The sequence below is a fragment of the Sebastes fasciatus genome, chromosome 20 (assembly GCF_043250625.1).
Source record: "Sebastes fasciatus isolate fSebFas1 chromosome 20, fSebFas1.pri, whole genome shotgun sequence".
Classification (NCBI taxonomy): Eukaryota; Metazoa; Chordata; class Actinopteri; order Perciformes; family Sebastidae; genus Sebastes; species Sebastes fasciatus.
Window position 1 is genome coordinate 15,751,245 of NC_133814.1, and position 121,896 is coordinate 15,873,140.

At 40.6% G+C, this 121,896-nt stretch overlaps 6 protein-coding genes across 11 annotated transcripts; 2 read left to right on the forward strand and 4 right to left on the reverse strand.

Moving 5' to 3' along the window:
- The first annotated feature begins 5,942 nt into the window (after positions 1-5,942).
- Positions 5,943-48,532, forward strand: afap1l2 (actin filament associated protein 1-like 2). 3 transcript variants are annotated; one of them, XM_074619224.1, is made up of 19 exons: positions 5,943-6,277; positions 20,519-20,647; positions 26,588-26,653; positions 29,842-29,933; positions 37,867-37,978; positions 39,881-40,092; positions 40,893-41,072; positions 41,720-41,806; positions 41,998-42,082; positions 42,174-42,278; positions 43,196-43,407; positions 44,376-44,521; positions 44,639-44,750; positions 45,633-45,890; positions 45,970-46,255; positions 47,111-47,284; positions 47,364-47,557; positions 47,649-47,840; positions 47,960-48,532. In XM_074619224.1, the coding sequence occupies exons 1-19, from the start codon at positions 6,262-6,264 to the stop codon at positions 47,984-47,986; spliced, it is 2,685 nt and encodes an 894-aa protein (XP_074475325.1). In that variant the 5' UTR covers positions 5,943-6,261; the 3' UTR covers positions 47,987-48,532. The 3 variants fall into 3 exon arrangements, with proteins under 3 accessions (XP_074475325.1, XP_074475326.1, XP_074475327.1); XM_074619225.1 differs by having other exon boundaries at positions 5,961-6,277; positions 47,364-47,551; XM_074619226.1 differs by lacking the exons at positions 5,943-6,277; positions 20,519-20,647; positions 26,588-26,653; positions 29,842-29,933; positions 37,867-37,978 and adding an exon at positions 39,402-39,502.
- Positions 30,121-32,522, reverse strand: LOC141758116 (kelch repeat and BTB domain-containing protein 13). Its single transcript, XM_074619230.1, has one exon. The coding sequence runs from the start codon at positions 32,271-32,273 to the stop codon at positions 30,768-30,770; it is 1,506 nt and encodes a 501-aa protein (XP_074475331.1). The 5' UTR covers positions 32,274-32,522; the 3' UTR covers positions 30,121-30,767.
- On the reverse strand, positions 48,533-65,587 carry vwa2 (von Willebrand factor A domain containing 2). 2 transcript variants are annotated; one of them, XM_074619227.1, is made up of 15 exons: positions 65,342-65,587; positions 61,320-61,411; positions 61,131-61,196; positions 57,955-58,029; positions 57,314-57,447; positions 57,123-57,232; positions 54,638-54,835; positions 54,420-54,553; positions 54,139-54,268; positions 52,523-52,578; positions 52,332-52,439; positions 51,664-52,242; positions 50,796-51,347; positions 50,549-50,671; positions 48,533-49,605 (listed from the first exon to the last, which is right to left on the reverse strand). In XM_074619227.1, exons 3-15 carry the CDS (start codon positions 61,183-61,185, stop codon positions 49,475-49,477), a joined length of 2,385 nt encoding a protein of 794 aa, XP_074475328.1. In that variant the 5' UTR covers positions 61,186-61,196; positions 61,320-61,411; positions 65,342-65,587; the 3' UTR covers positions 48,533-49,474. The 2 variants fall into 2 exon arrangements, with proteins under 2 accessions (XP_074475328.1, XP_074475329.1); XM_074619228.1 differs by lacking the exon at positions 61,320-61,411.
- A 1,944-nt stretch (positions 65,588-67,531) lies between these two features.
- tdrd1 (tudor domain containing 1) lies at positions 67,532-79,361 on the reverse strand. 2 transcript variants are annotated; one of them, XM_074620197.1, is made up of 26 exons: positions 79,262-79,361; positions 78,687-78,941; positions 78,566-78,603; positions 78,424-78,484; positions 78,021-78,135; positions 77,808-77,874; positions 77,593-77,673; positions 77,319-77,498; positions 77,066-77,209; positions 76,769-76,934; positions 76,574-76,657; positions 75,916-76,092; positions 75,736-75,843; positions 75,213-75,383; positions 74,398-74,661; positions 73,362-73,493; positions 73,031-73,138; positions 71,901-72,065; positions 71,311-71,658; positions 71,102-71,218; positions 70,871-70,999; positions 68,711-68,878; positions 68,199-68,615; positions 67,980-68,042; positions 67,809-67,852; positions 67,532-67,618 (listed from the first exon to the last, which is right to left on the reverse strand). In XM_074620197.1, the coding sequence occupies exons 2-26, from the start codon at positions 78,931-78,933 to the stop codon at positions 67,547-67,549; spliced, it is 3,666 nt and encodes a 1,221-aa protein (XP_074476298.1). In that variant the 5' UTR covers positions 78,934-78,941; positions 79,262-79,361; the 3' UTR covers positions 67,532-67,546. The 2 variants fall into 2 exon arrangements, with proteins under 2 accessions (XP_074476298.1, XP_074476299.1); XM_074620198.1 differs by lacking the exon at positions 78,424-78,484 and having other exon boundaries at positions 78,547-78,603.
- Positions 79,362-81,749: 2,388 nt separating this feature from the next.
- Positions 81,750-110,205, forward strand: ccdc186 (coiled-coil domain-containing protein 186). Of its 2 annotated transcripts, none has more exons than XM_074621037.1 (16): positions 81,750-81,889; positions 84,259-85,276; positions 85,731-85,857; positions 86,953-87,081; positions 88,601-88,813; positions 88,938-89,057; positions 89,993-90,097; positions 91,410-91,508; positions 93,765-93,851; positions 93,933-94,075; positions 95,091-95,346; positions 95,489-95,678; positions 97,069-97,149; positions 97,420-97,648; positions 103,248-103,467; positions 106,879-110,205. In XM_074621037.1, exons 2-16 carry the CDS (start codon positions 84,279-84,281, stop codon positions 106,960-106,962), a joined length of 3,081 nt encoding a protein of 1,026 aa, XP_074477138.1. In that variant the 5' UTR covers positions 81,750-81,889; positions 84,259-84,278; the 3' UTR covers positions 106,963-110,205. The 2 variants fall into 2 exon arrangements, with proteins under 2 accessions (XP_074477138.1, XP_074477137.1); XM_074621036.1 differs by having other exon boundaries at positions 97,069-97,167; positions 106,879-107,101.
- A 9,282-nt stretch (positions 110,206-119,487) lies between these two features.
- On the reverse strand, positions 119,488-121,094 carry adrb1 (adrenoceptor beta 1). The gene has a single exon (XM_074620196.1). It carries the CDS (start codon positions 120,904-120,906, stop codon positions 119,716-119,718), a length of 1,191 nt encoding a protein of 396 aa, XP_074476297.1. The 5' UTR covers positions 120,907-121,094; the 3' UTR covers positions 119,488-119,715.
- Positions 121,095-121,896: the final 802 nt, after the last annotated feature.

Genomic DNA, 121,896 nt, shown 5'->3' on the forward strand with positions numbered 1-121,896 from the left:
AGGGAATCATCTGCTAGGTCTTATTTAAGACAGGAGTGTTCCCCGAACAAAACCAGGCGAGATTTAAAGGTCACATATTATGCTCATTTCCAGGTTCATAGATGTATTTTAATGTTGCACTAGAACATGTTTACATGCTGCAATGTTCAAAAAACCCTTTATTCTTCTCATACTGCAGCCTGAGTCTGCCTGCCTCAGAGCCTAATTCAGCCTCTGTCTGAAAACCACTGATTCACAGCCTGTCTCCTCCCACTCTGCTCTGATTGGTCAGCGTTTTCTGTCAATCAAACTTCCTCAACAACAACAGCGTCACTATCTCCCCCTCCCTCCCGGAGAAGCTCTTTTGAGAGAGACGAGTGGAGAGATAGCAGCTAGAATAGAGCTTATAAACCACTTTAAAGTTTATAAACCAGAAACTTCACCCAGCGCACGTTACCGGAGGAATCTGATCAGAAATCGGCGACACATGATGAACATCTGCGGTCCAGATTCCAGGTTTTCCTGACGGTTTCTCTCAGGTAAATAATACTATTTATAGCTCTGTTAGTTAACTCAGTGTTTACCTCATGCATCAACTCTGTAAACCGTAAACATACACTCTGTTTTACGTCTGTCTTTACAGATCCATCTGTGAGAAATGACCGACAGAATCATCCCAGAGGAGAGCAGATAGCTGAAAGCAGATGGGAGATACAGAGCTAACCCCATTAGCTACATGCTACCGCTATGAGACGGTGTGTAAACACAGCGACCATCAGGGTGGAAAATAGAAGATGTGAAACAGTAGTCAGTTCATTATTTCTGCTAAAAGATAAATGTATGGAAGATCAGAGTAATGGTATATTATTTACAGTAGTAGCTGTCTCTGTGTTACCATGACTACAGACCACCGGAGCTTAGCTTACCATAGTTTACCAGAGCTGAAGACTTTCTCCTGTACCATGTTAACATAACTAACTAACAGGTGAGATGATTACAAATGCTGTGAATAATTAATATTGTCATCTGTCTACTCAAATAAAGTTTGACTGTGAAACAGAAATGTGTTGTGTTGCTTACAAGTCACTATTTACTACCTGTATTCTGCTACATGCATGACATCAAATATATATAATATATAAATATCATCTGTTTAAACAGTGTAATTACATAAAGCCTTTGTGAAAGAACATGTTATATTTAGATGATGGGAGTACATGAAGCCTGTTCTGCTGGTTCTTGCAGACTTTGCTCAAGTTAGGTTGAGGAGGAGAGACAGTGACGCGCTGTGGGGCGGGGTCAGCTACTGAAGGTTCTCTCTGGTTCGACCAGGAAACCCTTACATGGCTTGCATTTCTCTAATGACGTCAGAAGAGAAGGAAAAAAAGCGATTTTTTTTTCTGCACCCATTTCCGGACAAACGGAGGAGGAGAAAAAGAGAGAGGATGGTCTTTTATGATACTATGGTGGCCTGTAGACACACTGGGGACAGATATTGATGTTTAAAAGACATGGAAAAGTGCATTTTGCATAATAGGTGACATTTAAGCCGTCACGAAAAGTACCACCTCGACATTTTCTCAGCCCTCGCATGAGTCATCCGCACACACTTTGAAATCCGAACAACCGATGTTTATTTTCCACAGAGGTTACCGTGAACCTGAGCACACATGAACCAAAAACAATATTATCGCGCTATGACTTAACACTCTTCTACTTGAGCCACGGGAGAGCCTCTTGGCGTTTAGTCAGGTGCACGCTCCTCTGTGGCGCGGGGGAATCGAGCACCATCTTCACAAGGTGTAGTGTTTCTGAAGCCGGTGCCCTCTGCATTCTTGGTCTAAATGTTCTTAAAACAACAGGGGAGCTACGGCAGAGTCGGTGGATTCGATTTTCTCTGGAAATTCCCAGACGTAACAGTAAGAGGTTTAGACTAGATTAGATGGAAATACCTAAATAAATGGGGGGTCTCTTTTCAGGGGGCTGGTGGTGCATTATGTGTCTGTGTATATGTATGTGTGCAAAAATGGGAAAAGCCCCCGAATCAAAGAGGGTCCAGCGCTAATTTGGAGTTGAGTCAGTGACCTCTGTCCTCTGATTCACAGCTGAGGAATGCTCTTTGTGCTCCACTCCACAGTTGCACCTTTGACTAAAAAATGCAATCTTGTAAAGTTCAACTGTGTCGGACCCACTCAGAAACTTTTAGCAGCCTGGTCCCACACCTACACACAAATACCTCACACAGACACAGACAAGCATGATGATCCAAAATCATCTGAATCTGAATGTTGAGGACCTGAAACCATCCGTACAGCCAGGGGCTTCCAAAGGTCTGCTGCACAACAGGAATTCCCCCGCTGGATTAAAGAAGACAGCTCTTTTGCTGTGGACAGACCACCCTTGTATTTGATTCATGCTGAGCCATCATGCCTGACTCACATTCACACTTTCGCCCGCTCGCTCAAGGCCATACGATAAAGCGTAGAGAGAAACTGTGACATCACCCGCTGACTCTTAACTAACCCGTGAAGTCTGCACAGACAGAGATTCAGACTAATAGACACAGCTTCATTAGCGTTAACATTGTAGTTGCCCTAGAAGAAGGTGAAAAGATTTGCTCAAGTGCAAATGTTCTTTTGTGTTTGTGCACAACAACAAAAACAAAATATTGAGCCAGGAAGTCCATTCTCTAGTTCGACGCACGCACACAGAACCAAAACACCCTCAATTGCCCCACTGTATTGAATAAATATCGTTTCAACTTTTGTTACGATAAATGAAGACACAAAAAGCCAGACATTTCTCCGGAATGACACAACATATTGAGGCAGCTTACCATCCTAAAACAGACCCTGTGGAGTTTTACATTTAGCTGAAAGCTCTTACATCCCTGCTGGATGGCGGTCTATTATTGCTCTTACCAGCTTATCCTACACTATTTTGACTGTAAATTAATCCTAACTGACAAGTGCATTGATTTAGATTCTGTAAGCTCAAACGTCATGCTATGTCAGTCTACCAAAACCCAATAAAATGTATAAGGACTTTATCCAAAATGCACCTGTAGAGACCTTCGCAAAGAACCCAGAGCAAGCTCACATTATCGGCTTCAATGGCTACCAATTAAGTCTAAAATTAGCTTTAAGTATATTATGATTACTAAAGCTTTTAATAAACTGGTGAAATGTTGGTCCTCGTAAAGCCACAGGGTCGCATACGACTGTAGATGAAGGTTTTTTGTTTGTTTTCCAGTCTCTTATATCTTTTATCTCTGATTCTGAGTTGTTTAGTATTATTATTAGGCCTACCATTAAAGCACAAAGGTAATGAAGGTTACATGGTATGTCAAGTATATAAAGTGTTTTATTACATTACAATGTTTTGGCAGGTTTTAAAGTAGACATTTTAAAATGTTATTATTGGAACACACAGTCCGCAGAGATGGATAAAAACCTGGTCTTATACTAACAGCTTTTCACTCATAAGCACTTTTCTCAGGGACTGAGTTTAGTAAGCTACATGCCAACACACAAATCACAGAGTGAGTTTGAAGCTTAATGTTGTATTTTCACATGAGAAAATGACCTGAGGATATTGCTAATTTTGTAGCTCATACTTCACACACAGGCTCACAAATATATTGCCATCAATGCTCATAAATAAGTTTGTATCAGTAAGTGTTGCTGTGTGAAAGAAACAGCAACAGAGAGATCCCCAGTGGCTATGCTTGGATCTTAAGAGAAAGTGGGTTGTGACAAAAGAGTTACCGGTTGAAATCAAAGCTGGGAAAAATCTATAAGACACTCTTTGAACAACTAAATTGCCTCAGAGGAACAAGTCATGGGAAAGTACAGGGAAGCTCATAGGTATAAGATTGTCCTTGTCCTAACATAGCATAGATGGTCAATACTAGCCGTATTAGCTGTTCTTTTTTTTTAAAATGGCATGTGTTCAAATGTCTTTTCAGACAACTTTGAATCTTGGCACAGAGAGAAGGGCAAGGAGACATCACCTCTGACATCACCTTCGATGAATTTCAGCTTCTTCCTTCTGGACGGAGGTTTATGGTCTCAAGGTGTAGAACAAAGCTGTATAAAAACAGCTTTGTTCCAGCAGCCATCACTCAGACGAACGAGTTGTAGCAACACTGTACAGATGCTATAGAGGCAACGCTTGCTTATTTATTCATTCATATTTATTCATTGTATTTTAGTGGTTTTAGTGATCAGTATCCTTTTATCATGTTTGTCTATTGTCTGTGTCTGTAAAATGTGTGTCACGACGGATACCTTATCTTTTTTACTGCAAACCAAATTGACCTACGTGTAAAAATAAAGTAACCTGAACTGACCTGACCTTTATGATAATTCATCATCAAACTTGTGAGGCTAGAAAGGCATGTTTTTGCATTTGGATTTGGGGAGAACCTCCATTGTCCCCATTTCTTCCAACTTTTCAGTGACAAGCACTGGCACAATACTGTACAGCATGTCCTGTTCTCAGCCTCTACTGCTGCGTCTATGGATCGGATCTTGACCTCGTCTGACCCTGATGGCTGGCAACTTCTTCGGGGTGCCTTCTGACCACGGAGTTAGGAGCCACGGACACATGGACACTTTGAATCCAACAGACATGTGTCTCAAAGTCATAATGTCACCTGTGAGTATCATTTACAGCCAAAACCAACAAAGTTTCAACAGTCACATGAATAAGATCCCCACCCACCCATCCCCTCTTCTATGTTTGCAGTTAGCCTATAAAGAGTGTATCATTAACCAGCATCAGATGACATCACAGGACTACCAGCTAGCTGTGGTGTAATGTGGGCGTGACTGCTGCTATAATAAAAAAAACTAAAAAAAACGTGTGACCGAGCTACTGTAATTTTTGCTCTTTCGCAACTCCAACCACATAATCGAGCCTGATTGCGCATGCGCCCTTGGAAGTCACAATCCAAAAAACCTTCACCCAGGTTGAGGCTTTATTGCTACAAAACACTTGCATACACGTCATCCGTTTTAATAATCATCTTCTGGAGCATGTTGCGGTACTCTGCATGACATTCCTCTCATACTTCCACCACGGTTCTCCCACGGAGGCATGCAGATGTTTGGGCATGTTTGGTTTCTGTTGCGTAAAAGTACAGTAGATGTCATCCAGTGTTTTTAAAGAAATCTGCGATATCGACACCATGTCAGATTTTTTGTCCTCATACACAATTTCCCTGTGTTTATGTCTCATTTTACTGTCTTACTTGCGGATAAACTATGTTGTGAGTGACTTTTACGCATCATTAACTCACGCTTATTATGACAAGAATCACACAATTCTTTAGTCTGATCGGTCAGAGATCTTATGTGTTTGTTTTAAAGGTCCCATAGTATGCTCATTTTCAAGTTCATACTTGTATTTTGTGTTTCTACGAGATCATGTTTACATGCTTTAATGTTTAAAAAACACATTATTTTTCTCATAATGTCTATCTGAATATGCCTGTATTCACCCTCCTGTCTGAAACGCTCCGTTTTAGCACATTTCAATGGAATGGCAACGGAATTGCGTTGCTACGGAAAACAGCTTGGGTCCATGTTTACTTCCTGTCAGCTGATGTCATTCACATACACTGCAACCAGGAAATAAACTGGGACACATTTAGAATGTTTATGTTTAAAACTGTGAAATCTAAATATTGTATATTTGTGACATCACAAATGGACAGAAATCCTGACGGCTTGTTTCAAACGCTTCTGAATACGGGGCTGTGTGTATTTCTCCGTGGATTGAGTGTTTTGATACTTTCACAGTATTTATATAGCACTTAAACCTGCTTTATAATATAAAAGATATTTTCCAATATGGGACCTTTAAAACAGGATTTGTAGCAGAAAACAAACCGAATCTGAACCTCATTAGAAGAGAACATAAGTAGAAATACGCATGATGCGACCAAATCCTCTCTCTGCGTAAAAGTGAAACTCTTCCTCACTTTGTTATGATGGGAGCTTCTGAATGACACCTGAAGGTCTCCTGTATTTTTGCAGTGTGGATGTTGCATACGAGAGGAGGAGGTGCGTCAACACTAGATGAGGAAGACGAGGAGAGCGCTGTTGTTCCGTCAAAATCTCAGAGTGTCTAAAAAGCCAGCGAGCCACTCAGACCAGCCAGTCAGTCAGTGTGTGTTGTTGGAAACGGGAGCGTCTTTGTCAGCAAACTTTTTGGGGGATTGTTTGGTTTTATGAGAGGAGGAAAAGCGAGGGACAAGAAGGTGAAAACAGCGAGGGAATGGAGAAGCACAAAGGTAAGAGGAGGAGGAGGATTTATGTTTTTTAAAAACTTTGTGTCAATAACATGAGCTGCTGCTGCTGACTTCTCTGGTGTCTCTCCATGTCATCGCTGACTATGCATCTTTATGAAAATGACTGCTTTGCAACAGTATTTGGTGAAATGTTTTTTAAAAATATGACATTTATAGATTTTGGATGCATTACAGTTGTTTATGTGTTGTCAGAACCGGTTAGAAAAAAGGAGGCAATGAATCTGATGTTTTGGCTTTTTAAAAAAAAAAGTTTGGGATACCACCATGGACATATAAAGACATCTACATCTTATTTATTTATTTATGTTTTTATTTATTTATGTATTTATTGATTATTTATTAATTTATTTTTGTATTTTTTTCACAAGTAGCATATAAAGGCATCTACATCTTATTTTATTTACATTATATATATATATATTATATTTATTTATTTATTTATGTATGTATGTATTTATTTATTATTTATTATTATATATATATATATTTGTATTTCTTTCTCAAGTAGCCTATGTTTATTGAGTTTAGTTTTTTTTTGTAAGCACACAACAATAACAAACAGCTCAGCACAACATTGGTCTCCACAGTCAGCATGAATAATAGTTAACATTTTTTAAATAAAAGCCAAGATATAATAATAAATGCTCAGATGACATATGACATCTCATGATAATTTGATTTTTAGTTGTTGTCAGTGCTGTCATGGACATTGTTTCACCCATTGGCTCCGACATTGCCTGCCTGGTCACCTGCCTCTAATACTGATGATTAAAATTCCTCTGGGGTTACGTTATACTGTAGGTAGCCTGCCTACCAAAATAGACAGGCTGACTTGTCAAACTTTTGGGCAATGAGTCCTCAGAGTTGAATGCACCCTGTGTCACCAAGAACATGAAGATGTGTGGCGTTATCCCTATAACCGCCTCGCCATCCAAGTGGACTCCATAAAACAGTTTACACTGTGGCCACTGATGAATTCCAATAGCAGCAACATTGTTCTCACGGCATTCCTCAGATTCCTGTGGTTATTTGTCCATGAGGGATGAGCAAGGCCGTTTAATGCTTCCTGATTGACATAAACAAAGTAGAATGGATTGGTCAGGCAGTCAGTGAAACCTCGCCTTGCTGTCAGAGTATCTAAAGAAAACAGAGAGGGGAGGTTAGTCATCTTTGGACAACCTACTGTATGAATCCCCCTTCCTCTCTGTCACTGGTCTGGGTGAGGCAACATGGGCTGATAACAATGACAGACTAGTCTAACTGGAATGGCATCACCACCACAATTTGAAATTCTTGCTTGCAGCATTCCCGTTCTCCAGCTGACCAGACAGCCCAGTCTGTTCACGCCTCCACACTCTGCCAGAGTAAATAGCCAGTGTTTCAAGTTGTTCATTCAGGATCTCTCCATCACACAATAGGTTGATGAATTGATAAGATGACCGACATTAAATTATTCTGCATGTTTTGAGTCATTTTCAAGCAAATATTCTCTGATTCCGGCATCTCAAATGTGAAGATGTGCAGCTTTTTCTCTGTCTTATATGATAGTAAGTTGAATATCTTTGCATCTGGGAACTGTGATGGACATTCTGACAAAACGCAGGGGAGTGATGCATCTTAATGTCATGATGTTATGTATGAGATTGCACTGATTGTCCACTAGAGGAGCTACAATGTTCACTTGACTGTATTTCTAACACTTTGCTGATTGCTAAACTAAATTGGAATAGACTGCCTATACAGCATGTTAAAGTATACCTAAAGTGTGTTTTAAAGGTGAGCACTGCAGCTTTAATTTGTTGCTGATCCACTGATTAGGCTTTGAAAGCTTAGAGAATAGTTGTACTTTCTAAATCACAGACAGGAGCTCCAATTATAAGCCATTTTGTAGGGCATGTAATATTGAGGATGTAATTCATAAGAGACAGGTAGATCTGAGGGCAGGTGCAGCGATGCAGGGCGATGATCCCACACCTGGTAGTTACAGAGAATGAGCTGGTGTGTGGGGTTGAAATAAGGACTAGTGTACTCTTCTTCTTCTGGCAGCTGTACGCAGCAGCACCAGGACACTGAATTAGATACTAACAGCCACAGGCAGCCGGTGGAGGAGGAGGTGCAGTAAAGGGAAACCTGGGAAAATCCAGGGAGGCTAATGACAAGGCGAGGCATTGTGTAGTATCTTGGATAATGCTCCGTTTTTTTCTCAAACCTGACTCATGCAGGTTTCATTCCAGATGAACAACTTTCGGCGGCTCATGTCGCTTGATTCATACACTTTCTGCCAGAGATGAGGATCAAATTAGTGAAACCACCTGGAGCTGCGAGAGACCTGTCATGTGAGTCAATAGGGGCCTACTGGACCCAATATTAGGTTTTAGCATCTATTTACATGGTGGATCACCGAAAGAATGTATAAAAGAACGTGACAGCGACCTCTAGCGACTGTAGTAATCATGACAGGAGCAGAAGTGGAAGTCAGGTGCTGCAGTATAGACAGTAGGAAACTCCACATAGTGTGGAGGTTGGGTGGAGATGGATGGGACACAAAACACAGGGTTTTCACCCAAGAGACAGGGGTTCGCATCCCGTGTGAAATCAATGTGTGTGTGTGTTGAAATGTAGTTATTTTAAGCCGAAGCATGATGTTTTTCCCTAAACCTAACTAAGCGTTTTTGTTGCCTAAACCTAAAGAAGTTGTAGTTAACTTTTACAACGTAGTAGGCGTAGTAGGCCCCTAATGACCCATATCTATGGTGCTTATAGCAACCGATAACGTACATTTAATGGCCTGATAACAGTCGAATGGGGTGCTTCTTTTATGCAATTATTGGCTCCTTTGCCACTTTTACCATTTTCAGAACGAGAGCCTATAAAAGAAACATTACCTAAATAACATATATATAGAAATAATTGAAAGTGAAATTTCCCCAAATATTCCCATAGAGGGAATGGAAATGGGTTTTTTTGTAAGATCCTCTTCACTATTTATTATCTTCCGTTCCTTGTCAATCAGTGCCTTCCACCTCACGCCCTTTGCTTGTTTTGCTTTCCGTGTTATTATGGATCCCACCAGTTTCTGGGTGAAGCACGTCTATGTTGAATTCACTGTGATGTGTGCCGCACCATCTTTGCAACTGCCAGAAAAGCAGTGATGGGGTCTACTGCGAGGATGGCCTCCAGCGTCAGTCGTCCTGTCCAACAATAATCTCATTCTGCGATCGCCGCCAAAGTAAAATGTAAGACAAATGGAGTCAGACAGACTGATGTATTGATAGAAATGTTTGAAGTGAATGTACGCTTGACATAGAAGCGACTGCACAAAAATTGACTGCATGACTTTGAGAAATGGTTTCCTGTAATATGTTGTGTAGTGTCCTGTAGTCATTTGTCTGTAGGGCTATTGATTTGCTGTGGCAAGAAGGTTTGGACCAGATTCAGACAGCCTCTCGAGCACGAACAAAATATAGTTTGAATGCAGCTTTCAACCATCAGCAGCAGCACTTTTATGGTTTTTAACCATAAAATATTTGTGTGCACTGTATTATTTGATGTAGTGTCAAAAACCACTTGTTGCTGACAAGTTATTTTCACTTTTATTAACATGTGTATCCCAGTACTGGCAGTGCTTTCAGAGCTGGTGTTTTAATAGCCTACAGTCTGAACTGCAGGGATCATGTCAGTCAAAATAAATTGTGCAGTTTGAGTAATATCAGTTGGAAAATTTGAGTTTCAGAGGTGCTTTTCAGCGTAGTATGACAATGTGACAGAGTCAGCGGGTTTTAGTGTGTTTAACCTCCCATAAGCTCAGCAGAAGCTGGCACAGATGTAGGCCATCAGGGCCGGCATGGGGTCTCCCGGCTCACTTGTGTGTGCATGTGTCACGGGCTGTACTTGCCAACGGGGAGCGAGTGCAGTGCGGGTAATTCAGGAAGCTGGACTGAGCTATAAAAATGATGAAAAGAAGAGATGGTCTTCCTTGGCCCTTTTCGCCCTCTGGGTCTCACTCCTGTTCATTTATAACACATCAAACGTGGCTTCGTTTATTGGATACAGGAGCTCTGGATCAGACCTGTATTGTGTTTTTTTTCTCACCAGGTATACTCTTTTGAAGGAAACAGTAGCTTACTCTCTCGTAATCACACGCACATGCACACTCACTAGTTGTTGCTCTCCCTGCAGCCCTCCTGGCCACTTATCTGTGGGATAATAACTGAGCAGAGGAGCTTTTTATGTGGGTGACTCTGAGGCGGCGTTGCTAGTTAGTTTTTATTTGTCAGCAGCTGCTTCTAGTCTGTTGCCTTCTTTCTCATCAAGCCAAAGACTGTGGAGCCTTGTAAAGCTTCACTTTTCCTTAAATCTGCATGGGATATACATGCTTATATACACCACACACACCTCAGAATGGCTAAAAGGATGCTGCCTTTGACTGTTGTTGGGGTCCTGTGGAGCGAGGGAACGTGAGGAGAGAGGAAGGTTGTAGGCGGGGTGGTGCATTTAGAGGAGGAGGTGGAACCACACTGAGCCTCTTTGGCACTATGGCCCAGGGCTGACAGAGTTTTCATCTCTGTGTGTGATTGTGAGGAAAACCAACGGGAGAGAGAAAGACTTATAGAGTCGTGAGTTTTGGAACCACTAGTCTGGAGTCACAATATCATCGTTTTAACATTTGCTGCCCACAGACTTTTTCTAGTCTTTCTTATTTGCAGTGTTTTAAGCCTTTAAGCCATTCCCTTTTATCGTTTTCCTCATACGACATTGGAGATTCTAATCACATTGATAAAACCTGGTTAAGTGAGAGTGGTGTGAAAATTGCCAGCAAACGCCACTTCCGTGGCAGTCTTTGTGGTGTGTTCAAATGCAACTTTTTGGCCAAGACAAAGGTGACGTGACGCAATGCAACTAGTGGCCTTCGTCACTGCTATAGTTCTTTGATGTCGGCTTGGTGTGTCTCCAGCCTTAGAGCAGAGGAAAACTGCAGAGTCTGGTGATATTTCTCTGTGGGTTCGTCACCACGTTCATTTAACACATTGTTAATATGAAAATATTAGAGCAGCGTTAAGTGATGGTATTTTAAACCTTTCGTGTTCCATTTATGTCACCATTTAACATCATTTAAGAAATGTTATTAGCATTTGTCCCTCAGCTATCTTAGAAAGTTGTTTTTTTTCAGCATTATTAACATTCCAGTACATTGAAACTGTAATACAAACTGTCTTGCTTGTTGAATTTGTCTTAATAATAACTGTTTTTTTTGTTATTCAACTGAGCCAGCAACAGACATTCCTCATAAGTCTCTAAGAACTTGTTAAATAATGTTAAAGAAATGTAGTTTGTTAAAATTTAAAATATTAATACCAGTATAAATGGCTTCATTCTGCTCTTTTCCTCACATACCTCATGACTTTGCTCTATACACACTTACTCTCTCTCTCTCACACACACACAAACTTCATGTCATCAACTAAGCCAGGATGTTGAAGCCGTCGTCAGCCGGGACTATACAGTAACATGCGCTGCATCCTAATCAAGATGAAGTTGCTCAGGTACACCAGAGCCCCTTCCTTAAAAAAAAAAAACCCAAAAGATTTACTTGGATTTTTTAGAGCCCATTAGCATGTATCAGCTATAAAAACTGCCTGATTTCTCCCAGGGCCGAGCTGTAAGCCTCGATATCACTGAGGCAGCACAGATCTAAAGAAGGACTGGAAGAAAGAAAAGGGTGTTGAAGGAAAGATAAAGCGTGAGATGAATAAAGGCAAGATTCAATAGTTGGGGCAGAGGGAAGATGAAAGAGGAGAAACTTGAAAAAGAAAGTGGAACTACACTTTATAAGTGACTCCTTTACCGCTGGAGTATTTGTAACTTTATAAAAGTTAACATTTCAATCTTCATCCTAAGAGGCTGAGCCCAGTGAGCTATACTGTTTTAACATTTGCTGCCCACAGACTCTTACTAGTCGTTCTTACTTGCAGTGTTTTCCTTTAATCGTTTCTTCATACGACATTGGAAATTCTAATCACATTGATAAAAACCTGGTTAATATATAATGTGCCATAGCAGCATGCCTCAAGCATAGTTTTGCATCTGCCAAAAAAGAAAAAGAAATAACAAACCCCAAAAGAAATTTATATATATATATATATATATATATATATATATATAAACATGGTAACAGGCTATACTACAGTAGTTCATGACAAGACCGCCAGTTTCCATTTCCCTAAACACACAGCAACTGATTCCACTGACTTCCTCTTCTCTGGTCAAAAACGTGTTGAATAGTGCTACGAGTTGCTGCTGCAGCATTAAAACCAGTGCAGACACTTTGGCCATTACCAAACCACTGGACAAGCTCCTCATACGTCACATTTTTTCCCACGGTGTAAAAACACTTCCTGTGAGTAGTACATGACCTCCTCTCTGACCTCAGACTGACACAGATTTTAGTTTTGCACCGCTTTAACATTTTAACCATGCCAAAGTTGTTTTCATGCTTGGTATAATGGAGGAAAATGAACCATTATTGATTCATCAATTGCAACTTTTGAGTCTCTTTTGCCTCCCCGTTGTCTATGAATGAATGAGTCCTTGGACTCAGAGTGCTGCTGTAATTTCTCTCGGGTTGTCAGTCAGTCACTCTGCAGAGTCTGCTGTGTTGCTGGATGCGTGACTAACTAAACCTAAGAGCAGTGGCAGACTCAGGCTGTCTGAGGGGCAAGGGCGAAAAAATAAAAGGGGCACCAGCTGCTTGTGGTGGGGCACCAGCGCACAGAAAGTTTTCTAGCATTTAGGGCAACCTATATGGCACTGCATCATGTTTTCTCCGTTTTAAGGGCACCCGTCATCATGTTTTATCAACGATGGGGCATCCAAGAGGGCATTTCATTGTGTTTCCTCCACTGTAAGGGCACCCTAGAGGGCACCTTATCATGCTTTATCCATTTTAAGGGCACTCTATAGGGCGCTGCATCTCATTTTCTCCATTTAAAGGCATCCATTAGTGCACTACATCTCCTTTTCTCCACTGGAAGGGCACCCTAGAGGGCACTTTATTACGTTTTCTCTACTGGAAGGGCACCCTAGAGGGCCCCATATTATGTTTTACCCACTGGAAGGGCACCTTAGAGGCCACTTTATCATGTTTTATCCATTTTAAAGGCACCCTAGAGGGCGCTGCATCACGTTTTCTCCATTTAAAGGCTCCCATAAGTGCATCGCATCTCCTTTTCTCCACTGGAAGGGCACCCTAGAGGGCGCTGCATCAAGTTTTCTCCCATTAAAGGCACCCATTAGTGCATTGCATCTTCTTTTCTCTCTCTGGAAGGGCACTTTACAATGTTTTATCTACCATAAAACAGCAAAAAAAACAACATCAGCAAATTCAACCGACATAGACTTACTACTCCTTCAGTAGAGCTATCATCTCGCCTTTGATCAGATGAACACTGCAGAGTCGAGGGACTGACGAGCTGATTTGATCTCAGTGTTGCGTGTGGTGAGGAATCTGAAACGACACTTTGTATGCCATGAATGTGTCGTCTTGCAACCAGAATTTGTTGCATGGTAATATTTGACACTTTTCCTGCTTGCTATAATATTCAGTGAGCATGTAATGTATGACTGAAAACACAAGACCAGACAAATCATCTATCATCCATCAATCTATAGTATATGCTTTCTCACTTAGATTCATCATTTCTATCTCCCCATGATCCCCAAAATGAAATAGCACACTTAAGATTTCTTTACGGAGAGATTGAGATTGCTCGGAAGATCAACATTTTACTGATCCTTGCTTTTTATGGGGGCAAAGTCTTAAAGTTGAACCGTACATGCTACTCTCATTATAGGTGAGGTTTCTTTATATGCACTCACAAACAAATCAAAACCACATTTATGTTAAAACTCTGTTGACTTAATGCTGTGAGAAAGGGATTTTTACCCTTAATGTTTGATTTACCATCTTGCTTCAATATATTCTTTCACTTTTCACTCCTCTTGTGTCACTTCTTTCTTTCCAAAGTTCCTTCAGTGCTGCTATCAGACACAGGCGGCCCCTTCTCTGAGGTCATTAAGTTGACACCCGCTTTTTTTTTAAATATTCAGGTTTCTACGGCAATAACACCAAAACACAGCTTGGATTAATTCAGCCATGTCCACCACGTATGTCCTTGCCCCACAGCTGAACCCAGCATGTTGCAGGGAGACAGACCAGTTCCTGCCAATAGCGCTCATCAAACACCAATCACATCAGTGTTTTATCCTGGATTCGGCCCTCGCCATCGGCTAATTATCTGCCACACTCAACCAGAGTCAGGCCAGGCTGGAACAAACCAATCATACGTGGCTCCTTCTCCCAGCTGTGTGTCGCAATGAAACTGACCCAAAGGTCAATGTCATTCTGCTGTTTTTCCCCCTGGAAGTTTGGTGTGTAAGAGTCAAATGATAAGAAACAAATCTGCTCGGCTTCTGTCTGTTACTTTCCAGAAGCAGAAACCTGCTCGAAAACAAACTTTTTACTGTTGTGTCACTAGTTCCAATTCTTCTTTCCACCACCTCCCTAGTCACGCAAGATGACGCTATAGATCGGCTCGGTATCATTTAATGTAACTTTGGTCTACTACATCTACCAACCATTGCTTTCTTTTAAAATGGAATTATGTAAGTGTCTTTTCTTATTCATAAACAATTGTCTCCTTTATGTATTTTTCAGAGCAGGAATTTAAATGAGGAATTGTTTAATTCAACTTTTAATTAAATCTACTTACAAATAGGCAGCAGACAACTACAGTTTACCAACTCAACACACACAAAATTGATCCAATTTGGGTGAATGTAGCACCAACGCTTCACCCAGTACTCATGAGTAGAAAGTATTAGTAATATTAGTATTATCAGTAGTATCAGTAGTAGTATCAGTAGTATCAGTAGTATTATTTGTAGTATCAGTAGTATTATCAGTAGTATCAGTAGTAGTATCAGTAGTATTATCAGTAGTATCAGTAGTAATGTTAGTAGTATCAGTAGTAGTGTTAGTAGTATCAGTAGTATCAGTAGTATTATCAGTAGTATCAGTAGTATCAGTAGTAGTGTTAGTAGTATCAGTAGTATCAGTAGTATTATCAGTAGTATCAGTAGTATCAGTAGTAGTGTTAGTAGTATCAGTAGTATTATCAGTAGTATTATTAGTAGTATTATCAGTAGTATCAGTAGTATTATCAGTAGTATCAGTAGTAGTGTTAGTAGTATCAGTAGTATTATCAGTAGTAGTATTAGTAGTATCAGTAGTATTATCAGTAGTATTATTAGTAGTATTATCAGTAGTATCAGTAGTATTATCAGTAGTAGTGTTAGTAGTAGTATTAGTATTATTATCTGTAGTATCAGTAGTAGTGTTAGTAGTATCAGTAGTATTATCAGTAGTAGTATTAGTAGTAGTATCAGTAGTATTATCAGTAGTAGTATTAGTAGTTTTATCAGTAGTATCAGTAGTATTATAAGTAGTATTATCAGTAGTAGTATTAGTATTATTATCTGTAGTATCAGTAGTAGTGTTAGTAGTATCAGTAGTATTATCAGTAGTAGTATTAGTAGTAGTATCAGTAGTATTATCAGTAGTAGTATTAGTATTATTATCTGTAGTGTTAGTAGTATTAGTAGTATTATCAGTAGTAGTATCAGTAGTATTATCAGTAGTAGTAGTAGTATCAGTGGTTTTATCAGTAGTAGTATTAGTAGTAGTATCAGTAGTATTATCAGTAGTATTATCAGTAGTAGTATCAGTAGTAGTATCAGTAGTAGTATCAGTAGTAGTATCAGTAGTATTATCAGTAGTATTATCAGTAGTAGTATCAGTAGTAGTATCAGTAGCAGTATTAGTAGTATCAGTAGCAGTTTTGAATGTCTTACAGTATGTAAATCGTTTGTTGAAGTTTTATAGTAAAACTTGAGCTTGTTGTGTCTGACACTGGGACAAAACAACCGTGTTTTAGTTTGGGTGAACAACCCGACCGAAATATATAAATAATATTGCTGAGCATGTTTGCAAATCAACATTACAATCAAAGCACTGCTGTCTCCTCTATAGAGGATACTGGGGCAGCTGCTCAACTGGAGTGCCAACCAGATGAAATCACCTTAATCTCAATCATGAGTAATGGCTGATAGCTGTGTTGTAAACAACCTTTATGAGTTTAGAAAATGCTTGCTCAAGAAAGAAAAAGATGGTTGGTGGTTTGTTAGTTGCCAGTGCAAAGTCAGCATTGTTTTCAGATTAATAATAGGTTTTTTAACTAGTGTGCCCTCATATAACATAACTCAGTCATTCGTTGCATAAGAAAAACCCCTCTAAGAGAGACTTTTGCACCGTTGATCAAAGGCATAAACATGCTTGAAAGCAGCACAAATATTGCATCAGTGGATATTTCCTGGAGCATGAATTGATATGCAGGAGTTGTTTTTGAAAGTAGGACGGATGGAGGAAGATGATGTAAAGATGAGAGAAACATGAAAATTGAGGCAGTTTGATTTTAGAAAATGAGAAAAAGTCAAGTTTTTTGCTATTTAGAGGACTTGGATGACAACTTTTGTGAACATGCTAATGATGTAAAATTCTCACTGTGATGTGAGCACAAAAGAAATTCCTGACTCTTTTTTATGATGAAGTGCCATTCAAAACACTCAACATTATTGTTCAATACACTGTCGGTACTTGTTTACTGTCGTGGGACACTTTGAGAGAAAGCTAATTAGATTCTTGTGAGATTATATCTGCTCAGCATGTTTTCGAGACCAAGTAATAGAAGTATATCAGCAACTCAGAAGCAGTCTGATTGAAATGAGTGGCCATGCTTACCTCGTTAATTTAATAAAATCAAATGCCCGCGCTCGTCTCCGCTAAGATGTGGTCGGCCAGTGTTGATGCAGGACCTCAGGCTTCTCAGACTAAGACACGCTGCCAGGATCCTGACAAGACCCTCTTGTTCGGGCAGAAGATTTGTTCAGATTTAACGAGGAGAAGGGCGGTATACAGACCCACGTTGGACTCCTTCTCTTTCTTTGAATGAAAAGCCCTTATTCATTCAGAAATGATTTTGACGTGGACTTTCTCAATGCGGTCCTATTTCTGTCTTATTTCATTCCTTAGCTTACCAATTTCAGGGCTTGATTCGGTTAGTTTTGGTTTTTCAGTTCCTCCTCGCAGGACAGACAGGAGGATAGCAGCTGTGCTTGAAGACTGTTAAAAGATCAAAAATGAGCATTTGTAGTCCAGATGCACAGATGAAAAGCATGCATGAAAAGATATTTTTAGATTGTGTTGATTGCTTTTGAAGGGTCTAATAAAAAGATTTTCACCAAAATTGAAAGAATCAGCATTTTTAAACAGATGGAGACGAGCGCAGACAAAAGACATCAGTAGCTTACAACTAATGTTGCAGGAAGTAGTGTATAATTTCTGATCTGATCTTTTTGACTATATATTGTTGTAATATCACAGTGGATTCCACTCAAATCTCAGCCACATGTGTCACTGTTTTACATAAAAAAATAACAGCAAAAGTCCAATAGGAATAGTCTGGATTTCAGCCTTTTCTGTTTCCTACTTCTGTCTTATCAGGCATTATACGTACTAATCTGCCAACTTATCAGAGCACTTTATCAAGCACAATATGAGTGGATATCGTAAGCGTGAGAGAAATCAAACAAAAGCTTATCTAGTTAATGAAGCAAACCAGGAAGTTCAACCTCAGGCACGAGGAAGAGAAATCTCCCTCATGCATGACAAATCGACTGATAACTGACACAAACGTTATGCTGTTAAGTGCTCTCTTTTGTATTAATCATACCCTGTTTTAATGTGTTTACATCACATAAATAGATTTCTTTAGTTGAAAACATCGTATAGCTCTCCGGCTGGCCGATGGTCCTCTCAGATTCCTTTTGGCCGTTCTACACAAGTGAATTGTTTGTGCTGCGGAGGCTGCGGTCACTCACTGGATGTGCAGTGGGCGTCCGGCCAACCCGTAGTCCGCAGAGACTGCTTTGCCTGCCTGCTGCAGACCTCCCTGTCCTGTCAGCTGACTCCGTTTCCCAGGGTCCCCCAATCCAAAAGGCCATCAGAGTCAATCTCTGCAAACACACAATGAGGAGAAGCTGGAAAAATGTTTAGATTCGTTACTGAGCAGCTAAACAACCAGTGGAAATGTAATAAAACGTTTTAATCATTATATTTAATTACTTTACATCCCCTATGTGTGTCTATATATGTCCAAACCGGTGATGTTTTTTTCCGTGGTGCGGGTCGTCCTACCACGGGGGCCTCTCAGCAGACGTTGACTCAGCTTGAGCAGGAGTCATTAAAAAGCAACCCAGCTTGCTGTAGCTTTGGGAAAAGCCTCTCGTCATCACCGAAAGGCAAAGCTTACCGGGGTCTGACACCTTATTTTGCGGAAATTTCCCCCCTCCCTCCTTTGCAGAGAGGGCCTTTGATGTGTGGGTTTGTAGGAAGGAGGCGAGAGGGCATGAACGTACTCCCCCGCAAGGCCCGGTTAGTGATCAGTTTGAGCCGGAAGGAGCCACTAAAGCAGACGAGCTGACAGTTTTAAAAGAGTTCAAACTGAGAAGAGCAGTTTACTGTCATTATAATAGTTGTGAGATGAGTAGAGTCTGATGTGTTTGACTTATAAATGGTAGTTTTTCTAAAAAGAATGTTTAATTTCAGTTTTAGTTTTAGTTGTCACGGGTGCAAAGACTCCTGTCCTGGCTCACTATCAATGTCCAACAATGACTGTAGCTACAGAGCTATGTATGGTACTCACAGACAGGATTAAACAAACGTTAGAATGTCCAGCTAACTAGATTCCTGCAGTAGTAACCTAACCCAACGTTACTTCCCACGCAAAGAAACATTTTCTTTTTTGCCCCGTTCACGAAAGCACATCGAATGTATGGAAACTTGTCCTGGATGCGATATTACGAATCCCACTATAGACCATCGTGCTGTTGCCAAGGCCACGACCCCTTCTGTGGGATGTAAAACATAAGATCCTATAGATGTCAATGCAATTTACCGTGTGTTTGGATTGCAATTTTGACACGTTTGTATACATTTATTTCTTGTTAAACAAACGTCTGTGTGTGTAGATATGTGTGCATGTGTACAGTATATGTGTTTAAGAGTAGATATATGTCATATATGACCATCTAGCCTCATTCAATGCCAAACACACACCCATTATCCACATCACACATCTGTTTATAGACATGTTTGTAGACATTAATAATGACATTTGACCTTAATTGTATGCACTCATGCACTGTCATTTGGGGTTAAATTTGTGTCTATTTTTAACAAGTGGAAGCAGTGCTAAAAGCTGATTATAAAACATCAAAAGGTAATGGTGTACATTGTGTGTGTGATTTCACACATTCCAGTATCTATAACAGTATGACATCCCCTCTGATATTAGCCCCACCTTTTCCCTTTAATAAAGTCTCTTCATCTGTATCCCCCCTTCTGTCTGGTGTTGTTGGTGAAGTGCTCGCACACTGAGGCCCCACTGTAGCAAGGGGGTCTATTCATGAAATGGCCGAGAGACAGTGAAGGAGAAGCACAAAGAGCTCCCCACACGGTGGAGAGGGCCGTGAGCTCAGCGCTGACCCCTGAAGGATGTGTGTGGGCTGCACCCAGACACAGAGGCCCCGCCGACTCAGGGGCCCTGGCTCCTCCTCTCCTCTGGACTTGACCTTTCACTAAACCCCGTGCAACTCCCAAAACAACCTCAAAAACAGACAGTAACTGACAACAAGCAACTGGATGAGAGAGTAATGAAATAAGGTCTGAACGGTTATCGACTTGTTGCCAGCTAAAAAACCTCTGAAGAGTCTCTCCCATGTTAAATGTTGGCACGCGGCTTGAGGCGCAAAGTCCCAGCAGTGAGAATGGAATAGCTAACAAACTTGCAGTGTTAAAAGACAAGTCATTGAGTTTAACTCTCAGCAATAAATTAAAGTATAATATTCTGTATATTTCTGCCTGGAAACTTCACAGGCTTGATATTTTGCTCGTAGCTCTTCTCTTTTCTTGTTGATGGGAACTGTCACAGTTCTGGTCTAAAGCCAGTGTTTTAATACTTCTTAATATTCTCACGCCATTTAGCGTAAAGGAATTTTTTTAATATTTTGCTATACCTCTGAGACCTTCTTGTCTTTCTGTGCTTCCAGTGCTGGACCAGCTCCTGATGGAGCTCCACCGCTTCCTACTCATCCTGGACAAGGAGACCCTGAGCGGGAACGCCACCATCCAGAAGGGCTTGCTCTCCGATCTCCTCCAGTCCTACAGATCCTCCAATGGTATGAGGGAAAAACTGTAGTGGATAAACAGTATGTACAGTAGAGCGCTTATTTGCATCAAAAACGAGATTATAAACATTTCAGTCAGGAAAGCATCAACCTGAGCTCAGCAGATAGCATGTGCCGGATCAGTCAGTAAACTGGGAGGAGTGCATAAATCACTAACCATCTTTTAAAGCCTTGTGACGTTATTAACAACTTGGCAGTGTAGATAAATAAGGAAATACAACTATCAAACTGCATGACCTAGTTCTCACTTTAAATTAATTGAGGAACTGATTTTGGTGGATATTTCAGGGGAAATTTGATATATTTTTTGACACATGCATCTAAAAACAAAGTAGGAAGTGATAATACCTCATAACACAAGTTGTATTAGGTACATTACAGAGGAAGAGAAAGTTGCTCTGTCTGGTTGACATATAAGTAGTTAGATGTAGTAAGCAATGTAACTGTATTGCAAATACTCTCAAATTAGAAATTACATTTAATTATGTAAACCACCAGAGTGATTTTTCTTTGGGGGCTGTTCTCTAAAACTAATCTGCGTCAACGGATGTAGACTGTGAGTATAATCCTGCCAATGGTCACGTATTTCATGCGGTAGTATTTAGCAAGAGCATCGTTGCTGCATCTTGAGCTTATCGCCGCCCAAGATGATTGTGATTGGTTTAAAGTTCAGCTGTCAATCGATTAAAATATTTAATCGCAATTGATCGCATAATTGTCCATGATTAATCGCAAATTAATTGCAAATTAATCGCACATTTATCTGTTCAAAATATACCTTAAAGGGAGATTTGTCAAGTATTTAATTCTCTTATCAACATGGGAGTGGGCAAATATGATTGCTTTATGCAAATGTATGTATATATGTATTATTGGAAATCAGTTAACAACACTTAAAAATATTGTCCAGAAACCCTCACAGGTACTGCATTTAGCATAAAAAAATATGCTCAAATCATAACATGGCAAACTCAAGCCCAACAGGCAACAACAGCTGTCAGTGTGTCAGTGTGCTGAATTGACTATGACTTGCCCCAAACTGCATGTGATTATCATAAAGTGGGCATGTCTGTAAAGGGGAGACTAGTGGGTACCCATAGAACCCATTTTCATTCACATATCTTGAGGTCAGAGGTCAAGGGACCCCTTTGAAAAGGGTCATGACAGTTTTTCCTCGCCAAAATTTAGCGCAAGTTTGGAGTGTTATTTAGTCTCCTTCCTGAAAAGTATGACATGGTTGATACCAATGGATTATACTGTAGCTAATAATTAACTCGGCTCTGTACAACCTTCGGAAGATTGATTGTTTAAAATGTGTTAAAGAAATGGTGTTAAAAACGAATTTGCGTCAACGATTTATTATCCCGTTTACTTTGACAGCCCTAGTTTAAAGAAATACAAAGAAGACAGAGCGTTATTTCCCCCTATACCTGAATGATTATGTGTGGAGCCAGATCTTTTTTTAAGGTCGCGTCTAGAAGGTCACCAAAAACGTGCAAAAACTCTTGCGAGACTCGCTGCCCGACGACCTATCCTAACCTTAACCATTCAAGGTTAATGTCAAACCTTAATCATCTCGCGAGAGTTTGCCAAATTCTGGGTTACCTTCTGAACACAACCTCTCCTTAATGCTGACACAGCGCTGTGGAGATAAGTCTGGCTATGCGAGACTACTGTAAGACTGTCTTTCATTCCTCAGAGTGATAAAATCTTGCCTGCTCTGTGTTATGAGTTGACATTTACCTCCCATGAAGGCTGCTGGATGTCTACAGTAAGAGTTACTTTATTTCCAACAAGAGCTTGGTCATTTCCTCTGTGTTCCTTATTTATATTCCTTATTTGTGATTACATGACAGTTACATTGGTTGAGGTTAAACCACAAACGTTTAAATATGGGTCATTCAAAAGCTTTTGACTAGCAGTTAGTCTGCTTTTACGCAAAGCACCTTATGTAACGTGTGGTCATGCCCTGCGTTTCCCACAATTCAATGAGCTTACGGCTGTCGGCTAACAAGAAACCCACTCTGGTATTATTTTGCCATTATAAACTCTCAGCAACCACCATGTAATCATTATACTCTTTTGCAAGCTTCTATTAACAAATACATTTGGGGTCTTTTATCCCATTTTGGTGGCCGAAAACCACACTGTGGTGTCTGAATTAAATACTTTAGACTGCATTTCTACTTCCCTTGCACAATTATCAGATTAACATTTTTGTGTGTATGTTTTTAAGTTTGCTTACAAGCCAGATATAACGAAAGAGCCTATTGCTTCATGATAAAAATGATGCACGGCCCGTTAACGTGTCCTGTCAAACAGCTAAAGACAAGTTTGTTGTTCTTGCTCACCGGCTCTGACACTCAACATGAAAATGTGGCGACTGCTGGTGGGCTGGTGTGATTTACGATGCCTGGAAGTTAGACAGTTAGTTCCGATGTGAACCAGCAGCACTGCACTGAGCCTCGTCTGAGCCTCAGCGACTAGGTGTGTGATTAATTGGGGATAATGAATGACACCTCCTTCAGAAATCTTAACTTTGTGTGATACTTCAGCTATGAAAACATTAGACAGCGCAAAATCTTAAAGGGCCAGTGTTTAACAATTAGCGGGATCTATTGGTAGAAATGGAATATAACATTAATTAGTATGTTTTCATCAGTGTAGAATCACCTGAAAAGAAGAATCCTTGTGTTATCGTTACCGAATGAGTTTACACTGTTAACTTTTCCTGCTTGGGCCGGAATCAATAACGTTACACGCTCTCGCCGCCGCTCTCTCTCTCTCTTGCTTCACCACTCACTTCCCACAAACACACACACACACACACACACTCTAAGCTCTCTACTCTTACAACAATTTGCTCTAGAGATGGCCATTTGCATTCTTGCGTCAGCCACCAAAAACCCGCCCAAAAGTTTTAAAATGATAAATTCACAATCATAATATTTTTATTTAGGAAAACGATACTTTTATTCGGCACCTTTCTAAAAAGCTCTGTGGATGTTACCTATAACATCATAGTGTACACCTTTACTAACCATTTTTGTTGCTTTATTAAGATGAACACATACTTTATTATGCATTTTTTAGAAATGAACTATGCATAACTGTGCTATTTATATTATATCACAGCGTTAAGGTCTGTTATTTTACCATTGCTATGGGCGCAGTTCTGATGTCGGACTCTGGCGGACCGTTTTTCTGTCAATTATTGACTTCTTAAGTAGCATAATAAGTGGGATAATGTACAGCTAGTAGGTCATTGTTGTACATTACTTACTAAACTAACTCTAATATAAAGCGTTACCCAAAGTTCTTTTACATTCACTGTCACTTTTGGATTGAAAAAGCCAACATGAGTTTTGCTACTCCCTCTCTGTCTCCGTCTCTCACACACACTGACACACACACTGACACACACACACCAGCAGTCATGCTTTTCCATGTTCAGGTCCTGGACTCGTCTCTCCGTACTTCCTCTCCTGGCTCCGAGCTGTATCATTTTTCCGAAGCTGCATTTATCCTCTGGGGACGCTCACTTCCTTTGAGCAGCAGCTTATAAATAGCATTTCAACTCTGTTCCCTGAAAATCTGTTTTCACTGTACAGGCAAAACATAGTTTTCAATCTGCTGTTGTTTGGTTTCACCTCGTCATATCTATTTCAAAGGAGAAAGCTTCTCCAGAGTATCACCCAAGGTTAGAGCTTTGTTTGATTTCCTCTCGGGGTATAATCTTAGTCAGCGAAAATATTTAATTCAATAGAAACGACTTTCCTCCAAACTTCCCTCGGAACAAATTCCCATAACAGGTTGCAGCAACCAGCTGGAGCCTGCTACACTGAGACCGCAGGGTTTATTGTTCGAGAGAAGAGACATTCATTCAAACTGTTTATGTGGCAATGTCATGGCGACGTCTTCGCCAGCTTGTAATTACTCCACCATGCTGAGACCGACGTTAAACCAAACACAGGCCGCTTCTCACTGAGCCGACTGCAGTGTTGGTGTATGACATGAGGTTTCATCATCTCCGCTTATTGCCTGAATGATGCCATTGCTCACACTGACCCGTAAATGTTTACGTCTGAGTGCAAAGAGAAGTCGAGTTCAGCCCATAATGACGGCCCTGATCGTTTTCCGACATGTGAAGCACTTCCTAATCACTGTGCTTTTATTGTTGTCACAGTAAACCACATTATGCCGTAGTATTGTCTTATTTTCACTTTAATCAAATACTACTTTCTCTGGCTGCTAATTCTATGCAGATACTGAGTATGAAGTCAAATTTGACTGGACTGTTCTTAGCAGATGGACCAAGTTCAGGAGCTCCATCGTATATTTAGTTGTTTCGATCTTCAATACTTCAAAGATCGAAGTGACACAGTGCTCTATCTGTGCAGGCAAGGGCTTTTCTGACTAATTCCCGATGAATGCCAGCCGCCACGGTGAGAGTGGGTGTCAATAATGGGCCCATCTGTCCACACAATAGGCCACTTGTCTGGGTCAAGTTTCCCCTTTTAATCCTGGACGTTTGACAAACATGATGAAAGTTTGTTTGGCACTGAGGTGGAGTCAGATTTTCCCATCGGTGCTACAAGAAATATGCATGCTCTTCTTATGATTGTATATACTGTAGTTTAGATAACTTTGTGTACAGTATATGGAGAGGTCTATCTCAAGGCTATTCACTATGTTAAGGGATAATGTACAGCGAGCCGGGCATTGTTGCGAAATAAACCTCGACAGGTTGATGCACGAATCAACGCAAATCAATAATTTGACACAAAAATGGTCTTCCAGGATCCAAGATCAGAACTGTGTCCATAGCAACAGTCAGTTGTGTAAAGGTCTAATGTACAGTGAGCCGGTCATTAGGGGCGATGCAAGATGCAAGATCCCTCCGCTTTGAGTCAGGGGCGGCATTGGCCTGTCGGGGTTTATTTCACAACAATGACCTGCTAGCTGTACATTATCCCGCTTATTACACGGCTACTTACTTAAAAAAAATCAATAACTTCACACAAAAACGGTCCGCCAGAGTCATCAGACATCAGAACTGCGCCCATAGCAACGATCTGTTATACATAGCAACGGTCTGCTATAAAGAAATAACAAAATAACAATTTGATATAATTTCACATGCACAAAAGTCACATAAGGCATCAAAAAGCTGTTACAACTAAACTAAACTCACGAACACCGGATTATTCTGGGGAGGTCGCGACTCAAAAAGGTTAAGAACCACCTGATTAGGGGTCCGCACACACTATTGTAGAGCATACAGTCGTTCACTATTGCAATGTTGATCATTTTCTTCATTAGTAAAGCTAGTACTGTTAACGCTAGCACTTTTAGAACTGTCACAATCACCCAAAACCACACTGACAAAATAAAAACAACCTAAATCAACCTAAACAACCTAAACCAAAAAAAAAATAGAAACATTATATTAAACTTTTTTTTTTTTTTTACTGATTTTGTTACAGTAGTACATCATATTCATGTTTCCATCAAAGGTTTGTGAAATATATTAGCTATGACAATTTAAGGATGAAAGCTAGCTAAAGCTTTTCCTCAACTCATGCTTTGCAGGGTCAACTTCCTGATTGATGCTTGCCCCGCCCACCAATGTGATGTCACACCAGTGAGATCATGTGGCTTCATAGCTAGGGCTCATTCAATCTAGACTGCAGTATATTGAATCTTCACCCAGTCACCTTGCATCTTTTATTTTTTTTTATCAAATGTAGACACTTTAGCTGACTATTTGTATGAATACTGTCACTGTTTCCTCCAGATGCAAAACATGCATGCATTGTTTACATATTTGTCTGGTGTTTTGTCGAGTGGTATTCAAATGGTTTCCTCTGGTTTCTTCAGTTTAACACTATGCTAGTGTTCCGTTAACCACCTTCTGCTGTCTCCGTGCAGGTGCCGATGAGGAGTACATCTACATGAACAAAGTCATTGATACCAGGAAGGACAAAGGCAGCAAAGGTGTGAGTTTCAAACGGTTCCTCTCTGAAGTGTGATACTGACACTTGATGATGAATTTTTTTTTCTTCTGAAAAATAGTTGAAATATAATCTATAAAGAAAAGGATTTTATCTTTCCTCTTGAAAATGAGGCATAATGTGACAATATAGCAATTGTTGAAATAATTCAACAAGTGCTGGATGGATTGCCATGAAGTTTATTACAGATATTAAAGGTGCAGACATGTTGAATCCTAATTACTTTCATGATCCCTTAACTTGTGACACCAGCAGGTCAAAATTGCAATTTGTCCAATACTTAGGTGACCAAACACCTGCAAGACGAATAAACATTCCCATCAGCCTCAGCTGTACTTTGTGTTTCGTGCATATTAATTAAATGTTAGCATGCTCACATGCTAAACTAAGATACAGAACATGGTAAACATGCTAAATGTCAGCATGTTAGCTTCGTCACTGGGAGCATGCTACTGTAGCATGCTGATGTTAGCATTTAGCTCAAAGTACAGCCTCACAGAGCCACTAGCATGGCTGTAGACTCTTAGTCCTATTAGAGGACGTTAATCCTTTTAGTTAACATTACATTTTCATAAAGTTATATTTAAGTTTAGGTGTAGGTTAAGGCTATGTTTCTTAATCATTCATGTATCCCCTTACCAAAAATAAGTTTATTCAAGTGTGCAATTGGTATACTTCTTTAAAACTTAAAATAAGAGAGTACACTTTCAGTACTTTAGTGATGTATTTTTTATTTTGATATACTTCACAAAAGTATACTTTGCTCATAATGAGTATGTATGCTTGGCTCATACTGACAAGCATACAGAAAAATCTAAGTATACTTGGCTTACAAAGACAAGTATACAGAAAAATCTAAGTATACTTGGCTTACAAAGACAAGTATACAGAAAAATCTAAGTATACTTGGCTTATACTGACAAGTATACAGAAAAGTCTATACTTGGCTCATAATGACAAGCATACAGAAAAATCTAAGTATGCTTGGCTTACAAAGACAAGTATACAGAAAAATCTAAGTATACCTGGCTTATACTGACAAGTATACAGAAAAGTCTATACTTGGCTCATACTGACAAGTATACAGAAAAATCTAGGTATACTTGGCTTATACTGACAAGTATACAGAACTTGGTTTATAGGCCTACTTGTACTTAATCTTACTTAAAAAAAGTATAAATAAGTATGCTTGCCTTGCAGGCCTACAGAAAGGTATACTTGGCTTGTAGTTGTGCTTACTTTTTGATAGAGTAGCCTATTAAAGACTAAACTTTGGTATTTTTGAGGTTGTCCAAGTCGGTCACCAATGCATACTTGTTATGTCATTGCATCTTATACTCCTTATGATTTCCTAGCAGATATGAGAATAAACTGCCACAAGCAGCGCCCCCCCACACCCTCCTCAGCTCCCCTCCTCCTCTCACCCACCACTTCCTGTCTGTTTCTTCAGGGCTCCTCAGCATCTGAGTCTGACCTGTTTTGTTTGGACAGTGTTGAAGAATGTGGTTTCAGTGAGCACTAGACTTAACACACATATTTTCAGCAGCGACGCTAGCAAAGCCGCAAGTTTTCTTTCACAGAGACTGAAGGAAAGTGGGGGATGAGATATGTGAGAATTGAGGTTTCTTAATCATTGACCTTGTGGTAAATTTGAACTTTCTCTTTCAGTCGAAGTGCGAGAAGAAGACAATTTAGACTAATGTGTTACAGTAAAACATTGTTGATCTAAGAAGACATGTTGCTTAATGTCTTGAGCAACAAATTCACAAACTCAACTGATCCAAGACTTTTTTTTCTTCTTTCTATCTAATGCTTAAGGATGTTCTGTGGTTAAGTTCATGTTTGAGACAGAGAAAGATACACTAAGAACATGTAAAAGATGTTTAAAGTGAGTGTCGAAGCTTGTATTTATATGTTGATCCACATATAAACATTCAAATAGAAACTAGGTGAAAGGTCTAAGGAGAGAGGAAGTAGTACACAATGACATAGACAATAGTATTGGCAGAGATATACTCATCATCCCAATTGCATTTAGCATGAAAATATGCTCAAATCATAACATGGCAAACTCAAGCCCAACAACAACAGCTGTCAGTGTGTCAGTGTACTGACTTGACTATGACTTGCCCAAAACTGCATGTGATTATCATGAAAGTGGGCATGTTTGTAAAGGGGAGACTTGTGGGTACCCATGGAACCCATTTTCATTCACATATCATGAGGTCAAAGGTCAAGGGACCCCTTTGAAAATGTCCCTGCCAGTTTTTCCACTCCAAAATGTAACACTGTACTGTGACATGGTTGGTACCAATGGATTTTCTAGTTTCATATGATGCCAGTATCATCACTCTAGCTTTAAAACTGAGCCCGCTACAACCTCCGAAAGATCGATTGCATTAATGCGTTAAAGATATTAGTGGCGTTAAAACGAAATTTGCGTTGATGCATTATTATTGTGTTAACTTTGACAGCCCTAGTATCTTTCTCTGTCTCAAACGTGCATTTACAGAACATCTTTTTAAGCATTAGATAGTGAGAAGAAAAGAGGCTTGGACCTGTTGTAACTTCATTGCCTCATTAAGCAAGATTTCCAGTCATGTATTGAACTGTCTTGTTTGATTAACAATGTTTTTACGCTAAACTAACTGTCGATAGCTTCATATTTAATGTCTAGACATGAGAGTGGCATCGAATCTGCTCATCTAACTGCAGGCAAGAAATAATTATTTTCATTATTATTTACCCCCTTTAAGGAGGTCCAAGCCAGAAAGGTTGGAAAGTGCTGGCCATTGTTAATGAAAGGGCAAATCCACTGAGAACCATAATTCTTCTTCTCATCTCTTATGCAAAGTCTTCTTCAATTTTCTCGATCTTGTACTGCGGTGTGTGTTTTGCATAATAGGGTTGTTGCTACCATACAAATGTTCCCCCTTGATTTGCGGTCACTGTAATTTAACAATGAAGGGTCTGTGCTCACCACGAGGGTTAGACATACCAGGAGGCACTGATACATGTAGCCTATAGGAGACATCTGGATGTCTGGAAATAGTGTTTCATCAAACAGAATTTTGACTTTGACTTTTTTTCCTGTACATTCATTTCACAACACATCCAATATAAATCATCTGTTATTCGCTGACCTCCCTCTCTGTGCTTTTCATGACCTAGACGGCAGATCAGACGCCCTGGTCAACGGAAAAGCAGCAAAATATGTCCCCGTCCCACAGAAGAGCCTGCCCGACCTGCCGCCCCCCAGAGTAGTAAGTGCTTGACTGCATCAGAGTGGATTAACATGTGAAATGATTTGACTTTTTTGAGCCTCTGCCACTGCGGTGGTGGGAATGGTAATAGCATAATTGACCCCAGTAGGACTGCTGAACTCGACAAAGTACATGGGAAAGTTCAGTGGAAATCATGATTTTTCAACGGTATGCAAAAGGAGCCCAAAAGATTGACAGTAGTTTGGTGTATTGTTACAGTAAGAACATTACTATCGCTAAGCACCGTAAGCATTTAAAACAAAGTGGATTGATATCACATGTTGCCAGGGAATTTTAATGCACTAAAAGAAATACAGTCTGTGGTCAAACAAGCCAGAAACATTTCCCACAACCCTCAGAGTCACAAGCTTGAGGCTACGTGAAATGGATTCTCCCACAGAAACAGGTATTTAATCAGTCACGGGGCAGCGAACCTGTGAGGAAGTGAGTGTCCAAGAGTGTGTGAGAGAGCTGTGGTGTGTTTTATGTCGACCGGGAGGCCGGTGGCTCCTGAATTGGCCCAGTGTGACTTCAGGAAAAACATAGAGAATGAGAGGTTTAGGACATCCCGTCAGTCTCTTTGAACTTTACACACACACACATGCACAGTGGCCTCCCCTAATATAAACTACAGTAGCAGCTGTTGCTAATCAGAACAAATGCATAGTGTCAGCATGTGTGTGAGCGCATGTGAAAGTGAAATGCATTGAAACGAAGAACATTTGCGTCACTATGCGATCAGAATCGTTTAGTATGAGTGTTTTTTTTTTTTTATATCTTTAGACTCTAGCTTAGAAACCCTAAAAAACAAAACATTGTTTCGCAGCAGTAATTTCACAGTTGCGGTTCCACAAATCCCTCAGATGTGTCTGGCAAAGACATTTCTTCTTCTTCCCCTTCTGCATCCAGCTGTGGTATGACTGGTCCCGTCTTGGGAAGCCTGAGTAAACACGTCCACAGCGAGCCGCTCTTTGGAAACCCCTTCATCTGCCTGCGCGGCTTCCACCCACCTCCAGCGATGGCGTATTCGAGAGTCAGCATGTGCTTCACCGTGAACGCAGAGTCCCCCCTTATCATCGCGGAGAAAAGCGCCCCCTTGCTGTTAACGTAGAGTCCCGGCAGGGCCGTCCACTGGCCTGTCGTGATGTTGTAGCACTCCATTAGACAGCGCAGGAAGTCGGCGTGAGGCCCGTTGCGCATCACGTATAAATTGTCTCTGTGGGCTACCATGCAGTGGCCGTAGCTCTGAGGTTTGATCATGGTGGTCGCGAGTTTCCACTCGTCTTTCGCTGGTATGTATTCGTAGATATCTGTCGTGTCTGGCGGTTTCCAGAAGCAAACAAATATCCGCCGCCTCGCGACGGCGCAAGCCGCGGACGCCACGGGTCTCGGTGCGTGTCGTATAAACGTCCACTCTCCTTTCTCGACGTCGTAACTCTCTGCCGTGGAAATCGTGCGTTTTTGGAATTCGCCACCGATGGCGTAGAGTCGTCCCTCGTGGCCCAGCAGGGTGAAGTCGTATCTTAGTTGCTGGGGACCTGGAAGAGCGGTCCAAACGCCTGAGTCGGGGTTGTAGCAGAAGCTGCTGTCCACTGTGTCCTTCCCGTAACCGTAAGATCCCCCTACGATGTACAACCGGTTGTCAAGCACCGCCACTCCGGCCATGGAGGTGCTGCAGAGAGTCGGCAGGTTTGTCAGATGCTTCCAGTCTCCCTCTTTTTCATCGAGGTAGCAAACAACCCTGAAGGAGTCGTGTAGCAGCTCCATCGAAGGCGAATGTGTGCCTATCGCAATATAAGCAGCAGGACACAACGATTGAGAATATCGAAGAAGGTCTTCAGGAATCAGACTCTCTGCCGCTTCCTTCAAATCATCGAAAGCATCGCAAAGGAAAAGAGCGGCGTTGTGAAAGAGCGAATCCACCCCGAAGATGGAGGCCGCGTGATAAAGCAAGAGGCAGTTGTCTGAGTCAATAATGTCACAGAGATGCTGCACCAGACATGCAACCTGCAGGAAAGCAGCGCACTCTACGGCTTCTACGAGCTCATCCGGGTCACTCATAGCGGGGATTTCTCCCCTGCAGACGGCGAGGGCGATGAGGAAACCCCTCGCACGCACTCCTCCCTTCAGGTGGAGCTCATTCTGGAGGCTTTCTGTCATCCCAGAGTGAAAGAGGGCGCAGAAGTAGTTGCTGCACCTCGCCAGCAAGGCCCGATCCACGGTGAAACAGCTCTCCTCCACCCTCACTCTCACCACCAAGCCCGCCTGGCGCTCTCCGTCCTCCGGATCAGGAGGGGTCGCATTCTCTGCCAGGCCTCCCGGGCCTCCAGCAACTTCCATGATCTCTTAAACCCCGGGTCTGTTTTCTTCCTAAAACAGTCTCTCAAGTGACAATGCAGCCAGCCGGGGTGACTCGAGTGTAGCTTAGCCATTTTTTCCCCACAACTGGACGGTAAATAAAGGTTTGCGAGGCTTCCATTGCGTCCTGTCTGCATGGTCTGAAAATAGAGCTGCACTATAGATAGCAGCTGTGTGCCGCTCGCAAGCGTCAGGCAGGGAAAAGGGAAACTGTTGACATGCACACTGAGCGGTAATGTGGCTGCCGGCAACTGGTGATTATCATAGCCGCGATATAATTGGCTAGCATATACGTATTTGTTGAATTATTCATGATTATCTACCGGCCCTTTAAATCCAGTTTATTTCAATTTTTTTATACATCTTTATTTATAGCATACAGTAAACATGTAAGCATACAAATGGAGGGGAAACCAAAATAGAGGTGGTTAGAGGAGAAATTCCCAAGAAGACAAAATAATGTGCAAAATATGTGATTTTTTTTTTTTGCCTCCCCAGCTGGCTTTTTTTGTCATTTTTATTCATGCTCCAAATATGATTAGAATCATTTTACGTTAGTGTTTTTAACCGAAAAAGATGTTTCAAGTGGTGGAAAGACAGCAAAGGCCCAGAGAGTTCTCCTGAATCTGCCTTTTCCAAAGCTGATTATTTTTATCACTACCTTCTCCTCTGCCTCTGAGCTCCCAGCAGGCTCTCGGATACACTGCGTGAGTGTGTGTGTGTGTGTGTGTGTGTGTGTGTGTGTGTGTGTGTGTGTGTGTGTGTGTGTGTGTGTGAGTGTGTGTGTTTTCGCTGTGCCGGATTCTTGGCATGGGAACCAGGGATTTTCCATGTTCCTCTGACTGTTCGTTTTTGGGCTCTTTTTCCCACTCTTTACTCAAAGCCCCTCCACACCACACCCCGATTCCTCCTCCTCCTCCTCCGCTGCCCCCTCTCCTTGCTTTGTTATTTATGCTCTGACTCCTCGATCCATTCCTTCTACCCGATGTTTCTGTGGTGAGGATGTGTGTGTGTGTGTGTGTGTGTGTGAGAAGTGAAAGGACTAAAGTGACTCTTAGAAAGCTGGAGTGATTGCAGAGTCTTCCGGGAGAGACTTACGGACGCACACCTGGCATGTCCTTTTCCCCTTTCTCGGTTTAATATCAGTCCAGCTGGTCTGAGGAATGGCTCGCCGTATACTCCTCTTTAGCCTTGGCCTAAACAAGAGTTAGTTTTTTTAGAGATGAGTGAAGTGGAGAGAGAAAAAGATAGAGATAAGGGGGTGGGTGGGCGTTCGGGGCTGCTGCTGCTGCTGCTGCTGCTCAGGAATGCCTGGCTCTTTGTTTTAATTAATAACAGATGCCTGGACTGCTGTTTTTTCACTGTGGAGCAGCTTACACTGTTAATGCTGTTGTGTATGTGTGTGTGTGTGTGTGCACTAATGCTTTACAGTCTTTTTCTCTGAGGAATCACTTTTTCTTGTGAAGTTCCTGTTAGCTCTTGAGCTTTTGAGGCTGTTTCTCTTACTTTTGGGGTCAAAAATCACTCATTCAGATAGATTAAGTCTAGCTTTTGGTCATTTCAAAACCACAAAATGACACAACATATCCTATTCCTTATATTTTATTGTAATTTAGTTCCAATAGTTTATTATTTAAATGAACTAATTTATCATCAAAAAAGTGCTCTATAAATAAAAATAAAAAAGTATTAATCTGCGAGTGTCAGTGACACATATTTTATTGGATCCCTTGATCTGAAGGCTTGTTTATTTATTGTTCATTGTGAAACTGGCTTAATTCCACTCTGTTACTCTGTGATTCGTGGCATCGTCCATCTTGTTCTATATAGACCAGGCCTCCGTCTGGAAAAGCCAATTAAGCATACTGTTGTCCCTTTAACGTATTTACAGTGTTTATGGGGCTGGGTTGTGTAGGCTTCTTTGTTTGGTGGTGCTAAGAGGGTTCATCTATACATCCCAACATCTGATGGTGATATGTTGCTTGGATGTAAATACAGTAGTTAGAGCCAAATACGTGAAAGTATAGACTTTTCTCATGGCAGACATTCAGGTGGGACTGATAAAATTAACGATGGCTCTGTTCCACTTCCAACTGTTGGTGTGCCAGTGAGCCAGTATGCACTTCGTCTGAAATCACATACTATGCACTACATACTCAATATGTGTACTATACTTTTGTGTGAATAAACAGTAGTATGTATCTTTTCGGAGGCACTGAGCAGTAATTTACGTCTTCACTTCCTGGGAGCATCCTGGAGACGTGTAACCATGGTAACCCGTGCCAACCTCATGTGACCAAAACGACGGTTTGTGAGAATCAAAGTCTGAAATAATTTCAAATATATATCACGCCTAGCATAGTGAAATCTTATTACACTTAAATTGAAGCGTTATTAACGTTACAGAGCTGTCCGTTAACATCTGCTATGAACGTTGACGTCGGGATATTTATGCCCCTGTAGTGTCCAGCTTTGCATACTGTAATATTTCCCCTGAAATAGCATGCAATTCACGTACTCATACTAAGGTTTTGGACATACTAAAACAATCTCACATACTGTTTTAGCGTACTAAATAGCATGTTAGTATGGAATTTCAGATGCAACCTAAAGTTTTGTTACCGGCACACCTAAAAGTAATGCAGCCATTATTATTATTATTAGTTACACGTGTTTGATAAGTCTGTTCTAACCCAGAAAAATAAGTTCTCAGTTTACACTTTAGCCCCATTACGTTTTTTTTTTATAAATATTTGCTTGTCATTGCATCATTTTGAAGAGAGAAAACTGTAACTCATATTACGTTCTGACATTTGTATTTGCTGATACGTGCATTTATGAAAAATCTCCAGCAGCTCCATAATGTATAACTGATGTTACCCTCCTTAAACCGCAGTGATAGCATCTCCGTCCCACTCAGTTCTTGGTGGATCCTTTCCTACGCTGTCTGGCATGCGGGCTAATCACACAAGCAAGTCTTCGTCACTATGACTGTATGCGCTCCGTGACATGACGCCAGTTATTATGACAGCTTACTGCATCTGTTATGTATTACTGGAAATGCGTTAGGCATGGTGGGAAAAGAGCTCGCGAGCAGGGGATTCCCTGTTTACTGTCTCTGACAGCCCACATCAGATATGATGATTTCTATACAAACAGATTTGTTTTTTAGTATTTTATCAGTCTGTAAATCTGAGCTGAACCAGTAACTCTAATACTGCCACAGAGAGTAACACAAAAAACACTATCAAGTTGATTTCAGAGTTCTACTGCAGGAAGGGAATAGCTGCTGTAACACTGAAGAGAAGAAGTTTTGACCAACTGATCTCCACCCTTAATTAAACAAACTCTGATCTTACGAGATACTTTAAGATGTTCAACTCATGCTTTTTCCACCGAGCCGGCCTCCCTCAGGCACATGATATATGCAGCTCCTCTGCTTATATTTCACATTTCTGTGATCTTGCAGAGAATGTGACAGCCTTGGGGGAAATAAAAATGAATACGAAGGAATACAGACAGCGTGTTCAGATCAGCGGTGGGTGGAAACATTAGACGTAGTTAAGAAATCGCTTGTTGTCATTCAACTCGAAGGGTTTCACAGAGGTCGCATGAGAAAAAACTTTTAGAAAAGTAAATCCAGTAACATCAGACTTCTATGAACTGCGTCCTCTGGTGACTTATCCTACATGTTATTAACAGAATAGTTAAAAATCATTTACATAATAATCTGTAAGAGGGGAATACGCACCGAAACAAGTTCATTTTCGTTTTTCTTTGGCCTCAGAAGAACCCTTTCAGTAAGGACATCATCCATCTCTTTTCTTCATGATGTCTCTCTCTTTATACTGGAAAGAACACAGATTTATAGTCTATAGTTCTGGTATGTACCAAGGCAAATCTGGTCGCAAGTTGAGGAGATAAAGAAGAACTGGTGGGAAGTTTCTGTTTCAACATACTGTTTAAGTATTAGTCAGAAAGTGAGCTTTCAGTGCCTTAAATATAAACACCTGATGATGTAATTCCAGTCTGACATTTAATAAACTTCAAACCAGGAACATAAGTAAGCTAACCCACAAACAGGGGGGTGAAAAGAATAAAAATGTGTTGTTTTATAATTGACACAATCTCACAATTTCCAAATAACTGTGACTGTATCCCTGAGACCGGATCTGATGTGGATTTCTCCAGAATTTGCAGCAAATTGCCAGATGTGTGGATTTATGCAACCCAACAAGATGAAGATCAGCAAACCTTAAAGGGAAATTGTAGTTTAAAAGTCTAGAGCAGTGTTTCCCAAACTATTTTTTGGGGACCCGCTTTTTAAAAACGACCCAATTCACAATAGGTCTCATCTATAAATCGTAAGAAGAGAGAATTTGTGCTTTACTGAACATTTTTACCGCCATTTCCACATCACCTTATATTATCTTGAATAGGTAAACCTGCCATTTGTAAGAGATATACATTTGATAAATCACAACTTTGCTTGATGCACGTGTTATGAAGACATATACGCATGTTAAATACTTTTCATATTAGATTCAATGTTATAAGTAACGTACACTAACTATATTCCGTACATTAACGATGACCTTTATCGCCGATCGCTGAATAAATCCTTCCAGGTCGTGCTTAAAATGTATGTGTGTGTCATCTTCGGTTCCCCCTCTTTCATCCGCGACAAAGCAAGAGACCTCCACGCCATTTGTTCCTGTGAGATTACACTAAGTTTGGGAGGTGCGCCCACAGCGCCCCGGTGGAGGAAGCTCAAGCAGCTTGAGAGAGGAGATGACTAGAGCAGCGAAAACGTACATTTTGACTTAATGCTGCTGAGGCTATATGCTGAGAAAACGTATTTTTACATTTTTAACATTCACATTCGACAAAACTGGATTCAAACACACAACTTGTTTAACAGTTTAAAGGGTGTATTCAATCCTTAAGAAAAAGCTCAATAAGAAAAAGTGATGACAGATGTTGGATCATGTAGCAGCGTATATTAACTGACTTCAGTTGAGTGTAGAACTAATGGAGATATTCTAAATGAATTGAGACTCAGTGGAGTAGCCAAGCAGCAGAGAGTCTGGTGGTTTCCAGCAGCATGGGAAGGGGCAGACAGACCGTCTTTACCACACAGGAGATGAGAAGAAAGACAGAAGTGAAGCCAGACTGCTGATTGATTTCAGGAAAGCCACAGGGCCCACACACACACACATTAAAATACATGCTCTCCCTTTTCTTTTCCAACGCTCAAACACACGTTATACACTCTTCCCCCTGAAGGCGAGCATGTAACTCTCTAGTGCACAGGGTCAGACGAGGATTGGTTACATGAGGAATTCCCTACTTACTCCTGAAGTGACAGCTGGATTAGCCACATGTTTTCGGCCTGGGGGGAGAACGCATGTTGATAATGTGCGTGTGAATGTGTGTGAATGTATTGTTGTTAACCTGGACATTTTCCTCTTCAGGGCATCCATTGAACATACTTATATAGAGGATAACACTGAAATAAAAACGTTACATGTTATATTCCCTCATCCTCCTCTCTCATCCGTCTCTCATCTGTCAGGGTGTGGTGGGTCGGGAGCCGTTCCCCTTACCAGGAGTCCCTGCTCCAGCCTGTATAGACTCTTCAGAGAGTTACTACGAGGAGGCTCAGCCCTATGAGGAAGCGTTCAACGGTAAGAGCTCTGCTTCAATGTTATATTTTTTTGCCCACAATAAATAAGAAGATCCTTTATCTGTGAGTGCCGGTGCTTTGTTTCTTATATTTCTTCTTGGGGCGGATAACTTCTTGGAGAGGAATCATGCAAATCACGATACGAGCATGAACTTTGGTTGTTGTTGTCTCCAGATGTTTCTGATCAAATCTGCCCGATTGGCCAAATTGGCCTCCCGAAGTTGATTTTTGTTCATAGAAATGTGTGTAAAATCAGCAAAATCTGCTCCAGCAGGCTTGAAAACATATAGGAATCGACACCGAGATCCAGGGTTGGAAATTACTTAGTACCAGCCACCAGCCAAATGCTGGTAAAATATGCAAGTGGCTGCTAGATTTGCTTCACTCACTAGCCCAAAAAAAACTGGTAGATGGCTGGTAGATTTTGGAATCCAGTGGCAGGTGGACAAAAAAGTTAATTTCCAACAATGATATCATTCAAATCAATCATCTATACACATTTCTATGGAAAAAAAAAACAACTTTTGGTGACCAAACTTGAAAAAATGGCCTTCATCTTGGATTTTCTAATGACCTATCAGGCAGATTTGCACAATGTTTCTGCTATCCGCTCCACTATACCTGTTTCTATATCTTAGAATATTTTAATATTGGACCATGAAAGATTGTTTGGACATCATTTGAGGCCGCTTCATTATGGAAATACTGGTAGCTCACCATTGTGAAGTCATTACCGGTAAACCTTGATAAACAAGATGCTGTTCATATATGTTCTGGCTGTATTTCCAACCCCAAACCACACATGGGTTGCGTATGTTATAAACTCAAACCAGCCCTGTCTTGTTCTTTAGAAAAACCTTAATCTCTGTTAGCTGTTAACCATAATGGAAACAGCCTGACACAAAGGTGACACTTGCTTACGTACATATTCAATTCAACAAAAAAAGAAAATGTCGTTTTTTTCTGAGGAAGCGGTTTCATGCACTGCAAGACAAAAGCTGTTATGATGCACCAAGACACAGCATGACAGACCACACTCTATAAGACGCTGCAGTAGTATGTTGGGCTGTGGTAGATTAGTTACTTTAATTGCTCATATGTGACACAGCGAGACGCGTGGTGACTTTCTGTGTAATGCTGAGAGCTAAAATACTTCAGGTATTTCTGCAGATTGCTGCATTAAATATCATTATACCACAGCCGTGGAGTCGTTGATTGGCTAGAAGGAGGCATGTTATTGTTCACACAACCTCATCTCACCATCACAGATGTGAGCAATGAACAAAACTTTTAATTATTGGCAAGTTTTGATATATTATGGCTTTCTTTTATATTTATTTTCTCTATAAATACGTTTAAAGGCAGATTTCCTTTGGATTTTTTCCCCAATCTTGCTGCTTTCTTCTTCTTCTTCTTCCCGTTTTCTTCGATTGCTGTGTAGATCTGGACTGTTTTGGTCTCCTCTCAGGGCCCTGGATGCGAGTGCACAGCTCTGATAGTGTGGTCTATGCCGTTATCAACAGGGGTAGCTACCTTTCTGTCACTGGATGCGCATGTTGCACGGGCCAATGCAGCATGCCCTCAGTCCTTATTGTCCAGCATGACCGGCGTCTTTGCATGTAGAGAATCAACGTCATGTTGAGACTTGTGTGACAGCAGTCATTAATCAGTCCCATTTTATCAATTTCCTCCATTTGTTGTTTTGTCTTTCATCTTATCTTTTTCCTGTCACCAGCGTTCATCAATACTTTAACAGCTTATTTGCAGCCTGGCTGTTGCAAGGAAATCCTCTTCCATTGAAGGAGGTCATCAAGATCATTGCCACTCATGCCTTTTCATTAACCCCAGTGTGACTTTGCTTATTGTTTTAGCTTCTTATCTCTGATTTGTTTTTGTTTCTTAGATGATGGGGAAGCAGTTAGCAGTTCGTACGAGTCCTACGACGAGGAGGAAGTGACCAGAGGAAAGTCGCCGTCAGCGCAGCACCAGTGGCCGTCAGCGGATTCGTCTATCGAGCTCATGAAGGATGCTCGGATCTGTGCCTTCCTGTGGAGGAAGAAGTGGCTGGGCCAGTGGGCCAAACAGCTCTGTGTCATCAAAGACCATCGCCTGCTGGTGGGTAAAAAAATCTGAATTAAAGCCCCGGTGAGGTTTGGTGTGAAACAATTAAGGTCATGAGCACAGAGGATTTTTATGGAGGCTAATGTTTGTTTATTACAACAGTACAATGTAACTCAACACGGAAAAAAAAGATCAAATATATATTTAAAACTCACTGAGACTTAGCTGGAATTGTAACAACACACCTCTAAATACACAAAGCGGTATTATTTTTTTCTTGGAAATAAAGCGCATCAGCGTATTTTCCCATAATGTTGAATTTTCTTTCAATGTTATTAACCACACCTGTGGTTTTGCTTTTACATGTCAAATGTCTGGTGTGAAAAAAGGATTAGACTGGATTGACCTCAGTGGTTTAAAAAGTATAAAACCAGGAAAAGTGTGACTTATTTAAAACTTATTTACTTGCTTTGTTTCCCCATCATCAAAAAACCTTTGAGTAATCGATTACACAGTAGCTGATTTCACACTGGTTTAGTGTGTAATCAGCTAAGTGTGGTCCTTGAAACCATTCAGCTCTGACTCATGCAATGCACGGATGTGTAAATTTTTTACAGACCCTGAATGCATCACAATAGAAAACCACATGGTTGGACTCATTTGACCTTGTTCAAGTTCACTGTCTTTCTATTGTGCCAAATCATTAAGGGATTATGAGCTCTTTTTTAAAAACAACACAGATAGTATCTTGCCTGTAGCTACATATGTTAAGCTGTTCACCTTGTGGCTGCAGTCAGCCTCTCTTTGTACAATCAGAAAGTTAAGTCCAAGTGTTATCTCTGCCTCTCTCTCAGTGCTATAAGAGCTCCAAGGAGCAGACGCCTCTGCTGGACGTGAGTCTGCTGGGCTGCAGTGTGGTCTACAAGGAGAAGCAGCTGAAGAGGAAAGAGCACAAACTGAAGGTCATCCCGGTGGGAGGGGAGGCCATCGTGCTGGGCCTACAGAGCAAGGAGCAGACGGAGCAGTGGCTCAGGGTAAGATTTGAAAAACTGTGTGGGACAGTATTATTTTACAATCTGCTTTTAAGTTAATTCTGCAATTTTGATGATGAATTTAAAGGTCCCATATTATAAAAAAGGGAGATTTTCATGTTTTTTTATTATAAAACAGGCTTAAGTCCTATATAAATACTGTGAAAGTATCGAAACACTCAATCCACAGAAAAACACACACAGGCCGTATTCAGAAACTCTGCATTTGAAACAAGCTGTCGCGATTTCTGCCCTGTCACAAATATACAATATTTAGACCCTTGACACAATTTTAAACGTAAACATTCTAAATGTGTCCAAGTTTATTCCTGGTTGCAATTCATGTGAATGACATCAGCTGACAGGAAGTACACATGGACCCAAGCTGTTGCCTAGCAACGCAATTCTGTTGCAATTCAGTTGCAATTCCGTCCAAATGTGCTAAAACGGAGCGTTTAAGACAGAGGGTAAATACAGGCATATTCAAGCCGACAGTATGAGGGAAAAAAAAGTTTTTTGGAACATTACAGCATGTAAACATGTTCTAGTAGAAACACAAAATACAAGTATGAACCTGAAAATGAGCATGATATGGGACCTTTAATAAAAGATCTGAATATGTTGACACTTATCAACCTCTTGTTCATTAGGTGATTCAGGAGATCAGTCCCAAGCCGGCTGAAAACTGTGACGCCCAACACTCTGCGTCCGACTCCCCAAGGCTCATTTGTACAAAGGTACACTTACTTTGTGCTTTAGATTACCTGTCGTTCTATGATCAGATAACCTCTGGAAGAGGTCTGAGGAGCTTTTGATTGGCTCTACTTAAACCACAGGGCTCAGTAACAGTTTTAGTTTTTGTCATATTATTGTATTTCTGATGAACATGCCAACTAAATAACTACATTGTTGACCTGTGACCTCTCAGGGAGAACTGAGTGAGAGATACTCAGTGGCTTCAGAGAGCGGCAGCAGCACCGACAGCCATGCTGAGACTCCCGAAATCAAAGATGGTAAGACTTTTTTTTATTTTTCAGTTTCTATGCAGACTTGAGTCAGTCCAAAATATGTTTTTAAAAAATCGTGTCTCTTCCCCCTCCACAGTGAAGAAAAAATACGGTGCAGGTTTGAAGTTCAGCAACCTCATGAACATCGGCAAGAAAAAACCCTCCTCGTTGGAGAGCCCAGAGAAATGTGTGAACACCTCAGGTGAGCGGAGATCTACTGTACATGTCGTGCCAGATTATAAAATCCCAAAGCATGTACTGATTGTCACTCAGGTGCAGTTTCGTATCATTTGACACAATTACTTTCTGTCCTGCAGCCCTATCTGGGTGGTATTCAGTCTGGTGAAGGTCTGTACGTGTAGTTATTTTATAACAGACTGTCAATATTTTCCCATATGTAGACTTCTGATTTACAAAATAGCCATAATTAGACACTCTTATAACAAAATGTTGGGGTCCGCAGCACTTTACATTCTATCTGAAGAATTGGCCTCTACAGCTTAGAATGAAATAGTTCAACACAGAGAACATTTCAGCGACGTACATGAAACTTGCCTTGGCGGAGGTCTGCGCTCTCCGAGTGCACTTCTAGTTGTAAATGTTACTGTATTATTGTACATTTTATGTCACTGCACTGATATAATGATAATATAATGGCACATAAATGCAAGAACACCCTTTCAAAGAGCAATGAACTTGTGATTCTTAACAATACTCAGACATTGGAATGTGAAAAAAATATAAAAAATATTCTAAATAAATAAAACATAAATAAAATAAAACCACACAACCAAAATAAAATAAAGTAAATAAAATGGACTGTGTGATACCCAATGGTAGTTAAAACCCTGCTGTTTATTTTTAGCATATTGGTTAAAATGTCGGTGACATTCTTACGTAAAAAAACACGCATATAAACACAATATATCAAGGGTCAGCAAAAGTGGTCGAGGTCATGTCTATATATCGTACGATAAGCCGATAACGTAATTATCGTGACAGGCCTATTTATGATATTAAACAAAGGCAGATAACCATTGGTGAGGTCTAATGGACATGAACTATTTAAGGCAACATAAAGCAATACATTACAGGTTAACCTCCTCTTTCCTCTGTCAGGCTACCTCAACGTGTTGGTGAACAGCCAATGGCGAACCTGCTGGTGTCTCATAAAGAACGGACAGCTATGGTTTTACCAGGACAAGGGCAAAAACAAAGTGAGCCAACCAGCCGTGACCCTGGGGGGCTGCAGCGTGCTCCCCGACCCCAGCCCCGAGCACCTGTACTCCTTTAGGATCGACATTGACGGCACACAGCTGGCAACCCTTGAGGTAGACAACGAAACAGTGTCTTTTCTTTCTGCTTTGCAACATCCCTGCGAAGGTTTCGGATCTGAATAAAATGGCTTGACACCCTGACGTCTTGGTTTGGGGTGTCAGACATATCTGGTGGGTTAAAAGCTAGACCGACGGTCTACTGCGCGTTTCCTGTCCTCAGATGAGAGGACGGGTCGCTGCTGATCTGAAAAATAACCACAAGTCTAACATATCTGGTGAAAAAAAAAAAAACCCAGCATGTCTCAGAAAGAGAAACGGTGTACAGCTACGTATAGGAAACATGTCCTCATTTGGAAATCTCTTTCTGCTGACATCAAACTTTGTAATATACTGTATGTGTGCACACAAGGGTGGTCTGCATATGTGTTTGTGTGTGTGTGTGTGTAAAGGGTGTGGATGTACTGGGATTTTGGGGACTAATGCTTCGCCTCCCTTTTCCATTAGGTTTCCAGTACCACCCTGCTACAGTGCATATTTGGTCATAAGCCATGGAATCTAATGTTTAGTCTTGAGGGCTCTCTGACACATTTATGGTTCCCCCCGGTCTCGTATTTACCAAAACAAACACATCACCTGTTTTAATTCATAAGAAAAATATGTGCCAAACCATCATGCATCATGCAGTCCTATTAGATGTTTGAATCTCCCAAAATAATAACAGGCTGTGAACATGTTGCGTCTTGTTATGGGTGTAATTTAGAGCTGCTTTATAGTTTTTATATTCTCCGATGGCAAAACATATTGTCACAAAACTGCAAATTGCTATTGCTTTGTAGATGAGTAGAACTGCTGCTCAGCTGAGGATATTAGACAAGCTTTTTGCATATTGAAATACTGCTGGGAACCTATGCTATTTTATTAATACAAAGTGACAGATGGTATGCGACATAAACTCACGATGTTGCAAGCACATGGTATGTACTGAATGCACTTTAATTTGATCTTTTCCACTCGTCTCTCAGGCTAAGACGTCCGCAGACATGGGCCACTGGCTGGGTCTTCTGCTGTCGCAGACGGGGAGCAAGACGGACCCCGAGGAGCTGGCGTACGACTACGTCAACTCCGAGAGGATCTCCAGCATCGTCAACGCTGCCAAGACTTCCTTATAGTAAGATCCTCCTCGCTTCTGTTCCACTTTAAAAAGGGACGCTGGTCCCACCGCTTTATGCATACTTTGGCACGATATTCAAGCGGGACCTCTCTGTGTGTTTGTGTGTCTCTCCAGCTTGATGCAGAGGAGGTATTCAGAGCCAAACGCCTACATAGACACCCTGCCCTCCATCTCTCACAACTCTGATGAGCTGTATGATGATGTGGCGTCCTTAGCTGATCCAGAGGTATGTTATCTACAACCAAACAAACTGAGACACTTGATGTTCTTTCAATATCTGTACCGTTATTCCTGTACATCTGTTTAGTTTTGGAAAAAATCAGTTGTTAACTGTTCTCTTTGCGATATCCAGAGCATTAATATAGCAGCAATATAGCCGGCCGTGCGTGCCCTTTAGTGCACGTTTGTGCATGTAAGCGTGCCCCACTGGCTAGCTCAAGGCCGCCGCTCTGCACTGCTCTCATATGGAGGTTACAGCTGATAACAGCGTCGGTCAGGACGGCGTTATCAGCTGCTATCAGATATGCTCCCAATCTTGCATTTAGCACCTTTAAATTTTGTAGTATATGTTTATCCATAAATCATAAAATATTCTGTGAATTTTTGCAGAAAAAATTACCTCAAAACTGACTGATTATCAAAATAGCTGCAAATAAATTTGACTAATAGTGGAATCAATTGTTTCAGCTTCTAATATCCACAAATACGCATAATGAAATACGTTAGTGTCAGAAAATATTCTGTTTTCTTTATTATGACTACCGTTAACAAGGAAATAAAGATATCAGATTTAATAAATTAATGATTAAAAAAGCAGAACATGTTTGATGGGATACCTGATTTTTCAGGCATCATGTGCACACTCGTCAGAAAACATGCATTTCCTTATTTCAACATCCATGTTGATTGGTGAGGCACTCGTTCAAATAGAAAGTAAATCATCAGTGAAATCATTTGGTGCAGTGTTTGGTTTTTTGGAATAAAAACCTGCAGCCCTCTCTGCTCTGTTTTGTTTTCTAATCAATTTTCAATTTCAGTTTCATTTTTACATCTGGCCACTTTCCATGTCTTCACCATTAACTAACTTCCTACTCCCCATGTAACACAGGATGCTGAAGAGAGCGGCCTGCCAGACAGCGAGGACAACAATCCTCAGGAACATAATGAAACATGCGCGCCAGAGGACACCATTGACTCAGCGGGAACAGAACAGGACCCTGATAACAGGATTTACCTGGACCTGGTCCCCGTACGCTCCTTCCTCCATACGTCCTGTGGGGGTAAACCCCCCCCTGCCAAAGAAACTTCTGGACATTCCCCAGTCCCAGCGGAGGACCAGAAGGACGCCTCATCTCAAATGAAAGAGGTCGGTTACTGACTACTTGCACGACATTTCTACATTATATTCTGTGCTTTAATTCTATATTTTATACACTAATTTCCAGGTCATTATAACTAACCGTACTGAGCCGGAGTCAACACCTGTGTTAAACGGAACAAGTTCGACCTCCAGCAAACCAGAACAAGAGCGCCCCCCGACTCCCACTCCGCCGCAGCCACAAACTCAACCAGTCAAGACCTCATCCCAAAGCCAGGAGACCCCCAAGAGGACCAGTCTGGGGATCCCACAGGCCTTCAACTCCCCCGGGGTTCAGATCCATAAAGGCCCCGCTGTTTCTGCTGGGCTCCCTCAAAGTCCTCGACCCCTGCGGCCCAAAGCACATACCATAGGTGAGGACAAAAAAACGTGGGTTTGCACACACTTTTAAGATATCTGGGAAGCACATTTTCAACATTAAAGGTCCCATATCGTGCACATTTTCAGGTTCTTACATGTATTTTGGGTTTCTACTAGAACATGTTTATATACTTTAATGTTTAAAAAAAAACTATATTTTCCTCATACTGTCTGCTTGAATATACCTGTATTTACCCTCTGTCTGAAACGCTCCGTTTTAGTGCATTTCAATGGAATTGCAACAGAATTGCGTTGCTAGGCAACAGCTCGGGTCCATGTTTACGCCCTGTCAGCTGATGTCATTCACATCCACTGCAAAAGGAAATAAACTGGGACCCATTTAGAATGTTTACGTTTAAAACCTTGTAATGGTCTAAATATTGTAGATTTGTGACATCACAAATGGACAGAAATCCTGACGGCTTGTTTCAAATGCACAGTCTCTGAATACGGGCTGTGTGTGTTTCTCTGTGGATTGAGCGTTTCGATACTTTCACAGTATTTATATAGAACTTAAACCTGCTTTATAATATAAAAGCCATGAAAATGTCACTTTTTTACAATATGGGACCTTTAAGCGGAAAATGGTCTTAAAATAATTAAATTTCAGTGAGTAAATGTAGCTATTATTGTTTTCCTTGCTTCCCTTTCTCTGTAATCTTACATTACCATGGCTCCCTCTAGTGAAAATCTGCATCCTCTACAGTCAAAGGCACATCTTCACAGTGGCTAATGAATGCATCTTTTTTTTTTTTTTTCTCTTCGCATTCTTGTGCAAATTTCAAGATAAATACTGGATGTTTTTACTTGTATACGAGCTAAAAACATTTCAATCTTTAAATTCCCAGGGTGTCCCGGTGCAGTCGAAGGGAAACTGGGCAAGAACCGCACAGAGGCAGACGTGCGGCGCTACATCGATGAGCGCGACTGTCTGGAGAGAGACCGGGAGGAGATGAGGAGCAGTCTGGCAAACCTGAAGAAGGAGAGGAGGGAAACCAAAGAGGAGCTCAGCGCCTGCCAAGGTACATCTGCACTTCCTGTTACTACTACTGAAGGTTTTACAGTGATGTGTGTGACTTGACAGCTGTGTGTTATCCTCAGACCCCAAGCAGCAGGCCTCCTTAGAAGCCCGTTTGAAGCAGAAGGAGGAGGCGTGTAAGGATGCGGAGCGCCGCAGGGTGGAGGTAGAGCTGCGGTTGATGGAGGTGAAGGAAAGTCTGAAGAAGGTGGAGTCGGGGCCTTTCACACTGGGAACCACACTGGACAGCAGCCTCCAGGACACGCCCACGGTTAGTGTACTTTAAATTGATTTATATGAATTATTTGACATCAAAGACTTCCGCTCTCTTCACTCCCTAACTACCCTCTCTACCGTTTTACCCTCAGCCTAAAGCAGCAACCTTGCCTGCTCCCCAGACGTCCTCATCATCATCATCATCATCATCAACGTCATCATCCCAACCCTACAACAGCAGCGTCAGCGCAGACCCAGCCTCCCCCGTCAACTCTGCCTCTGCGCTAAAGAACAGACCCGCCTCCATCATGGCCACCAAGGGCAAAGTCCTGCAGAAAGCGAAGGTGACACTATAGATTTCTACATATTCAAAGCAAACATGATTGAAGAATGCATATTTCAGGAAGTACCATTATGATTGTATCTACTTTATACTGTTAAAATACCTCAATTTCATCAACAGGAGTGGGAGAAGAAATCTACCACCTAGAGGGGAAACGTGGATGACCTTTGACCTCTCAAATCCACAAGTTTCTCTTGGTCTGGTCTGCTGTCCACAACAGGAACCAAGACAGTTAAATCAACATCCTCCCTTCTCTCTCTCTCTGGATCCCTTCATCCTCACCACCTCCTTGCCAAGACTATAAAGAGCCAATCAGAGAGATGCACAAGCCGTCTTCTCAAAACACCACTGGATAATCTTAGTTTCAATAACTTTCTCAAGTTGTTTTCTCCGTTTGCTAAAAGGGAGGACGTTGATGTAGTAGCATTTTTGGCCAGTCTAACAATCGTTATTGATGCACAAATGGGATGTTTTGACATTGAAAACAGCCAAACATTTGAGAACCACTGAGACAGAAAGACACCCCCCCCTCTACTAAATTGTCCATTTTGTACACTCTAGATTGTAGCTTGGTTCATTATATGCTGGTAGCCAAGATGTAAATATATTTACACCATTATTCAGCCTCATTTGGCTTGTATTGCTAGCTAAAAATGCACTTTTTATTCAAATAAAAATGTACTGACAACAATACCGGCTTGAAATGTGTTTATGAAAATGTCTCCTTTTGAATTTAACGTTACATCGGTCAGTCCAGCTTGTCTGTTGTAATAAATCGCAATGCTTTGAAATTTGCAAAAAGGACACTGGAAGCGTGCAGCATTAAAATTTAAGAGAGTAATTAGAGTCGACTCAGTCACTTCTCACTAATGAAGTAATAAAGTATTCATGAAGGGGAGTCATTTGATAATAGGATGATCACCTGGCATCGTTTCTGAAGGTTCAAAGTGTTTAAATTTTACTTTTACTTTTAATTTAAACGACTAGACATTTCTTGTACAAGTGGATTCATTCTAATATTTAAATATATATACTTTTTTTTACTAAAACTGGATTGACAAATCATGTATTATGGAAGTTTGTTTCCCTGTTCCCCAGATGTGCTACTAGTAAAGTGAAGGGTAAGTTACAAAAAACAGCCTTATTTTCTAAGTGTTGTGTAGCACTAATATAGCTAATAATAAAATACATATATACATATATTTATACAATAATTTTGCTCATTAGTGAGAGCAAACAATCATCTTTTCAACATTTGTGCCATCATTTTTTTGGCACAAATTGGATGTTTTGGTCTTGTTTGAAAGAAGGTTGTGGTTATTATACAATAGAAATAATAATACAATCATGACACAGATATAATATAATATAATATAAAAGTTTACATCTTTGAATAGACAACAGAACGATATTGAGACAATTGCAAAAAAAACAGTGAGTACAGTGACGACCCTGCAGTAGGAATACACACAGTTTGAAGGCACTTGTTGAAGTTTGAAGTGCAAGTTTAAATATTGAAAGAGTAACATTAGTATTCCCTTTACTCCATCGTGTTCCCGCAAACACCCTTGGTTTCTTGAGTGTCCGTAGGTGACTTGTGTACTTCTGTGTATAGTACGTGTGTTTACTTGTGTATCAGGCAGCATGCCTCCTGCGGTGCAGTTTGTAGTGATGCAGGAGCTCCTGGTGACTCTTCTTCTGCCTGCTCTTCTTCCTGAGACCAGCAGGCCTCGGCTGATCTCCTCTGGACGAAGGCCTGCTGCTTCCTACGGACAAATAACAGAAAAGGTACATATGCACATGCAAATAATGCTGTTGCTGCAAGGACTTTTTGGTAGCTGTGACAGTAGCAATCACAACTTTAAAACAGTCAAGTTGTGCAAGTAACAACAGTGGTCAGACAACCAGACCCAACCAAATGTATTAACCCCCTGAGACGCGCGATTCCGACCGACTTTACTGTCTTTCAGAGGCTGTAGAGGTAGATTTCTAGTAGAGGTACAATTTTAGAGCTAGAGTGAAGTTACAGATATCATATAAAACTAGAAAATCCTAAGGAATCCATTGGTACCAACCATGGTCCCTTGACCCCTGACCTCAAGATATGTGAATGAAATGAGTTCTATGGGTACCCACGAGTCTCCCCTTTACAGACTTGCCAACTTTATGATAATCACATGCAGTTTTGGGCAAAGCCATGCAGGTTTTTGAATGCAGTATAAATGTTATTTTCGCCTATTCTAAAAATGATGTGTTTGAATATTTCTGCATACTGGGGTCCCTAAACAGTCTTGGAATTGCATAAATTGGGTATCACTGTAAAGCGGAGACTCTTGTGGATCCAATGAGCCCCATTGTATTCATTTATGATGACGTTAGTCCACATAGTAGCCACTTCATTGTAGTGAGACCATTTATTTTAAAATTGACCTCACTGTATAAAATGTCCTGTTGTGACCTCTAGGATAATCACAGCCTCATGAAAATTTACATCCCCGAACTAGAGACCTCGGGCATTCAGAGGATGTATGGCAGCATCTCAAATTAATCTTCAGGTTCCCAGCTTTCAGATGATGTACACCACTTCTATGTGACATATACTGCTGACCTGCTATCTTCCCCTAAAGATCCCCTGTATCCCCCTAAAAAAAGACAAGAACAGGTCTATTGGGAGGGAGGCAGGAAGGTGGAAGTATTAATGCCACTGACTTGTTTCACAGTGTGGTCCTTCATAGCCTTGGCACTGACAGCGGAAGCTCCCTCCAGACAGTATGCAGGTCCCATCATTCATACATGGGTTGGGCTTGCACAGGTTTACCGGCTTCTTAACCTCTAATAGAAGGAAATTAATACAAATAAATCAGCCGGTTGCCATAACAATGTTCACATATATTTTGTACAGCTCCCTGAGTGTTTTCTGTCCTGAAAAAGGTTTGGTACTTTTCTGCAGTCTCACCTGAACACAGCATCTGCACCAGCACGTCCTCAGAATACTTGAGATCCTCATAAGACGACACCGCGATCATGTGTTCCTCCGATCCAGCAATCTTCAGCAGCCTCTCTTTCTGTATATCTCCGATACCGATCACAAACACCAAAACTTTATTATCTCTCATCTTCTGAGCTGGAACGACGGCGTCGTCCCCGCCCGAACCGTCCGTCACCACCACCACGGCCTTGTTGACTCCGGGCCGTGCACCTTTGGCCACCGTCAGGACGTCGGAGTGGATGTGAAGCAAAGCGGTGCCCGTCGAAGCCACTCCGCCCATGTAGTTGGCGCCGTCTACGGCCTTGAGGATGGCGGAGCCGGTCTCGTGGGTATCCAGGTTGAAGACGGTGGTGGCACTCCGGCTGTATGCCACGAGCGCCACTTGAGCAACGTCGCGGTTGATGTCGAACTGGACGGTGAGGCTGCGCACAAAGTCGCGCAGGGTGGCGAAGTTATCGGGGCTGACACCGCCTGAGGCGTCCAGGGCAAACACCAGGTCGACTGCTTGGCCCAGACAACCTGGAAAAACAAAAAAAAAGACAAAGAATTATGTTGTTAAAATATACAGACAATTAGAACTACTTGAAACAAACAAAACAGGATTTAGAAGTGGTATTTCAAGACCCTAGAAATGTCTTTTTTAAGCAAAATCCAGAGTTTATTGATCTACATGTCAGCCAGAAAAGGGAGATTTTAAAGATTAAATATTATCTTTTACGTCTTAAAAAGATTTCTTACGGAAGTGCTCTTTTTTGCTACATGATATTTGTTGCATTTCTTGGATGAGCATGCATTTCTTCCTCTCATTATTAGGTAATAAGTAGTCAGTGAGTACCTTGTGTGTCCACACTGCAGATCTTAGCCTTGAGCTCAGGGATCTTGGCACTGAACTCCGGTGGTCTGTAGGTGATTGTCCTCTGGGGATTCCCTGTGATATTATTCAGTTGTCCCCTTAAGTGGTCTGGTCCCACCCCTACCAGGAAGATCTCTCTGTCTCGTGCGTATTTAGAGGGCTCCACCACCTCATCGACAGCACGAGTGGCCGTGAGCAGCACCACCACGTGGGGCAGGTCGTCCGTGACGTCCGCAAAGACCGGCGCGCTCACGAAGCCGTGACGTGTGACGTAATGGAGCGCCTGGCCTGTCAGGGTCTCTCCACCGATTGGCTGAAGTGCCTCCACGGCCTTGAGCAGACCCCTCAGGTCCCTTCTGAACTTGTCCACCGGGATCTCGACTCTGGTCTCTCCTCCGAACACCGCCAGGCCGACTTTACTGGGGCTGTCGGACCCGATCACGGTGCGCAGGAAGCGCTTTAAGAAGGACTTGAGGCGGAGGAAGCCTTCCAAGGTGAGCGTGGCGGAGCCCTCCACCAGGAACAGCAAGTCTACGGCGCAGTCCAGAGATAATGCAGGAGCTGAGGAGGGATGGAGGAGGCAAGTTAGTTCATTGGAGAGAGTGGGGCGATGCTGATATCTCAGTAAGTTTTGAGGACAGTGTACAGACCACAGTGTGGGTCTCCTCCATAGCCAGGTGGACACACGCAGTGGTAACCCTCTGGACCTTCTGATACACATGTTCCACCGTTCAGACAGGGCTGAGAGTCGCAGGGGTCTACAAGTATAGTGGAGAAAGAATGGCAGGATGTTACACAAATACACATCATCTCAAAGAGAGAAAAAGAACAGTGTTGTTACCTGGACAGATGGTGCGATGGCAGACCGTCTGGTGTCTCTTGTACATCTTGTTGTACCTGCAACACAAAACACACTTGTTTTTTCAGGTTGAAAATGAATCAAAAATGTGTATTTTGCGAGGAATCATTTATTTTTCCATTTTCAAATTGGCTGTTTTGGCAGCTCTGAGACGTAAATACAAACATTAGGCCTTGCCTATCGGTTAATACAAGGCATTATAAATTGACCTTTATTGATTTGACACTGTATTTCTTCCTAGCTGGATGCAATGCGAAAGAGCGAGCACACAACAGATTGTTTTACTTTTTCCCAATGAAGATGTCCTCCTAACCTGCTCCGTGCGTCAGCGAACAGGCAAAGTGACATGTCGCTTGTTTGGAAAAACGCTTGCCCTGGCTCTATTTATGCAAAGTTTCCCGCACCTCCAACCCATTTTCACTGTTCAAAGTCGATGCTGACAGTAACTGACAGTTAATCCATATCATGATCTCTATGTAATAGACAGTGACATCGCTGGTATTATATCGGGACTATTTTTCCCCGCTTCATTCGCCAGAGTTTGCTCTGTCGCTGTATGTTAGGAAGAAGGTGAGAGGTGTTACAGTATGTTTAGGTATGTTTGTTAAGGGAATAACATTGTTTTTTTCATGCACTGGTATGAGAATTTTTGGGCTATTTTTGCTTCTTTCAGACTAGTGGAGAGAAAACACACATTTAGGTGTTTATTTTACTACACTTTGTCTATTTGCATCTCCAGATTTCTCCTAAATTCACCATAAGTTACTATTAGATAATGCCCATATTTAAACATAACATGTCAGAAAACTTGTATTACACAGAATAATTGTCTTAATGTAAGTTATCAACTGGGGAAGTTTCATGGTGACATATATTAGTTAATTTTTTCCCCCTATTTACCTTGGATGTCTCCCCTTACCTGTGAGTCTTTGTTTACATCACTATATACAGTACAGACCCATTTTACAGTATTGTACTAGCAGCAGTCCTCCACTTTGTGCTGCATCTAAAAATGCTTACATTTAGCTTTTTGGAAAACAAAGTGCTGGGAAGTTTAGTGTATTCATGAGAACAACAAAAAGATTTGGAAGATCAAACGTTAAGTTGTGATGTTTCTTTAAACAGTGAGCTTTCTACGGCCATTTCACTGCGGTGGAGGTTCTGACAGAATTATACTTGTTGTTATTAACACCCCTCACACTGCACTGACACAGCAACATTAACAGATGGGAGTTGCCCTGCTGAACAACCACAGTCTTGTGGTTCATTGAGGAATGAAATGTTTGGATTGTTTTTCCTCAGTCTGACCCAGAATGACACCAGCACTGTTCTTCATCATCATAAACCGGTTTCTGTGGCCTCTTCAACAGCTGCCAGACACTTCTACTGATCCATCATTCCTACCCAAATATCTCATGGTGATTTACAGGAAAGTTTGAATTATACAATTACACAGAAATTTTGATTTTGACATAACATTGTAGCTATTAAAATGCTGTAAGTGAAAAGGGGGGTTTTCTCTAGTAAAAGTGAAGGAATTCATCTTCTCATAAAGATAAGAACAATTCCATTATTCATGCATGTGTGTCTACACTTGCCTGTAGAATGGACAGAGAGACGTGTATGTGGAATATCCCTTGGAGCCTTTCCAACACATGTAATTCCCCTGCAGCTCTTTCACCGTCTCCAGTGTTTTCCTCTCACAGGGAAACAACTCCACCTGGCAGCCTTTGGGAACAGGACAGGACGACAGGGTAGGGACCGGTGGGGATATGAGGTGGGGACAAGAATTGGAAGGATTCAGGGAGAGGAACACAAATTAAGCCGAGGAATTAAGCGAGGGAGAGGGCAGTTATAATTTTCCTCCAGTGAATCCCACCTGCAGGTGTGGCGTTGCAGACAGATAAGGCGGTCAGTGTGGTGTACAGGCCGTTGACAGCATCGTGGAAATGCTCTGCGAAGAAGACGTGGCTCTCCATCGGCTCACTGGCCAAAGCATGCAGCTCTTCCCACCTGGAAAACACTTTTTTAGAGACTGCACTGCAAACAGAAATTAGTGGTTTAATGTATTATTATTGGCAATGATCATTAACATACCTGGGGTAGCGGATGCCCACGGCGAACAAGACCACGCCCGTCTCTTTGAGCTGTGCAGCCGCCTGCGCCACGTTGCCCTGAGACCTCCCATCTGATAAGAGGATGGCGATCCGAGCTGCAGCGGAGGAGTTACGGCCGCCTGGGAAACCCTTCCTCAGCACGTACTTTAGAACCAGGCCTGTCTGGGTGCTGCCTCCCCTGGGAGTTCAGAGTTTGGAGTAGTGTTATTGTCAGAACAAAACTGAAACAGAACAATTAGAGAATGTGTTCTGGGACTACAGAAGCCAGTAGAGTTAATAATCTACCGCATATCACCGCCAAAGTAAACCACATTCCTCTTTTGGTTCTTGGACTAAAAATGTACAAGGAATAGTCTGAGTGTGTTGTCTAAAGTTTCATCACCCCAGGGCTCAGGGAACCCATTTAAAATCCGTTAGATTTTTTTCTCCAAAAAGACATAAATGTCAGTCAGAGCCGGAGCCTCTTTCAATCTCACCACTAGACACAAAGAAACAGATTCACAGTGTCTCATGATTGATTGCTTGGAGTGCTGAAGCTACAAAACAATATAGTGAAACGTTCAAAGGCCTTCAGGCATGATTAAATGATCTTGGCTCCCTTGAACAGATTTATGTCAACAACAGAAGGTTTCTTAGCATAGGCCTACACGTGCAGATTAAAATGCAGCTCTTTTACGCTCCGCAATACATGTTACAAAACACCAAACTGTACACATGTAGTTGCATCTTAGACACTCAAAAATACTTGTTTGAACTGTAGTAATCTTATACAACAATGCTGGATACAGAAGAAGGAGAAGTGGGTAATAGGTTTTTTTATTTGATGCTTAGCTTTTGCAGCGATTGTTTATAGTTTTTAATCACATTTCAAACTTTACAATACATCTTTTTCCTCAAGGCTTATGGATTATATTCTTTAAAAAGCAACTTTAGCACAGACACATTTTTAAAGGCTCTTGTATTGGCCATGTTTTTCTTTTTTTCTGCATTCCTTTATAATCATGATTATTATTATTTTAATGAATTTCAATTTATTTCACTCACTATTTACTTCTTCTTCTTCTTCTTCTTCTTCTTCTTCTTCTTATTATTATTATTATTATTATTATTATTTCTTTGGCTGTTTCTTTTTGCTTTTATTTAATTTTTTATTAAATTAAATTAAATTAATTTTTTCTCCTCACATAAAAATATTGTTTTTGCTTTTATGATGATTATATCACGGCATGTTCTTTGTCTTATTCATTGACATTGAAAGATGCAATAATTTTGTAGTCTCTTGCACACATTTTATGTTAAACGACTTACTGCAATACTGTCATTGTCATATTTAAACTTGCACGTTATTTGTATTTTTGGTCATATTGTTGGTCAGGAGTAGAGTAAAATATTGCAAAGTAGGAGTCTCATAGTATAGAATAGTATTGCATACAGCTACATTATACTGCTACATGGTGCTAGTTTGATTTGAGGCAATGTGACAGCTAATGAGTTCAAAACGCGGCTGGCCATTTCAAACCAGATGGCAGGTCAAAATGTTACTTCCAAACTGTGAACACCACACACACACACACACACTTGGCCAAGTTACCATCCTCTTTCTCGGCTTATGCACTTATCCAATATCCAGTGACCACCTGTGGTGTAGCCCTCTAATCTGAAATTAATTTGTTTTCCTTTCCAGGGAGCATTTGGATTACTTCTGAATGTGTGTATACGTATATGTGTGTGTTTTGCTTTCCACACAAGTTTGAAGTAAATCCAGTCCAGATCATGTAACTTGTCAAACATATAAATAAACCTTTGTGAACCCAATTCCCACCCATCTCGGATAAAGACTCGTATGAAATTGAACACTTGTCCCAACGACTTTGTTGCTCTTTGAAAAAAATATTTTTTTTAATAAACACCATAACACAATATTTCTTTTCACGGTTATGTCCTCAAATTTACATTTCTGCTCATCTCTCCATGCGTTGACCAAAGATGAGCAGATACACAGATAGGTAAAGTCGGGACTTCTTTCAGTTGAGAAAAATGTCTAAAAAAATGAAATTAAAATTTCACCCTGAATGTCAAAGATGATAATGAAAGTTCGTCCTTGACCTTGGGAACACAAATCTGTGATACAATAACCACTCAAGGTTCACTTACTAGCTTTTTTTTTAAGGCTTTCAATCATATTTCACGGCCTTGACGAGTGAATGGAGCTTGATCAGGTGTCATCAACATAAAACAATGAAAAAACTCTTTCAGCTTGTTTCATTTGTTAAATAACTGTAAGAGCTTAATTTTGACTTTATGAATTACATATGTGCTTGTATATCATCTACATTCTTTCAGTCATATCGCTTCAGCAGTATAAAAATGCCATCCTGCCACCCACTCCAAATCACGCTATTATAAAGTCTTTTTGCATCCCAACACTTGATTTGTCTGAGGGTGAAATGTGAGGAGAAACACACCTGTAAGAAATCTTCTTCATGTGCTTCTGCAGCTCTGGTTTGGTGGTGTACGAGTCCAAGGCGAACTCCAGCCGGGGAGTGGAACCAAACTGGATCAAGCCGACTCGCACCTGGACGAGGGTGGGAGAGAACATGAATAATGATTGAGGGAGAGAGAGAGAGAGACACAAAAGAACAGAGAGAAAACAAACCTTGTCAGGTCTGATGTCTAGTGCTTGACAGAGCTTGATTGCGTAGTGTTTGGACCTCTCAAAGCTGCCCTTCCCCACACTGTAAGAACCATCCAGGAGGAAGAGGATATCCATGGCTGCTGAGCACTGCATCACTTCCCACGGAAACACACACACATACAGTTAAACACACTAGGTATCTAGACGTAGGTCCAAACTCATTCATTGGTTATTCACTCATCCTGGTTAGAGGTCAAATGGGTTGTAGCAGATGAAAGTAATACTTTGACATAATAAGAGAAAAACAGCTGAGAATGCCAGAGCTCATTTATATTCTCCCAGGAGCACACTTACAAAACCATCACCGAGCAAAAAAGCATGTTTGTACTCGCTGCTGGTGTCATAAATAATCAGCAGTGTTGCTGCTGTAATGTGAGAATGAACAGCTGATCATGAAGCCGTTAGAGAGAGTGAGCTGTCACCTCCAAAACACTTTCATGTGTGACACAGACACCAGACTTAAGACCACCCACCACCTCAAAAGTATTACTCCAAAGTCTTGTCACTCTACTAGCTATTTATTAGCTACTTTACGACAACTTAACTGCATCATACATCATGTTTTGTGTGACTGTCAACAGATTAATCTTCACTCTACTCACTTTCTCCAGCTGAGTTGATCTTTACGATGTTCTCATGGCTGGTCTGGATCTCCTGCACGGAGGTGCCCTGCTGGACTAGGAGGGACAAACAACACAGAGGTCAATCAAATATCCACGCATATTTACACAGTATTATGCACGTTGTGTTAACATTTAACATTTAGATACGATAGATTTAGGTCGATATAACCATCAATGTGCAACGAAACCCGACAACATACAGAGGACAGGTGATGTTTTTTTCAAGAATAACATTAAAGAAACATAATTCATTACACACAAAATTGGTTTGTAAATGTGCCTGAACATGAGGTTTTGCCTTTAAAAACCTTCACTACAGTCTTCATAAGTAAAATTAAATAATAAATGAGATGCTCTCCCTGAAGCCAATACAGTTCGCTGACTCCCACTTGACCCTCTGCGACGGATAATTGAGTATTCAAAGCTAATGTGAGTGGACAAGTGAAGAAAACCATTCTTTTGGTCCATTCACTGAAAGGACGTCGCTCTATTCACGCACACGTACGGCCCAGAGAGGAGCGAGGGGCATGTGATTTCCTGTTCAGAAAAACCCATGTGAACACGCCTTGTTGTCCCTGGTAACCCCCAACGGGTCACAGAGGCATTTGTCCGGCGCGGAGACGGAGGCGCTTGAGTGGTTTTACAGGCATCTCCAGTATTAAACAGATTCCACTCTGTGAATAGCGCAGACCTTCTCTCCAAATCACAATACGGAGAGAAATTGTCAGTTTGTTCCGTCAACTAAAGCTTCAGGCTGTCCGCCTCATGATGATTTAGCGCCTGCTAATCAGCTGGTGAAGGTGAAGAAGGACAGAAGCATCAAGGAAAGGTTCCATGTACAAAAGTTCAATAGAAACATGTCTGGCATGTCTGGGAATTTAGTGCCAACATTGACTTTTGTCCTCCTCTGCTCATCTCTCTGTCACTCGGCAGAGAAATATGGCACAGGTTGACATGGCATGTTTCTTTTTCGGAAAAAGGTAACCCATTACATCAGTAATAACAATGACAGTAATTACATTAAAAGATTAATTCTGAAAAACTAGTGGTTTATGTGTCATAAGGAATAGGCCTTTTTCATTATACAAATATCAACAAAAAGATTATTTCACTAAAATTTAAATTAGCTAGGATTATGTATGACTAAAAAAACATCACCTGAAAGAAGGCTGCAACTGACAATTATTTTCACTATTGATAATCTTTAAAAAAATAAATCTTTTTTCACATTTTGACTTGTCACAGTAAGAACAACACAAGTGTAAATAATGAAATGAATGACGGCTGAATCCATTTAGCTGATTTCAGGGTCCAGGTATCTACATGCTGGCTCACTGCTGCTCTCACTGGAACACTTGAATATAACAGAGCCATCGTTAGTGTTATTAGTAACACCTGTGCTTTTCCAACTTTGACAAGTCAAAAATGTCTGTTGTGAGAAAAGCCTATTAATCTGAGTGGTCTCCGGGCCACAAGCTTTTTTTAAACAGCCAACAGCCTGAGGGCCACATATTCCAAGCTTCCAGAAAGGCTTCTTGACGGCCACCGGCAAGGCATCAAAGTAGCACCAAGGAGAAAGTCTCGTCTTCGTTGACAATACTTAAATAGTAAAAAGCAATTCACTGTTTTATTGTTAAAGCTTCTGAACACCCACACAGGTGTTTTTCAGTTAATCTGGCTGATTAGACCTCTGCTCAGGACTGTGTAGGCGTGTTAATAGACTAATTGAGTGACATCTTCCTGAGTCTCCTCTTAGCTTTGTAGCACCTGTTGGGCGGGACTAATGACACCTTTATCACTCTTATTGGTAGATAAAAATGTGTCTTGAGTGAATTTCCATCAAAGCTCTGGTCCACCGTCAAACAGAGCAGAGGTCTATTCAGCCAGAATAACTGAAAACACCTTTATGTTGATGTAATTTGTACCAAAAGGTCTTTTTATTTCAGAGAATATAGTGCTCTTCTTTCCATAAAGTCCTCCGTCATCAATTCATTGGAGGAAAGGAGCAAACTGCATGAGGTCAGGGAATGTTACAGAAAAGTACCACCTGCAACCCAGAGGACTTCGCTCCCACCTTTTCTCTATCCTGACCCTTTCATCTGACCCTAATTCCAACGTCAGTCCAGCCCTGACAGTGAAAGTTTCGGGTCTTGGCGAGCTGCTTTCTCATTGTCAGCGGAGGCCCCACTGCTCTGAACAAAAAGTCTGTCTGTTCGGCCAAACGCCTCTAGTAAAATGACTTGTGTATCTTTAATGTCTGTGAATGAAAACATAGCGGGGAAATCAGGAGCTAGTTAATGAGCAAGAATCCTCAGGCGGAGGAGTCAATTTTATAATTGGTATTACTCCCATCATAGTCTGGGAGATATAAGGAATATTCCCTTGAAATTGGAGTTAAAAAAACTAGGATCAGCTCCTACCTATCTGGGAAATTGAACTTGACAGGCTGGATTACATGGATATCTAGCTGGTGAAGCACTGCAACATGTTATCTGTGCTGTCAGCACAGCAGGCAAAAAGGGGGGGCGTCTTGACAAGGTGAAACAGCCTGGTTTGCTCAAGTTCAAAGTCTTAAAATGACCAGTAATAAATACTTCAGATGGTGCTAAAGCTGTCATTTTTGAAAACAACTCAAGATTATATTGCCCCACGACTCCCGCCTCTCCCCTCAGGCAAATACCGACACTCCGGTCCGAGAGAACTACTGACGATACGCTATATAAAAAGCGATGCAAAAATTTGACTTGTCTGGAAACAAGCAGCATTTTAAGCACAAGAAGATAATGGGAATTCTTCAGCAACTGGGGAACTTGACAGGTTTAAGTAGTAAAATATCTTGTAAAGAATCTCAGGTTGACCAGAAGAGCATCAGAAAAGTATCGTACATATTCCACCACCTGCTGCTCACAAATGCCAACACACTGAAAGACACTGAATGACTGAAAGGTTGTGTATTGTCACATTTTGTATATTTACTGTATGCTCCAAATGGTTTTTAATTGACCAAACATTAGGAATTCTATTCTATTCCAAAACTGTACTTATTACTTACTTAACAGTCCTTGATCCAAGGACTCTGAATACCAGAGAGGTGAAGAAGGCAACTCGTTAACTGAAACTGAATGCATAACTTTAATAAAAACCAATCAACCAACCTTGAAGAAGCAGCAGCAGCGCTAAGAGGAGGGAGAGATGGATATCAGGGTGCATTTTCGAGAGACCTGGAATGATAAACAAGCACACACTTAGCAAAAAAGAAAAAAGAAACCAAATACACCAAAGAGCAGAGGAGAGATTGTTTGAGAGATTGTGAGACAGGAGTGTGCACAGCGGTGGTTCCCAACCTTATGTCACCTTAAAAATGAAGCAATATATGTTTTCAGTTTGGATGCTTGTTTTTGTATTTTTCTCTGGAAGTCTTGTACAGGGAGGAAAGCTATAATGACAGGAGAGAAGAGGTCGCTGTAGTAGTAACCTGCCTCAAGGACTTTGAGTACACCCTCAACATGTTTTCACAGCTCAGTGTGGGTCGAGCCCTGACTGACAGCTACCATAGAGGAACACCAGGAGGTTAAGTGCTACTATATCTATTAAGAGTTCTACACAACAGAATGATTTGGTTATTATTCCCCACAGGCCAATCAAATTGTGGGGAGAAATATGTCAATTTGTTCAACAGCAAGTTTCACACATTTTACCACAATTGCACAAGTCAGTGTTTGTAAAACAGCGTGCAAAAAGGAACCCTCCCTCCATCAACTAAGCCCACTGGTGTGTACCAAAACACACTCCACTGTACAAAGGTGTCCACACACACAGACACACAACACGTGGACCATTCTGTATTTCGTCTGGGTCGGAAAGATAAGCAATATCTTCTTTTGATGTGTGTGTGTGGTGAGGAAGCCGATAAGAATGCTTTTAACAGTCAGTCAGTGTGTTCAACTGGAAAGTGGGTTTCCAGTGTGTGGGATTCATTCTGCAATCACACAAACGGAACACCACATTATTAAAGAAAGGGCCATAATATATGCCTTATTTTCCCATAAATATAAATGTTAAGGATCAGGAACTCACAGCATCCGAGTTTCTATAAAGAAAATCATTCAAATGATTAATTCATACACCGAGTTAGCGGTTCATACGACACACCTCTACAATTTAATCCTATCTGTGAAAACTATGACGTAACATTTTTGTTGACGCTGTCGAAAAGCTTTTGATTCAACTTCATGGTCATCTTTGGTGTACTGGATTCCATTAAAGAAGGCTATATTGACATGTGTTTTAAATATGTTGTATGCGAGCATGGGTGGAAAGAAAACGGTTCAATATGTACACAAAAGTATGGCCTCAAAAATGTTCTCACAGTGGCAACAAAAGCTATTAAAACTAAAACAACTATTTATCTGGCGTCACAAAGATAGGACTTAATGCAAGGCTGTTATATTAAATGGCATTCAATCCCATAGGTGTATCTGATTAACTGTTAATTGAGTGAACATCTAAATCAAGGATTAACAACCCAACCTGCCGCTTTCTGTATGTTCATTGCTGGGTACACATCAGAAGTTGAGGAGCTGCAGCAGATAAGGTTTGATTAACTCTGGCTGCTGATAAGCTCGGCCATAGTATCCTGTGTGTGTGTGTGTGTGTGTGTGTGTGTGTGTGTTGGGGTGGGTTTAAGAGGACGGACGTGCCAGAGAAACCCCCCCACCCTTACAGGTACAGCTGTGTGTATTTCCGAGACAGAGATAGAATTGTGTGCAGGCCGAAGCCTCTCTTTAAGAGGAGTCTGTGTGTCTGCGATACGGATCTGCAGGGCTGACATGCAGCGGCTGTCTGAGGAGCCGCGGGGCTGATAAACATCACCGCAGGGCTATTGATGCTCTATTTGTGCACTCGCTGGTACGTCACGAGGACAAGAGAGTTCATTACTGCCAAGGGACACACACACACACACACACACACACTTGTAGGAGGAAGCAGTCATGCATGCCTACATTTAAAACACACACACACACACACACGTGCACTGAACACACCTGTCTCAAAATTGGCTCCCTCTTCACAAGCATTCTTCTGGATCCCTCCACCCCTCATCTTGCTGCCTGTCACTGAACACCTCTATGCTCTGTCTGGCTGGCTGGAAGTTTGGTCCTAGCTAAACTTAAAAAAGTCCTGTCTCGCTTTCGGGACTCAAAATGCATCACTTGAAAATCTAAATAAATGCCACAGCAGGGAGTTTGTGAGGTAAAAGTTCAGTGATTTCTGACAGGAGATGGTTAATACTTTGGGCTATCTGTCCTTATCTACAGGAGACATTCCTAAAAATGTAACCACCTTAAAAAAAAGAGGAAGGCCTAAGCTCACGGATGTGCCGTCTGCTTTGGATTGTCTGGCAGGTTGGAAAGTGCCTCCGCTCTGTAGGTCTATAATTAGAAAGGAGTGCTAGTTTTTGGACCAACTTCATACAAAAATCCCCAGATCTCCTAACCTGTACTTGGAGATGTAAACATCCTAACAGTTTCGAGGTGAGTCACTTTTAAAAACAACTGAAGAACAAACGTGGAAACTTTTCCACAATGTGACATCCGTGTGATTAAAAGCCACAACGAACTATAATTCAAAATGTCCTGGTATGCATTTAGGCATGGGAATGTGTTGCACGAGTAAGCTGGCAACCACACACAGAGGTCTTCAGTGGGTATTTACATCTCTCAAACTACAAGGAAACTGAATTAAAAAACACAATCTAATGTAATAAAACTGCACAGTAACTTTAGGTGGTGGCCCATTCTCACTTGATCAATAATCATGTCTGCAATTTACATTACAACACCCCAAATTAAAAGATTTGTGCGCAGATATTGAAAACAAAGTCATGCACACTCCGTGTCTTGCTTTTACGAACCTGAGCTACCATTTTCAAGATGAAATATCTACAAAAAACCTACATGTTTGTTTTCGTTGCAGCTTAAATTATAGCCCGTTATCTTCCAAACATCTGGACACTCTTAAATGTGTCAAGGGTCGCGGCCGGTTTAAGATGGGGCCAGAGGTTATGACCCCGACATGCAACAGTAGAAGATGTTTACTCAAGAAGCCAAAGTGACGCCCGTCAGCCGACTTAAGTTGCTACTAAGGAGGAAGATGGGAGTTTAAGAAAAGCTCGTCTACCTGTGTCTGTGTCTCTACCTATCTGTAACTTGTCTGTTTATTTGTTAATTCTGCTTTCCTTTACTTCTTTTTCTCTCTTTAGGGGAAGTTAAATCTGTTTTCACAGACAAAAGCGACGCTGAAATAAAAGGCATTCTTTCGTCAGAAGTTGTCCAATTCGGCCAAGATCATGAAAAGAAAAGAAATTTAATACTCCTCCGATTTACAACTCACAAAGACATTTAGATTTTTTGTTCTTTGCTACACACACATTTGTTTCCAAATTTGTTAAGACCATTATTTTTTTTTTTATTATTGGCCTATGTATTTTATTATTTTAAGTTGACTTTAAGTTTTCTGTAAACATTACATGTTTTTAATGTACAATATGTTCAATCTGTTTGTAAAAGAGATACTGCATTTTTTATTTGCCTCTGTCCATTATTTTATTTGATATACCATTGTACACTATAAAATAGTAGGTATGTTACAAATACCATGGCACAAGTACTATGGTATTTTGACATTGCCATGGTGTATTTAACATGGTATTTTTGATAGTGCCATGGTGCATCATGGTATATTTAACATACTATGGTATTTTTGATAGTACCACAGTATTTTTTTTTAATAGTATCATGGTACATACACCATGATATATCTGACAGTACCAAAGTACTTGTACCATGGTCAAACTTCTTATGGGTTTGTTGCTTTCAGACCTGCTATTGTTGGTGTAGTTAGCTCCAGCTTTCTTACAGACTTATATTTTAGACTAGACTACACTCATATACTACCAATTTTATAGCCTGTAGACATTTTTAAAACTTGACAACCTTTGTATTTCCTGTTACAGTAGTTGTTAATGTAGTATCTGATAGGAAGTAAACTTGGACTAAAGCAGTTGCCCCAGCAACAAAATGGCAATCAATATGTCCAAATATGACTTCCATCACATTTCTTCCAATTAAAAAATGCATTAAATTGTACGACAATCCGTAGATGCACGGCTACTTTGCAAAACTTTGCAGTAATATTTTCACTTGTTTTAATAGAAGCCTGTTTAAAATCATTAGTAGACACCCCAAAATAAAAGTCTAGTAGTCCATCCAAGGCTGACACGCTGCGCTCCAGCAGGTTCAGTCCTGTAGTAAACATTCAAGCTCTGCAGCTTTATCTCAATGAGCGACTAAATATGTTCCCTTACCATGCGGTGCTCGATGTTAACAATCCTTATTTATCTCTATCAGGCAGCAGCAGTCCTCACCGGCTCCTCCACACCTCTTGGTTTCCGCACTGGTCTGATCCTCTGGAGCTCCAGACAGGAGGAGAGCAGCGACCCCACCTCCTCGCCATGCCCACCTCTGATGTACCTGCACCGGTAGAGCCTCGTTAAAGTCCTCCTCTCATCTCATCCAGCAGAGGAGCAGCATGGAGACGCACTGGAAACACACATCCCAATGCTACTACTGTTAGAACTTCTTCATCTCCCTAGAGAATGCATCTCCTGCCATTTATATTTACTACAGTATGTGTATTTTTATGTTACTGAGCATATTGCCTCAAGTTTATTTTATGAAGTATACTTAAGTTCAAGTATACATTTCCCAAGTATATTTTATGTAGTAAGTATACTAATTTCAATGTACTAGTTATATACTTGTAAGTAATACTTCTTGGGACTAAATTCTAAACTAAACTTTTTAGTTGATAAAAGTATACTTTTAAGTATAACAATAGTAAACTTTGAGTACACTAGTTTTAACCCAAGTTTTATTTTGTACTGCAACTATAAGTATACTGATGGTTTGCTAGTTTTTGTATACTTGTAGCCCACTGTATAGTTTATGAAAGTACACTTTAAAGTATAATCTCAATAAACTACTAGTTTAATAGTTTTTATACTGTAAGTATACTTAAATATGTATACTTGTAGTCCACTTTTTAGTTTATGAAAGTACACTTTATAGTACATTCTCAATAACCTACTAGTTAAACGTTTTTATACTGTAACTATACTTGTAGCCCACTTTATAATTTATGAAAGTACACTTTAAAGTATACTCTCAGTAAACTACTAGTTTAATAGTTTTTATACTGTAAGTATACTTAAATACGTATACTTGTAGCCCACTTTTTAGTTTATGAAAGTACACTTTAAAGTATACTCTCAATAAACTACTAGTTTAATAGTTGTTACCCTGCAAGTATACTTATATATACTTGTAGTCCACTTTTTAGTTTATGAAAGTACACTTTAAAGTATACTCTCAATACACTACTAGTTTAATAATTTTTATACTGTAACTATACTTGTAGCCCACTTTATAATTTATGAAAGTACACTTTAAAGTATACTCGGTAAACTACTAGTTTAATAGTTGTTACCCTGCAAGTATACTTATAGTCCACTTTTTAGTTTATGAAAGTACACTTTATAGTACATTCTCAGTAACCTACTAGTTAAACGTTTTTATACTGTAAGTATACTTGTAGCCCACTTTAAAGTTTATGAAAGTACACTTTAAAGTGTAATCTCAGTAAACTACTAGTTTAATAGTTGTTATCCTGCAAGTACACTTATATATACTTGTAGCCCACTTTATAGTTTATGAAAGTACACTTTAAGGGTATAATCTCAGTACACTACTAGTTTAATAGTTGATATACTTTAAGTATACTTGTAGTCTACATTTTAGTTTATGAAAGTACACTTTATAGTACATTCTCAGTAAACTACTAGTTTAATAGTTGTTATCCTGCAAGTATACTTGTTGCCCACTTTTTAGCAGACTCTTTCTTATCTTTACTGGAGGAATGTATTATATACGAAGTAATGTTTCATTAGTTAGAAATTCTGCTCTCAAAAACATGACAAAATAAAAATGTCTTCACAGTCATAGAACCTTTATGTAAAGACTGAAACACATGTCAAACATAAATCAGTCAGGCTGGACATCCCATCTGAACAGGTGATTAGTTCTGAACAAAGGAACAGATGGCAGCGCAGCATGCTACACTACAGCACACTTACAGGAGACAACAACACACACGTGGATAATTGAGGTTGAACATCTTTTGTTGCAGAGTTTTCTGCCAACTTTAACAAACCTAATAAGTGCATTTTTATGAAAACCTCCAAAATATTAAAACGAAAAAAAAGTACTGTAATTTAACCACAGGTTAAAAACATAAAAGCCCTGAACAGAGAGGATGATCAGTGATGAGGACACTAAATTAAAGCTAAATTAAAAGCTTAATTAGAATAAGGTGACTAAATTAAAATGGGGGGTTGCTTCTGGAGGACATGCAGAGTTCACTTGTTTTAAAGAAACATGTTCGGAAAATACACAACAAGCTTGATTTTAACAAGTTAGTGAATGAGACTATTAAGTTATGTAATTGGTAAATCTTATTTTTTCTGTCCCACTAACTGTGTGATGAGAGAAAGCTGCAGCTGCACCAACTGTTCCAGGTGGTCAATCTGTGAAAGGTAACAAAAAAATCATGTTATCCATTTGCACTTTAAATGTCAAGTTTTTGCCAGATTCTGCTCATGTATGACAAAAGATGACCATTAACTCCAGGCTTTACAAACTACAACCAATGATCTATAAAATTAAATAACACAAGCTCAAAAGACGCTTTCCAAAACCAGTGAAAGCAGCTCTGACCTTTGTCGTCAGGTTCAGACAGCAGCAGCCAGAGGTCGGAGAATCTGTGATTCAAATACAAAGACAAGTGAATGCTACACCATATTAAAATCAGCCACAAACTCATTGTAAAACAAAAGTTAAAAGTTTTAAGTTAGGCAATCACAGATCATGGTTTTAAAGCATACATACCATTAGTTTTTGCAATCTTGCATGGAGGCTCCATTTGCTCAATAATCTTCTGAACTGGATCTTCTGAAAAGTAAGACATCATTACAACAGCTGCTTGATTTCAGCAATCACTATACCTCATAATCCATCTTCTTTCCAGCAAAGCAATCAAATGCATACCATAAATTGTGACAATACAAAAATATACTAAGTTTGCTAGGATATTTTGATTTGACCAACCATTGACTGTCACAGCAGAAGTGTTTTTCTTCTGCTGGGGAGTCTGGGGTGTCGGCTCTGGGGTTATGGGCAAGCTGGTGGTAGCTGCTGTATTTTCCAGCCCAGTTTGGGTGTCAGGTTTGGATGTTGGCAGGGCGCAGTCAGGTACAACTATAGTGCTGGCCGTAGATATGCTGCTGTCAGTTTGGTCAGCCTTCTGGGTGGTGGATGGGCATGGATTACTCTTGGCCTGGGCCTGTAGTGCATCCAGGATCATGGTGGTGAGGTGCCCCCCGCCCTTCTCAGTGGGCAGCGTGAGTGAGAGCACGTTAACAGAGCCGTTGAAGGACTGGACGGTGGCGAGGACGCCATTCACCAGCACGTTTTGAAACATCTGCTGCACTTCCTCTGGCAACTTTGCAGGGAAGTGTTCCCTACCTAGAAAAAGAGGCAATAAGAGGGAGTCAAAGAGCAATTACAAATAATACTTTTGGTCAAGTTTGAAATAATTAATGATGTCCCTTTTGCCTCACCAGTGAGGGTGCAGCGAGTGATCTGAAAGGGGAGCTGCAGCAGGTGCATGGGGATGGGCAAAATACGGGAGAACGGCACCTTCTCGGTGTTGCCGTAATCTGCGTAGATGACGCTCATCTCATTTTCACCGACCTCCAGGACCACCGCACGGTACCAGTTATTGTCAGCTGAAAATAAAAGTTCAAACAGTGTTTAATTCCATTTATTGGCAGTTTTGTGAGCACCAACAGATGCTAATTAAGATATTTTGACACCTTTATGTCACAACCTCCAGAGAGTGTTTATTTCATTGCCTTGATGCTTGTGTCTTAATGCATCTACACAATGTGCAATATCAGAATAAGTAAGAATTTGAAAAGGCCAACAACGTGTAAACATTTTCTTAAGTTGTCAATCTTCCGTATTTTGTTAATCATTCCAAAAAAGCCTTTAAGAGATTAAAGATGACCCTACCTACACAGCTGCCCTTAAAAACGGATGCGTCTTTACCAGCTACAAACCTACAGCCAGCACTGAATACTCCATTAAAACGGACCCTGTTGTTAGCCGAGCAGAGGAATGTATGCCAGGCTGTAGTCACTTACTTGCATACTGTGTTTAAAGAAGAACCGCTCCTACGCTCTGCTGCACACACGCTGTGTAATTATATCCACTAGCAGACACCAAATTACCATCTTAGGTGTGCAGGGGCAACGACTGCAGGTGGGGTCTCAAGAACAGCCAGAGAGCAAACAATAAAAACTGGATGGGAGAATGAGAGGAATGGGAATTCATGGTGGCAGATTGTGTGCGTGTGTGTAATAGCTCAATGACGGATCAGCTGTTCTGTCCTCATAAGATGTCTTGCCTGTCATCATTGAACGATGTGTGGGAATGATGTTGCCTGAGTGATGGGGTTTTCCCCCTGCTGAGACTATCTATTAAACTCTGGATGCCATTTCCTCATAAACCATGGTGTTGAAAACTAATCCACCTTACAAAACTCAACTGTAATCTTTTGTCACATACATTTTCTCAAACAAGATGACATTGTTTTGGCATAAAAGCAAAAAATAAGCATTTACCAAAAGTCTAGTCTAGAAATATGATGTTTCGACATTAAAGCTATTACGAGGAACTTACATTTTGGCGGTCTCTGTGGACAAAAGTGGTAGTGTTTCCAACAACCAGAGTCCCTTTAGAAAACCTCTCATTTTAGCTCAGCAGGGTGTGACAGTCTCCCCCCACAGTTCTGGTTCTCCCGTGTCTCCTTTCCCTACAATGGGCCCAGCAATACGGCCTGGGCCTCCAGCAGTGTAGTGTCGGTTTTGGCTCCCAGCGGGGACTGGCGGAGCAGCGAGGTGAGGCTCTGCTCCTGGACCGCTGCGGCCGGGCATGGAGCTCTGCACCTCCTGCCGGGGCTCTGACTGCAGGTCGCAGGCGGCAGCGAAGCTGGATCTGGGTTTGACCGCTGCCAGAGGCCCTGCTGGAGTCTGAGCTGAAGGAGTTTCTGGTGAACCTGCTATTATGTCTGATTGTGCCAGAATCAGACCCGGTGGCACCGATGGCAAGCATCAAGAATAGCCATATAGAAATAGCTGATCTTTTTGCTGATGGTCTTGTTTACTTATGTAGTGTTAAATTGAGACCACTTTTCATAACCACTTAAAAGTTCCTCACAATAACTTTATTATTGTTGGCTATTATGCATGACAAGATTTTAAGTTGCATTTACTATTTTTTTCTGATGAGTTAGAAATGTTGCTTAATATCATGTTAGCATGTGAAACACCATGAATTCAGAAGCTGTCTCACAGTCATTCACTTTTATAATTTACCTTTCTGACACCTAGTGGTTTTAAGGGGTCATGACAATGCTTCCAAACACTGAACTAGCCCTGCACACTCACTCAATTTATGCCTACAGCTGTGATGATTTCACAGATGACAGTTATGTCTAGATATGCCAGATAACTCATCAAGAAGCGTGATCAAAGTTTGGGGGGGGAAATGAGCAGCGGAGGAGATGGTGGCCAGGACTAACGATGCACTTTGTTGCCTCGGGACGAGAGTGTGTTACAGTTTGGGCAGACACCTTATGTCAATCTGGCAAGTTTATCTCTGGACTTATCCTTTTATGATGTACAGAATGTATTCATGGAGTAATAAGTGTTCCTCACCAGAGAACTGGGCACAGCAGGCAGCCCCAGGAGCTGGTCTGCTCAGGACAGTGGAGGATAAAGAGACCTGGATGTTGCTGCAGTAGACAGCCAGCTCCATCATCACCTCCTGAAGCTTCTGCTGGTCCACTGCACAACAACACACAGCAATTACAACAGGAAGGAGCATCACATGTTCACCAATTGTGCATCTTTTTAATGACAGACGGGGACAAAAATTAGTGTTCTGACCCCGGCTGGGACCGAGCAGGTAGAAGAGGGAAGGACCGGTAACGGCTGCGATGCAAGGCTGAAAGGTGTCGTTGAGAGGCAGCTCCACTGTCTTCCAGTCCACTGGGAAAGATGGGGCTGAAACAAAGTTACAACACACAATTTCAACCGGGCTCTTCAAGTCATCAACCATTGCATCGCATCTTTAGGACATATGCACACTAGCTGACCTTCTGATGGCGTTGCAGTCTGCCCCTCAGCTGGGATCTCTGTGGAACTGACTCCTGTCTGGTTGGAGGCTTGTGTTTGGCTCTGCTCATTTTCCTGTATTTTTTCATCTTGGTGTTTGTGTCCTGAGCCTGTGGTTGCATGCGTCTCTGTGGGATTCGCTCCAGGAACTTTGGCTAGTTGCTCAGAAATGAGGGCAATCGCCACATTCTGCCCTCTGCTCTCCAGCTCCACACCGTAGCCTTGTTCAGTGACGGAGAGGACACGTGCAGAGAGCTGCTCGCCATCCACCCGAGTCTGGAACCACAGCAGGGCTTCACTGCTCCACTCTGATCCCAGGGGCTCCACACCTGAGTCCAAACACACACACTTTTTAAGAAACTTAATGTTAAAAACTTGTTTCATGCCCCTTTTATCCAACTATCCAAGAACAATTCAAACAACCAAGTCATATTTGGAGGTGACAGCAAATCCCCAATAAAGAAATAAATGATCAGATACTCTCTTGGCTGCTAAATAAGAATGCATTTCATTTGAGAAGATACTTAAATGTCATATTTACTAACACTTTCACTCTCCACACACACACTACCTGAGAGCCAGCAGCGAATTGCCAGGAAGGGTAGAGTCAGGAGTCGGGGTGTAATTGGTCGAAGGTGGCTCTTTTCCACTTTCATGCTATAACCATAGTCCACAAAGTTTACAGACACGTTATCAGACAGCTCGTTTACCATAGCCCGGTACCACTCTCCGTCACCTGGGGAGCAAAAAGCACATTATGTATAACTAAATCCCCAAAAAACAAAGAAGAAAAAAGATAATTCTGAACGTCATCTGATCAAAACACAGTTCCATGTGTCAACAGATGATGTGTTCAACTTACAGATGAGATTCACAATTGCAATATTTCATAAAAATGAATTCACTCCAGATAGAATTAATAATCACACCAATGAATAACTTATTCTGACTCATTTGCTAATGTATCAAGCCTTTCATGTTTTAACAGTCTGTCTGAAGAGCCGACAGTAACTACACTACATTTACATGCACACAAATATTCCGCTGTTATGCCAAATTTGACACGGGTCATGTAAACAGCATATTCCGTTTTGGATATTCTGAATTAGGCCTTATTCCAGATGGAGCATTTTCCAATTACGTGGGATGTGACGATATTACTATGGTTTTAGGAGCATTCTTTGGACATGTATACAGCGCATTTTGAATATGTGTCTCGTTTGGGGTTTTTACTGCAGTTTGCAACACACGGCCTCTTGGCTGTTTACGTCCAGCTCCGTGCGTTGTACACAAACCAACTAGCCGAAAGTTTGCAGAGATGCATGCCCAAAAGAAAAGCCCACATTGCTGGTCAGAAGGGGAAACGCACCTAATTTTAAACATTATGAAAGACTTGGATATCAACAGGTTTTTGATATGCGCAAATATCGCAACACCGACCTTTTCAAGAAGGTGGTTGAAAGAATGAAAGCGGGAGGCTGTGTTTGCACCGTCGAACAAGTCAGCCACTGTTTAAGTTAATAAAGAGTATACACAGCTGCATGTAAACAGGTATATTAGTGGAATATTCATTTTCATTAGGCATGTAAATAGCTTAGTAGGAGTATTGTTTTTTTTGGAATAAGGGCAAAAAAACAGATTATTTCGTGCATGTAAATGTAGTCTGTTTATCACATCCAGTGGTTCTGTAAATAATCTCACCAGTAAACATGGCACAACAGGGCTCCCCCACTTCGGGCTCAAAAGGTGACGCCTTTGCCTCACAGTGCTGTTTCAACTCAGCTCCCAGCTCTATCAACCGCTGATGGTCTGCCAAACACATGAAATGAGAAAAGGTCACATTCAAACAAAGAATCAAACTACAAAAATCATGAAGTCTTATGTGGACATCTGAAATGATCATAACCGTGGTATAATATACACACTGCAGTGTTTCCCATAGCATTTCAAGTTACTTGCATCATTCTAGGAGTGCAAAGAAGAATTCAATATTTGAAATACTCTACAGCTCTCTAGGCTGAAGAAACAATACCTGCAGGATTGTTGATGCGGCAGTAAAACTCCCCAGGGTTCTCCACGACACTGGCTAGCAGTGCCACTGTCTGGCCGTCACGGGGAAGCTCAGTACAAGACCACACCAGAGGCTCACAGGCTGGGGGAGGCACTGAAGAGCACGATCAAACATAAAAATGCACAACATATAGGGTTTACCGTCTGCCCTCTTGCAGTATGTATTTTATAGCCCAAAATATAAAGTTAGTCTTAAAATTCTCTAATTAAAACTATGGTACATTTGATAGACTCCAGTGACATTTCAGTTAAACTAACAATACCCTAATATTCAATATCATGAAAAAAGTAGAACAATATTCTTCATTGAATGGGAGACACCCCAGGCAAAAACGTTTTTCAGCACTTGTCAATACAAATCTTTAAAGGCCGTTTTCTCAAAATTCGTTTTTTTTTTTTTTTATACTCCCGAGCCATAAATCTCCACTTCAGCAGCACTTATGTGCATCAAACTTTCCAGTTTCATTCCTATCTATATGCTGAAGGTTTTTACAGAGGGGTTTTGTTCATACATCATTCATAGCCTGATTTATAGAACAATTTATTCCTAGTAAGATGGCAAAAATAGATTTTTTTATGGCTGTTGACAGTATTTTCTGATTTATGGAGAGATAAAAAAGAGATATCCAAAACTCCCTCTGTAAAAACCTTTGACGCCAATATGTCAAAAAGAAAAAAAAAGAATTTTAAACCTGGCTTCATCCAATGTTCAGATTTCTGTTCTGGAAATGTATGCAAATTAGCACATATTTATCCTTTGCATATTTAAACATTCAATTTCAGAAAACTTGTAATACAAAAAATAATGTCTTAATGTGTGGAAGTTTCATGGCAATATTTATTAATTACATTATTTACAGTATTCACCTGAAGTGTCTCCCCTTAAACACTAAAAAAAGGAACAATCATTGCTTCAATTTGAAGATTGTTTCCCCATGTTTCAGAGCTTGATATCATTTTCATATCAACGTAATAGATTAATTTCAGACACTTCCCACCTTGTGGTTCAGCAGCAGCAGGGGTGGCTGTCTGGTCAAGCTGCTGGTCACTACTGGTGGGAATAGGAGCAGGTGCAGCGAAACCAGCAGAGGTCAACAGCTCGGCTACATTGGCCTGAGGATCACTGGCTTCATCAATCATGGCCACCAAAGCCTTGCCCTCATGTGCTCCCTGGATCTCAATGCGCAGTATTCGGTTCGATACCCTCCGCCGCAGAGCCAGCAGGCAGTCCTCTGACCAGCTCTCCCCAACAGGCTGCACCACTGGAAAGGAGCCCAACGACAGATGCTTGAGAGACTTTTTTCAGAAAGACATAAATGTGTGTTTTCATATTAGAGTAAAATTCACCAAACACAACTCTTTGTGGTTGGCAAAACCAATAAAATTATATAATTAGGGCTGTCAATCGATTAAAATATTTAATCACGATTAATCAGAAATTAATCACACATTTTTTATCTGTTCAAAATGTACCTTAAAGGGAGATTTGTCAAGAATGTAATACTCTTATCAACATGGGAATGGGCAAATATGCTGCTTTATGCAAGAAGAGTATTAAATACTTTTATTATTATTATTATTATTATCACATTAACTTTGAAAGCCCTAGATATAATGCTTAATGAAATAAGTAATAATAATAATATATAATAATAATATAAAATAAGTTTCAGGGGCATTAGGGATATATTTGCTCTAATAAAAGGAATGTGTAAGTACAAGTCATTTTCAGCTATCTGATATTACAATGACATTTTTCAGGTACTTAAACAGAAAGAGAAATCCTGGTGACATTACCAGGCACATATACTACCTGCTAGACCACAAGGCATGGCCTGCATGGGCAGGGCCAGTAGTGAAGTGCTGATAGGCTGCAGGTGGCCTAAATCCACCTCCTCAGAGTTGCCAAAATCAAGGTAGCCGACACAGACGCGTTCCTCTGATGAATAAGCCAGAACTTTAGCCCTGTACCACTGCTTGTCCTCTGGAAGAAACACACAGATGTCAGAGCGTAAGTTCACAAAGCAGGTCTACTAAGAGAAACTACTAATTTGATATTATACTGTATGACTTCTGAGAACTGAAGAAATGTAGACACACAAACACTCATATTTAATCTGTGAATTGGTCAGTTGAAGCATCTTCCAGGTCTGAGGTATTTTCAAATAATTAAAACACATTTATAAACGACTGCACTAATCTTTGGCAAATATAACTGTTTGTTCAACTGAAACTTGGCTGAAATGTCAACAGTTTGAAATTCTGTGTCTTAATCGGAAAATGCTCCATTCGGAATAATAGTGGAATATTGGTGTGTATGTAAATGTGTGTTGTACCCGAGAACTGGGCACAGCAAACTGTGCCGGGGGCTGGCCTGAAGTTCTGGGGCGCTGGGACCTGACAGCAGTGTTCCCTCAGCTTCAGCTGCAGCTCCTGAATCACTCCTGTAAACCAAAAGCTCTCAAAGTCAAAGTCCAAAGCCTGAGGTTGTGTGTACCAGATCAAATGCTACTTACCAGCGTTCTCCACCTTCTGTACGATAATTTCAGTGGGTGACTGGAGGTGGGTGATCACAATGGAGAAGGAGTCACCCACTGACTGTGTCAGTGGCACTGGTGGCTGAGCCCAGATGTTGTCATCTTTCCCATCAGAGAGACGCTTGAAGTTTTCCAAGGATGCACTCACCATGGCGTCTGAGGAAAATCAAACTTATATTTCCAATTTTATATATAGATATGTATCTTGCATTGCTCTAAATTGGTAACAAAAACAAATCAAATCCATTCACACATTGGCAATTTTTTCTTTTTCTTCCTGCATTTGGCAGCTGCAACTGTGTTACTATTAGTCTGGATTGTGTGTTTAACTTCTTTGTGTTTGTCTAATATTATAGTTCTCTCTGCGTTTGTAAAATGTGCTGCTCTGCTTACAGTAGACTTGTCCATGTTTGTGATTGGTCATATGCTGCAAACCCCATCCCTTTTATGTGAACGCACTCATAGCCAGATTGAGAACCGTGGGTTGATGACCACTGTCGTAGGACCGCTTAGCTTGAGAGCGTTTGTTAGGGTTAGTTAAACCAGATAACAAGAAGATACACTGGGTATGTTGAACTCGCTTCATAGTACAGGCCTCTGGTCTGCAGTCTGATTTCATTAAGTACATATGGCTTACTTATTTCTTGCGGAGTTGGTGCTACGTTGACGGTTTCCTCTGCTGCGTAACCGTGCTCAACGAGGAATGTGCTCAACTGCTTTCCTAAAAAGACAGGGAGAGAGAGTTGTCTTTATGCAAATCCTTTACCTATCACAAATCACTCTTCAACCATCATAAACACATCATGTTTTTCGGAATTCCTATGTAACCTACCATTGGAAAGCAGGATATCCACAGCATGGATGCGACCATTTTGTAGTGTTTCCAACAGCCTCACAGTCACAGTCTTGCCGGCCAACATCTGTTTCACTGACATACAGCACTCGCCCGACCAGTTACCAGTCACTGACACCACTCCGACGATACGGCACTCCATTGCCTGAAAGTGATAGATGCAAGTGTTAATGTCATCATGCTAGGTGTAAGACACTGCAAACTGTCAGCGTGAATGTAATGTATTAATTAACATGCTTAAAAAAAATAATTTAAGTCGTGTGAATATGCACTCACGCATGGACAAAATGGCCGGATATTAGCAGCCAGGGGCTTGATCCTGTCCACAGGAACATCCTCTTCATTGCCAAAGTCAATGTAAAGGATCTTAGCAGTCTTCTGGTCAGCAGCCAAAGTCTGGACCAGGCCTCGGTACCAGTTCTACACACAACAAATAGAGGCACAGTCAAGAACTGAGCAAATATTAAATCATTATTGCATATTAAAACTTATGTCTCTTATCAAATTCCTTGAGAAGGCCTCTGCTCACCATATCACAGGAGAACTTAACCGCGCAAACCTCTCCAACATGTGGTACATATGTCGTCACTGATGAGCAGCTGTACGTTTTCTGAAGCTCTGTGCTGATGTTTTGCAGAGCTTCCAGCAGCTCAGGACTTTGGGCAAGAAGGAAAAACCTGGCAGGGCTGTAGAACTCTATAACAGATGCCTAGAAATCACAACAAAAAGAGATTGTGTTTTTGTTATTTAAGAACATTGGATAGATCGGTCTTTACAGTTGAGGCAAACTGGGTGTGTTGTACCTGGATGTCTTCCCCCTTAATGATTTTAGTCATATGCAAGTCCTCCAAATAGACCCTCTGGAGGCTGGATGCATCACCGGGCTTCGATAAACAGAGGTTAAACAGATAACAAAACATACACTACAAATCCTTTACATAGGGTTATTTCTAATCATTAAAATGTAAAGCGTAACTTTTTTACTTGCATTAGAAGATCTCCAAATCACTGCACTTACCTTCGACTGAAGCAGGCCGACTCTGTCTCCTGTCACTGGCGAAACTGTGGTTTCCTTAGGTTTCTCTCTGGGATTAAAAGAAACAAGTGAGTAAGTGAGCATTATCTATTGGACGTTATATAATGATTTAACCCTTGACTGGTGAATCATAAACTGATTGTTTTTTGTTGGCATTAAAAAAAATCAATGGTACTCAGGGTTGACCCAGCTTACTTTGCAGGATCTGGATCAATAGACTTGCACATGTGTCTGTGTGCTTTCCAGTCTTCTGTCTGACACGCCACAGAACAGTAAGGCGTCTTCTTGCAGCGCTTGCACCGAAAATTTCCTGTCAAGAGAATACTAGTTTAATAAACTGAATTTAAATACAAAGATGCGCTGACAAGAACGCTGACGTTCACAAAAAACAACCATGAGGAAATGTGTTGCATACCATGCACCACAGTGTCAGGATATATATATATATATATATATTTTACACTGTCACTTTTTTAAATGTTGAGAAGAAATGATCTAAAAGAGTCATAAATATTGTAATTAATTTACCTCCATCACTGACAAGCCTCTGATGTGTTATCAATTATGCCTTTCACCAGAAACTTTACATAGGTATTACCTTGCTGACCACAGTAGTTGCAGAAGCATACAGTCAGTGCTGGTGGTACAGATCCTAACACCTGTAAAGACAAAAAAAAAAGTGGGGAAAATGGGAATATTCTGCAAAACACATTGATTTAACCTGCAAGTTTGTTACATACTGCAGATTGATCCATGCTGACTGGTGAATTAGGAGGGCCTGCAAAAAAGAAAAAAAGGATTGAACATGGCAGGTGTGTCAGGTATTGGACGCAAGTCGGATAATTGATGGCATTCATTTACCGTCTCCTGTGGCGCCTGACGCGGGGCGCACAGGTGATGCGTCGGGCATGGAGAGAAGAGGTGTTGGAGGAGTCATGGAGAGAAGAGGTGTTGGAGGTATGGTGGGAGGCCTTGGGCTGGAGAGAGGTGTTGGAGGAGTTGGAGGCATGGTCGGAGGCCTCGGGCTGGAGAGAGCCACAGGGCTCGATGAGGGCTTCCTTAAGGGCAGGTTAGGTCGGACCAGGTTGGGAGAGAATGAGCGGTACATGGCGACAGCTGACAAAATATTATGTAAAGTTAGAAGAGTGTATTGAAATAAAAAGTGGGCATTAAGAGTGCACAAAAACGTCGTTTTAACTTTAAAAAGCAGTGCATTTTAGGTAACTAATTAGCGGTGAAGCAGCAAACGTTACTTTGCTAATTAGCTGGTAACGTTAGCAATGCAAACTGCACCAATTAAAAACAAATTATGACAACAAAATTAACACGTTAAATAATGGTAGATACTACGAGACGCAACTGAATCAATAAACCCAAACAAATAAATACATATATATAGCGTTATCTGTGGTTTTATATTGCAGTTCATATTTTACCTGAGTGCACGTGTCCGGAGAAGAGGTGGAAGTGTTGTTGCGCATGCGCAGTGGCTCAATTCCAGAGAGGTCAAGAGGTCAGGATGAAATGAATTACTCCAAAATAAAGACTATTTTAACTAACTATATTTATATTGTGCTGCGATATTGACCTGTGATATTTGTGCCCATATATTTTATTTTTTAAATGTATTTGCTTTTATAATTATTTTTCATAAATATAGGAGTGTCTGACAATCTTTTTTGTCCTTCACACGTCTTAAAGGGGCTATATCCTGCCCTTTTTCAGGTTCATACTTGTATTTGGGGTTCCTACTAGAATGTGTTTACATGCTTTAATGTTTAAAAAAAAACTTTATATTCCTCATACTGTCTGCTTGAATATACTTGTATTCACCCGCTGTCTGAAACGCTCCGTTTTAGTACATTTCAATGGAATTGCAACAGAATTACGTTGCTAGGCAACAGCTTGGGTCCATGTTTACTTCCTGTCAGCTGATGTCATTCACATACACTGCAACCAGGAAATAAACTGGGACACATTTAGAATGTTTGCGTTTAAAACTGTGAAATGGCCTAAATATTGTATATTTGTGACATCACAAATGGACAGAAATCCTGACGGCTTGTTTCAAAAGCTCAGTTTCTGAATATGGGCTATGTGTATTTCTCTGTGGATCAAGCGTTTCGATACTTTCGCAGTATCTATATAGAACTTAAACCTACTTTATAATATAAAAGTCATGAAAATGTCACTTTTTACAATATGGGACCTTTTAAGACCATAGAACACCAAAAGCAATGCACTGGAGTGACAGCAGAGAAGGAAATAAGGACATATTTGCCTGCAAGAGCTGTGGGGACCTTAGTGTCTTGAAATGATTGTAAGCCCTCGGGTCTGTAACCTGCACACTGACTTCATTAATTGCATTTTAGTTAAATATGACATTGTGTGGCAGTCACACACAGTAATAATGTGCATTTTCCCTTTTATTTATTTATTTATTTATTTCAACAAAACACAAATGATAATATTAGCTACATGAATAATGGCCAATTTATTCAAACTAAAATATTTATAATAATAGCTATAATAAAGAGCACAGAACAAACATTCAAATTAAAAAGTCTGATAATTAAGTATCAGCTTAACTAGGGCCTAATATGGTTTTCAAAGGGCAGAATCACTGTCAACAATCATAATGGCAGAAATAACAATTTATTAAAACACAGGTTTATATTCAACGATGTAAGGTTTGGAGAAAAGTTTAGTTTTGGTATTGGTATCAATTTCAAACATATCCATCTTACTAGTGTTAGGGTATCAGCCCGTGTTTATTTATAGGCAGCAAGTAATTTGAATATGTCATATAAATGGTATTGGACATATTTGTGGTATTTGATGTGGTTTACTGGTGTTTATTCTTGTTTGTTATTTGTTATAAATTAAATTTGTCTGTAAAAAAAAAATTACAATATATTTATATTTTTTATAATGCTTTCTTTATTGAAATCATGCTTGTTTACAAAGGTACAAACAGATACACAGAAACAAAAGAAGACAAAACAAAAATAATTACATATATCCATTTCATAATGCCAGAGTTTAGTTTATATACATCACAATATATATATATGCATATATATGTATATATGTATACTGTATGTGTACATATATATGTATATATATATATGCATATATATGTATACATATGTATACTGTATGTATACATGTATATGTATATATGTTTACTGTATGTATACCCTCATCCTCCTCATCTGCAATCTGCAATCTGTATGTATACATATATACATATATATGCATATATATGTATATATGTATACTGTATGTATACATATATATATATATATATATGTATGCTGTATGTATACATATATATATATGTATATATATATATATGTACATATATATATATGTGTATATGTGTATATATATATGTATGTATATATGTACATATATATATATGTATATATATATACACGTGTATATATATATATGTATATATATATATATATACATATATATGTATGTATATACATATACATACATATACATATACATATATATATGTGTATGTATACATACAGTATACATATATACATATATATGCATATATATTATTTGTTGTATAATTATAATTATTTTCATACTGTAAAATATATATGAAAAATCTAAACGTGTTTTATGTAACAACTATTTTGAACTTTTGAAATAAGATATGAAAAAAAACCTGCAAAACATGACATACTCCTTTGGTTTTACAGGCATTTTAAATTCATCAAGAAATTCTTCATAACATAATAAATAATAATTTGCTTAAGTAATTGGCCAACTGTCAGTATCCCATAATTAAAACCAAAATGTGACAGATGAATATTAATAAGGTGGAGTTGAACCTGTCGTGTATAGACGTCACTCTGACGTCACCTCTCTCTGCGCTGTGACTGGTTGATATCGCCTCATCTCTTCTCTCCAGCAGCAGCAGCCATATTTGTTGATGTGTCATATCAGAGTGACTAGTTGGGAGCTCTCAGCTGGAGAGGAAGACCGACAGCACTAAAGTTAACTCCGCATTGACCTACTACACCATGGGGGTTTCGCATCCGGTGGGTGAAACTATAATAACCATATTTATTAAGCTTTATGTGTTGCTTAGATACAAACCGTCAGCTAGGCTAGTACTTGTAGCTAAGCTAAGCTAACGCCTCTCTTATCTTAGCTTAGTGCCTCCTATACAATATGTCAGTCTGTAGTTAAGCATAAATCTATTTTAATCAGCCAGGTTGCTGTGTGTTGAGTTAGGTAATGTGTTTTCCTAATTGTCTTGTCGATTAAGTCAGCATAGGTAGGACTAACGTTCAATGAACCGACGTGTTAGTAAAACAGCAGTCAATACAAATCGGCCTGCTTCCTTGCTAGCTGCACGACCAGATGCATAGACACCTCACAGGTGCATTTTAATAAGGCTGACATTAACTACGTTTGTGCAATATACACCTCAAGTACAACTACCTTTGTTTACATTTTATTCAATACATCTACCCTAGCTATTTTAAAAGTGCAATTACCTCTGTTTACATTACATCTATTTGTATATTTTATACCTCTAGTGTAACACTTCTGTTTATATTTATTTATTTATTACACCTACTTCACCTGTTTTATTTGCTTTATATTGCTTTATTATTGATGCATGGATATCTAAAAGGTGTATTTTAATAAGGCTGGATATACTGACATTAACTACTTTGACAGTGACACCTGTCTCAAGAGCATCAAAAGGGAATTATAGCTATGCACTTGCATTGATTCTGTCCTGACTAGTTGAGAAAAAAGACTGGAAATACCTGGCTGAAATGAAGATGATAAAGATCCTCTGTACTAAAGATTTCTAACACACACATGTTTTGGGATGATGTGTTGTGGTGTCACTATCAGACAAACTGCAGTATTTCCTTCTACAGTGTCTGTAGTATCACTATCTATAAACTGAGTTGTTTTGTCTATGCATCAATATCACTGCCATTGAGTTACATGTACCAGCTTACATAAAGAAATGCTGTATTCATCTTTAGATTCAAATTATTGCTGAAGCTGAAATGGCTCAAAGAAAGGTTTCTCACAACCAGCCAACATTTTTTGCCACACATAGTATCCCATGTATCCTTGAAGATGTTTGCACAGAACTAGAAGCTGAACGGTCAAGGTCTTTGCACCCCAAACTCTTGTTATTGCAGATTTAATCACTTGTTAAGCGAATAGTGCAGGAGAGCATTTCTCATCCAATAGTTTCCACAGTCCCACACCTGTCTCAAGAGCATCAACGCCATTATCTGTTGTTGCTTTCACTGCTTAACATAAGATGGTTGTGTTTGAGTATGTGATCCATTTATCACAATAGGATGATGATTAGCACAAAGCTTCCAGGTTTTATTGTAAGTAAAAAAAATACCCAATTGTGTAGAAGTAGATCAAATTTAGTGAGTACGGATAAGATGGTATTGAAAGAGGTATGACGAATGGTGCTGGGGGGGATTTTGGGTCAGGAAACATGGTGTAACATATCCTCTTTCAAAGACAACAGGTCAGGGAGTTGTATTAAATACTACATTCCAGCTATTCTCAGTCGTCTCTCCGTGATTAATAACACAGTAGATGCTGACAAAGCTGTTTTCCGTCCAAGGGAATAACTGCTGATTATTTGATTTAAGACTGAGACAGGGATACTTTGTTTATTAACCTTTTCCATGGCTTGAATGAGCACAGGTTTAGTGGCTAGTTCATTTTCTTTATATCCCTAAGATAAAGTGAACAATAAAAGTGTCAGTTTGTATTCTCAAAGTAAATATGAGAGCAGAACAATGTGTTCGTCATGTACTCAGCTCTTAGGAGATGGTTTCTCATAATGAGATATATATTCATATTAGACACAGGTAAAAAAGTTGTATACTGAAGTCAAACATTGTAAAGTCCTTTGCATAACTGTCAGATCCTCCCAAGTGTATTTTACCATGACTTCTGAATGGATTGATGATCATATTTTTAAGATAGTGAGGCTGTGTTATAATCTTAAATACCTATTGGTTGTATGACATTCTGTGCCACGCGCCCACGCGTGTAACTATTTCACAGGTAGTGACTGGACCACACCTCTTAGTGTGTGTCAGTAGGGAATGTCTTTGAATTATGTGATCCTTTTGGTAACAGATAAACATGCAAATCACCAGAACATAGAATATGAAGCTTATTCTCAGGATTGGCAGGGTTTTCCCTGGCTCAAGACAAGGACGAGATTGTACCTAATGACCAGAAAGCCACACGATGCAAATAGCACAGGGCTGCTGTGTTAATGTTAGGCTTTTCACAGAAATATTGTTGTCACACGATGTATGAAAACCCAAACAGTTTTTTGTCTTTGCTCCAACTCAAGTCTCCCTCTCTACTCTGTGTCTGCTTCTCCATCTGTCTTTGCCAGATTTGAACCAGAGAGGGACCATGGAACAGCCTGGTCCTGCCTCAGATACACACATGATGGAAGGTTCGGAGGTTGAATCTGTGTCGCACCCGGTGAATCAGCCTCACAGCAGCACATCAGACATAGAAGAGGAGGAGCAAATCTCTCACAACGGTGCAGAGGAGGCAGAAAAGTGCAGTCAGGCAGAAGATGAAGCAGAGCTTGACAGTGAATTAATCAAGACTACGACAGATGTTCAGACAGACGTAAAGACAAAGTCGGACACATGCAGTCAGGAACATGTGGAGGGGAGTGAGCTGGATGCGGATGGTGGCTGTGATATCAGTACAGTTCCTATGGAAGGCGGGATACCTTCACTTTCAGATGAAGCAGGTGGAGCTTTAGTAGCACTAGTCAACACTTTAAATGATGTAGTAGAAAGCTCTCCTTCTGTTCTTGAAGGAACAATAGAAACTTTATTGACTTTTGATGAACCGAAGGATTCTCATGCCACCACTCTAAACAGCAATGAGCAGCCATCAGTCTTGCTTACAAATTGTCCCACAGAGCCGTCGCCTGCTGATGATAGTGGTTCAGCTGAGAGTCCCACATCCTCTTCCGTCCAAAGCGCTTCCAAAAACTCCCCCACCGACTCGACAACCACCTCCGGGTTCTGTAATGGCCCCTCTACCCCCGGCTCCGACACCGTCAGCTCCGACACTGTCAGCTCCTCCCTTGCTTCCAGCCCACAAACCAGTGCCAACACCTCAGCCCCCTTGCATTCCCTGTCGAGTCCGTATGACACTGATTGCAGCCGAAAGCTCATCTCCCAGATCCAGCGCTCGCTGTCGCAGGAGTCGCTGCTGGATGAGCTCGAGTCAGAGCTGTTGGGTTGCCAGCTGCCTGAGGGGGGAACTGGAGGTGAGAGGAAAGGAAGCCCACCTGTCAACGGACTCCCTGCAGACCAGGAGGACTGCATGATGGTCTTTGAGAAGTGTGTGCAATACAAGTACGCACAGCAGGAGAAATCTATTCAGAGGTAAACTGCTATTGAAATGGGTGCACTATGGACTTAATTAATCTGTGTCTGGTTTATCTGCTGCCAAGAGTAGCTGATGATGCACTAGGGCGCCTTCATCAAGTCATTTTAAACTGCTATTTGTACAGCACTTAGCTTCCAGTGTAATGGGCCAGTTTAGCAAGAGATTAACCTACTTTCTAATTGCTATTGCTTTTCTTTCACCATAGTTGTGTTAAATCTGTCTTGATTAAGCGGACACACAAGAATAATTGTTTTAAAGCCCAAGCAGGGTTTTTTTTTGCGGTAGTGAAACTGGACTTTATGGTTAAATGACACAGAATGACCCACATATTTTCCTATCCTGCTCTGTCTTCTTCTCAGTCTAAATTCTTCAGTACTTTGTGTGGACTTGACCTGAATTGGTATTGTATGCTTGTGTGTTTGTGTGTGTGGTGCCTCTGTGTGTATATAGGCTGCTTGAGGAGAACAAGAGGCATCAGGAGCTGATCCTGGGAATCTGTTCAGAGAAGGACAACATGAGGGAAGAGCTGAAAAAGAGGGCAGAGACAGAGAAGCAGCACATGGCCAGCATTAGAAAGGTTGGTTTCATTCTCTGCAGTCTTGTCACACAAGTGATGTGGTCTGTACCTGTCCCCTGGTCCAAAACAAGCAAATTCTAAAATAATGGGCTACATCTGCATGTCTCTCCAAGCTATTTTTAATCCGTTTTTTGAAAACAATGGAAGCCTATTCACATTATGTTTTCATCAACAAAGGAAGTGCTCCTCTGTGATGTTTTGTTTGACTTCCTGGACATTGACTCCTGCTAATTGTTATCACACAGCATCTGCATTTTTACCAGCTGCGACAGCGACACTGGTGTTTTTTTTTCACCTTTTGAGTCTGTGTATGAGTCATCATGGCAAAATGTGGTCCTAGAGACTTACCACAGATGCGGTTTTGAATACTTTGCCAGGTGCAAGATGCAGTCATGAAACTTTGCAGGTGTGTAGTTGAGATGACGGTTGAAGATGACTGTGGTCCGAGCAAGGGTGCAGGAAGTAATGTAGGGAGGGTTACGCCCTTGGCCCAATTTGGCATTCTTCCGGGTGTGATCCCATTGTAAGATGCTCTAGTTGCAATTATTTTCATTTTTGTTTTATGTCGTTTTGTGTTAGGGACTGTCACGCAGCTTAATGAAAGGACAAAACGTTGTTCCATAGTAGCCTTAAACACTGATGACTTATCAGAGCATTGCTCTCGACCGTCTACCTAGCACACCACACAACACAAGCACTTTTCTATTCACTGGATCTGGTTGAGCATCGCTGTTGCCATAGAAGGAACAATAATTCATGCCTTCTTGGTAACAGCGTTTGTTTAAGCATTGTGTAAGCAGAAGGAGTGCAGAAGGGATTTTTATGACATGCACTCAATGTATGCTTTTGATCCCTTTCCTCCCAACCATCATATGTAATTTATTTTAGGCTCATCTTGTCAGAGATATTTCAGTCGTCATTAACTGGAAAAACACCGAACTGCCTTGCTCTTCCTGTCCTTTTGTCTAAATGTATTTGGCCTCCAACATTTTGTGTCAGGTGTCATCCTGAGAAGCAGGTTAGCCCAGGTGTGGCCCCGGGGCTGAGATGTTGCCCAACGAGTTGCTTAACCCTGTATACTCAATGTTTCTGTAGTTGGAGGGCAGGGTGGAGGAGCTGCTGAGAGAACTGAAGGAGTCGCGGGATAGACTGATTCACCAGGACCAGGCTGCCAAGGCTGCCCTCCAGCATATGCAGAAAGAGATGTCCTACAGGCTTGAACAGGTAGAACTGGGACACAAATACTGTGAGGGTTTTTGATAAGCTGGTTACACAACTTAGTTTTGCCCCAATCTGCCCCTTATTTGCATGTCTGGCTTTTTATATTTTAGGCTGCTCCAGTACTTTTATGTTGCTGAACTAAGATCGAGTTTGTCTCTTAACTCACAATGAAAACTTTCAACAACATACCCATTGCAACGGCAGGTTTTTCTAGTTTTTTGGACTACAGTAGAAAATTACAGTTCTGTATTGATTTTACTGTAGCTGTTCGCCCAGGACCCCTAACATGTCTTTAAAAAACGAAAAAAAGGGAATTATAGCTATGCACTTGCATTAATTCTGTCCTGACTAGTTGAGAAAAAAGACCGGAAATACCTGGCTGAAATGAAGATGATAAAGATCCTCTGTACTAAAGATTTGCAGTCACGCACATCTTTTGGATGATGTGTTGCGGTGTCACTATCAGACAAACTGCAGTATTTCCTTCTACTGTTTCTCACTATCTATAAACTGACTTTTTTTGCCTATGCATCAATATCACTGCCACTGAGTAACATGTACCACCTTACATAAAGAAAATGCTGTATTCATCTTTAGATTTAAATTATTGCTGAAGCTAAAATAGCTTTTAAAGAAAGGTTTCTCACAACCAGCCAAAAATACAGTGCGCTGTTTTTTTGCCACACACAGTATCCCATGTATCCTTGAAGATGTTTGCACAGAACTAGCAGCTGAACGGTCAAGGTCTTTGCACCCCAAACTCTTGTTATTGCAGATTTAATCACTTGTTAAGCGAATAGTGCAGGAGGAGCACATTTCTCATCCAATAGTTTCCACACCTGGATGAAACTGTGTAGGGCACTTTTCTCTTGGCAGTTTTGTCACACTTCACAATTTTTAATTTCACTGTTCAGTGAACAATAAGAGGTACATTTTGCTCTCAGTCGTCTCTTGAAGCCCATCCCTTATATCAGTCCTCCCTTGTATTAAGATGGTGACCCAGTCCAACTGTTGCCCCTGAGGTTTGAAACATTTCTTTTGTTATTTTATAGAAACTCTGTGCCGCGTAACTGATAATTTAATTATTTTTTATTTAAAGTGCACATTGTGATGCCTGATGCACATAAAGTGCTATATCTTGTTTCTTTTAAGTTGTATTGCTAAACCCACAAACGCACACACAACAACTCTTATACAGTTTCTCCCTACTTCTCTTGCTCTCCTGGAAGTCCAGCTTGTTGGAGCATGCAGTGAAGATTGCACATAAAACATAAAACTTTTAACTGACAAACTAAGAAATGGTACATGTCATGAGCATCTCAGTGGCATGAGGAATGAACACACAGGTGTGAGATCAGTAGTGTGTATCACAGTGTGCCCTGGTCTTAAAAGTGCGAGGATAATGGAAGGAGGATCAATAATGGAAATAATCTTCATATCTTAATGAGCAGTACAAGCAGCTCAGACTGAAGTGTGTGAAATTATATAAACCTATTATTCATGTAATAAACAACCATCTCAGGTGAGCAAGAAGTGCGACGAGGCACGCCAAGAGAAGGAGGGCATGGTGATGAAGTATGTGCGGGGGGAGAAAGAGGCCCTGGACCTGAGGCGTGACAAGGAGAGTTTGGAGAAGAGGCTGAGGGAAGCCACCAAGGAGGTCGACCGCCAGGCCCTCCGAGGAAACCAGCTGGCTCAGGAGAAAGGTCGGCTGCAGCAGCTGTACGACGCTAAGGTAAATAAATACCATGTCATTTGTAAGTGCCTCGTTAAAGTGTTGTTATTTTCTAAAAACATCTGCTGTCCTGTCCTCCGATATTGTCCCTGCTTCACCCTTCTCTCTCTCTCCGTGTTCTCAGGAAGGCGAGGTTAGCAGGTTGACTCGAGAGGTGGAAAAGTTGAAGGAGGAGATTAACTCGCATCTTATCAAGGTCAAATGGGCCCAGAACAAACTGAAGAGCGAGGCGGATGCACACAAGGTAATGTAACCTGTGACGTGTTGAGCAATCCTGTTGAGATTAAATATCATTTTTCAACAGAAATGCAGTCAAACAACACGTAACGACTCACAACCCACATGTTCTCTACATAATAGAGGAAATATTTTATAGATAAACACTATATTCTAATCACTTGTTCATAATATCCTTGTGCTTTGAATGCTATTGCAGATGTGGGTATGAACCTGAACATGCGGCAGTTAAATTTGAATCAAATGATACACTGAAAACAAATAGCTAAATTTGCATGTATAATCAGGTTGACTACATAAAGGCGTTGCAGCTCCAGTATACAGTTAACACATTGCCCATCAGTTTTGAAAGAGCATACTTCAATTTTCTGTTGATTTTCTTCATTAAGTCTAGAAACCACGCTTGTTGTTTGTCAAAGATGTGTGCCTGCTAAGTATTTCCAGGATACAAATGACATCCCCTTCAGTCATTACATCTGTATCCGCTCCATAAAAAAAAACATGATTAGACTTGTCTTTTGATTTCGGGGGCGAAATGAAATGGGGGGTGAAAATGGTACAGTAATGATCCTGCAAGGAAATCATCATTAACTTTGTTGCTATTTTTGAAGATGTCTATTACGAAATAATGCATTTGTTTTTACCTGCCTCCGAGCAAATACGCAACAATAAACGGAGGGAAAAAGCAAAAGCTCAGTAGTTGCTCAAGGCCACAGGAGCTGAGTCACTAATGTCCTTCTCTGTGGTGGTTTGTGTGGTTGATGTGTGTGTGTAAATCACTCTGACTGCACAAATTATTGATGTATTTGCCAGGAAGAGAAGTGACAAAACAGGAACTTTCTGCAAATCATTGCATGGCTTTGTAGATTACAGTACAGGCTTTGAAGTGAAATGCCCTTTTTTTAGTGTCATAATTACAAAAGCATGTTTATCTGTGTGCAGGAATCTAAAGACAAGCTGAGAGACACCACTTCCAAATTGGCCCAGGCCAAAGAAGAGACTGAACAGATCCGCAAGAACACCCAGGACATGATCCGGACCTACCAGGTCTGTGACATTTATCACATAGAAGTATTAGTTGGCTCATGACCAAGACTGTGAGCAAATGTAAAATATCTGTGTACGTGTGAGAAATATAGTATATGTCTGGATTTGTTGGATGTAGTTAGAGATTGCATCTTTTTTTGGCAGTGTCACAATTTGTGTGCTTATCAGGCTCAGTTAGTCTACTCCCTGAATGAACCAACCGATTGGTTAAAGAATTAAATGAATCAAATCTGATTGGTCAGTGACACATGAGGTGAGAAAACATTCAGCTGTATCACATACTATGCTTCCACATGCATGGACTGAATGCCATTTTTTCATACAAAAAGATGCTATTCAGCAAAATTGAACTTGATTGATTCTGCCTCAGTAGAATGGCAGTTTTCATTTATACCTTGTGATGGTAGTAGAGAGCTGCCTAAGATTTCTCTCTGTGCTGGAAAGATTAGTTAGAGCTATTGTATTCAGCAGCAGTGTGTGATTATCAGAGCATACACAGACAACAGTGACAGTGTATGTATTTATATTATTAATACATTTAAAAAGGTAACTTACACCATATAGTTAATAAGATCAGAAAAGTCCTAGATATCTTTGTAGCAAACATGGAAATTATGTTTTGGTGTCTCATTGTCATTATGAGTTGCCTTATATCAATCAATCAACCTTTATTTGTACAGCACCTTTCATACATGTGAATGCAGTTCAAAGTGCTTCACAGATGACTGACATGCCGAACGTAAGACAGAACAAGTGTGAACCGTGAAAACAACAAAAAAGACTAACAATAATTTTATACCAATGCATGTGAGAAAAAAAGCAATAATAACAGTAACAGTAGTAAAACAGTGTGAAGTAAAATGTTGATTAATAACAATAACAATAAAATATAATACAATTATACAAATTCAATACAATAAAGTAAGTGATTAATGAAATAACAGTAAAATATAATATAATAATACAAATTAAATACAGTTAAATAGGCGATTAATAAAATAACTGTAAAATATAATAACATTATGCAAATTAAATACAATAAAATAAGTGATTGACAAAATAACCGTAAAATATAATACAATTTTACAACTTAAAGACAATAAAATAAGTGAATAAGCTAATAGAATAATAACCATTCTTAATCAAAGGCTTGGCTGAATAGGTAGGTTTGAAGTTTAAGTATATTTCACACATCTCTCTTTCTTCCAGGCTAGCCTTCTCTGTAAGTCAGCCCCTCTTTTACTGTACATACTCTCTTTCACCCTGATTATTATTGTCTTGTTTTGAAATCTTTTACCTCTCTCTCCTCCAGGAATCGGAGGAACTCAAGTCCAACGCGCTGGACACTAAACTGAAAGAGACCAAAGGAGAGCTGGAGAAACACAAGCAGGAACAAACAGACCAATTAGAGGTGACAACCACTGTGCACACACACAAACACTTCCTCACACACTCATGTGTACACAAGAGCTCATTATGTGTGTGTATACATGAGCTTAATGTGGCCAGTGAGTGGGAGCTTCAAATCCTGGACAAAATGAGAAGCTAAGCAGCTTTATCATTAAAATGAGTAGTTTATGTGCTTGCTGGGTAACACTTTCTATGACACCCATGTCTATAATGCTTTATAAACATACTTAGAATGCATTGTAATCTGCTTATAGCACTTTATAGTTATAGTTACAATCACTTATAACTATTATAACACACGATAAAGCATTTTATAAGGTCAAGTATCATAATACTTCATAATTGTCACTCACTGATATGTTTTTGCAGGGATCATTGTGTATTATAATTCCCATAGTTGTAATACATTATAATATTTTTATAATGCGTTATAATCACTCTTATAATGCATTATAATGTGATTATAAGTTACTCTTAAGTAAAGTAAAAATGTATTTTACTTGCATAGATTTAATCACATTTTTTTAAAGCAAACAATGACCAGTTGGAGTAACTTATAATCAGATTATAATGCGTTATAACAGTAATTATAATGCATTATGAAAAGATTAAAATGCATTACAACATTGGGAATCATAATACACTATGATCCTTGCAACAAAAAAAATGTCAGTGACTGACCAGTAGTTATGAATTATTATGATACTTGACCTGATAAGTCATTATAAAATGCTTTATACTATGTTATGATTGGTGTTAAGCATTATGATATTTATGAGGGCTTATAACTATAATTATACAGTGCTTTAAGAAGATTATAATGCATTATAGACATGGGCATCATAGAAAGTGTTACTGCTTGCTGCATACATACTACTTGTGTTTCTATTTGCATCTATGTGATGATCCACCAGAAATACAAAATAATACAGGTTTGCTATTAATTGAAAAATACATATACGTTGTCTTCCGCCAGACCATTATTCAGCCTTTTTATTGTTGGTTTTGATGCCAGCTCTTCTAGTAAAACTGTTTTATTTTCAGCTGTTTTCATCAGTCTGAGAGGTGTAATTGCCTTAAGTAGGAATGAGTAACAAACTGGCACATAGGCTCTACAGGCAGACACACATGCACACAGGCAGCACAGACATGGACTCCATCCAAACACAATGGCCTGTTTTTCTCTCTGCCTCATTCATGAGGGGAATCGCACTTTAAAAATAAATGGCCTAGAAATAATCAATACGAAGCCGCGGCTTTCAACAACAACCCAGAAGACATCACCCATTTCTTGGTGTCATTCCACAAGCCTGGTTTGTTTATCCAGGGTGTTTGCCTTTAAGTCACAAACATCAGGCTTTAGAAGTCATTAAATTGTCTTAAATTTGAATTTTGATGTATTAATTTTAGCTTTATTTAGTTTTTATTTATTCAAATATTATTTATTATTTTAATTTTCTTTTTAGGTAATCCTACTTATTTTTCATTTTTGTCAGATAATTTGGCATAAAGAAGATTAATACAGTGAACTTTTAACACTGTAATGATGTACAGTATGTTGTGGGCCTACCACTGTGTGCTGCAGATTGTTTTTAAGACAGTTTCTTTTAATGTCGGACCTCAGCAGATAGCACTGCCCTGCTGATGAATAAACTGGTCCAAATCTGTTTATTTGAGTATATATGTTATGACGCAGCTCAGTCATAAATAATGCAAAACAGTTGGGTTTCCATTACTGTGTGGGTGTCAACATTAAAATTGGATGGGAAGGGATGAATGGAGAACATAGACATTACTGGCATGTTGTCTTGGATACCACAGGCTACTAATAGCTTCTTGGAAAAATTGACTAGCGGTCGTAGCATTAATGGCTTTATTCAAAAAGATGAGACGAAAACGTTATTAAGCTTTGCTTTCGCATGTGTAATGACTGCATAAGCAAAATCATGTTAATGAGCTTGAGCACTTGGATTTCCAGGAAATGCATCTGTAATGAAATGATGCTACTGTATGATTTTTCAGAAAGAAATGAGCTCCATTAAGTGTGAGTGAGGGTTAAGTTGATGGGTAAAACCATTTGAACTGAATGTGTATTAGATCTTAGTGATCAAAATCGGAATTGACAGAAGAAACCTTTTTTTAGAATTGGGCATCCTTTCACAGTTAGGATTCAGAGGTTTAGAAACATAAATAGCTTTTATGAGCAAAGTAAAAACAGTGGATATCTAATGTAGATGTAAATGAATTCGTCTGGCAGGTGCACCGAGTGAAGGCCAAAGAGCTGGATGACCTGAAAAGGAGCTACAAAGAGGGCATGGATGAGCTCATCACTCTACGAACCAAGGTTGGTCATACAGACGGGGGCTTGAACATCTGCATGTGCACATTGTATCAGCGGGTTAATTAAAGGTGCGTTGCTCTGCAGTTAAAGTGTCTAGAGGACGAGCGTCCACGCTGGGAGGACGAGCTGAGCAAGTACAGGGAGATGATCAACCGGCAGAAAGCTGAGATCGGACGCCAGAGAGAAAAGCTGGAAGAGATCACGGCGCTCCAGGAGCAGCATCAACGGTACAAACACACACACTCTCACACTGATCATGCAGGAACAGTACGTTTTTTTTTTTTCGAGTACCGTATTGCAGGATTTAAAGCTAGGCCAAGGACCGATATAGCTCGCAGGGCAGGAAGGGACTCGAGTCCCTCTGTGGGTGAGTGGCTCTGCTCGGCCATGTGCAGATGACTTGATAGAGAAACTTTTCCACTTATTGAAATGATGCCTTCTGTGAGTGCCATAAGTAGGTGGCGCCAACCCAAATAGATTCAAAAGCTTCTCTACTTTTTTCCTGGCTGTCATTTGGAGCAGCAGGAAGTTTTTTTTTTTCACCACTCGCACCAACATTTTTAGTTGTTGGCAAAGAAAAATGAGTGTGATGCCACCAGTACTCTGGTCCGGAGACAACTTCACTACCAGTGAAGATTGTGACTTTCATCCTGACACATTATGTATAGCTCATTTTTGTTATTTTGTGAATCAAAATCAAACAGTTAGTGGTCATTTCAGCTAGCCAATAGCTTCAATGGTCAATATGAATGCTGATGCAAAAACTGTCTCATTTGAAATAAATAAATTGAAATGAGTTGAGACATTTTCTCATGTTTCAATCATTCCTTCAAGTCAATAATTTGTATCTAAATTTTGTGAATTTTTTATTTTTTTTATTTTTCTGCATTTATTTTTTTAACAATGTTATTGAGGAAAAAAAATAAAAACACAAAAAAATCATTATGCATGCATACTTAAACATATACATTATATATACATACATATTAATGAACAAACAATATTAAAATGATTAAAAATACATACATTAACTCCTATTATGAAAATGGTGAAATAATAATCAATAATCAGTTTTACTTAATTTTGTGTATCTTATTAAGTATAATATCCTGTTCATTGTACAATATATAATTGTAGCCCTTACAGTACGCATTTCACACACATTCAGTTCGTAGTGAATGCCCATTCAATGTGAGCTGCTGTCTTTATTAACGCCTTGCCAATAAATCTTTTGTCACACAGTGATAAACAGGAGGTCACGTCTCTCCGTGAGGAAGTGGACGGCCTGTCCAACCAGATGGCAGACCTCCAGCGGGATGTACAAGGCAGCAGGGAGCGCGAGGCCGAGTTGCTGGGCTTCACTGAGAAGCTGAGCAGCAAGAACGCCCAGCTCCAGTCAGAGAGCAACTCGCTGCAGTCTCAGCTGGATCAGCTCAACGACAGCTTCACAGAGCTCCAAGCAAAGCTGGAGGAGACCAACAGGCTGCTGGATGACAAGGTCGGGCGAGTTGGATGACACAGAGAATAATATGTGCTATATTTTTTTATCCATTCAATCACAAGCAGTCATTGCCAATTTATCATTGCTGCATCATTATGCTAATCCCCCCCCACCTTCCCCGTCTCCATTAATCCTGCAGTCACGGCTGCTGAAACAGGAAGAGGTGCTGAGGCAGCAGGAGGTGCAGGGCCTGCAGGAGGAGCGGGCAGCGTTGCAGACAGAGGTGACTCAACTGAAAACCAGAGTAGAAGAGCTGAGGGATGAGCTGGTGACTCAAAAAAGGAAACAAGCTGCTAACATCAAAGACCTGACGAAACATCTGACACAAGGTTAGAAAACCAGCTAACAGTATATCACTGTAGCTCCTTCACGGTACAGTACACAGCTTAATGTAACTATTTCATTAGCAGATAAGCAGGATTACACCTTAGGGCCATTTAGCTTCGTGTTTTTTTTCACCAGCATTCAAAAACCAGACATTTAGAAATTCATAGCAAAATCCCTCATGTGACAATAAAACACTGTGAGGCATTTTTTCAGGTGTAAATTAGATTGTATTTAAATTGCAAGGAATCAAAAGCGTAGTATCATTTCCAGCCCCGCCCAAGTGGCCACTGTGTTCATGTATCTAAAACCATATCAGAATGTCATAATTGAAAATGATAGATTTCCTGTTTCCCCATCATCTAATTTCACTTCACTGTGATATTTAATATATGATGTCTGGACTGAGAGACCGTCCTTACTCAGGATTTAATGTGAGGTCACACATGCATATTAAGAGGAGAATATGCAGGGTGATTAGAAACGAGGGAGATGGGAGTGTACAGATAGGTGCGGTGTATAGAGAGCTAATGTTCCTCTCATGCTAGGATTATACTTAATAGAGAAAGCCAGCTTCCCCTACTTGGTTCTCTGGGGGGGCACACACACACACACACACACACACACACACACACACACACACACACACACACACACACAGACAGTCACCTTAAGGCACAAAGTTCAGCGCTATTATCTTAAACACAAGCTTTTCACTTTCACAGAAGCACATTGTTATCAGTGGAGCCTGTGATCATTCATCAGTGTTGCAGTTACAGTTCCCGACTGCAGCACAGTAATTTTAAGCCTTTGATTATGCATGGAAGGTTTGCTGAGCGTGCACTCCTCTTCAAAAGCAGCCTGAGTCACCTTTTATTTAGGTAGACACCGTCACAGAGAAACGCTCAATGAGTTCAGTCACACAACCACGCTTGGCTTCGACTTTCATCTTGCCTTTTTGTGGGCTTCTGCCTCCATTAATTTGTTTGTAATAGTTCATTAGTCTTCTGATTCTGACAGTTTTCATAATCAAGTTATTTCTTAAGCGGAAATGCCAGTGTTTCCTCATTATAGCCTATTAGATATAAATATTTGCTCACTTGTTTTTATTGATATGATTTAAACTGAATACTTTTTGTTTTTCTGACCGTTCAAACAAGCAATTTGACATTTTTTGACCCCACTTTCAGATGTCTTAAATGTGAAACTAGTCTCTCAAGATGCTTTTTCAAGCACACAGTGCAAAATTTAAGTTAATAAGTCAATGTAATATTCAGCAGTTAGCAATACCAGCAATATCTTTGTCAAAGCATTTTTAGATTGTGTCTATCCCACAGACTTATTGGTGTTAATCTCTCTGTTTGAGCTGACAGTTCTGTACTTTCTCTTCTACAGCTCGTAAGAGACTGGATCAGGTTGAGAATGGAGGCTGCGACCGGGATGCCGGCAGCATGGGCAGTCGCTCAAGCTCCTCAGGTACTGCTGCCGGATTTGGTTAGTATTTAACAAAAACAGAAGGCATATCATAAAAGACTTTTCCGATATTTGTCCTGTCAAGTATTTTTCTTCTTCTGGTGACATAAATGTCCCTCCAAGAAAGGTAGTGTTTAAAAAAAGTGCACTATAAAGAGTATTTGTTCTTTTTGTTTATGGAAAATAATCATAGCTCACAGCTGGTTGACACATGACCAAAGTTACAACAACAAACAGTCTTCTGAGTTCATCTCCCTCCCCTGTATCCCCCAGGCTCCTTGAATACCCGCCACGGTGGGAGCAGTGGCGTTGAAGAGCGGTCACCGGAGAGCCTGTCGGGTCCTTCAGTGGTGGTCGTGGACAGCTTCCCGGAGGTCGACAAGACTGTGATGGTGGAGCGCATCGTCCGTCTGCAAAAGGCTCTGGCTCGCAAGCAGGAGAAAATAGAGTTCATGGAGGATCACATCAAACAGCTGGTGGAGGAGATCCGGAAAAAGACCAAGTGAGTGGCGCGGGCCAAAGTACAGGGAGCAGAGAAAGAGAGATGGCGGGAAGAACATTTTGATTATATATTTTTTTACTGCTACATACAAAGATGGATTAATTTTCTGGGAGCAGACCCTCTAATGCAAGGTGTTCAGATTTTACTGGTGCAGTGGATGGTGGTATATTGTGCTCAAAGTTAGACCCTACAGCAGTTTTAATGCAACAGTAGTGCCATAATAATACAGTTTCGCTAAAGGTTGTCAACCTCTCAAAGTATTTTGACTTGTTTAATAGATACAGAAGAACAAGCAGCCATTAAATTGTACAAGAGGAGTCAGCAAAATACAAAAAGTTGTACACTAAAGAGACGGGGAAGCTCAGAGGAAGATTCAAGATGCTCCACCACCGCTCAGTGATCACTCTTACGAAAGTTCAAGTACCAAATACTCAGTATACTGGTACCCTCAAACATCCTGTGGAAACTTGCACAGCCACAATTTGTGTGACCTGCGATAAAGAAAAGCAGCAACACCTCATGTGATAACATCAAAAGTCTATACAGGAGTGAGAGCAGAGAGAGTGTCAAAAGGGGAAAAGGGCATAAGGACTTAATGCAGTGTATATTTTCTTAGTTACACCACAGCTCTTAGCATTTGGTTTTGCAGATAGATGTACTGACCATTAGATTTTAATGAAATATTTTTTGTTGGACACCCTACCTCGGTGTATCGCTGCGTCAGCTCACCTTGATAAAACAGCATATTATGCATAAACACACACAGTTTACGGCCGCCTACCTCCTTCTGTGTCTCATCTTTAGATTCTAATTCATGCATCGCACTTCTGATTCGTGACAAACTTCACTTGGAGCTATTTACAGTCAAGAGAGGGGAGAATGATGCATCAGTATGGATCCTTAATGAGGTGCAATCCATATTCACAGCCATCCCCTAAACTAAAGCGACGGTGTGTGTGAAGGACGTTAGAGCCATCTTAATCACATCACTGCTTTATGTATAGGTTAGGCCTTGAAGTGGATTGTGGACCGATGTTGGGAGTGATGATTTTCCAACAACACAGAATCTCATCGGTAGAACCAAATGGGACTTAAGACATGGAAACATTTTTCTCTACTGAGTGAAATCTTATTCAAAGATCAGTATGGACCCCTACTTCCCTACTGTATTCTACTTGGATCACGTGTTTCTCAGCTACACACTCGTATTGAATCCATTAGCCTCAACCTATATTCAAGAGTTAAAATTGAGGACGAATCCCACGGTTGCTGCTGGGCTAAATTTAGCTCTGCAAAAAACTCGGCTAAATGAGGCGGGAGGGTGGGGGGGGGGGGTATTGCACTACGAAGAATGTGGGTGTGAGTTTGTCCTTTTTGCCTTTCTGTACCTATCCCTCCAGGACAGCCTGGTGAACACTGATGAGCTAAATGTAAGCCTGAAGCAGGTGATGAATAAAGCCGAAGCTTAGTGGGTCCCTGATAAAGAACGTTTCCACATCCATACCGCTCTGTCGTATGATCGTAGCAGTGCTTTTGCATCTTTAAGCTCATTTACTATTAATGATTATAACCATTTACTACTCACGTGTACCCATTATTTTCCAAAGAATGTAGAGTTGTGAAGTGGGAGGAGCTATTTCGGGTACCCCCGGCTCAGGAAGTAAAAGTTCCATGGTGCATTTTGTTAAGAAATGTCCAATCACAGAGCTTAAAACTCTGTTACGAGCAGATTAAAGGAGCAGTGTGTAGCATTTAGGAGGATCTATTGGCAGAAATGGAATATAATATTAACGCGTATATTTTCTTTAGTGTATAATCACCTGAGAATTAAGAATCGTTGTGTTTTCGTTACCTTAGAATGAGCCGTTTATATCTACATAGGGAGTGGGACCTCTTCATGGAGCCAGCCGCCATGTTTCTACAGTAACCCAGAACAGACAAACCAAACACCGACTCTAGACTCGCGTTTTTGCTTTAGCCACCGTAGTTCTCCTACATGCTTGGCACACGGGAGAAGTTGCAATCTACAACCTCACCGCCGAGATGCCACCAAATCCTACGCACTGCACCTTTAATTCAATTCATGTTTGGATTTTGGGTCAATTTTGAATTAATTCGCCAACTACGGCGCTGTGTTTTGCTGCTAACTGCAGTGTCGAAGCGTTTTGAATTTGCTGCACGTCTCACTGGCCTCTTCTCCGTAGCTACGGCCACTGAGGCTCATGGGTATTGCAGTATTTAGAGCAGCCCAACTGATGTAAAAAAAAAAAAAACACACGAGAAACCTTTAGGATCGTTACATTAATCGGGAGCCTCTCGTAGGAGTGGGAAAAATACTCACACTTAGTAACTCTATTACTACATGATTATTTTTAGATGTTTTTTCACCTATCATGCAGTTGTCATTATGTTTTTCCGAGTGGCATATTCCTGTGCTGCTAGGAAGTCAAACACAGGTCACTCTCTATAATGTTCATACAGTATACTATATGTGATTTGCATTAAATGAGCTAAAACATGCAGAAACGGCAGCATCATCCTTCAAGGGCAACGATGTCTGTCCTTCCCACACCTGGTTATTATGACCATTAAGTCTAAATGGGCCAGTCATGTGACTTGAATTAAAATGCTGCTGCTGATATAAACCAGATGAGAACAGGAGGGAGGCCGTCTGTTCAGGAGATGGATATTTATTTAGAGAGCACCGCTTTTTGCTCTGTCTTGTTGTAATCAATGCTAACTGCAAATCAGGGCAATATAAGCTGCTCTGTTTTAGGCTATTATGGATCCACACCTGCTGAATGTGTTTAAGTATACGTAATGGATCCTTCAAGGTTATCTGGGATTTCTATCCCATTACCAGTCAGGCGTAGAGTTTCTTAAAGCCAGTGCCTGTGATTTTGTTTTGTAAATAATACAGAGGATAGATTTATTAATATTTGATCATGAGTATCTACATTTATTGTACATGTTGCAACAAAAAATCTTTAACGTGAAGGTGATAATTGCCTTTTAAATTCATGGATCTAGCCTGCGTATTTCTGAATATGATACAAATTTTAACATACAAACAACCAAAGGCATATCTTTCTTTCTCTGCATCTTCTTCTTTTTGTCTCGCCACTTTTTGGGCTCAACGTTTAGTCCCCTTTGAGCTTTTTTACCGCAGTGCGGTCCGACACAACATATCCGAGAGCTGTTGCTGTACCCAGAATTGCCACCTTCGCTTCATGCATGCTTGACTTGCCGCCCTCATTGCTTACATACGCTCTCTCAGCTGGGAAGAAAAGGACGTATTACTCACAAATTCAAAAACAAGTCTTGCTCACATCCCTCCCCCCCATCGCCGACCTGTGCATGCCCTTCAGCGCACCATGTGGCCACATCTTTAATTTCTGTCACTTTTTTTGTTTTTACTAAACACTGTCGTGATGGAACTGGGGTCCAAATATGGACCCTCGCAAGTCTAGTCTGAGGTAAGTCTCATTTTATGTCTGTGCAAGCCCAGATGGTGTCTGTATGTGTGTGTGGATGGGGACGATTTATCATGGTGGCTGTTTTTTGTAGTGCTTACTGTACATAGCTACTTTATCATTTTACATTTTTTTTGCACCATAGACATATTTGTTTTGTTAGTTTGTAATGCATACACTGTAACATACAGTTTTAGGTTTTATGTAGTGCATAGATATTGGGTTGACTTCTGTGAAAGACTTACAATACCAAGACAGAAAACATATTTATTAATTAATTAGTTATATAATAAAAGATTAGACTGATTCTTTTCCCCACAGAGAGTGAAAGTAAGAGTCAATACCGAGTTTAATCTTACCAACATACCAAATATGTGTACTGTCGTTCAACATACTTTTGCGTGACTAAACAGTAGTATGTATCTTTTCGGACGCACTGAGCAGTAATTTACGTCGTCACTTCCTGAGAGCCTCTTTGCCGGTTGCGGATGCGTAACCATGCCAACCTCATGTGACCGAAGCGATGATTTGTGCGAATCAAAGCATGAACTAATTTACAAAATATATTACGCCTAGCAAAGTGAAATCTTATACTTACATTTCAATTGAAGCGTTATTGACGTTACAGAGCTGTCCGCCAGTGTTTTTATACTTTAATATTTAACCGGAAATAGTATGCAATTCGCATACTATTGGTTTCATACTAAAGTTTCGGACATACTTAATAATCTCACATACTGTTTTAGCATACTAAATAAATAGCATGTTAGTACGGCATTTCCAACGCAACCTTAGTTTGTCTGCAGAGAGCCGTTCTGGTCGCCACACATGAAGAATCAAGGCCATCACAGCATAGAAATGGGACGTAGTACACAAACTGTTTTTTCCATTCATTTTCATTTGTGGTATTAAGATTTGTAATTCCTGAGAGATAGATGATGATTAGTAGTAGTAGTGGCAGTAGTAATGGTTGTCGTTGTTGTAGTAGAATTTGTAACGTTTAGGTATTCACCTCCAATGAATCTGCACCTCCAGTTATCTTCTTGAGAATCTTTCATCTTTCTCTGTCGAGAAATGATGGAGAGTGCAGATTTTGTGTGGAGTGGAAATCTCATTTACGGTCGGGTACGTCCCTTTGCTCACCTTCAAACAGTCCCTCTCAAACACACCCTGTATTTGAACTAAACAAACGCCAGTATGGGGCTGAATACTGTTGGCGTTTCGGGTGTACAGCCGGTTTAAAATATCGATTACTGGCCCATCTCAAGAGATTTCCAGGAGGATGTTGACCTTTTCTGTAGGACATTACCCGACCCTCTTCACTGGTCCACACCGAGTCTTAAAGAGAAAATTAAGAATACAGTTGCAATTGTAATCCCAGCCTTGTACGTGCTTTAATTTATCTTTGGAGTCCGGCCCGAGCATCCTCATTCTCACGGCAGTAGAAGAAATGTTATGAATGAGCTTCACACTCTAATTTCCTTAACCATCTCCTTTATCTTGATTATTGCTTTGTATGTTATCTTCCCCTTCTCTTTTGGTCGCATATTAAGAAAAAGATAATAATATGGGACGCAGTAATGAATTTCTCTCTGGCTCTGTTTTTCCTTTTAATAGAAACAGGCTTTGCTTGTCAGTCCCTCTGCTGAGAAAATTGGACAACAGGAAGTTTGGAGCTGTTAAGCTAATGAATTCTCCCCTCTCTCTGACACAAACATAGCTTAACCTCGACCCTATATTGTTATTGAGATGAAAGTGTATTATGAACGTGAAGATTTATCTCACTTTCACAGACGTGTAGTTGATTAATTGAATCCTGGAAGCCCATTCTAATGCGGGCCCTTTTCATTACCTTCTCCTCTGACCGCCACAAGAATAATCTCTCTAACTATGACTGAATGTATCCCGTGCGCACGCGAGTTCAACAAGCCATCCCACTGGAATTACTATTCCAGAAGCGTCCGCTGCTTTTGCTGCTGGAAAACGGTTTTATTGCTCTGTAGGAGCTCTCCATGCTCTAACCTATAAATCCCACTTTCTCAATTTTCTCTGCGGCCGATGCCACTTGGTTTTTGAAGCACGCAGTTTGACTCCTCTTCTCCCCTTTCTCCCCCCCCCTCCCGCAGAATTATCCAGAGCTATGTGCTAAGAGAGGAGACGGGGGCCCTCTCATCAGAGGCGTCGGACCTTAACAAGGCAAACCTGGGCCGGCGGGGAGGCATCATGGCGTCGCTTTACACCTCCCACCCGGCAGACAGCGGGCTGACCCTGGATCTGTCGCTGGAGATCAACAGGAAGCTGCAGGCCGTGTTGGAGGACACGCTGCTGAAGAACATTACTCTGAAGGTAAGTCATCACACTCCATACGTATTGAGCTATAAATGCAGAAAAAACATACAGGCGTTATTGATGATTTGTGCAGTTTCCCCTTGAAAGCGGCTTAATTTGCAGTGAGTGATTAATTGTTTGAGCTCAGAGTGGATGATTAATTAGCTGTGTCAGTTTCATGCTCCACCTTGACTATCAAAGCGTGCAGGTGCTGCCATCATCAGTCAAATCAAAATACAGAAAGCGTTAGTGTGAGCTCATATCAGGTTGTTGATTCACAGGTTGGTATGTTACAATACACATAGATTAGAAAACACTATGTACTATCATTATCCATTCATATGGCTCTCATTATAGTGTTGTGAGCTGTCCACCATTGTCAGTTATGAACGTTGTCATCACTACCACATTGTGGGATATTTATGCCGGCGTATTGTCCAGCGGTAATATTTCACTGATAATAGTGTGCAATTTACGTACTAGTGGTATCATACTAACCCTATTATTCCTTTGTGTTAGCAGTTCAGTTTATTTGCTGTTATTGCACGGATAGTGTTCATGTTTGTGAAGGTGTATTCTGCTATTTTTAATTAATTTTCTACCCCTCTATATTTTATTCAATAACTTCTATCAATTTTTTTTGCCCATCAGTGCCTTTTTATAGAAATTTATTACACGGCTTTGCTGAATGCTCGATTGTGATTGGTCAATCACGGCGTTCTACGGTCTATTATTTCTTTATAGCAGACTGTTGCTAAGTATAACAGACCGTTGCTATGGGCGCAGTTCTGATGTCGGACTCTGACGGACCGTTCTTGTTTCAAATTATCGATTTTTCAACCATTTTCAACCACTTGCTTTCACTGATTTAAACAAATCCTTTCACAGCTTTGTGCATTAACTTCAACAAATCCTGATGCAAACAACCGTTGGGTTTCGTTGTTGTTGGGTTTTCTGAATTTTTCTAAAGATTGACACCATCGAATGTTTGAATGTTTGCCAGAGAAACTAATTCGAATGAATTTCAAATACTAAATCTTCATCAGTGGTGTATATTTTTCATTGATTTAAGTCACAAAGGGCTTAAAAAATAAAATATTAAATCATCAAATTTGCGAAAAGGGACTTGTTTTGATTCTATAATTTAGGCCCAGTCTGTCTAAGATATTAAATTACTATTGATTTTGTCTGTACTTAATCAACAACAACAGTACAGCGATGGTAATACAATACTAACAATATTACAGTGTCGGGGTAGCTGAAAGGGAATGTAAAGCCAGCTGCTACTTTCTGACATTTGGGTCGTATCTCCCGAACCTTTAAAGTCGGCCGTATAGCATGCATCACATTTTCTGTAAGTGACTTTTGATTTCATTTGACAGACTGTCAGGACCGTATGCTCGTTGTCTATCAACTTTATCAAGTTTTTAGAGAGCTGACATGTTGGGAATCGTGGTCTAATTCAGAAGCTGCATTATTGATGCTTTTGCTAAGAAAGGAAACTGTGCCCCGCTGTACCGGAGACGTGTTTCTCCTCCTCACTAGTTCACCATCTGAACTAGTTGATTTAAGCCTATAATATTCACAGCATTCATCCTCATTCAGCCCTCGTGTGTGTGTGTGTGTGTGTGTGTGTGTGTGTGTGTGTGTGTGTGTGTGTGTGTGTGTGTGTGTGTGTGTGTGTGTGTGTGTGTGTGTGTGTGTGTGTGTGTGTGTGTGTGTGTGTGTGTGTGTGTGTGTGTGTGTGTGTGTGTGTGTGTGTGTGTGTGTGTGTGTGTGTGTGTGTGTGTGTGTGTGTGTGTGTGTGTGTGTGTGTGTGTGTGTGTGTGTGTGTGTGTGTGTGTGTGTGTGTGTGTGTGTGTGTGTGTGTGTGTGTGTGTGTGTGTGTGTGTGTGTGTGTGTGTGTGAGCTTTGTCCAGCTTTCTGCACCTGAGGGTCTTTTTGATAATTTAATTGAATTAGGATTTCAACTGAACCAATTTTCTGACGTGTTAGTGTTGAATTAATGAATCCGTTCCACCTCTCGGCTCTCCGTTTAGAACCGTCTGAAGAGGTGATGCAGTCAGATGATGTACCCATAAGAGAACGTAGCGCCAGGACGGTAGCACCCTGTTGTGACTACTTTTTTATTCCCTGAAATATGCACACTTCCCAGATTTACCTTGTTAAAAGTTTTTCATTAACCACCCAGCGTGAGAATGTATGCATTTGATGAGAGTTGTGAGACGTAGCTTGGTCGAAATTTGTATCAGTTGATGTGTTTAATTCAGGAAGAATATGCAATACAACCCATTTATTTTTCACCGTTTCTACATATTGGAAAGTGTCAAATGAATCTTGAATCCACGCTTAATACAGTGGGCGAGAAACTGCTTCCCAACATGGTGAAGCCACATAAAGATAATGGAAAACAAAAAGAAATTAAAATACGCGCCCACATAAACGAGGCAAACTCTCAAAGCGTGTCATTGTCTTGTCTTCTTGTATTGTTACAGCTACTTTGACGTTTGTCTTTTTGCACTTATGTTTATGTTTGCACATTAGATGCTTTCATAAATATATATTCGTATTTTGCAAACAAGCAGCTTCATATTGTCTTTATATTGTGTCGAACCTATCTTAAAGACACCCCACGTAAAAAACCTAAATTAGACAGTAAATTATAATGTGGGAGTACTTTCTGGCAGCGATTTTCTCTTTATGTGGATGGAAGATGATTGGCAGGAGGGAATGATATAAAAACAGTCAAGATGGGGGACAATAAAGTGACAAAACAAAACACTCTGACAAAGCCAAATTAAGGCTTCGCATGTAATGTGATGGATGATTTAGCTTTGGCAATTTTCAAGCCTGTGATGATGTTTTTTCATTCTGTATAAGAATTGATGGCAGTAAGTGGTTTCTTCAATGTGCCCTGCTTTTTTCAATCATTTTCATATACAAACACTTAGATTTTAAGTTTTTATTAGGGCTGTCAATCGATTAAAATGTTTAATTGAGATTAATCGCATGACGATATATAGTTAATCACGATTAATCGCATTTTTTATCTGTTCAAAATGTACCTTAAAGGGAGATTTGTCAAGTATCAAGTAAAACAAATTTGCTTCAATATGTTATCACGTTAACTTTGACAGCCCTAGTTTTTATGATTTATTTTTTCATAAGTAGTATTAATTAAATCACGTTTCTATGCACTTTTTGGACTCTTTAATATTAAAACGGCAAATGTCATTCAGACTTTTAGATGCCATTTTTGTTCTAATGAAGATGCTTTCTTCCCAGAATATCTCCACATGGAAATAACTGGCAAAAATGCATTAGCATATTTTACTTTTTTCCCCTCCTCTATTTATTGCTGATATACATCCACAGCACACCGGTCCATCTCATGTATGTGAGTCTAAAAGTCTTCCGTCTCTTTAACAGGAGAATCTGCAGACTCTGGGGGCCGAGATCGAGAGGCTCATAAAACAGCGGAGAGACCTCGAGGACGGAGTCAGGGGGAAGTGACACAGGAAAGAGGAAATAAAAGGACCAATAAGGAACCTCCAACCCACCATTTTTTTTTTGAAGGGACAGCAACTCACAGTCATTCTCCCAACATATGAAGGAGCAAATTGAATGTTGTAAGTGCCAGTAGCACCTCAGGCTGCTTTTTTTTGAAGGACCTCTTGTCCATTTGGTGTCTGAACCTACCTATACTGTTATTCCATCCGCATCGTACCCGCCTCCTCCGACACAACAGATCTTCCTCTGGCTAACATCCGCCTCCCGGGAGCCTTTGCCAAGATAAAACACCTCGGGCCAGTTGCTTCAAGCTTGAAAGTCTGACTGTCTTGTTAACTAATTGATGCCATAATTAATGAATGTATAGCAAATTCTACCTGGGAAGTAGTCAAAAAACGACAAACACTGATTTGCCGACGAATCATCCTATAAAGAAAAAAAAGACTCCTCACAGCTCTTTCCGGTAAGCAAACTGAAATGAGATGATCATCACCCAGCATGCTCTCTCTCTCTCTGCTCGTCTCCGTCTGCCAATAAGCCAAATGTATTTTTGAAAAGCTGCTTCTTCAGCTTGACTTACGCAGCACTCCAAGAAGCAAAAGTGGGGGAAAAAAGAGCAACAGATCAGCCCTCCCTGTCTTGTTGGGGACCTCGTATGCCACCTCCTGCGCATTTTTTCATCAACTTTTGCTCCGCACAGCACTTAAGGCCGAGCTTGTGAAGCGAGACGCCTCGCATCAGCAGACCCACCCATCTGTGTGACACCGGTGCTAGACCTGAAGGAAAGCAGGCTTGCAGTGTTTTCATGCAGCCAACAAAAACAGCACGATGTCATCAGCGTTGAAGTATCCTAATGTTAAGCAGAAAAATCTATGACAAGTATGATATCATGTAAACGGTTGAAATGTAGAGCTGGTCTTGAGTTTGGCCATTTTTGAATGTGATTTATTTTTTAATTTATTTTCGTTTTTCGTTGGCTTAAAAATTTAAGTTTTATTTGTCTGGTTGTCCATTTTTATTTTTATTATCTTTGTATATTCACTTAAAGCTTTTCTTAGAATATTTTGGTCTTTGCTTTTAATTTAAAATAATGAATACCTTGAATATTTTTGCCTTTTCCTTTAGAGCTACGAAGATGAATCGATTAGTTGTCAACTATCAAATCGATAGAATCAATCAAATATGAATCAATTCTTTTAAGAGAAAAAAAGTTAAAATTCTCTGATTCCAGCTTCTTAAATGTGAATTGTTTTGCTTTTCTTTACTCCTCTAAACTGAATATCTTTGAGTTGTGGACAAAACAAGACATTTGCGGACGTCATCTTGGGATTTGGGAAACACTAATTCACATTTTCTGATATTTTCTAGACCAAACAACTAATCGATTTAATCGAGAAAATGATCCACAGATTAATCGACAATGAAAATAATCATTAGTTGCAGGCCTACTTTCCATCACAAGTCTTGTTTAGTACCAACTGGCAGCAACTTGTCTTAATCAGACATCTAAAGCTGTTTATGTTCCCTGAAAGTGATTTATTAGCATTCCTCATATCAAAGATCGGACACACAGATGCTAAACTTTCTTTGCACCATGTGCACAATATGATGTGGTGAGGGGAAAGATAAAAATGTTAAGGTTTTCCTATCACACTCCTCTTTTTCTTTGTCCGTTGAAGTAAATCAGACGAATCAGAAGGAGATCTGTAGCTGTAGCTCAGGAAAAGCCAATTGAACCTACAGAAATATATCCAGGGACAAAAGTGCAATGCTGTTCCTTTCGTTGATTTGTTTTTGTTTTTGTTGTTGTTCTGAATGTGTTTGTGCGCCAGTATACTGTTTTATATGTCTGTTTTTATGCTTGTGTACGTGCAACATGCGACTGTGCAGGTGTTTGAAGAAGTGTCCAGCTCGTGTGTTTGTGTGTGTGTCTGCATGCACGGCTGCACGTGTGCCTTTTTTTAACCTCTCAAGCTTTAGTGTTTACACTCCTTCGTGTACATGCTTCAGCTGTAAGAGCTTATTGGCTATGAAGTTTGTTTCATCCAGAGGGGTAACCTTGATTTGCATTTAGACCAGAGTCTGTCAGCAACACAAACACACATACACACACACCTGCAGCTTCTGTCTCTCATTCACAGACGTTTAATCTATCCTATATACACACACACACACACGCACAGTCTGAAGGGGAAAGAGCGGGCAACTAGCTTTGATTCAACAAGTTTCCTCGGGTCTTTATTTGATCTGATTGCAGAGGCTTTCACAAAAACATAAGCCTCCATCTCTATATTTTCCCCAATCAGAAACAGGCGTTTATGGGTCATGAATTGGCTACAGGTTGATCCCCTTTTCCCGTACACCCCGAGGCGGTGTTGAAACGGCCCCTCTACGTGAATGGAGATGAAAGTTTCCAGGATTGAGGTCACGGAGTCATTAAAGCCTACCGTGTTGCTGCAGTGGGATGCTCGCCGTTTGATGTACCGCTGCTTTATATTTCATCCGAAACTGATTTCTTTGTGGGATCAGCGCGTTAACGTACAGACGGCCGCACCTGATTACATCTTGATTCTCCTTGATATGGAAACTTAATAACCTTTTAAACTCCAAAAAAAGGTTCAGAAATGTTGCCGTTTTATCACTTTGGCATTTCGGTTTCTGCTCCTATCAGGTGGTTATTTCAAAATGGAATTGTTCTGGGTGTTTTCAAAATGAGCTGCTTGCTGCCGAACAGATGAAAAAATCATAGTTGTTGTTTTTGCAGTCTGTTTCTGGGATAGACGTAAAATACAACCTATGCAAAACACTCGCATGGGATTTCCTAAATAATTCCCTCCTAATTCTCAGAGGCATGCTAATACGCTTCTTCTGTTTCGGTCACAGCGTGTCACCTGTAATGCTGATCCAAGATTTCACACATTCACAGCCTTGAAATGAAGCCATGCTGCAGCAAAAGTGTGAATGAATGACTCATGTTCTACTATACGGATATGAAGAAATGGTGTTCAGTGTGTGTGTGTGTCAAAATGTGACATGAAATTAGAAGTCATTTTTTCTGTTCTTCCTGCTGTGCAATGATTCCCTCCCTGCTCTTGTTTTTGTGGAATATTCAAACTGTGATTATAATATACATTTGTAAATATGTCATTCTGTAAAATGAGAAGTTTTTAAAAAAAAATGCTGATTCTGGATTATGTTTGTGTATATATATGGTGTTTCCAGGGAATAAAAGGAGATGAGTCTTAACCTTCTCTTGAATGTCCCGCAATGTCTCATATCTCATGTTTGGGGGTTATTTTTGCCATAAAGATATGGTTGACAAAGACACTAACATCTGTTGTTCTGGTGTCTGTTTTTCAGTCGCAGTGGCAAAAGGTATAATTAAGGTCATGGGGGGACATTTTGCACGGAGATAACCTCTCACACGCTGATTCTTTTGTGGCATGCAGCTTTACGTCCCACTTCAAAAGCAGCCGTGTCAGCAGCGCTGGAGGTCACGCACATCGCTGCGCCACTGTCAGTCAAAACCAGGCGGCGTCTCCGATGATTTAAATCCCGACGCTATGGGAATACTCCCACAATCCAAAACAAGTCAAGGGTGAACTGTCCTCCATAGCCTGTCATTTTAGTGTCAATGAAAGCATCATTCTTGTGTGGGTGACCTAGTTTATTGAAAGCAATTGAGTTGACATGCATTAAAACATACATTCAGGGTCACATTAGGGCTGCCGCTAACAGTTATTTTCATTGTCGAATAATCTGTTAATTGTTTGTTTGCTATAAAATGTTAGAAAATAGTGAAAAATTCCATCGCAGTTTCCTACAGCCACAAGATAAGGTGTTAAAATAGCTTGTATTGTTCGACCAACAGTCCCAAACCTAACGATATTATATTTCAATACCACATTAGGCAAAGAAAAGCTGCAAATCTTCACATTTGGGAAGCTGGAACTATAGTTAAACAGGACTCATCAGATTGTTTACGGGTCTTTGTGGAAAAAAAGTTGTATGAAGCGTTTTGTGGCTCCAGAGGGAGCTACGCAAAATATGAGAAATTGCCTCAAGTGATGTCACTTGAGGCAGCGTTGGTTGGGGCTGAAGACTACATGTTTGAAAATGAAAGAAATCTGTTGCTGTGGCGTTAGAAAGAAGAGAGCTTATTAGACCTCTCTAGCCCACTCTTCATCTCAGTTTAAGGCTGCATTAGCCGCTAATCTCGAGTTGCATTGTGGGTAATGTAGGCACCAGTTTTTGAGGTTGTGTCTAGAAGGTAACCCATGAGTTGGGAAACTTTTGCGTGATGGTTAAGGTTAGGATACGTCATCGGGCAGTGAGGCTCGCAAGAGTTTTTGCAAGTTTTTGCCAGATTTCACAATTTCCGGGTTACCTTCTAGACCAGGTTTTGACAAGGAAGAAGAATGCATGGCAGAAAAAAGACAATGACCCCGTTCCTAATCTCATACTTTTAGTACATTGCACTGTTGCATGCAGTATGCAAACAATTGGGACTTGAACTTTGAACCTTTTACTCTGCTTTGCAGAGGATCACGGGTCAGAATAGGCAGAAAAGCATGCGACCGGGCGGGTGCAGTAGGACATCCTGGTATTTTTGGCATACTGCATTTGTTATACTATGTATTGGGAAGTAATAAATCTTTTTCTAGCATACTTAAAGCTATGGTAGTATGGGTATTAGAACGCACAGATCCTTTTTTATAAAAACTCCATCATGAGTCTGTAAAGGAAATAGGAGTGGTGGAGTACTCTTTTAAATGTTTTTCATCTTTGAGTTCCAGCTCTAGTTCACATGAAGAAGCTTGTGCATCTCACCATATCTTTTCTTTTGGATCACAAATCATATTTTAGTTTGAACAACATCCTTAGTCACCCCGTCAATCTGCACACATCAAAATGTAACATCATGCAAGAGCTTACCCTTTCCCCACGCATGCACAAGTGCAGACATTGAAAACCACCTACAGACCAACTGATACCACCTGTCATAAAATAATAATACATAATTTAGCAGGAAAATAAGACATTTGATTCCTTGGACATTCTCGTCACGTATGAGTGAAATATCCCATTTTCTCCGCAGGCGCGGCGGCACACGGCAGGTTCAAATATCCAATTCAGGCCAATAGTTACTGCGGGGCTATTTTTAGCTCGCTGATAAAGGATTCTCCTATCAGCTTAGATGACCACCTTTGAATTCATAAAGCACTGCTGCCTGCGTCCTTTAGACACAGCAGTAGCTCTCAAGGTGCAGCGATAACAAGCCTGTTCTGTCCTTGTCTGTCTATTTATGTTTACTGTATTCCGTCCAACACAGGCAGCTGCAACATTAAGATAAAAAACATTTGAATATGAATGGCTCTCCATAATGAGCATTATTAAAGTCCACTTATTGTCTTTTAACTTAAGTGTTGTGTACAAAAATAGACCTTTTTAACTGGGAATATTCATGTATCCATCTGGTCCCATTAGAAGAATCAGCCCTCTTACGTGTGGAGCGTCTCAGTAATGCTTTGATTATATGCCACTCTCCTGCTCTGCCTCTTCAGACGTTTATCTTTAACCTCTAAAATGGAAATTGAGAGGGGTCATTTTCTCCAGCCGTGCTGTGATACATTAACAAGCTGTCATGTTCATTCATATTTGTGATTAATTTTAAAAACGTGCAGAGCCGAAGGTTTCAGCAGAGTACATTTTGTGAATGGATTTATGAATGAAATGTAAACTCAGAAATTGTCTTCCCGAAGCACACAAGAGTGAAAGCCTTGGATCAGCGCTTTGTGCAAAGAGTCAGCAAGAAAGGTACAGTACAGTAGCACCTCGGCCTTGAGAGTGATGAACGCCTCTAAACAGGCTTGTGTTCAGTTTCATTGCTCTGCAGTGATGGAAAGTAACTAAGTACATTCATTCAAGTACTGTGCAAATTTACTTGTTATCCCCTGTGAATGGGGGGTTGCGTCAGGAAGGGCATCCGGTGCACAACCTAAACCAAATCAATATGCAGATCAATGATCCGCTGTGGCGACCCCTAACGGGAGCAAGCCGAAAGACCAACAACAACAACAACAATGTATTTTACTTGAGTTGTTCCATTTAATGGTACTTTATACTTCTATTCCTCTACATTTCAAAGGGAAATATTGCTCTTTTCACTCCACTACATTTATTTACCAGCTGTAGCTCCCAGTTAGTATTCAAGATATATCAGAAAATGACTTTTTGGATTGTGACCCCTTACAGAAAAGCTGCTTTTATTTCCCATTATACAAAAAAATCAAGGATTAGAGTCTATAAAATGAATAAAAAATTGTTTAACATAACTTTCTTACTTCCTCTCCCATTAATTGTCTCGACCCCTCAGATTTATCATGTGACCTTTAAACCAGTAAAACTACTTCACTGTATATAAAATCAGTTAGAAATAGCTCCACTTTGACCAGCTACAACAGTAAAATACTACTTACACATTGATGCATCAGTAAAAATCTAACACTGTCATATATAATAATATATCAGTCACAGCTAGGGGCCATTTTTCTGCAGAATGAGCGTTTTTGTTTTTGATGATTTAAGTACATTTTGTATACTTTTGCTTTGTCTTTTTGACAAGCCGGTCTAAAGGTGAGATAGGGGGTCTAATGCACCGCTGTGTTGTTTTCCCGGTGTGATACAGTGGCCTTTACAGTGAGGGGTAAAAAAAACTCAATGTCAGTCGGTGGGCTTTGCAAAAAGGGCACTTCTCCCCTTTTGGACTCAGCTTGGCCTCTCATAGGGCTTTGAACACTCGTCATGTGTGTGCAAGTCCACCTCTTGAACCTTTCAGTGTTATTGTGAAAGACTGTTTATCCAGCCAGGGCTCTTAGCAGCAAAAAAAAAAAAGAGGCTTTCAAAAGGATTAGGGGCTGCGAAGAGACTAAACTACAAACACCTGTATCTCAAAATGCTTGCATGTGTGATGATGATGATGGCGGTCAGATCTCTGCAGGCAAAAGAAGATAACTTAGAGACCCACGGGTTAGAAGTGGAGCCCATAATAATGCAGTCAAAAGAATAGATTGACATTTTGTAAAATACGCGTTTTTGCTTACTCGCTGAGAGGTAGATGAGAAGATCAATATCACGTAGCTTCATATTTGACAGACAGATATGGGAGTGGTATCTGGTAAAATGTCAAATTACTGCTTTAATGACCATCTCTGCTGGCACAGTCATCCTGTACACAAAGTCTCAAGGCGTCAAGAACCTGGACCATCCGACTCTCTGAATCATCAGCTTATTGAAAGGTCAAGACTCATGAGGTTGGCACCCTGAGGTACAATTTGGAAAGAAAGTCAAGGTAGGTTTTTGAAGCTACAGTGCGTCAATGTTCCAGCTGAGCCAAATGTGTCTAATTTAGTGAAAAACAAGTGAGCCAATGAGAAAAATACTACCCTGCTTTATCCTGATTGTGAATGTTTCTAAAGTGAGTCATGGTTCATAGTTCATATTAAGTGCAACATCAATTTACATTATAAAAGATGAACGCAAATGCTGCACGTGACCGACCACATTCGCCCCACTCTTTTTTTGCTGTGAGCCAAAGCACGCCAAAAGCGCGGCAGATGGAGACCGCCGAGCGCCAAGTTCAACATGGGAACCGAAACAGATGGACACATGAAGCGCAGCACCTGCTTTTGGCACCGCACCTCGACACTCGTGGCGTGATTTAGAGTGGAATAAATCACGGGAATTTAATCTTACAGGGTTGCAAGGCATTTATTAGCCAATGGAAGTCGAGTTTTCTATCAGCGTTTGGCATCGGAGGCGTTCGCCAGCTGCAGGGTCTCCGCAAGTTCATGCTTGTCATTTGGCTATGTTGTACATTCATAAATAAGATTTCTTAAATCGTGGTTCCTTATTAATTAAATTTCTCTCAAAACGTCAACTAAGTTTGAATTGATATTAACTACACTTCAAGTCTTTTGTTTGTCGACATCAAACGTACTTGGAGTGTGCATAAGGTGCGCTTTCATGCCCCCCCGTTGCATGGGTTTAGCACATCCGTTGGGATCTGATAAGGTTGTAATCATTAGCAATCAGCAGTCATTATATCCAGGTGCTGACATTTCTTGTTTTCGGAAATTACTGTTTTGTTGTTCCTACTTTGAACCTCGCAACAACCTCCCCTCCAGCCTCCGCCGGAAGAAAATGACAGAGCATTTTACAATATCATGTTTCATAATCAGGTTTCTGTTGGATCGCTGCTGCAATCAGCTGAATTACTCGTCTCTGTTGTCTTTTGTTTGGTCTCCTTTAAGTCCTCGGTCACCCCAGGAGCTTAATGAGCGTCAAGTGCTATGTAAGTCCTCGACTTTGATTTACACTGTTTAGTATAAATCATTATTTAAAGGCATCAGTATCAGTAGCATTGGAGAGAGGAGAAGACTACTGATTCACAAAGAAGTCTCATAGTCGGAATGTTTTTGATCCCCATTGATGATTATGATGTTTGTGTTGGTCAGATGGCGGTAGGCGGCGGTTGGCAGAGATAATATTAATGATCTGGACGAGCGGAGGATCGGTCCATGTAATAACTGAATGAATCCTCACACCTGTTGCCTGAGAGGATCTGAAAGAGCTCCAGACACTCCTTTAAAAGAAGTCTGAGTGCAGTCAGTGTGGATGTGGTGATTTTGGGAGGTCATGGAAAATGTCTGACTTCATTCTGCTGTGAAACTGCGTTTGAATTAGATTATGGGCGTATTGCCATCTGGGAATGTGGAAATTTCATGGGAAATGGTTCCACCTTGAGTTGCACCTGGTCTTGTAAAATGTGCCTATATTCCATGAACAATAAATATATTTGACAAATTTGAACGGGAGTAAATACAATACAATTAAAGAGGACACATTATGCTTTCTCCCTTTCCTTTAGTGTGTTATATAATTTTTTGTGCATGTAAAAGGTCTGTAAAGTTACAAAGCCCAAAGTCAACGCCAAAGGGAGTTACTCTCCCCCACAGAAACACTGCTCCTGAACTGCCTGAAACGCCTTGAGTGAAGTCCCGCCTTTTCTTCCGTAATTTGGTGATGTCACCAAGTAACACATTTGCATAATACCTGCCTAGCAGCTAGTTTGGCACGCCTTCAAACAAAGCTAGTTAGAGCGGAGCTGGAGCGGAGTCCAAAGAGTTTGGTTCAGTTGACCAATCATAGCAGACTGGGCTTTTCGAGAGGGGGCGGAGATCAAACAGAGCGTTTCAGACAGAGGGTGAAAAGAAGGGCTGCAGCACAGCCGGTATGAGAAAAATAAAGCGTTTTTTTAACATTAAATCATGTAAACATGTTCTAGCAGACACACAAAATACAAGCATGCGCCTGAAAATAAGCATAATAGGTCCCCTTTAAAGGAACAGTTGAGGAAATGCACATATTGGCAAAACTCTCTGCAAAAAAGCAAATAAACGTACTTCGCAAAAAGTTGAATTTGTCCTGTAACATTTGAGACTATAAGGCTTTCATGGGAGAAATGATTGCCTTGGGCTGCATCCAAAAATATCCTCATTTTCCTTAGACAACATAAAATATTTTGTCATTTAACATATTTCTTGGCCTGTAACAGTTAAAGGAATGTTTAGTAAACTTGATTGTCCAACCCACCAGAGGTAAATCACTGACAATCAATAACCTCCGTTACCGCAGAGGTCACACTGATATCAGTTAATCTACTTTGATTTGGAGTAGCCAAAATGTCCACTGATACACATGCAATTTGGAACAATTATTCTTAAAGCTGCTGATTAGCTCCTCCATCTGTGAGCCCACTGCTAATCTGCCCAAAACGCAAACTTCCTGCCAAGCAAACAATGCTTAATAATGAAGTGGGTCTCTGCCAGGAGGCCATCAATGATACTGGCTGCACCGCCGTTGTTATTGTTTTTTCAATTCATTCACGTCCAGCCATTCACATCTAAACAATGCTCATTAGCCCAACACAGCTGAGCTCAGTTCCATTCAGTTTTTCTGGTCTAATTGAAATGTACGACTCGGCCCTTCTGGGAGAGCACCATTAGCACAACACATCATGCTAATGGGTTTTAAAGACCACCAGCTCTAAGGGCTAATTAATACTCCCCAGAAACAACTGGAAATCTCTCTTGAGTCACTTCATAACCGCTGTCGTGTTTAGTAAAGCATCTTCTATTATAAACAATCAAACATCTGCTCAACAGGCTCCGGCATGCAGAGGAGAGTTAAATAAATAAACATTTGGGACTATTTTGCAAATATTTATGACGATAAAAAAATATGTTAATATGTTTTAAATGTGATACATGTTCCAGTGAAACTGTTCTGTTTAATCTGCGAAAACAGATAAATGATGTTGTTTTTTTTATGGAGGGAACTTTCCATAGTCACAGAAAGAAGACAAAACAACCCTGATGACATCACTATGACACATCAGGGTTATTTTTTTCATTGTCCTGGGCTTGTGACTTTTTAACAGAAAGCCTGTGTTACAAACTGGAGATGTGGGGTTCAAGAAGGCAAGGAGGGTCTAATGAAACAGGCTATCAAGATGCATTATGGGAAATGTAGGATCCAGTGTTTTTTGAGCACAACCCATACGGGGGTATTAAAAGTCAGGCTATTTTGGCCTTTGCTGCACAAATTTTGACCATTCTTTTAAAAAATCTGTCTCTTATGAGTCCCCCAAGTTTATGGAAGTGCAATACTGTATCGCTGGAGTACACCTTTAAAGTTTTAAAATAGTACATTGGCTGGGAATGTTGAAAATCACACAATTATTTGCACTTCATGACCATGTCAAAACACATTAAACTGCACTTAACAGTACTAAAGTGCAACAAATTAGTTCCTGTTATAGTCCAGTTTCATTTTAATGTGAAATGGCAACGATGCTTTAACATTTTAATCAATAGAAACAATGAAACTATAAGGAAGCTGATTCATAAATATTTCTATCCAACCCATAATACAGTGCTTGATTTGCATCTGTGTGCAGATGTGCTGCATGAATGAACCTGAGAATAAAGTAGGTTAAACATGTAAACACTTAATACAAACCCATATTAATCCACTGTGCATGAATCCATTGTTTATAAAAATCTGATTTTCATGGCTCATCTCTCCACAGAGAGGCCAATCAGGCTCCAGTTGCTCTCCACCATTAACAGAATGAAATCCCAAATAAAGCTCAAACAGTATAATTATCAATGAAACGTCCTTTTATTTCACAGGAGTCAACACACCACCTCACAATAGCATGTAAAGCTTAAATGAGAAGGAGAAAGAGAGATTCCTCGCTTCAGTTCTGAACACCACATACTAGAATATGTACAGAGGGCGTGGGAATCAGCTGCTTAGTTGTAAAAGACAGAATAAATACATATTTTACATAAATGTTTAATATAAACAAATACCTGTCGTACAAATTGCACTTGCCGATAGCTGTGAGGTAAAAAAAAAACACATTGTGAGCACGACATGACTACAGTACAGTCCCACAAACGCCTTGCTCAAGTCCAGTGCTTTTAAATAACAACCAGTTTGTTACAGTCAGTGCGCCTGAGAGGTCATTTTAAGAATGAATTCATCAAGGAACCATTGGGTTATCTTTAAGGTACCCACTCCACCCTTATTAATAGATTATCATCCTCAATATGATACTGAACTGCTGATCCAATAAAATAAGAAAAGAAACATCAGGAGTAAACCTCCTGTATACGTGCGCTCTTTGGGTTGTCAATTCACTGAAATCCTGTTTTTGTGGCAAAAGCGCAGCACCCATTATGATTCATCAGATCCACTAAGATATTATTTAGCAACAATTCTCTTAGACTGTCTTGGAGAGATTTACGCATCTTGGAAAGAACATTGGTCCAGATGCCTCTTTTAAAAGTATGGCTTTCAAAATACATGTCTGGTGATTTCTGGCACCCCCCCCCCCCCCGAAAAAAAACCAAAGGAGTCACCATCATTTTCACAGGTTTGTTGTAAATCCACCTCGACAAAAAAATGTTTTCCTTTACAGCTTTAAGGGCTAATTGATGCTCCCCAGAAACAGTTTTTTCATTGTCCTAGGCTTGTGACTTTTTTTTTAGAAGGCCTGTGTTACAAACTGGAGATGTGGGGTTCAGAAGGCAAGGATGGTCTAATGAAACAGGCTATCAAGATGCATTATGGGAAATGTAGGATCCAGTGTTTTTGGAGCGCAACCAACACCGGGGACTAAAAGTCAGGCTACTTTGGCCTTTGCTGCACAAATTTTGCCCATTCTTTTAAAAGAAATCTGTCTCTTATGAGTCCCCCAAGTTTATGGAAGAGCAATACTACATCGCTGCAGTACACCTTTAAAGTTTTAAAATAATACATTGGCTGGGAATGTTGAAAATCACATACAAATATGGCTTTCAAATACATTTCTGGTGGTTTCTGTCATTTTAATAATTTATTTATTTATTGTGTTGAGTTGTGCTACTTATTTTGTACTGTAATTACCTTTTCTACCTTTTAAAGCTGACTCAGAATCCCAATTTACTTAGGTGCAAATGGCAAATAAAACTCTTGAATCTTGAATGTCTCTTTTTAAAAATATGGCCTTCAACATACATTTTCTGGTGATTTCTGGCACATCTTATCCCTCCTCTCCCCCCCAAAAAACCCAAAGAAGTCACCATCCTTTCCTCCAGGTTTGTTGTAAATCCACCTCGAAAACAAAAAAAAATTGTTGTTTTTCCTTCACAGTTGTGATTCAGAGTGAGACATCTTCGCAGTCTCCACTAAACTGCTGTCACTGTCCAACCGAGCGCAATCCGACCACATCCCCAGCTCTCCTGGCTCCATCGCAGAGACACCAAACCCTCCGGAGTACCTGGACAGATCGCAGGAGCTGATGTGCAGCCTGCGATCCGCCTGCCTCGGACAGCAACACAGCAGCCTCTTAAAAGCCTTCCTAAAGTCCGGACTCCTGCAGTAAATAACGGGGTTAAACGCAGAGTTTGCATAACCCAACCAGTTCAGGAAAACAAACACATCCTTATCCACCATCTCTGCGCAAAACACGCGCACCACGTTGACTATAAAGAAAGGCAACCAGCATAAAGTGAAAGTCCCCATGATGATGCCCAAAGTCTTGAGCGCTTTTTGCTCTCTGAGCGCCAAAATCTTAGACGGCCTCTTCTTGTACTTGGATGTGAGTCCTGTCAAAGTGTTAAGATGAAATCTTCCTTCACACTTATCGATCTTCATCAGCTGCTTTTTGGCTTCCCTATAGACGCGTGCGTAAACGAAGATCATCACAAGGAGAGGGATGTAAAAGGAGATGATGGAGGAGGAGATGGCGTATGCTCTGTTGGTGACAAAGTCGCAGCACTCTGGGTCCTCATAGCAGGATGTGTCCTCGTTGTCTCTGGACCAATGCATGAGGATGGGGAGAAAAGACACCAGCGCGGAGATAGCCCAAACTACACACACTACAGTTTTGGCCCTTGCTTTGGTTAAAAGGCTCTGGTAGCGGAATGGCGACGTGATGGCCACGTACCTGTCTATGGCGATTACGCACAGGGTCTCGATGCTGGCGGTGACGCACAGCACGTCCACGGAGATCCAGATCTCGCAGAAGAAGGAGCCGTAGAGCCAAGAGCCGCGCACCTCCAGAGCAGCACCGAAAGGTACAACCAGGAGACCCATGATGAGGTCTGCGCTGGCCAGAGACACGATGAACACGTTGGTGAGCGTCTGCAGCCGCTGCGTCTTGGCGATGGCCAAGATCACCAGGATGTTGCCGAACACGATGAAGAAGACGATGGCGCCCATCAGGAGGCTCATGCCGGCCATCCACTGCTCGTTGGACGCGGTGGTGGTGGAGCCAGCGGTGTCCGACGCGTTCAGCAGGAGGTTCACCGGTGCGTCGCCGTCGCCGTCCTCCATGACGGGCTGCTGCACTGAGTGTTGGACCAGGTGGAGCTCATTAAGGCATCAGCGCGAGGCAGACGCTCCGGTGTGTCCGGTGTGTCGCTCGAGCCACAGCTCTACTACTACTCCCGACCCGCGCCAACTCCATCTGGAGTCTCTCCTCTCTCAGCTTTGCGCGCAAGCTGCTGCTGCACGGACACATCAGAGCAGGCTGGTGACATCACTGCTCCTCGGGAACCAATCAGCAGCAGCTCAGCAGGACTAATTGTCCCAACAGTGAAGTTGAGGAATCAAAACAACACATGAACCTCCCAAAACAATATGTCGTCATATGCTAATGCACATGAATGAATGAATAAACACCTTTTCACATTTTAATCAATAGAAACAATGAAACTATAAGGAAGCTGATTCATAAACATTTCTATATCCAACCATAATACAGTTGTTTCAGTGCTTCATTTGCATCTGTGTGCAGATGTGCTGCATGAATGAACCTTGATCAGGGCACATGCATGAGAATAAAGTAGGTTAAACATGTAAACACTTCATACAAACCATATTAATCCACTGTGCATGAATCCATTGTTTAAAAATCTGACTTTCATGGCTCATCTATGAGCTTAAAGCTTAAATGAGAAGGACAAAGAGAGATATGTACAGAGGCTTTGGGAATCAGCCCCACCGTTCACTTGCTTAGTTGTAAAAGACAGCTTTTTTTATGTCACTTTAGTCTTTATTGCTTTAATGCATACACAAATAAAACACAAATATAACAACGAAACTGGCAACAGTGCAGCGAGGGGTTCAGTTTGCAATTGATGATACAGTATACAGGGTTATTTTCTTATTAAAACATTTTCCAATAACTTACAGTACTGTCAATACAATTATACAGTGCTTATGTCTTTATGTCTATACCTAATCCATTTTTCCCATTTTCTGTTAAACTCATCTTCTTTCACTCTTAGAGATTAAGTCATTTTCTCCATCACAAATATTTCC

What these genes read in the sequence shown, in the direction of transcription:
- afap1l2 (XM_074619224.1), top strand. An exon ending in CCTCATCTCAAATGAAAGAG is followed by an intron (nt 45,891 to 45,969) that starts GTCGGTTACTGA and finishes ACTAATTTCCAG; the next exon opens with GTCATTATAACTAACCGTAC. An exon ending in AAGTCCTGCAGAAAGCGAAG is followed by an intron (nt 47,841 to 47,959) that starts GTGACACTATAG and finishes TTTCATCAACAG; the next exon opens with GAGTGGGAGAAGAAATCTAC.
- LOC141758116 (XM_074619230.1), bottom strand. Translation starts at nt 32,273, where the DNA reads ATGGAAGTTGCTGGAGGCCCGGGAGGCCTGGCAGAGAATGCGACCCCT.
- vwa2 (XM_074619228.1), bottom strand. Translation starts at nt 61,185, where the DNA reads ATGCACCCTGATATCCATCTCTCCCTCCTCTTAGCGCTGCTGCTGCTT. An exon ending in ATGAAGAAGATTTCTTACAG is followed by an intron (nt 54,836 to 57,122) that starts GTGTGTTTCTCC and finishes CTGAACTCCCAG; the next exon opens with GGGAGGCAGCACCCAGACAG. An exon ending in CTGCAGTGTGGACACACAAG is followed by an intron (nt 51,348 to 51,663) that starts GTACTCACTGAC and finishes TTGTTTTTCCAG; the next exon opens with GTTGTCTGGGCCAAGCAGTC.
- tdrd1 (XM_074620197.1), bottom strand. Translation starts at nt 78,933, where the DNA reads ATGTACCGCTCATTCTCTCCCAACCTGGTCCGACCTAACCTGCCCTTA. An exon ending in GGATATCCTGCTTTCCAATG is followed by an intron (nt 76,658 to 76,768) that starts GTAGGTTACATA and finishes CTGTCTTTTTAG; the next exon opens with GAAAGCAGTTGAGCACATTC. An exon ending in CATGCCTTGTGGTCTAGCAG is followed by an intron (nt 74,662 to 75,212) that starts GTAGTATATGTG and finishes GCTCCTTTCCAG; the next exon opens with TGGTGCAGCCTGTTGGGGAG.
- ccdc186 (XM_074621036.1), top strand. Translation starts at nt 84,279, where the DNA reads ATGGAACAGCCTGGTCCTGCCTCAGATACACACATGATGGAAGGTTCG. An exon ending in AGCAGCTGTACGACGCTAAG is followed by an intron (nt 88,814 to 88,937) that starts GTAAATAAATAC and finishes CCGTGTTCTCAG; the next exon opens with GAAGGCGAGGTTAGCAGGTT. An exon ending in GAGATCCGGAAAAAGACCAA is followed by an intron (nt 97,649 to 103,247) that starts GTGAGTGGCGCG and finishes CCCCTCCCGCAG; the next exon opens with AATTATCCAGAGCTATGTGC.
- adrb1 (XM_074620196.1), bottom strand. Translation starts at nt 120,906, where the DNA reads ATGGAGGACGGCGACGGCGACGCACCGGTGAACCTCCTGCTGAACGCG.